At 44.0% G+C, this 140,062-nt stretch overlaps 3 protein-coding genes across 4 annotated transcripts; 1 reads left to right on the top strand and 2 right to left on the bottom strand.

Annotated features, from left to right (window-relative positions):
* Positions 1–41,125: 41,125 nt before the first annotated feature.
* On the bottom strand, positions 41,126–50,299 carry LOC118789372 (basic immunoglobulin-like variable motif-containing protein). The gene is made up of 10 exons (XM_036545762.1): positions 50,230–50,299; positions 48,683–49,267; positions 47,060–47,189; positions 46,837–46,932; positions 45,676–45,780; positions 45,231–45,325; positions 44,732–44,864; positions 43,028–43,111; positions 42,809–42,905; positions 41,126–41,579 (listed from the first exon to the last, which is right to left on the bottom strand). The coding sequence occupies exons 2-10, from the start codon at positions 49,170–49,172 to the stop codon at positions 41,286–41,288; spliced, it is 1,524 nt and encodes a 507-aa protein (XP_036401655.1). The 5' UTR covers positions 49,173–49,267; positions 50,230–50,299; the 3' UTR covers positions 41,126–41,285.
* A 6,962-nt stretch (positions 50,300–57,261) lies between these two features.
* On the bottom strand, positions 57,262–99,151 carry LOC118789186 (transmembrane protein 131-like). Of its 2 annotated transcripts, none has more exons than XM_036545517.1 (41): positions 99,019–99,151; positions 92,113–92,174; positions 91,089–91,129; positions 85,334–85,402; positions 80,862–80,985; positions 79,759–79,875; positions 79,528–79,650; positions 78,499–78,579; positions 78,001–78,133; positions 77,855–77,911; positions 77,532–77,593; positions 76,060–76,168; positions 74,611–74,719; positions 73,917–74,070; positions 72,801–72,971; positions 72,229–72,339; positions 72,003–72,137; positions 71,183–71,287; positions 70,991–71,077; positions 70,206–70,358; positions 69,978–70,053; positions 69,545–69,659; positions 69,286–69,424; positions 68,424–68,533; positions 67,451–67,517; positions 66,982–67,133; positions 65,813–65,955; positions 64,968–65,154; positions 64,202–64,387; positions 63,435–63,593; positions 62,638–63,101; positions 62,341–62,525; positions 61,847–61,977; positions 61,626–61,753; positions 61,342–61,500; positions 61,090–61,246; positions 60,654–60,775; positions 60,444–60,543; positions 60,257–60,357; positions 58,617–58,762; positions 57,262–58,166 (listed from the first exon to the last, which is right to left on the bottom strand). In XM_036545517.1, exons 1-41 carry the CDS (start codon positions 99,140–99,142, stop codon positions 57,876–57,878), a joined length of 5,445 nt encoding a protein of 1,814 aa, XP_036401410.1. In that variant the 5' UTR covers positions 99,143–99,151; the 3' UTR covers positions 57,262–57,875. The 2 variants fall into 2 exon arrangements, with proteins under 2 accessions (XP_036401410.1, XP_036401411.1); XM_036545518.1 differs by having other exon boundaries at positions 62,341–62,522.
* Positions 99,152–106,252: 7,101 nt separating this feature from the next.
* On the top strand, positions 106,253–125,663 carry LOC118789194 (von Willebrand factor A domain-containing protein 3B-like). Its single transcript, XM_036545526.1, has 20 exons — positions 106,253–106,301; positions 107,099–107,215; positions 108,636–108,832; positions 108,995–109,149; positions 109,463–109,601; positions 109,788–109,919; positions 111,589–111,687; positions 112,687–112,869; positions 113,525–113,655; positions 114,024–114,199; positions 114,560–114,700; positions 115,035–115,095; positions 115,433–115,589; positions 118,822–118,937; positions 119,816–119,866; positions 120,535–120,730; positions 124,375–124,498; positions 124,861–124,985; positions 125,231–125,368; positions 125,514–125,663. The coding sequence occupies exons 2-20, from the start codon at positions 107,140–107,142 to the stop codon at positions 125,661–125,663; spliced, it is 2,547 nt and encodes an 848-aa protein (XP_036401419.1). The 5' UTR covers positions 106,253–106,301; positions 107,099–107,139.
* Positions 125,664–140,062: the final 14,399 nt, after the last annotated feature.

The following is a 140,062-nucleotide window of genomic DNA, read 5'->3' as shown; positions in this document are numbered from 1 at the left end:
TAGCATAGGAAAGGGCAGAGCTAGAAAATAAAATGTGCCTTGGTGTTAAACGGAATCTGGGACTAAATCCTAAATCTAAGGTTCAGGACTTCAGTGCTCCAAAGGATCCATGAGCTTGTAGTGCTGTGGTCAAAGTAGAGTATCTCTTCGAATTAGATTGGATTTGGAAGTAACTTTTGAGCGGTCAGTGGACATGTGACCTGTGCATAAGCCACCGCTGCCTGTCTAAGTGCATTCTGGGACTGCTGTGCAAGTGGTCATAGCTGCCCTAGGAGTGTCCCAGAGTCCTGGAACTGGAATGCAGCTCCCCTTTCTGTTGAGCAATGATTAACAAGGAGCCACTTCGCCATTGGCTGAGAAGAACAGGAGCTTTTGAGAGCAATGACGTCCAATAGTTCAATCCCACACACGACAGAACAATGGTTTTCCTTGATGTTTTTTTTTTTTTTCCTGTTTAGTTTCTTTTTTCTCCCCCCCCCCCCTAATATTTCGATCTGTATGCTGCTCCATCCCACAGGCTGGGGTCACGAGACGGTTGCCGACATTGTTACCACTGAGCCTCAGAGGTAGCAGGCAGTGAAAACGCCTTTGTTCGTAGTTGGACGTGGTGTACAGGACTGAGACTGAACATTCGTCCACCATACTGATCTTAGCATTTTTGGACAGCCATTTTGGCTTTTCATTGGTGTTTCGATCTCCATGTTTCTACGGATTACCACTTCAATCACCTTGGGTAACCAATGTCTAACCTAAAATGTCTAATCTAAAATAGTTTTGGTTGGAGGTCTTTTAAATCAAAGCAGCTTCAGAAACAGAAACTTGAGAAAGAAAAGAACTTGCACTTTTTTCAGATTTCAGAAATGTATGAGATGGTAAATTATTCTTTAAAGGACACCTTTGGAAACTAGCACGAACACTTACAGATGAAAATAAATTTGATTATGAACTATGCAAAATATATTTTGTCACTTCAAAAATTCTGTAACATCACATGGAGTAGATGCCATTCTGTTCTCTGCTTTGACTGAACAGAACACATTAAAGTAGTGGGACCAATGTGGCCTACAATTTGATTTTAAAGTAAAACTATTGAAAACATTGCATTGCAAAAGAGTTATTGCTAGTACTGCACAGCAATAATATGACACGTCCTCTTTAAGCTTTTAGAGTTCAGTGCACAATATAATAAAGTTCTCAAGAATACATGAGTGAAACTTAGAATGAACTGCAGTTTCCACCAGTAAATGAGGCAACGATGGAGGAAATAACACAAGATATATAAGAGCTGGGCCTCCGGAGGCATGCTACAGGAAATCCAATTACAGTCAGACACAGATGTTAAACTGCCACTGATCAGCATGGAACTGACTATTAAAAATTCTGTTCATGTTGTCCTGCAGTAAAAAAAAAAATTTAAAAAAAAACCTTTGAAGTCGAGCAAAAAAACATTCACACTGATATTGTTGGGGATGTACATTGTATCAGCCATTTTGTAAACATTGCCATAAAGATGATGAGCCTGTGATTGTGTTAGGAATGTAATTGAATATTGTGAATTCAGTGATAACCTGTTGCCATCAGCAAAGACCATTTAGCTGAAAAGGAAGCTTTTAATTTTAATGTTTAGTTTTTGGAATGAGTGAAGGGAATCTATATATAAAGACTATATAACGTCATGTTGCATCATTAGCCTTCCATGATTAACTGGGCCTCTGCTGGGATCAATCTAGGACATCCTGTTAATCGAACTAAATAAATGAATACAATGCATGTAAATATATCATTCTGAAGTACATTCTTGCAAACAAAAACAAATGTTTCATTTTATTCCCATACAATGGCAGAACACCTAACTAAAACTTTGCCTTCCATAACTGATGTGTACAGAACAATGTACAACAAATGCTGGAGCAATTGCATTAGGTACCAGTTGAGCTAGCGCCTCAAAGATTTACACTTCAGAAGACTCAGAGCCTTTGTAAGGTTTTCTTTTTTAAGTAGCTTTAATAAGGAATAGAAAGCAGACTTAGCAATATGATCACAATTCAGCTACATCAGAATGTATTGTGTGTTGTCCAAGCTTTGTTGTGAAGTAAGACCAGTGATGGGCAGTATCCAGGAACACAGAGAGCACAAAGATTATGAGAAAAGGGAAAAGAATGCCACACAAATTAGAGTTTGCTACATAAAACAGAGTTTGAAAGTAATGCTCCCAGAAAGGCTCAAAAGAACATCTTGAAAAGGGGAAAAAAGACCAGAGATGGATGGAGGTTTCCACATAAATACCAAAGGGTGGTGACAGACAACTTTTCATTCCTGTGTCCATTGTCTGCTGAAAGGGGTCTCCTGTTAATGAAACATGGTGCTGTCTCCAGGTCTTTCTAACAGCTGTGCACTGAGCAGGCCTTGCTGACTAGATTGGTCCATGTAAAAAGTGATTTTTGAGGTGTATTTCAGATAACCTGCCACAACCAACTATTCCACATTGATCCAATGTGTGAGATAAGGTTCTGAGTTTGATCCAGAAAAACAAGATGATGTGTTAGTCAAAACTGACCCTGACTTGAATATCCTATGAAGACAATAAATTCAAGTTTCAGTGTTGATCTCATATTGCACCTTATCTTATAACATCTATGGACTGGCTGCTGAAATTCATCCACCAGCAAAAGGAGTGTTCAAATAGTGCCGCTCTCTGTGAACGTATGACACCCAATTACACAGGATTTTAGAGTATGCCATGTCAGACATCCCCTGACTACTTCCTGAGATGGAATGATATCCTAACAGGTTTACTACACAAAGCCCGTTTCTTCCAAATTTCCCTTAGTGATAACATTTATTTGTCAGAAATAATCTTTGTGTGGTTCTAGGCCGCTTGAAACCAGCACTTTTAAAAGTGTCTGCCCAAACAAGTTTGCTACTTAATGCTTCAGAATGGGCCATTTTCAGCAGGCTATCTGGTTTGTCCTTTCACCATCTTTACCTTTAAACCTGAGACTCAGTTTGGGTTTTCTGTAGAAAGCTGCATGTCCTTTTCTGCAGTGCTTTGCTCGAAGATTACTCATTCTGTGCTTGTTTATTGGCAATGTTGCACTTCATTGTAACCAAATGGAATGTGCTGGAGTTCCCAGGATCACCCACTGGTGTTCCCTTCCTCTGCCCACCTGTTCAGGCAATCAGAAGCAAGCAGAGAGGAGCATGCGGGCATTCCTCTGTGCACTGGATCACATGCAACAACGTCACGGACAAGCTGTGGAAAAAGCTTCCGAATAAGCCTTGTAAACCCTCCTGCATTTGGGTATCTTCCTTACTGATGGGCTGATGCAGAGCACCTTAACTCCTTAACTGCACAAATTACTGGGTAAATTCTTCAGTGGCTCAAGGAAGTACATTTAAAGTTGCTTACCTATATGGGGCCACACACAAACAAATACATATTTTTGTAGACATGACAGTGCTATATTGTCTGTGTGAAGCACATAGTCGCTGTGTATACTGTCATATGCTTGGATAATGCAATTATTTTGAAAGTACTGTTTATACTTTGGGGAGCCCAAAAGAACACATGGGTAATATCTTAACCCCTCACAAACAGCCTCTTGACTTTGCACTGTAACTTGGGGAGGAGGCCTGTAATTATGTGGCGACTCTCAGGGCTTGTTGTTTTAAACCCCCCCCCCCCCCCCCCATGCAGCCGCTCAACTGCAGGGAGACGCTGAACATGACGAGGATGCAATGGGAAACGCTTCTGCTCCGTCAGGTTGTTGTTGTTGTGCTGTGTCCCTATTATCAGCAGAACAGGACACAGTTTATTCTTATCTGCGCTCTGTCCAACGTCATTCGCAAAGGGCTTACAAACAAATGCAAACACAGACGCTGTTTACTCGGCAGTCTGACGGGGTGGAATTTGAGCCACGACCCAAAGTTTGGGCAGACATTTCTATAAGCGAGGGATGCCTGTATAGAGCAGACACCATCCATAAGGACAGACGCATTAAGGTGAAATTCAACAAATGAATGAAACAAGATGCCTTTAAGCTGAAGCACTAAAGCCCTGATCATTGAGCTCATGTGTTGGAGACCATAGACATCTCTGCTCTTCACTCAGCAAACTTGTTTGTTTCTCTTTCACCAGAGCCACAACCTCATTTTCAAGAAGACGCAACCTCATTTTCAAGAAGATAAATAAAGTGTACTAATAAAAATCCTGCAAAATTCAGTTCAATTCAGTTCAATTTAAAAAGCATCATCAAGGTTTTTACTCAAATGATGTGGGAGAAAATAAATGGGTGAAAGCTCTTTTAGAGTACATACTAGGAGGCTGTAAATGAAAATAACCTGGTAGTTTTTCTTATTGTACTTGTCTGTAATTACAGGGTGCAGCTGTTATGGCGCTTGCAAATACATTTTAACATGTATTTAGCTTCAGGGCTCACGCATGAGACCATAGAACACAGATCTCCTCCACACTTTTCATGATCATCTGTGGGACCGATGAAAACATTACTGGTGACAAATAAGCATGACCAGGTAGCTTATTTTTAGCCAGAGAACTTGGTGTCAAGATACTTCCTGAGACGATGGAGTGAAGAGCTGGGGTTTCCATAGCAACCTCCGGCGGAGTGATGCTATCGATGACTCTGACCTTGTGTCACTTGACACGCAGGGGTTCCGCACGCTCCACAGAGCTTTCAGTGAGGCTCGGCATTGGCTCGGTCCGGGGAGACAGAGCAGATCTCAGATCAGCCTGAGCTCAATGAGGCTTCCTGTTATTTAAGGAGGAGGAGTGTGATGCGTATGGGTAAGAGTTCCCGGAGCAGGGGAAGTGGAGGGAGACGTTGGGCGAGATCCGAGCGGCGATGAAAGATCTGACTGGTCTCCCCTGGCCGAAGGCGGCTCTCTCTAATTACATTAGTCACCCGCAGCGACCTGGATCCACACAGCTAAATTTCATTTTAATGAGCCCAGTGAAAGTGCCCAGCTGATGTTCACACAATAACTGTCAGCTTTTGTTGGAAATAATCGGCCCCGACAGTTGCCTCAGAGTTGACACAACTACAAAGGGACCCCTAACGTAGACACAGACGTGCACATGCAAGCACGCACGGACGCGCGCCCACACCCGTGTACTTTGTGAATCCCGCTTGTCGCAGTCATTGCTGTGGGATCTCATGTTGTAATTTTGTTTTGCAGAAGTTCACTCACAGGTCACGCATGCTCTGCTGGTCATTGGTGCAGCCCAAGCTAAGGTCTCATTTACAGAAACCACTATGCAATCGCTGTCTTTATTCTCTATGAAACAGCAGAAATATCTGACCAAAAAGATGTCCACTTTTCTCTTTTACAAAAATGGGGAGTTGTTTCCTGTGAACTCATGTCCCTTTCAGATTATTTTGTGCTTGTTTTCATTACCTTGGTTACTGTCCAGAGACATCTTTTTTTAAGGTGTGGTCTCTACAGTAGGGGGTCAGGTGGGAAATCATGTAATTAAGCTGCTCATTAATTTACTCATAAAGTTACCATCACTTTTTCAGGAAGCAGGCAGCTGATCTGTCTGCCTTTTTCCTGTGAGGATTATCTCAGACAGTCTCCTGTCTCCCTCCATTCTCAGTTATCTCTCATCTTGCGTCATGCTCCCTTTTTAGTAGCCGAAACCCCTTAGCTCAGGTTCCAAAAGTCTGAATCGAAAGAGAGGTAACCCAAGCAGGTAACGGAAGCATTAACAATGCCGACATGTCGATATCGCCTCGGCCGGCTTCCTATTCTTGACCGCCCCGCCGGTCTGCACACAGAACGTCAATACTGATGACACACTGACGTCACTCTGTCTGCAGCGGGGGAGGGATGAGGGGGGAGGGGGGTGGGGACAGATGACCCCTCACCTCACGATACCTCCTCTCAGTGTTTGTTAACAAATCGACGCAGAGCTGCCTGGGCACAGTCCCAACGCCGGCTCTGCTGTGCTGCCAGCAGCAGCTCCTCTAGGTACAGTTCTCCGCCTCCTCTCTCTGCCTTTTTCAAGTAATTGATAACGAACTATGCCCCTTGATGAGCGACAAGAGACAAAGGCAGTTGATGAGTCTTTCGTGCTCCTGTGTCCTCTCTTTAGGCGTCAGGGATCAAACAGCGCATTAATGTTTCATTCATAAAATTCCTCCTTTGAGTCGTAGAAGAAACAGAACTCATAGCTGCTCTCTTTAGTGCTGCGGGGTGCAGACCTCATACAAGGCGGTAAGGGCACCGCAGTCACTCAAAGAAAAGCCTCCAGACTACAAGTGCGTGACACCCACAGTGGCTGCAGTTCACCGAAATTATTTAGGCCACATAATCAGAGCAGGCCAGCACCAGCATCCAACAGCTCCTGTTGATGATGCAACAGTCTTCTAGTTGTGCAATGATCAAAGCTCCAGGGTCGAATGGGAAACCTCTAGTGAGAGCTTGCTGCCATGGTTACCACAGGTCTACACAGTGCTCCTGCCTTTTCATCTGCGTATATGATGCAGCCAAGATCACACTCAGTCCGGCACACAATACAGCTGTGTGCTTAATTAGCTTGTGTGTTTGTGTTCTTTAATCAAAATGACGTGCTGAAGAATTAACCAACATAATTATCTGATTATAAATATATATTTAGATAATAATATAGACTTTAATGTCATTTCAAATAGAGGCTGTGTCTTATTTTGTACTGAATATTATATTATGCTGCATGCCTTATACTGTATACTGTATGCGTCTAATTGAAGAAATGACTGGCCTGTTTTTAATGGTTCTGGCTGATTGTTTTAAATCATATTATTGCAGATGCAATGGTTCACCCAGGCCATTGGAAATGATATTTATTCGATATTATGGAGTAATAGCAACTAAACAAAATCACGGAAGCTCATTGTATGAGATGAACCGAAAGGGTAGGTGAAGGTCAGATATAAAGTGTACTGATTTTACTGTCAATTCTGTTTTTCACCACATACAGTATTTTTCATATGTAATTTAATTAAAATTGTCAGATAAAACCCTTTCTGACAAATTTGTCATGGAAGAGTAAAAACCCACTTTGATAATAATAATTTGGGAACAGTGGGAACACAAAGTCTTTTCAAATTTACTTGTAAATGAAATGACTCAAGCTCAATTTAATCACACTTTATTCAGCTAGAAATTGATGAGTCAACTGCACTGGAGGTCACGTTTTAATCGTGCAATTCTAAAGGCATGAACAATCCCATTAAACATCTAGCTTGTTCAAGCTAAAAAATATATATAAAACCTGTTTCAAGCATTTCTAAACCATGAGGCAGGCATTCACATTTCAAGCCACTGACTGTAACACGACAGGTTGCTTATGTGTGGGTGCTTTTGGAATATGAGAGGAATGGATATGAAAGGAAAGGGTAATGCATTTTCCCATGAGGCAAGCCATGTACTGTTAGTAAAAATCTTATTGTCATTTGATGTGCATTGACATTATGGTTGTTGGGTTTTGTTTTTTGGATGGATTTTGTGAATGGGACAGGGCCCAAATTTAGGACAGGCACAGGAACTGTGCAAGTTTCTGCTTTTACCGGCTCGGCTTGGACATGACTGCAGTCTCCAGCAAGCTGCCCAGCAAAACCTGGCTCTGTGATCAAGTGAAGTAACTGGGGCAGCGGGGGAATCGCTATGGCTAACAGTAGCGTTTTGTTCCTGCTCTGGTGTCAGGACGCGTCACATGACAGAGTCCTGTCTTGTGACTGGGCGAGAGCCATGCAGAGCCGGCCGGGGTCCCTGCTGCAGTGACAGGGAGAGAGGTGGCGGTTTGCAGTCTCACACGGTCCGGTTTGAGATCAGCAGTGGTGTCATGGTCACATCATGCAGTGTTCACGCCACACCCAATTAAACCATCCACTCAGATAACAGGCCCACCCTCAGTATTACTCACCAGTATTACTTTGCTACACCAACGTGACTCACTTACCCAGCAAAATCACATAAGAACGTACAATGAAGCACTGTGAACACCCAAACATACAGAAAACACATCTGAACAAGTGTCAATTGTCACACCAGTCTAGGTACAACATACCTCCTCAACTTTGATTAACACTTCAGTTCAAGCGTTGCCTTTTTCAGTAATTAGCACAATGTTTTCTATTATTTCTGGTGCTCACGTAACTGTGATTCAGCTTGGGAGTTGAAGTTGAAGAACAAATGTTGACTGGATCCAGCCCACAGTGATACAGTAAACAGTTAAACAGTAAGGAGACAGACTACGGTGTCACAGTGTCAAACCCTCAGAAACAGCTAGTGCCAATACACAAATCAGGGTATTGATCACAAAACTCCAAAAGTACTGGCACTCTTGGAGAGTGCTTTCAGTACTGTAATAAATTGGTAGCTGCATTTTAAAGAACACTTTTACACTGTGTTGTGGCCCATATTTGATATATAATATTTACATGCATCATTTTGGCATGTCATTTGAGATGAATTCAAAGCTAATATTTGGATTACATTGTTATCATTACAGCGGAACTGGAGAGCCATGATTGCTCCCTTTTGTTGAAGTTGATAATGCATACTGTTTGTTTCCAAAAAATATCTTGCCAGTGCCATGATTCATGTTCTTCTGATAAAGAGTGCTGGAAGTTTTTAAGCACCTTGTTCATGGCACATAGTGTTCTCAAGAGGTCAATATAAAACAGGAAACAAGTCACAGCAAGCCCTGTGCCCAACCTCTTTTTCCTGCAAAGACGCTAACAACAAGATAAAAGCTTACTCATGCGCTCACCAAAAAAAGGGTACTTTAATCAATTCAAGTGTTTCTGTTTATGCACCCGATTCACTGAAATTATGCAAATGTGTTTCATCTGTGTACCAATCAGCATATGCTTTTTTAAGTTCATCAGAAGCAGGTAATTCCTGAAAATGTGATTACTCCTCCATTGGTCTTTTGAAAAGGGTATGATTCCAACTGGTCGTTTCTTTAACCCATGATTTGTGCTATATGCTCCTAATGCCCTCTCCAAGCATGAAGGTATGAAAAATTATAAGGATGAGCAGGAAAATGTTTAAAAGCAGTTCTACGCTTTTTTCTGATTCTGTACAACATAGATTTAGCTGTTGGTGTACTGTCCAATTAAAATTATTCTTGTGCCAAAAATGGAATCAAAATATTAACAGGGCTTCACGTGATATTGCAAATGTTCAACAGCTGGCAGCCAAAGAAAATGGAATGTAAACCTGGAGACAATCAAAATGAACAATAAAGCTTCAGTAAGCTTTGCATGGGCAATACATGCAACAAAACTGATTTTTTAGCCCTCATAGCTTCTTTGGATGATCTCTCGCCATAGTCTTGGCAGTGTATTTCCCTTCTGTTTTGTAAAAGTTATTTTATAAAATCCTGACATGGGCGTGTTTATTATCTGTTCTGGACACAGAAGTCTGAGAAAATCTATGGTGGATCTAAAATAATAAGGCATGAATGCTAGTCATAAATTCACAGATGGGGTGTTCTGGTAAGCTAAAACCACACAGCTTGCAGCTTAGTTTTAAAATGAAATGCAAACACGGTTGATCACACCTGCCAGCCGTCTTTATTGAAAATGATGAATGATTCCATAAAACAACAGAATAAGCTCTCTGAAAATGGGGTCTCTGAACCCTTTATCATCAAGGTAAAATCCCCCTGTTGAAAGTATGTACCCATTCTAGATCACACATTTAAACAGTTCATTCGAAACCTACAATCCTGTTGTATACACAAAGCAACACTTGTGATGAATATAATTTTCAAATATTCGTTAGACGTGTTTTGTTTTCAAGATGATTAAGAAGCGTACATTTGCATAACATTTTCATATGAGTCATATTTTGTGATGTAATGATCAGTGGATTGATATCTCATCGTCTGTAAAACGTCTGCACATAGCATGACCTACTTGTTCCCCCCATATTAGTAGTTCACAGATTTTCCAGTTGCCTCAACAGACAAACACTTGAATGAAAATGTGCTAATTTTGTTTGGGCTCCGGCAGAAATCATTCTGTAAAACTGCTAGTTTGTGATGGAATGATAGAGATATTGGACAGCACTTGAAACGACTTGCTAAAAAGATGACAATACAGTAAAGACAAGGCAGTCCAATGCACATTTCACAAACATCTCAAATTGCACCCAAACACTTTTAATACTAGTTCACGTAAAATTACAGATTGCTCTGCTTCATCTCTCAGGTAGGTCGCTGAATTAAGCTCAGTGATGACACAGCCCTAAATAAAAAAAATACCACTGAGGCTGTGTGACCAAAATAACACCCAAAGCAATGCTGGGATATTGATTCTAACTCCAGTAGACTGAACATTTTTATTGAACCGCGTCCACCAATCAGGGAGCAGCTTCTACTTAAGCGTCAGGCGACTTGGCAAACAGTACCAGTTAAATTTCACTCCTCTCCCTTCAGTCACACAGCCCCTAGTGTCTGTGACATGCAGTGAGTGAATTGGATTACTTTTCCCCTTCAGCAAATGCAAGTTTGAAGAGGAGTGCTTTAGGATTTTCACACGCAGGCCAAAAATGCCTTCCTGAAGGTCATGTAATTGATCACATGGGATTAGCCTGAATCAAATCAGAGACACGAGCACTTCTCTACATACTAATAACTGCAAGTGTATCTGTTGTGTGTGCAGAAAAGTAAATTAACCTGAGCTCACTTAATGCAACTGAGGGGCAAGTGTTTAGAGATTTGCACAGCTTTAAAGCATAATGTTTCATTACTGTGATAGCTAAAGAGAGATTTGTGGCCCAGTGTTTTATTATAGGATTTAAAATCATGCACCATTAGTAAGACAAAGGGGGAGAGAGAGAGCTAGACAAAAACAAAAACAGTGAGTGATGAGTTAGTGAGAGATGGAGAGAGAGAGAGAGAGAGAGAGAGAGAGACATATAGAGAGACTGAGAGGTGACGAGACACATAGAGAAACAGACAAGCAGTGAAAGAGAGAGAGGGATACAGGTATAGAGGGAGGCAGAGAGATGATGAGACGGGCAGAAAGAGACAGAAGCGCAAAGTAAGTGAGTAATGAGTTAGAAAAGAGAGAGACAGTGGAGGATACAGAGACAGAGGAAAAGAGACTCTCGACCCCTTTCCAAAAGACGGACATCAGACAGGTCTCCAATCCTGTCCTGCAGAACCAGCTGCACTGCTGATTGCTCCTTTCATGGACTTTTGAAGGGTTTATGTGTTTGGTTTATAGGATCCCTTTGAACCCTATACTCCCAGTCATCCTGTGCTCAATAAGCATTCATCTACTGATGATTCCTCCCAGTTGACAAAACATAAGAATGGGAGGAGCTTTGAGCCCCTCCACACCTTAAGCTCCTTAAGAAGAGCTCAATTCCATGCCGTACAAGAGATGTAGCTTTTCATACTCAAGACTTTTTTTCTGCCAAGGCCTACAACATACCTATTTTCAAGTGCCTATTCTTCTTAGTTGGAACCAAATCTTACTCTTCATTGTAATTGTTTTTTGTAAACTGCCCTAAGACACCCACATGAGGGGGGCTATATAAAGTCACATTGTATTGTAGTGTATTGCATTGTAAGAAAGTCCATCCTGTTCTCTCTCTCTAGAGCAGGGCAGTTTCTGGGCAGGGCGTGCTCCACAGGGCCACAGTGTACCGTACCTCATGGGGCGTCCACACCCTTCCGTGCCTTTGCTAAGCGCTGTGGTTTGACCTCGGAGGGAGGCCAGGACAAGGTCGTGAGCATGACGCTGGCAGGCATAGTGCCATTTTCAAAGTCTTCCGTCAGAGCTTTCCTAAAGGCTGGTAAGCAGGAGAGACACCCATCAAACCAAAGCAGCTTGGCTTCTTACTACACATACTTGTGCTTGGGTATAAATACAACAGGGGCTCCTGCTTGCCGGTATTGAGAAAAGAAAAAAAAAACTAATAAATGCCTTCAATGTCACGGAATGCTGAACGGAACGTAATTGCTAATCTGACAATAGCTACACTTTGGAACTGCTGAAGAACCCACTAGAGGTTACTGAGAAACCATTATTAGTTTATCATTAACTAAGAACGGTAGCGCCCGGACTAAGTCAACAGTGAAAGCTGCAAGACTTAAAAGAGCGTTTGTAGACAATGCTTCCCTAATGAGTTCGGCGGTGCTGATTGTGACAAAGTCCACTCGGTTATCACAAATATCCTTTGTACTATCTGGCCGCGGGGCGCTTTAGCCGCTGCGATTGTTATCTAATGGAATCGAACACATTACCGATGCACGGCCTGCAGTCTGTGCGGGAGGGCAGGGAGAGAGGCAGGGGAGGAGGCACGAGCCAGCGCCGGTCCCTATCAGCTCTCAAAGATCTGCGAGGCTTCGATGGTGCAGTAAAAACTAATGTCCAAACAGACGCTAATGTAATGCGCATGCTTTTAAGAAGCCCCTCAGTTTCTAATTGCGGATTTTATTTCAGTCCATTTCAGTGATAAACTGAGTACACTTTCATGAGAGGGTCTATGAATCACAGTGCAAGGAGCCTTAGCTGTGTAAAAGCTCTGAGAATAAACTGCACTGCAAGAGATCAAATACACTAAGCTATTTTAAGCTATTTTATTTCAAAGGTGTTTCAGAGGAATTATAAAATTAGCCTAAGCTCACACAGACTGTGATTGGCATTTATACAGTGATAATGTGTCTCACTGGCTCATATCATATACAGCGATTATGTGTTTAAGTGGACCATAGCACATGTGAGACAATGATTTGTACGTAGGCACTGACTGAAGAGGTCTGAACTTTGTTGTTACATAATTACAGCTGTAGTTAAGACTAAGGAAGCCGCAGTCTGTGGTAATGTGTCACTGTAATACTGCTGTATGTTCTCCAAAGGCTGGGAAAAATGTTCTCATTTATTTTCCTTAATATGACCCCAATAGTCATCATTTTACACTTTTGGGTGTGACTTTTCTTTAATTCTTTATACTTATGTTGATATATGGCATTATATAGATATATATATATATATATATATATACACTGTATATACTGTATACACTGTATATACACAGACTATATGGCCAAAAGTATGTGGACAACCCTCCTAATTATTAAGTTCAGGTGTTCCAGCCACATGGATTGTTAACAGGTGCATAAAATCAAGCATATTGCCATGCAATCTTCATAGACAAATCTTGGAAGTAGAATGCGTCATACTGGAGAGCTCAGTGACTTTAAACGTGGCACTGTCATAGGATGCCATCTTTGCCACGAGTCAGTTCACAACATTTCTGCCTTGCTACATCTTCCCCGTTCAAAAGGTAAGTACTATTATTGTCAAGTGGAAGTGTCTAGGTGCAACAACAGCTCAGCCACAAAGCGGTAGAACTTACAGAGCGGGGCCGCCGAGTGCTGAAGCATGTAGCACGTAAAAACTGCCAATCCTCTGTTGAATCACTCACTACAGAGTTCCAAACTGTCTCTGGCTGCAACATCAGCACAATAACTGTGCGCCGGGAGCTTCATGAAATGAGATTCCATGGCCGAGCAGCTGCACACGAGCCCAACATCACTATGCGCAATGTCAAGCGACGGCTGGAGTGGTGCAAAGCATGCCGCCACTCTGAAGCTCTGGACTCTGAAGCAGTGGAAATGCGTTCTCTGGAGTGATGAATCACGCTTCACTATCTGGCAGTCTGATGGACAAATCTGGGTTTGGCGGATGCCAGGAGAGCACTACCTACCGGAATGCACAGTGCCTACTGTAAAGTTTGGTGGAGGAGGGGTAATAATCTGGGGCTGTTTTTCAGGGTTTTGGCTAGGTCCCTTAGTTCCAGTGAAGGGTAACATTAATGCTACAGCATACAAAGACATTTTAGACAATTGTATGCTTCAAACTTTGTGGCAACAATTGGGGAAGGCCCTTTCCTGTTCCAGCATGACTGTGGCTCTGTGCACAAAGCAACGTCCATAAAGACATGGTTTGACGGGTTTGGTGTGGAGGAACTCCAGTGGCCTGCACAGAGCCCTGACCTCAAGCCCATTGAACACCTTTGGGATGAATTAGAACGCTGATTGCGAGCCAGGCCTTCTTGTCCAACATCAGTGCCTGACCTCACAAATGCTCTTTTGGCTGAATGGGCACAAATTCCCACAGACACACTCCAAAATCCTGTGGAAAGCCTTCCCAGAAGAGTGGAGGCTGTTATAGCTGCAAGGAGGGGGGACTCCATATTAATGCTCATGGTTTTGGAATGGGATGTCCAATAAGCTCCTATAGGTGTGATGGTCAGGTGTCCACATACTTCTGGCCATGTAGTGTATATATATATTAACATATGATATTTGATATGACAATAATATGATATAACACCATCTGCTTTTATTATGAAAATAAATGAAAGTTTAGGAGCGCAATATTGACTGTGACACCGTCCCTATTTAATACCTTATTTCCACAATCCTCCTGGCAACTTCAATGAAGTCCCTTGAAATTGGTTGCATATTGGACAAACGTGTCTTCGTATAGACAGAGCCAGTAACCTTCCTGGAAGGCATTCAGATATATGGTGCCAACATCAATGTGGTGTTTGGAAGTGAGTAAAATAGAAAAATATAACAATAATAACATAACAGTAAAATACTTTGACAAGAGGCTCAAAAGAATTTTCAAACCACACAGTGAAGTATAATTAGCATACTGCTAAAATGTCCTTGAAGTTCCACAAATGCCAATACCCCCCACCCCCACCTCCACCCTCCACCCTCCTCCCAGGCCTGTCCCTCTATCCAAACTATGGCCCAGCCCCCTTACTCTTTGAGGAAGAAAGCAAGCGTGAAGGATTTGCCATTCAAGTTTTAGCAGGGAAAATGTGACAATAAAGGAGTCCATTGTTTGCAGGGACACACGGCAGAAATGCACCGCAGTTTGTTTTAAAGGACTCAGGTTTCTGGCTGCCCAGAAAAAAAAACAACAATCGCCTCTATTGTGCAGAGCCTGTCTTTGCAGTTCCTAACAGGGATTCACAATAAATTACCTTTTCATTTGATAATCATCTGTATTAACAAGGGACTGTCTCTGACATTGTGGCAGTGTCTTTTGCTGTTGCAGAAAAAGCAAGGCCATACAGTAAGTCAGAAAGATAGCTGTAAAATGGAGCAAGATTAAAATTCTGAAGCCAATTATACAAAAATATGTTATGACCATACAATACAAGTATGTGGTTTATGTATTATTCCATTGCTCAAACCACAAATTATGGGCATGTTGTTTATGTATGGCTTCATTGCTCACTTCATAGCAAATAACAAAACACTATCATCTTTAGAGCAGAAGTGAAGCATTTTAGCAAAGCAACCAATTTGATGGAATTTGTGTTTGTTCACTGTTATGTCAACCCATTGATTGTGAAGACAGTTTCATCAAACAGACAATTACAAGAACAATATTTTGCTCACACTTCAATCACATAATCTTGAAAAAATAGTCAAAACAGTGTAACACCACTAATGGCGTGAGAAAACACAATGTCCTCCGCTTGGATCGACGTGAACAAATTAGCCATTCGTGACAGGGATGCTGCCCTCTATACACCAGTAAATTGGCCTCCTTGTTGGGTTCTGCAGTATAAAAGAAACAGTGTTTCGGCGGCAGTTGGGGGGCAAGATCCGGGCCTGTGATTATCTGAAAAGGTGATTGTACAAGTGTTTCATCACCACAGCAGAAAGGACAAAGACCCGCTGAGAGACACACGCGGTAACAGGAAGTCCGCGGGGCAGGTGACGGGAGGAGAGCGGGCCTTATGTAAAGTCTGAAAGAGAGCCAATAGCAGAGGGCAAAGGAGCTGTGGGGGGTGTTCTGGGACCACTGAGAGGGCTTTTCCACCACTTGAAAATAAATGACTCTGCATTTAAACTTGTGAGCCACCAAGACTTTCACTACATGCCCAACAGTGGGAGTGACATGTCTGCATTTGCAGTGTTGTCCAAGCGCATCTAATCAACAGACAGGTGTGAGAGATGTGTTTTATCCCAATATCTTGTTACCAGCTAAGAGTGGAGGACTGAAAGATGAATACATTCTAAAATGGAAGCCGTTTTGAAAAGTGCTGAACGTTCAATGCAAAGCCAGATGGACATCACTTTAGGTGTGGATCATTCAGGTACAGATCTTTGAGCAAATGATTGGAGTATGCAAATCAAACTGCAGGTGGGACATCGATGTATGTTGTCTTTTGCATAAGAGCTCTACAGATCATAGTGCCCCACTTAATAACAGTATCAGGATCTGTGAATGCATGACTACAATCTCTCACATCAGGGAGAAGGAATGCACACACTGAATAAATCCATGAGGTGAACTACATTACCCAGAAGTCCACAGCAAATTACAAAGTATGATCAGTCTATCACAGAATTCATAGACTCAGGCTGATATTCACTTTTACCACTCATGTAGCCTGTTGAGATAAGGGAGAAGACCACATTCCTGTTCCTGGAGGCACCCATGTTTGTCTGCTGGGGTTCAGGTGAGGCCCCCTTCCTCTTATCAGAGAGCCGTTAAGCAGCACTGCTCGAATTTATCTGTGAGTGTGTGGAAAAAATAGGTCAGGGCCCCCTGTGGGAAACCACCAATCTCACTGAAAACAGGAAAATGTATTGGCCTTCATTCATTGGCTGCCCTTGTGATATAGTAACAAAACAGGTGGCGAGATGTAGCATTCCTATAAACCAATCACAAGGGACCTAAGCAGGGTGCCATGGAAACAAGACGGCCTGGTTGTACATGCATTCCTCCCCTGCTCCCCTGCATTTGCACGCCAGCACACATCTAAGCAGGCTCTTTCATCCCCAGGACACGTAACACGCGGGGCTGTATCTGGAGGAAAGATAGGGTGCTGATGTCATAATGGAAAACCACGCGGATGACATCACACCCTGAGCAGGCAGGTTTCAGCCAGCTGTTCATGAGCATTCCCAAGCAGCGCGCTTGAAATAAGGATAGGAATGGCAACCATGGCAACACTCTCCTCTGGTCTGAGAAAAGGGATAATGTTTTTGCAATTGATCCGGGAAGGTGTGGAGAAATTTAAACGGGCGTATGGTTTTCATGGCAACAGGCGAGCACTTCTGTCAGGCAGATTCTGGTTGTAGACTTTGGCGCGTGAAAATAGATTACTCATGGCTGAGATGACAAAGTGTGAACAGCACTGAGAAACATGAAAATGAGAAGGAGGCTAGAAACTAGAGCCATCCAAAGCACAGCAGATTTAAACTAAACTAAGTGTGCTGTCCCTTATGGACTGTCACTGGCTTGGATTTTAAATGAATAGTAAAAATGACATTGCGAATGAATTACTACAGAAACCTTGTGTTTTCAGAAACAGTCATCTGAGGAAAAATATTTGTATGGCCCACAAAAAGTGATTTCCAGAACGTTTAAACTGTGTCCCCACAGTTTTAACATTAAACAATTCATTTTAAAGTTTTTTTCATATTGTTGAATCAATTTTACACCTATAGAATCCTCTGTCAAAAGTGCTAAAACTTCAGTCAAGTTTTGACCCAATCAATTTTTAACAGTAGTGAGGAATTTGAAATAGGCAGGATGAATAACTGAATTTCAAAACTTGTTTATATGTTTGCAATCTCTCATGTTGCTAGAGTTGCTTCACTGGAGAGAAATGGTTTTCCATGCTGCTGAAATGAAGTCCGGGGAACTGGAGGAAGGGACCACCTGAGGCGTTCCAACTCACGAACCGCGAGCCTCATAATATCCTGACAGAATTAAATACAGAGGAAAAGCACTAAAATTCACAGTCTTATAACCTGCATAACATCTCCATGGACACCCTTAGGCCCATATTCCCACTGGAAGTCCTCACAAATTTCACTTTTTTTAATTTATTCATATTCTACACTGAGATACATACACCTGTATACCTGTCAAAGTAGCAGGGGAAAGAGACATGCACACAGAATCATATACAGTTATGTAATGTAATAATATACACCTGCCCTGTTAAACAAACATCCACCATCACTGCTTCTACACTCGCCCAGGAGCACTGAAGTAGGATGAATGCAATACACCTGCATGCAGCTGACAGCTTTTATGGACTACAATTCCCAGAGTGCACCACAGGATGGTGAGTGCCAAGTGGAGGAGGTACAGCCTACTGGTGACCTCATCTGAGCCCACCGAGTTGCTAGAGAGTACTAATGAGTGGTGTGAAGGGGGGACCCTGGTCAAAGTAACCCACCCAATCCCCAGCAAAATGAAACCAGTTACAGAGCTGGCTATTGATACTGCCTAGATTTGCCCTTACGAGGCCTTGGGCTGTACGGCCTGTCCTACTCTTGGAAGGAGCACCTTTACTTTACACCTTTACTGAGCTACTTGTTTTTAAATTAGATTACACCGACAAGCACATGGCCTTGTACATGTCAAGAGATATTGGTGTCAGGCAGCACAGGCTAGGACTCAGTCGCAGCTGAGATAGCACAGATATTCAATGTTATGACCAGATATTCAGCTCCTGCATTGCTTCTGTCCTCCCGCTACCGATTGGTAACAGAAAGTTCCAAAGCTGCCTGCGTTCCTACGCTGACCAGGACTGTTGTTTTAGACTGGAGGAGCAAATCAGAGCACTTACAGCTTCAGCAGCGGCAGGGACAAACATTTCAAGCACAGGTTGCTGAATATCTGGTCATAAGAAAAAGAACATATGTCGATGCAGACAGGACTGCCTGCAGGGACTGCTTTGTAGAGCAGCGCACAGCATGGTTTGAAATACCCCCTACTAGGGGATTACCTAATGACGCAGTCCCACACCTCAGGCCTAGTGGCTCCCTCAACCTGAGGTCGGGGAGGATCACCCCACACACTGCGTGTCCTTGAGCAGACCTTGAGGGCGGTGAACGTCTGCGTCGCTGTGGTGACAGCGTGGGCATGCTCTCCCCTGATAAGCAGAAGGCAGCTGTCTCCCTCGCCGGTCTGCTCGGTGGCGTGAGTCATCCTCCGCTGATATTTCCCGCTGTAACGGAGAACTCCCCAGCCAACGTCTTCCAGAGTATGTGCTTCTGCACCTGCCATTTTCTCTCCCACCTTTCTCTTCCCCTTTCTCTCTCTGTCTCTACCACTGTCCCTTTGGCTTTTTCTCCCGTTTTCCTCAAAAGACATGAGCAGTGTGTACATATGTATGTAGAAATGTACATACAGTATATAAACAACACAGACTCATTCAATGAAATATGCATTGCTATTATTTACCACCACCAGTATAGGGCAGCATCATTTCCTTCTTGGTAAATCAGTGGTTTTTGAACAGGTTAGTGCTCAAAAATCAATTAAAACCTAGGAATTTAAAGAGTTGCTTATCTTTATTGACAATGCTAATGTCTGAAACATTCAGAATAACAATATTACGAGTCGTCACAAATTTTGATGCATATCTAAACATCAAACAGCCAACAGGAATCCCATGATAAGCCAATTTTTGTTCCTGGCTGCTAGCTAAATGGCCTTGCTGTAAGCCTTAGAACAGATCATCCAACAGATATGATGGATGACATGTACCCGCATGTGAATGACATATATAAGACCCCTGCCATTGGAAATGTAGACCCATAAACCATACATGTAGACCCCTGCGAACATACATGTAGACCTCTGCGATCATACATGTAGACCCCTGCTACTGTAGGTGTAAACTCCAACTCTCATTAAGACAGATCCCAGCTAATAAAAATGTACACCCCAAGTATAATTCAAATAGTCATTACTGTGCTTCTCCTTTCCAGACATCCCTTCCAGTCAACTTTATGCCAACTACAAAGCCTCACTGCCCTCAACTCAGTCCATCTTTTATCTGAAAAAGCAATACCACAATTGATTGCTCCTCAGAGCACTCAAGCAATGCCAGATTTGGTCACATGTCCTTTGATGAGCAGATAAGCGTTTCAGTTGCCGTGACAAAGGAAGGGGCATGCGTCTCGCATAATTAAAGGACACAGGCGATTCTCCCCTGGTCACTGATGTGTGCTTTGATTTTGCTGTCGATTGGACACCACGGACAGCATCAGACCAGGAAAAATCAATAGAGCAAGGCTGCAGGTCATGTGACCTCCATTATAAATGAGAATGGGGGAGGGCAGAGGTAAACTGAACATTAGCAGTGAGAAATTTGTACACTTTCCCATGCATCCTTCCAAACCACAAATTCCCATTTTACTGAAAAAAAGCCTCAACATCTCTATGAATACAGGTTCATTTTTCAAGGTTAAAATCGTTTCCGAAAGGGTCATTCATCCCACAATGTGGTAAAAACAAAACACAGACTATGGTAATGCATGTCTGCTGTAGTGAGAATAGAACATTTTCTGGCTGCAAGGGAGTCAGATATTTAACAATGAAGTTAAATGACACTCAGTACGAGTCAATTCCAAAGGACTGACCCATATTCTTCACAGTAAAAGAACTGAAGCTGCCAAAAGTGAAACAGGTATAACCTCCAGGGCAGTCAACATGAATGAGTTCACTGCATCCTTTTCGTAATTCACTCAAACCAAGCTATAAAATGGGGCACTGCTGTTGCAACTTCACTAAAATGTCCAGTTGATGGATGGGTAGCATGTAAATATTTAAGATATGAAAAATGTAAGCTATTAAGCCATCTCCTAATCAAATAACTTGTTAAACCATTAAAAAAATGAACTGGAACTGGCCATAGAACACAGCTTAGCATAGCACTGGCAGACTTCACATCAGACATTTTTTTCCTCACACACAAAGGCGACACCAGCAACAAGGGTCAGCAAACAGCACATTGCTTGCTTTAGGCCAAGATCCATTGCGTTTCCTTTTACAGATAGGGTTTTGGAGGCGGTTTAAGTCCATTGACATCATTCCTACATTCCAGATAATGGCTTATGAGTTCTTTTTCAGAAATTCTTTTTCAAGCCAGCAAAGTTCTCTGAAACATAAAACATGCTTATTACATATACATACTAAATGAACATAACAGTAGGTGTTCTGCTTTTTAGCACACTTTACTTCAGTATCTCATTAAATATCCACCTGGGCAACACTGTGAAATAAAGAAACAGAGCCGCACAAATTGTAATAAATTGTAATAATTTGTTTAAAGTTAGTGTGAAATATACGGGCGGAGATTTCGTAATGTCCTTTACGAAACCCAGGCTGAGAAAGTTTTACCAGGACATTTTTACATTTGCACCAGGAAGTGTTCGTGTTCGGATTAGTGCCCTTCTTCTGCAGAGTGTGTGAGTGAGGGGGGGGATTAGTGCCCTTCTTCTGCAGAGTGTGTGAGTGAGGGGGGGGATTAGTGCCCTTCTACTGCAGAGTGTGTGAGTGAGGTAAGGGAAAAGCATAGGAAGACACAGGCTGCTGCTGAGGTGGTAAGGCAAGTAGGAAAGGCAGTAGTCGTGACTCAACAGATAAACTCTCCACACAGTGCTTCAAAAGAGCTACTCTGGCACACACACACACACACACACAGAGAGAGAGAGGAAACACTGCCTATTCTTAGCTGGCAGACTTCATCCCACTTTATATAACAACAGTGATGTACACACACACACACACACACAATCACACACACAAACATACACACTGGTTACAGTGCTGGGCCGAGGTCCCACAACTGAACTCTGCTTGATCAAACCACTAACAAACACGCCAGCAGAGGTTGTGTTCCCAGTGGAGGTTGATTAAAGGTTGCTGTAGCCTACTAACTATTTAGGACACAACCTGAGACGAGCGAATGCCACATTTAGACCCAAAACGTATCTGTTTCCAGACACACTGGCTTGAGGAGTTTTTGAATTACGCTCCCCTATTTATTCAGAGGGAAGTCAATCCCCTCAAATGTCTGTCTCACCTCAAGGTCAGGAGAAATACAGGTCCGTGGTGACAGGCTGAAATAGGAGCGATGTTAAGCAAGGCTGCTCAAGGCTGCATTTAATATTTGGACAAACCTCTGCTGCCAGTGGCTGCTGTGAATTACAGAGGTGCGTTGCACTAATCTCTGACAATGTGGGGGCCTTCAGTAAAAAGACAGGACCTTTTTAGAAAGACCTGACTCCGCTTCGGACCCGTTATCAGGTTACTTGGCATGAGGCCCCCATTAGAAAAAAACTGCTTGGCAAATTTTCATTAGGGGGAACAGAGGAGCCTGTTGTATGAATTCTGTTGTACTCACACAGCGGTCTGTTGGCTCTCATCTATGTTCACCTGTTCTAAAGTAACACACAATGTCTCATACTAATACTGTACCTTACTGTGTCTGTTAATGATCAGGAAGCTATTCTGCATAGGGGTGTCTGCAAAAAAAGAATAAGTAGGTAAATTTACAAAGGAATAATTTTGAAGACACTGATGAAACAGTGGAAAAATGGAAATTGGGGGGTTGGTGATGGGCATGGCTTGGAAATCCAGAACCACCTGCAGCTTGATTGACAAGGAAAAATGGGCAAGCAATTAGTTCATCTGTCCTGTGAATCTGCTGGCCTTTTACATCTGCAGGTCCCACAGTTCTGCAATCGGTCACAATCCATCAGTCCAGTAGACCACATGCTCCTCACTCCGGCTAACCACGGCATGCTACAGACTTCTAGAGGCCACTGATACTTCGACACTGAAATTAAAATCATCAGTCTTTCTGACAACCTCCCTTGGGCTTGCCTTGAATGAAAAAAAAACCAAGAAGTAGCCAACAAGCTACACAGATGTGAAACTTGCCCACAGACTTAATCTACCTGCTTCCTCAATACTCTATTGTGTATTACCTATTAATATCTCAAGGCTTTGAACCTGGTCCTGAAATACCTCACAGGAGATTTATAAAAGTGATCAATGATTGTTATATGAAGGTCTTGATGTGGAACCGCATGTTTTCATTAACAAACATAACCCAGTTCTCTGGTAGCAATCCAGTTACTCGAGAGCCGTTTGCTTGTTTGAGGAGATGACACAAAGACAAATCTCTTCTGAGGAGCATTTTCTGACAACCTGACAACCGCCTCTTAACATATTCTCTCTGTAGCACTTTCTAGAATTAAATCACAGCCGACCAATATATTACGATGCCAGGCTGCGAAGATGAACTCTCGAAAATGTGAAGGTGCAATGCCTGGGGTATGGCCTCATGGAATACAAATTCTTCCCTCTGAAAGAGTGTTTGCAATGACTCATTCAAGAGAAGGAAAAAAAAAAAATTAAAATACAGTCAGACATGAAATTCAAATAAACAGGATGAAACATAGAAAACAATTTAGCCTGTACAAATCCTTACAGCGCAAATCCACTTATAAACCAGAGGGAGGGGATAGATAAGATAGAAAGGAATCTGGAGGTTGGGTGGAATTACAGAGATTCACGCCTTTTTTTCTGGTCGGGATTAGTCTGGAAAGGTGCTTAGGCGGTTAGCATAACGAAAAGAAAGTCAGGATTTAAGAGGTAACAGCAAGGTTGCACCGCGGGGTCCCCTAGTCACTGTGGCAGGGAGCGCTGCCATCTTTGGACCAAAATGGGACCTACACACAGCCTGAAGGAACGGCTGTATTGACAGGCTCATGCTAAACTGCCAAATAGTAGTGGAGGGAGATTAGAAAATACCTGTGCCACCTTGCTAAAAATAAAAATGCTTAAATGCTTAAAATAAAAAGAGCTTTTATGTCCATGTTGTTGGAAGAGTGTGTCTACTAATACCGTACACACAGTTAACAAGCAGTCCGATGAAGCACTGACTGGTACAGGCTCCTGCTAAACATCTCCTGATAAAACAGCCCACAACAATATGTTGTTAACAGTTACGGGGTTTCATCATATTACACTATATTGAACCCTGAACCTTTGAAGGTCAGTGAGTCCGGCTGAGGGAAGAAAAGGTATTGATTGAGATAAACTGCATTTTCATATGACCTTTGAGTGCATATCTTTGAGATGAGGCGGTAGACACAATAGAACCCCCCCGTTGTGATTAGTTTCTTAAATCCAGTATTGCAATAAAAGGCACACTTTGACCTATAGTACAGCAGTAGTATGACTGTATAGAAACGTCTTCTTTTAGTAAAGGGCAAAGGTAGATTCCCAAGGCCACATTGTATAACCACCGCATATCTCTCGTATCTGAAATGTCTGTTGCTCGATTGCGGCTCTTCTGTAGTGTGAAGTTTGAGCAACCTACAGTATGGCTTTGGCTTTGTTGTGTGCATTCAAGTTCATGGAATTTTCAAACTATGAAGAAATAATATCACAGTGAGGTTGATTAAATCTTGAAAATGCAATTCTGTGATATGTGGCTATATTAGAAGAATATAATATGTGAAGTTTTTCCAACCGACAGAGTGGAGTCACATTATGATAATGATCACACTTTATCTAAGAGCTGTTTAATGGATAACTATTCATACCTACTTATTTTAATTGTTTATATATTAAGTTAACAATTCATACTTGACTAAATTAATAAGTTAATGAAGGCGGTAGATCACCATCTGAACAGATCTACAATTGAACTAAGATATCAGATCTTTCAAGATGTGTGCTGCACATACAAGCATGAAGAATTGTACAAGAAGTTAGAGCAATCAGGTATATCACAGTGGCAAATCTGTTTCTGGTCTAGGCTTACATGGGCAACCTGCAAGGAGAGCACACTGCTAACAGAAGTGTTTCTTTAATGGCAAAAACAGGCCGCATTTAATGTTATAAGATGGAAGTTTCTTCATTTATTCAAATGTAAGATGTCCTTGTGTGATCATGAATGTCTGATTGTACTGAACAAGAGGGAGGGGAATGTAATTTATGAATACATTAAAAGTAATTTCACAGAGCAAAGCCAAACCATTAAGACAATTAAGATACAAAATGAAAAGAGATTCTTTTATAAGAACTGATGAAAGCTACAACTTACAGTTCTTTAACATTATTACTTTCGTGTTTTCTCTGTTCATCTAAGGTTAAAACTGAAAGTCTGTCATAGCTTTTTATTTCCGGTTTCTCTTGCACAAATAATAGATAATCTGTGCTGTCATACATGTTACTCTCTTTTTTCAAATGGATGTTCATTTCACCAGTGCATACCATTGTCTTACGCAGCTAAGGTTTATTTTAGTAACATACAGGATAGTAAGGTACTACAGTAGTGTATAAATCAGAATTCAAAGCGGAAACCCTCAGGCTGCCACTATTATAACCACCACCACTGCTATCTCTATCCTGCACTGACACTCTTCCCCTTCCCAAGGGAGATCTGTGCAGGAACAGCGTAGGCGTGTCAGGGTTGCTTCATGCACGTGGGCCCGGGATGCAGTGAGGTATCACCTTCCACTGGAGACGCAATGCTCGGCCAAGGCAGAGAGCTGCAGCTGTTTGTTCCCCCCCCCCACACACACACATCACTCAGCGCTCCTTTACCGCACTTGTTTTTCCATTAGAAGCGGACACGCCATTATGCGCCCATCTCCTGTGTGCTCTGCAGAGGCAGAGAGGCAGAGACGGGGGGAAATGTGGACAGCATTCGGGAGGCCATCTTGCCAGGGAGGACTGCACTCTCAGTCACCGGTATGACATGGACGACATGAGCTGTGGTAAACCTGAAAACTTTTGTCTACCTGAAAATGGGCTTCAGTATTTCCCTGGACGGTGATTCAAAATCATATGATGCACTCCAGCACTTATTCAGTTTTGTCAGCTGCATGCCTTTGTGAAACCAGTGAATAAAGAAAAAACAAAAACTTGCCTGACCTGCTCTTTAATCATCTTTAAACATCTGCTGTGCCATTAAAATATCATACACTTACTATATCCATATTTAAGGAATCCTTCCCAAACATACTGGGATGTGTAATGAATGCCCCGCAATCTAGAAATTCAAAACACAGAGCCTGGCGCCATTTTTTTTTTCAAAATCACTCATTTCCTGGAATGCTTCCTGCATGCATTGGTCAGCGGTCACACTTGGGCTGTGTGAATGACACCCCCCTGTGTCCCTGGCCTCCTCTCCGTCCCTGAAAGAGACCGCTAATTTCCAGTCACTCGCCCCACCCCCCCCAGCCCCCCCTTACTCCCCCCCACTATGTCATCTCCCTGCTGCCGGTAGCGCCGTTGCTAGGAGATGGTGTTCTGGCTGCCTGGCAACAGATGTTTCTCTATTCCTGTCAAGAGCACGATCAGCAGAGTCTGTGCTTCTCAGATAAAGGTGACCACGATTTTCCACTGGATCTCCAGACGGGGGGAGTCTCCTATGCAGGCATCAGGAGGAGGGAGAGGCCGGCAAGCTGAGCAGTGCCCTTGAGACTGCAGGACACATCTGATTCATCTCTACCTCTGTACATTAGGCCACTTAGTTATTTACAGCTTCTTCTTTACCGGAACCCACGCGGTGGCTGCCTGAAAGTGGACGTCCATTTCTGATTAATGCACTTGTTATTTTCCAAACACATTGTGATGCTCTTCACAGTTTACAATGCCTATGTTTACTGATGCATCTAGAGAAGTGCCCCTATATCAACAGATCATGAATCATATAGACACACAGCAAAGAAAAAGCTATTGAACTGGTTAAACAGGCTCGGTTCTGAAGGTTTATAATCTAGCAGAACACTAATCAGAAAGAACACTCCATCCAGGAATCACTGGAAAAATCTATAGTTACGTTTATGGCTAGAGGTGTAGGCTAATGATTAGCAGCTTATTACAAAATAGTCCTATTGTGTTACATTGATAAGTGCACACCTCTTTCCACTCCAATGAGCCCTGCAATGTTGCCAAGAGCAAAGTCTCAGAGTACCTCTGAAAATTCTGTCAAAACACATAACACACGGTTTCACACATTCTTACACTATTTTCAGACACATAAACCACGGCTGGTATTGTCTCTCTCTCTCACTCTCACACACATACACACACACCTGCCATTTTTTGTGTCACTTTTCACTGGCTGATAATTGAACACGATTTGAAGTTCTACAGAACACGTCTATACTATATCACAAATGTGCATTAAAAATATTGCAAATGCCAGTCATTTTTATGTAAATCTTTAGTATTTCCATTTTGATATTGCAGGCCCCAAGGTCATTTTGTTCAATGACAGTGAGGAAACAGGCAGCAGGAATGACATTCACCGAAATGCTATCTGTTCAGAGTACTCTGAAATGCTAATGCCTGAAATTCTATCTCTACTGTCAGATAATGTGGCCATCCATTATAAGAAGGCAAAGGGGAAAAAGCGTCTGTAAGCACAGCACTCTTATGACGTGAAGGATTTGCCCTAAGCACGGCTCTCATTGCCAGCAGGATCCTAAAGCTTGGGTGCCTTAATCTCTGTCATTGAGCCAAGATCATGGGGGGCATTTAAAAACTGCAGCTCAAAACTGTTAACTTTTTATTTTTCTTGGGTGATGAAAACAAGCACTTTGTGGCAGGAACGGTTTACCTCAGATAAGAGTTTCTGAAACAGCCACTTAGCGCATATGCATGACAACCATGAACAAGCAGTGCTTGAAATCATGCCTGCTCTAGCAGGTGATCAGTTATGATAAAAAAAGTGCAGAAGTGCTCAAGTAGCAAGACGTTTGGGTGACAGTCAGTGCAATCCTGCAACTTTATTTGTGATCACAGTCGCAGCCAGAAAAAAACTGTGATTTATGAGTTTCTAAAGGAGGGCATTTTTTGCTGTTTTCTTATATATATGGACAGGCTGGGTTGCTGTGTATTTCACAGTTCATTTTGCTGTAAAAAGGAAATTATTTTTACAGTGCTACTTTTACTTGTGTTGTGTGGTATAAACAGCAATAGGAATGACTGCACTGGCCAAGAATGGGATGATACAGGAGCATTGGATCAGTGCTCGGAGATGGATTACATAACCTGGAAACTCCGCGCAGGGCTAGGCCGCAGCACTACCTGTGTGGGTGACGGTAAGTCTGTAATTACTGCAGTGCTGTTGCTCTTTCTCCTGCTCCTCGTTATTGGCAATTATTTCAGGATTTTCCTGAAACCCACTGAGCTCCAGATCCCATACTCTAAATGTAATCCAGGCCCCAATCCTCTTAAAATTATCACCTGGAATGGTGCATTCCGGTTGCAGGGAGGTGCTCACGCAGGGGGTCGCAGGCGGGAGCTGTGTGTGCTTATACGTGTGTGTGTGTGTGCATATACAGTACATATGCGTGTGTATGCGCCTGTGTGTGTCATAAGCCCTCAGGGAACCTACCAGCTCGATGACTCAGGCAGAAGCTACAGATGGTAAGATAAAAACCAATGAAAATCTATCCGCTCCCACCCCCAACAGACAGGACCGCATCACAGGGTTCATATCTCCCACCAGCCCAAACACTGGAAGATAATGCAACTGCCATTAAAGTGAAGCCCCATCAGCAGTGGTAATAAGAAAAAAAGAATAATAATAACAACAACAGCACAGCAATTAAATCACAACAATAAAATAAACAGTTGATTTTATGATCAAAATAAAATAATACATGACTTCATTCCTTTTACATCATTTCTTTTGGATTATATAGTGCAGGTCAAAGTGTCTCACAGGTACAGTGAAAGTGAAATGCAGGCCAAATTGGAAAGTGATGTTCTAATGCAGGCTTTGAAGCTGTTGAGTTTCGAGTAGCCCTGGTGACATTCCATATGAGACAATGAGAGGTGTGCTGAGTAGCAGGTACTTTTGCGCTGTAACAGTACGCTTCCCTTCATTCACGTGGCCATTCTACAACACGGAAACGCCGCTGTTCAGCAAGTCCAAAATAGAACTGCATTTAAAAAAAGAAACACCAGCACTCAGCTGGAAGACTGTGACTGTGACCGTGACCGCGCCCTGACTCTTTTCCAGGCTCTGTCACCGAGACCCTCTTTGCAAGGGTAACGCCTGCTGTTTTCAGGCCGCGTGGGGGTCAGAGGTCAGAGGAAGTCTTTAGAGTGCAGAGGCCGGGCTCTGTAACAGCGCTGCAGGGTCCACGAGGTCCAGAGGGCTGCGACAATTTAACGGGTCAGCGCCCGCGCGGCATGCGGCATGTGGGATCGGGTCGGGGATTTGGGACCGATGCCGAAGGAGTCCAGGTTACACACACACTCTGGTTTTGGGACTTACACTCGTCAGAGAAAAACACAGCAAGGGCAAGCACTTGTAGAAAATGAAAGCACACATTATATATGCACATTATAAAATATTCAAGGAGAGAGAAAAAGACACAGGGTAATGTGGAGAAACACTCAAACACCTATTATGAAAATGTACTGCCAAAACACAGGAGGGCAGCAGGCTTGTGTTTTTCCCATCTGTAGGACATAAGAGCAATTACAGTTCCACAAGATCAAGCAAGTGGCCTTGACTCTTCCAGCAAAAACAGGCCTCAGCCAGCTAAGTACAATTCACACTCTAAAGAGACAATGGAAGAGGGAACAACTTATCACAGCATACTTATCCCACAGAATCTATGAAATGCTACAAAAACAAAACAGAAGAAACATTCTGGAAAGCAATGTTTTCTCATTTCATGTTTTCCTACTTTATAATATTTTATATTAGCAATATTCTCAGTCTCCTTGTTAACTCTGAATAGATAAACTTAGCAATATGCGACATGCTCAAAGAGTGGAAGGCCATTCCACTGCAAAGATGAGTAGTAGAGGCCTCAGACCCCAGGAGTCAGCTCAGAATGCTGCTGTCCCTCAGATGGAAGAATCCAGCCTGACTCGTGCACACAGAGCCACTGCTGAGGCATGTGCAACACGTCTGACAGCACAGTTTATGATTACATCTTTTCTGTCTGCACGTCAAAGCCCGGTTTGATATGCATTAAGCGCCCCTTTGGCTGACAGTGGCCTTAGCTGGCCATCTTAACGAGTGCCTTAACGTGTTGTCTGCGAGTGTGCCATTGTAGTGTGTGCCATCTTAGCATATGTTGTCTTAACGTGTGCTGTCATAGCATGTGTTGTTGTAGCGTGTGCTGTCTGTGTGCTTCACTGAGCTGGAGGGGTCACATATGGGCGGTCGGGAGGAAAAATACCAGTAATTCAGACTGCTGTTTTGCTTAAGTTTAAACAACGGTTCAGGACATCACTTTCAGAATGTCCCTCAACCAGTAATTATAAACCTGTTAAACTCGTCTGGGCTTCGCTATTGACACAGAGAACATCAACTTCCAGACTTTGACTTGAAATCATGTTCTTCTTTGAGGGAGTCTTGTCCTCCGTACACGTGTCGGAGGACTACTCGGGGTCCAGGTGAAAAAATAGGAAAACCTGGTTCATGGTACAAGTTTCCTGACCCAGACGCAGAGAAACCATCAACTAATTTTTCAACAATGTCAAACAACTTCTGAAATATGTTCTAAAGAGCATATATAATTTTACACATTTCTCAACGTAAACTAGTTTGTATGGTAAAATGTTCATGTTGTGTATTGTCAGTCATTGTCAGGAGTCCAGTACTACTCAAGCACTGACAGACAATGATTCTTATGCAGTGCAAGATCAAAAAAAAAAAAACATGGTCATATGGGCATCTCATGCAAGAAATCTCCCAGAAGCCTTGCTTCCTCTTTCTGTAATGAGGTGATATTTGCCAATAACAGTGTTGGATGATTGGCTGGTTTTTTTTTTTGCCATCTATGTGCAAATCAGACCCGTGGGCTGCTTGGAGCTTCTGCTCGGTGGCTCATGGCGTATCCGTGTCCTTCGGCCCATGGGACCACCTCCTCGGAGACAATGCCCTGTCACCCTAAGTCACCATGGCAACCACAGAGTACAGAGGTCACAAAGCACATGATTCCGCTGAACCATGGAGTGGGTTTTAACAAGCGACTGCACAGCTCTGAGTTTCAGCTGAAAGGTGCGAAACTGACAGTTAACTCTTTAGGGTACTCAACGTGCACCCAGCACTAACGTACAAATTGTTCAGGCAGTGAAATCTGCACCCAAGCAGATGTGTTTATGAATAAGAAAAGCCACTCTGTAACTGCGTTAACAATGTACATGATCATTTGTTTCCAAAAAGCAATAACTTAGCACATGATATACTGGATTTCACTGAAAAAGATCTGTTTTTAAACAAGAACATGACAAGAACATGAACCTTAAAGTCACATCAATGTCACCAGAGTGCAGGTGGTAAGACATTCAAAGTCTCCTTCAAACCTTGGCCTCTGGGTTCAGACATAAGTTAAACATTTACTCAGGAGACAGTAACTGGAAGGAAGCCTTAGGGAGAGAGGTGGGGAGGGTGGCGACAGTTTGTCCTTAACTTTGAGTATCAGATTCAAATATTAAGCAATACTTCTATATTTGCTCAAAGTGTTTTTCTTTACTTTACAGATTTTTTGGTCTGCGGACACTCTTATCCAGAGAAACGTGCATATCTTACCGTTTTTAGATGTTATCAATTTATACAGCTGGATATTGACAGAAGCAATATCCGTTTAAACTGTGACTGTTGGAAGTTGGAAGCAAAGTACAACAGCAGCTGAGAAGGGGGCTCCCTTGCTGTGTGGAAGTGTCTGCCGCATGTTTATTATGAGAAACATTATTTATGTTCTTATCCAGATTTATATGCAGTAAAATAAAACATGTGGATGCACTCTCTCAGCAATCACCCTATACATCTGCATCTCTGTGCAGTTTCCAGTTAACAAACACCCCGCGGAGAATCATTAATTACTTCTGACTCGTGCCTTCTTTAATATCCGATGTGTTTATCCTCGTAAATGCACCAGTACTGAAATCCCATCTGCGGGGTACAGTGTTGCGCCCCCTGTGCTGTGTGGGCATGCACTGGCCTGGTATTTTTTCTGCACGTTGGTGTGAGATATGCGCTGCACGATCTCCATGCAGCAGTCCCTTTAAGATGGCTCCAGGGTAGCCTGGTGGGCGGGGCTGTCAGATACACATCTCCCACTTTGTGATGGATGGGTTTAGGCGTTGTGAGTGGGATGGCTGTTATGGGAAACACAGGGCCACACTGTAGCGTTCTTCCCAGGGGGAATGTGTTAAAACGGCCCTGGCAGCAAAGCGCAGCCTCTCCCTAAACAAAGATTAAAGGAATAAATGGTACTATATTTGTTTATTTGTGTGTGTGTATGTGTGTGTGTGTATGTTTGTTTGTGTACGTGCATGTGTGTGTATGTGTGAGTGTGTGTGTGTGTGTATGAGTGCGAGTGTGTGTGTGTGTGTGTGTGTGTGTGTGTGTGTGTGTGTGTATGTGTATGTGTATGTGTCTGTGTCTGTGTCTTTTTGTGTGTGTGTGCACTGTGTTTGTGTTTGCTTGTGTGAACACAATCTCGTCACAAATCTGATCTTTGAACGCCCCCTTTCCAATGCTCCTGACGGCTTGCTTGTGTTTCGGGCCCCGGCCATAAACACATAACAAGCCTTCCGTGTGCGGCGGAGGAGCGGATTCCGTGACGCAGTGGCCATTAAGTGGCGGAGGACGGCTGACACCGCCCCCTGCGTGCCCGGCCTGCTCTGGCCCGGGGAGCACAGCATTTACGCTGAGCACCGCGCTGAGGAGGACCTGTCGCTGTATGGAGATAAAGCAGGCGCTCTCAACGGCCCCCTGACACAGAGCTGCTGTTATCTTTAGAAGCAGCCGTGAGAGCAGACTGAGCAGCAAGCTGCACAACAGCTGAAACACCTGATAATGCAAAACCCTGCCTTCTGGACTCCATCACAATTATATTGTTTAATGCGTGCAATTTAACACAAAGTATACACGTATCCGTCATTCAAAGATGGCACAGATTCAAGGAGGCTAAATATAGGTAGACCATGGCTTTCCTCTGTCCGTTTCGCACTTTTTGCTAGAAACAAGATCCCCTGTTATGAGTCTGTCCCCTGTAACAGAGCGGGGACGGGTTGGTGGCTGCGAGGCTCTTGTTGCCGTGCGGGTCTCCGGGCACACCCAGTTACCCAGGGCAATGCCATCTGTCCCTGGTATGCACCAGGCTGCCAGGCCCTGTATGAGTGCAGGGCCAGGGCCCGGACGGCTGACAGCAGGAGGCTCGGCCTACAATGACTCAGCTCCGCCCCGCCTCGCGGCCGTCCCACTCACTTGCTTCGCATCTGCCTGTGTATGTGACCCCTCGCTGCAGAACAAAGATTGCCCTCCACACAGGGGGGCAGCCCGGGTTCGATAGACGTTTAGCTCAGACTAATAAGTAAATGCAGGTTTTATTCCAACTCCTATTAAGACGCAGTCCTATTCATTTTGGTGACCACCAAGCATGCCTAAACCATGTTTGTGACAAATAAGAGGAATGCTTACGTTTGCTTGTGAGGTGAAGTTAGGGAGTAATTTCGGTAGAATCTAGCTCAACGTTCTGGACCTTAGCCTTTTTTTTTGTATGTTTTCTTTTTTGACACCTTTGTCATTTATACTCTGAATATACTCTCACTATCTCTCACCTTAATCACAGGTTCTGAATTTATTACGGAAAATCCAGAGTAAAAAAGCAACTAAAACATTATTTTTTCCCATTTTGCCTACAGATCTCTAATCAATTTGAGTGCTCTCCATTCAAGAGAGATGCAACAGCTCAGCCTGTCCATCTCCAGCACCCTGCCCCCTTATGGGAGGGGCCCTGCATCACAAGGGGAGGGTGTGGCCATTAACAGGGCAGCCCCTGAGACAGACAGAAGAGAGAGGAGAGAGGAGAGAGGAGAGTGAGCCCTCGAGCAAGCGAGGGAGGGAGGGAGAGGTGGTGTGTTTAGTATTCACCACAGGAGCGTGTGCAGTCACAGAGGGTGAGTCATCCCCATCGCTCACCGGGCGTCTCTCAGACACAGCACCGAGCGCAAATAAATCGCCCACACCTCCGGGGCTCGTCACATGCACCCCATTCCATGAATATTTACTCGTGGGCAGGAAGCATTTTATCACACCTAGGCATCCAGCATCCAGTGCTCTCATATATATGCATGCAAATATTTAGACAATTACAATTAGAGCCATTGAAAAGCAAGGCCTTATTACACTGTGACCTTCAAGGCATATAGCACCGTGTGCACCATGATCTGACGAACTCTCACGCATTATTTAAAAGCTCAGACCCAGAGCAGGTAACCCTTTGCCCACCTTCTGATGTTGATCCAAATGACGCCCCAAGCTGGCTAGGTGGAACAGATAATACCTTTTGTAATCTCAACTGCCAACATTTGAAATGGTAATTCTCCAGTTTTAAAAGGCATTACGTTTCAGTTCGTTTAAATGTTAGCGCTGTCCAAGGTGGGGTGATTCATTAATTTGTAGGGACGTCACCTCTGCGAGACTCTGAACGGCCATTAACGGGCACATTTTTGGACACCTATTCAGTGCGTTGTGGCGAGGGGCCCACTAGGCCACTCTGGCACTGTTGAACCACAAACGCTTCAGTGTCGGACTTCCCACTACCTCACCGCTCCTCGGAGATGCGGCTGGCATGTGGCAACAACCGAGAGTCGTTATGTTTTCCTACCTCGGCCACTGGTTTGTAAGACGCTGGCTGAGAAAGACCCTCTTTTGAAAGGCACTGCTGAACCCTTTCACAGACGCTCAAAGGGTTGCGGCTCTGAATTTGTTCCTGAGGTAATTTGTCTCTGTTTTTCAAGCTTGGCGTGCAGAAAATAAATTGGACCACACAGTCCCCTGTGGGCGTCAGAGGTAATTTCAGAGGCCGGGAGGAAAGGCCTCATCTCGGATCAATTAGGAGAGTGTGCATGTGCTCCTTTCCCTCCTTGCCGAGCTGAGAGAACACATGGGGAGGAGCTAAGGGCCGAGCCACACACAGCTGGGAGGGGCCTGCTTCCCCCCACGGGCCTGTTTGCTGTAGACTGGGTTCAGCAGAATGCGCAGAGCAAACCGCACCCTCCCCAGACACAGACCGAGCGATTCGTAGCCATTTCACACTGTGGGCGTCAACTCATCAGATGATCCAATCAGATCCCTCACAGGTTTGGAAGGTGCTTGTTAATACCAGGTAAATACTGGTGTTGGTTTACTGTGCCAATACAGTTCTGCGTTGTCAACAGCAGCGTCCTTTCCCAATTACTGCCCAGCTTGCTGGTTTAGGACAGAAACCCACATCCAATCAGACTCACCAGGTACACAGACTCTTCCACTCGGTCTCACCTAATGCGTGAACAGCTCAGGCACTGTTTTCACACTGCTGACAGAGATTAAGGAGTTGGGCTTGTTGCTCTGGATAAAAGCATCTGCCAAATGAATAAATGTAAATGTAATGTAATGGTATGCAACCCAAAGGTAAAGAGAGACGCTTAATTGAATATGAAGCTGTTCGAATGCATAATATGTAACCCAGGTCACCCTAGGTAAAGATGTCTGCTAAAATAACAAATTACAGAATATGACATTTTCATGGGAGTGGCCACAATCAGGCCAGTCCAGTGCAGCTGGAGCATAGGACCAACAGGCTCAACTGAAGTAATATGAAACATTGGAGGAAAATCAATGCAAATGTTGGCATACATGTTGGGCCCAAAAAACTGAAATTCTAATTAGCATTAGCATCAATGTCACTGAATGTCAATTGGATAATTGTCGTCCTGCACACTGCCGTCTGAACAGAGAGACCAGATTTGGCTCAGAGTGAGGACTGGAACCAACCACATCCTGTTTGGGATGCACTCCTGTCATACGTGTACAAAAGACAGGATGTCTTTGTCAGTGGGGTAGCCTGTTATCGGTACTTGCAGGCCTCAGTGCAGTGAGCAAGCTAAAATGAGAGGATGATGGGGAAATCCCTTTACAAAGCTTATCTGCAGTAACCTTATTAGTGAGCACAGAGAGGGGGATGATCTATGTAATCTAATTTAAAGCATCCACCACTCCATTCTTGAGCTGGGATGGGGGGGGGGGGGGGGGGACAATAAGCTAATTGTATCATCTCACATATTGAAATTAGAAAAGGTCTCATTTAAAACAAGATTCAATGTCAGACTCATACTATTGACCGTCTGACAAAACCAGTAAGTTCACATTCACAGATCTTGACCAGCGCTTCCTTTGTAATCAAGCAAAACAATACGTTTTTGTGTCGCATTACCAAAATGAGGTAAGGAACATGTAGTTGCTAAGGAACTGGGCTGGTAACCTATAAGGTTGCAGGTTCAGTCCCCTGGAGGGGCACTGCAGATATTCTCTTGAGTCCTTAAACCGAATGTATACCTCTAGCTTTAAATAGTCCTAATGAATAGTGCATGCAATGTATGTTGTCCTGTATAAGACGCACCTGCCAATCAAACATAAATTCCTAAACTGGAACCTCTCCAGCGGCAGAGTGAGCGAGGCAGCCCTTGCTGGTAACCGAGAGCAGGGATGGAGTAGAATCACTTTGATCAGAGAGCAAAGTACTGTTCCAGGCGGCCTGGCCAACCGGGGACAGCAGGTAACCAGTGAACCAACCCTTCACTCACACTGACCAGCATGCACCTCTTCTTCTGTGTCACTTTTACCATGACGAAGGAGTTCCTGCTTCTGTTAAGAGGTACTTAAGCTCACTCGTTTTTTACGATTTCAGAAGTGTACCTACAGTCTGACCAACTTACTGTCTAATCTCCTGAATAGATAACCGTAGTAGGAAGTGGTGGTTATGTAACTAGAATTTTTACTAGAAGGCTACAGATTGGAATCGTAGGTGGGACACTGGTGTCACCAGGACATTCTGACACATGTACACAGGTGTACAGCTTTCTAAGTATCTCTCAAAGCACAGCATGAAGACATATTACACAATAAATGCAACTACATGGTCCTGCCTGAAAAGACAGTGAGAAAGATAACGCAATAATTTACTTTGCATTTCACGATGCACAGATTACAGTGTACATCAGTGTGTCAGTGTATTCTGCAAGCTCTCTTTCACCTTCAGTTTACTATAGCAATGTCCTTGTGAAACACTGAAGTGGCATTATTCTAGATCGCCCCCTTGTGGTTGGAAGGCCAAAAAATCTGAGAGGACATCTTATCCACTGCGCTTGAGGGATGAACTGGCTGACAACTGGTACAGAATACTGATTTAAACTAGGCTGCAGTGTGTAACAAATCACAGACATTTGTTTCTTTTCACAGACACGTTTAGCACATACAGACCTGCACTTAACTAATGATCTTACATCTGGGTAACTATCATTACACTCATATATTTTACTGAGCCATTTGTTCATACACTTACAATTTTTTCTGAATTGCCGTATTTGTCATGTATGTTTTTTCAAAAGGCAAGGATGCCTGAAGACATAATTTAATCATGCATCAAATCAATGATAATGCAGGGAGCGTAGATAGTGTACATAGCCATAAGGAGCTGAAAAAAAAATCTCCACCATGACTAAAAAATTCAATGCTGCCATCTAGTGGCAAATATTATACATAGCGAAGTCCTCAGTCATCAGTGTATTCCAATGTACAACATTTAGAAATCCATAGGTAAATGTATTTTGAATATAGGGTAAAAAAAAATGCAAACTGTGTTTACTATTTATGTACAATTACACCCACATAAAGTCTGCTACATTTCTGGAAGAAAGTCTTGAATTGTGAATTAACATGAAAACTATTGACATTGCCTTTTGCTGTGAGCTGTTCATGTTTATAACAGAGGGTAAGCCATCCACCTTTTAGCTGAACCTTTGCAAGGCATGTTCAGTCCTTTCTCAGCTTTTAAAATTTTCAGCTCCAAGAAGTAACCTTTGCTAAATAATTAGCAGGCAGTGCCTTATAGGCAACATGAATGCCATACCACCTGTGTAACCCGATCTGCCTCATTTAAATGTACTCATACTCTATGGAATACACTCAATGGAGACATAGCATCATTTTTAGACATGATACACATTTTACCCCCAGGATGAGATATCCTTCAATATTTCGTACGTCTGGTTTTCTGTAATCTGTGTTTAATTTCTGCTCTCTGTGACGCCGTTCTTTGTCAGCTTATAACTTGTAGATAATGTTCCCCTTCAGGTAAGTGTTAGCACATGCTAACCATGTGATGTTTGCATCAGTGTTGCAGTCAGGAGGGTATGCATTCCTCACACTGACATCACTCGGTTTGTGGTGAAGGCGATCGATCGTGACCTTCCTTTTCCCGCTATAAATAAAGGATGGAGCTTTTCCCTGGTGCGCTGTGCTGTGAACACGCAGAGCAAACAGCAGCCTACCTGCCACAGATTCCTCCACAGAGCCTTGTATATGCCAGCAGCCGCACTTAGGCCATACCAGTGAGAACGCACTTGCTGGGCAGCTTGACCTGGGCCCAAACCGATGCCAGAACACCATCTGGGTAGGCATAAATGTAATGACAAAATATGCACTAATATCTACAGATGCATACCACTACATGAATTAGATATTAAAGTAAACATTGTAAAATATACATTTTATACATTGTCATAAATCAATATAAACATGATACATTATTTTATATAAACATATATGTGCAGATATAACAGCAGGGAAATGATGCTTATGTGGCAGGATGGAGAGCCTTTATTCTCTAAAAGGACAAACTGTGGTGTGCACGTCCACAGCCTGAATAGCATGGGTAATGCTTACCTATTTTGATGAGGGAGGAAGGCTGACACTGGAGGCTGGTACTGTTGAAGCTAATGGTACTTTTCTGTCTGTCGGCCCAGAGTTCTCTGGAGCTCATAAGGAGAGGGTGAGCTTCCTCATCAGCCAAGCGCAAACCTTCCTCACACTCTGAGGCTGGGGGTCTGCCCTCATGAGCATCTAATTCAGGTCTCATATGCTGGCATGGACCAGTCCAGGGCTCGCTCAGAGAAGGAGTCTGGAAACATTCTAGAACTTTCCCTGCCTGACACAACAGTCTTTCCTTCCCTCACATAAAGTAATGCACCGCATGAACTACGTTCACTGCTATCTTTGGTTATCATAAAATAACTTGAACCATCTCAGCAAGCTGGTCTGACTGGTCAAAAGGTGTGACATCTAAAATGGCACTGCTTTAACTAAAGAGGTAATGAATTAAACATATTCACAGTCAAGGCCAGGTTTTTGCTCCTTTAATAATTCCAACTGCAGATTCCTCAAAATGTATTCATACACTGTTAGATTGCATTTGAAACACTTACCGCATGCCTGAGTAATTCAGATGTGATAAAATCCACAAGCAAGTGTTGATTAAGTGTTTTATAAAGCTTTATTAATAAAGAAACAGAAGAACAAAAACATGAAATCCACAGTATTTACACAAGCGTCTGGGACACTAAGGACAAGGAACTGGGGACCTTTCCCCACAGGAGAGTTAGAGCAAAGGCGGCATTTACAGCATCGGGAATCACATGCGGTCTGGTCTTTATGCACTTCACACTAGACACAATAAAACCCCCTTTAAACAAACTGAAGTTCAGCACATCTAAGACCACAATAACAATGTCAATTCCTTCTCCTTTTTTTAGTGCTTACAGATACACCTCAACACAAGGCTTTCTCTTTTTCCTTCACAGGACTGGAAATGTTTGATTTATCTAATCAGTGCGCAGCATGGATGGCATACAGTAATGTGCTAATATTCAATATTGTTGAATATCGTACCAAATAAAATGAGAACGATAACAATATGTTTCATTTAATGTACAATTTGAAACAAATGACAGTCAATGTAACAGTAAAATGTAAGACGGAAGCACACGTTTTTGACTTTTCCTTTTATGCTATGTATCTAAATGAACAGTCTTTTTGAAATTACAGGCAAATCGTTATATATTAAAAAAAAAAGTCACATAAATGGTCACTATAATCTGTTGTGTTTTGTCTTTTTGTCTCAAACTCAGGCACAAGAAAAACATGTTCACTGCCCTGACAGCACCATCTGCCTTTCACAACAGAGGGGGTCAAACAGAACAGCTTCATTCACACACCCAGCAGCAGACCCCTCATATCACAGCAGCATGAGTAAGCGAGGTAACCCTGACCACTGCCTTTCACCACCCAGCAAGCATTAAGCATAAGGGGATATTTATAATACCGGAGATATCCTGGCTCAAAATAGAGAATGTGAACATGCTGGTGTTTATTTGCTAATCTTGAATGTTGCAGACAGACTGCCTTAGCCTGGGCAAGTGAGCCGAAGGTTATGCTGCAGGATTTGATTTGTATTCAGTACACGATAAGCACTATCAGGCGGTGATTATCTAGGGTAGCATCACATTTTTTTTTTTTTGCTCAGTGCATCGACAGCATGAACTTCGGATATTAGCACCAGCTTACCTGATCAGCCTGTTTATCACTGTGACCTCCATTCTCACGTGAGAGGTAGCCTCAACGTCCGAGTCTCACCATACACACAAAGTAATGTTGTTAAGGCGCAAATATCATCTTGAAACAGAATCTCACTTCAGATTTGTAGAAACAAGTAAAGGAAGTTTAGCAGTGATTTCACTCAAGCTGTGACCAAGGCAAAAGAATTCAGGCTTTGACACAACGGATCATTATGGACATACAGCAAACCCCCCCTTGCTAGATCCTTCCCTATTGCAAGCACATTTCAGGAATGAAACATCTCAAGGAAAGGGAGAAAATTATCCGTTTTCTTTTCAAAACACATTCAGTTCAAATGTTCAGTCTTTTTCTTTTTTCACCACGTGACATTATTTCTGATTTTTAAATGGCTGTGAAATGCAGATTGATTGCCCATCATTACATAATTTTGATATTTCTGAGAATGCAGTTACCTTTCGTATATATTGTGCTACTTATTGCTTAACTTCTCCACTAGGGAATATTCCACTCATATGCAAATATAATCGTATTATTATTATAAACTTGTATTAACCTAACTGTTTAAATTACATCAACTGTATTGTTTTACAAAGATATATGATGCCTCACAAGTGATAAATAATTGGTTGTTGTTCCTGATGCTTCTGCCATGTCCAAATAAATAATTATACATCTGGAACATACAGAGTGTGTGATCTATTTATCCTTCTCCATTTTCACTTTCATGGACCTTAATAAATAACAATTTCCTACACGCTAATACTGTAGGACATACAGTATACATGTGAGGAACAGTATTGTTTTAAACCTGTTGACCTGAGCCCTGTGCTAATCGCTTACTTTCACAACGAGATAAATTCGTAAATTAGCGGAAGCCATACAATGCCACTTCATGAAAACACATCGAAAAAATAAAATCAGGATGTGCGGTTGCTTTGTGTGTTTAGAGACAGGTGGTAATTGTGCACACCTGTAGGACTCCTTCCGAGACTACATTTCCCATCAGCCCCCGCCACAGCTCTTCAGTCAGTGGTGTCTTCATCGACGTCGCTCTCGGGGGACCCGCCGTGCCGGTACTCGTAGGTGTTGGAGAGGCGCTTCCAGGTGGAGTCCCTCTGGTACCCGGCGCTCAGGGACCGCCCCAGGCGCTTGGAGGAGGGCTTTTCGTCAGGGCCGTCTGCAGCGCTGCCCGAGCCTCGCTCCGCCCCCAGGTGGTGGGGGTCATGCCGCAGGTTCTCCAGGTTTAGGGCCCAGGGGCCCAGTTTCTGCCAGTTCACCCTCTGGAAGGCCATAATGCAGTGCAGGTTTCCACCCACCTATCAGAGGAAGACAAACCCACATTGCCAGGTGTCCTCTTCCTCACCTTTACCAAACACAGTTTCCCATCCATTCAGTCACAGGAAACCTTTCAACATAAACAAGATCCACACACAGTGCCACCAAACATACTTCAAGATTATGGTGGGGGGGTTGGGATTCCCAACAACAAGAGCTACAGTAACATTAGGCATCAAATGTCCATCATTATTCCACACAGAAAATCACCTGGACATTGTGGCCTTCGCTGTTTCTCTTTTTCACTGCGTGATTCATTGCACCATGTATTAATGATATTCTAAGGCCATAATTACAGGCATTAGAAAAATGGGGAGATCATACATGTTTCTGAACTGAAATTAAATTTCATATATCATCACATTCCGGTCATGCTCTGGAAAAGCATTTCTCTATAGAAAATGGAAAATGGATTTTCACAAAAGATGGCTTCAACTGCTGCACCATCATCAGCAATGCTGTTTATTTTGCTCATAATCCTGTAGTTGCAAAAGCCCGATCATGAGCCCTGAGAAATAATGGATTGTGTATTTTATTCTGTCTTCATAACAATACTGTTAAATTTAAGATTTATTAAATACACAATTATTATTGTAAAAGGCAATCTGCCATAAAGAGACAAATACATTAAAAAAAACAGTATCAAAAATCAGTATTTTAATGCTGGATACAGACAACTACAATAGCACTTGATCATAGTGATGAATCATAATGATTTAATGGCATTTCCTGTAATTCTGTACCTGAATGCTGAAATCTGTGCAAGAAAGCCAGCATGACAGTGAAGAATGACGCTACCCTACTCTTAGGGAAATGGAGAGAATGATTCATTCACTCCAAAATGGACAAAGCGTTACAGAACAGAGTACCTTTGAGAGACTGCAGCTACAGTTGTGATAAATCCTCCCACACACACACACACTCACACACACACACACACACACACACACACACACGCACACAGACACAGAGACAGAGAGATAGACACACACAGACAGACAGACAGACACACACAGACACGCACACACAGACACACACAGACATACATACATACAGTCACATTCACACATACACAACAGACCCAGAATCATACAAACACAAACATGCACACATACATGCACATGCACACACACACATACACAGACACAGACATGCACACATATACACAGAATATTTTGATACCAAAGAAAGTGATATCTAAGACAGGCACCTTTTTGGTTTTGCGATACTGGATCCCCCTCTCTGTGTGACGGATATCCAGGTATTCTGGATTCTGCGTGTTCAGATCTGTCACAATATCTGCCCACCTAGACAACAAAAGCATACAAAATCAATGCTAAGCATATTCCCATATACACACACATAATCAGAACTCTAACACACAGGTAATATGACTAACTCCCACTGCTGGTAATAAACAGAGGCCTACTTTTTACAGTGAATGGCTGGATGTTTCCTGCTTGGCTCGCCAATGAGAATCCAGTGCTCCATCTCATTATTGGGAAGGGGGCCCCTTTGAAATGAATAAAACATGAGAAAACATACTGTATTACTGCATGCCAGATGAAAGCCTTTGACATAACACAGTGGGTCAAGTTTAATACAAGGTGCAAACTTACCAGACCATATACTCAGCAAGAAATCAGCAAGACCTGACCTCTGATGTCAGAGCATGAAAGTCATTTACAAAAATTTCTCCCACAACACACACTCCTGTGACTATTTTTTTTTTTTTTTTAAGTAAAACTGAGTCAATTAACTGCTGGTATGGTATGATTAGTTAACAGCTTGTATTTATATTCAGGCTCAGAGAAACATATTTTATATTCAACACCCTGAATTATTTAAAAAGGTCTCGCAGCGTGAAAGCTTGTGCTGTGGGATATTACACAGTCCTAGTGACTGTATTTTAGCTCATCTCTGTGCCAAACCTATACCCTTTTGAGACTTGCCACTAGGGATGAAACGGTTACCGGGTTCAAGGTAAACCACGGTAAAATTCCCGATGGTTACTATTACCGTTTCAACTTTAATTATCATTAAAACTGTGGTTGATTACCGCGCTTTGAAAAACTCACGTTAAATACTGTCCAGCATCAACCAAAGTTAGCAACAGTCTCCCAGACGCAGGCGCGCAGGAGCAGCTTGCAACGTGGGTTTGTTTTGTGTCATTGAAAACATGGCGGAAGGCAGTGAAAGTGCTCTGGAGATTTTTCAGCCTAGGACTAATTTGCTATTAAGAACAAATTCCGTGTACGTTTGTATTTGCATATTTTTGAAACAGAACACTGTTTAGACCAGTTTATTTCCTTCTTTTGTATGGAATTTCCAGCGTAACTATGATGTGACAGCATTATTTGTATTTGTCTGAAGTTCAGTAAATAGTTGAACTTTTACGAAGTCTTGAGTCAACGAGCCTACTTGCTGTTGGGGGAAATGAACATTGGAAAACACTGCTATTTAATTTGCCCTCTTCAGCATTATCATGATATTCTGAAATGACCTACAAATTAGTCTATATTATACCAAGACTTTCAGAAAACAACATTCATAAACGGACGCGACTCCTCCCTTTATGCTTGATTTGCGATGAATAACGCATCCTTAACATCCTCACTCGGAAATTCACCTCTTCCTTACAAGCTCATTTAAGCAACTGGAGCCATGCATGGGAATGTTAAACCAGGTAGCTTAACTTTTGCGTTTAAAAATGTATCTGCACTGCACTGAGTGTTTTTGTAGCCTGAGAAAGAAATGTCATCTATAAAAGACCTAGTAAACTACTGTACGTTAATTCATTGGCTATGTTATTATTTTAATGTTTATGCAAACAAAAAGAGCATAGTGCTAGTTTTATTTGTGGTTTTCAATATAAAACTTGGTGAAATGATTTCAGTTTGTGTATCGGTACTTTTTGAACATTTTCAGCACATTTTAACAATACCGTGATAATACTGATAACCGTGATAATTTTGGTCACTATAATCGTGATACTAAATTTTCATGCGTTCCGCATTCCACATAAAACACCCACAGCAGAAACACACCGCAGTAGCTTAGCTGGGAACTCAATCACGAAGGCGATGCAGGTGGAGGTGAACGGGAGACGGGCATGCAGGTGAACAGCTCTCACCTGTAGGCCTTGGCCGCCTTCAGGGGCGTGGCCTCGAAGCCCACAGGGCAGAAGTAGTGGTTCTGACAGTGGTATATGTAGGCCATGGATTCATCCTTCAGCCCTTGGGTGAGCTTCTGTAAAGCCCCCTCGGCTGACGGGGAAAAGACAGACGCAGCGTCAATACCTCGGCAGACATGCCAAATTCAGACACAGAGCCATCAAACACAACTTATTCAGATACAAGGAGATCAGACACAATGTATTCAGATGCAGGGAGATCAGAGATGACGTATTCAGATACAGAGAGATCAGGGAGGCCACATTCACACAGAGTGATCCGGCATGTCATATTCAGATACAGAGAAATGAGGCACAACGTATTCAGACACAGAGCGCTCTTTTACACCCGCACAAGCACTGCAGGAGGAACATCGAGCTGTCAGTGACAGCGGGGGTCCAGTGCTCAGGTACATGTGCAGTAACAGTTTCGGGACGGGGTGTGTGGACCTTTGCTCACCTGTCTCTCCTGCTGTCTTGTGCTTTCCGTGAGGTTTGTACAGAATGTAAGAGCACCCACGCACGCGGAAGTTATCGTTGATTTGCCTGAACCATCTGTCAAACAACAAATCAAAAAAAAAATAGAACTGGTATGGCTCAAGAAACGGGTTTGTACAGTGAATACAGATGAGGTGGAGAATGGCAGTCTTATAATCTCTCTGCCAGAGATACCCTTTTACACTGAGGAGGAAGGCAGCTTCGTGTTGGTTAACTGTGAGGTGTGAGAGGAGTTTTAGGGTATCTACATACTGTTTATGATGATGAAGCCCATTACAAACATAGGAGGCCACCTTAAAATCCAGCTTTGATTTTTTTTTGGTGACAGGCAGCCGGAGAGGCGAGGCGAGGCCGGTTCACTCCGCAGTGTGAAAGGGGTTATGGGTTGCATGCGCTGTGCACTGTACCGCATCAGGGTGGCGTTGCCTGTGAAAGGCCCAAACTTGATCTCCTCGAACGGGGGCTGGAAGCCCAGGATGTGTAGCGCCTCCTCCTGGGAGATGGGGGGAAGACTGCAGAAACACAAACAGCACCACTGCCAGCTTCACCAGGGTGTTCATCTACTGGCTCCTGTTAATATATGCAGCTACGTGGTCTTTGTCTACGAAATGCTATTACGCTTTACAGTCAATCAATACACTGCTTTCTATTTATTTTGTTACCCAGAACCTGTGTTAATTACTGGATGTACATATGGTATCTTTTTTCTCTATGTTCTGTTTATTTTACACTATGATACTATAACATTACTGTTACTTATACAACATAATTTTGACACATTTATTTGCTTGTAATTAAACTCTGCATTATCTCTCAGGGCTTTGATGTCTTTTACTTGAATTTTAAATTAATCTTTAAAATGGTGTAATACATGGCCTTTCTAAAGTGTGATTAAAATAAAGTAGTACGCATTCAGTAAGTTTCAGAGATATGAGCATACCAAGGAACATTACCTTTACCTGTGTGACCGTTCTGAGTATGGCAGCCCATTCAGATTATGTTAAAATAGTTGTATAGTTGAAATACCATCTCATACATACTGAGTTGATTCACACGCACTGTCTAGCCAATATTTTTGAGAACATGTCTGCCACGAGTCATTCAAATGGCAGTGTGTGAATGATGAGCCTTCTTACTAACCCAGAGGTTAATCAGCATAAAGTACTGCATACGTGAAGCTTGCATTGTCCTCTACAATACCTGTACATCTTAATGTGAAACACAGGCAAAATGTCTCACAAACATTCATACAACTTCCACCCCCTTCTGGGCTGTGCTAGTACTTAGCTCCAGCTAAGATGCTGCTACATTTTATTTCTTTTATTCCTCTGTAGTTCCTCAGTAAGCAGCAGCAGACAGTAACTGACTCTCACCTCGGCACAAACACTGTGGAGATGTGATCTTACAGTTTCAGATCTGGTCTTAATGCATGCACGTCAATAGGCGGCAAAAGAAATAAACAGGCAAGGGATTCTGGGAGTTTCTCTCTTCAGCACAAGAGAGACAACAAGGACCCCACACAGAAAAAGATCTCAGCGATATTTCAATGCTACTACGAGGGTTCCTACCTGCCTGCCCCCAGTGTACTGTACAGAAAGTTCCAACAGGAGATCAGGGAGGAGATTCCACAGGACGTTTTATACTGAGGACGACTGATGCAATACCTAAAACACAGAAACGATGAAGGTGAAAAACCAGTAACAACACCGCCTTACTAGGCCACCGCTTCAATCCACTCATGGCAGTTTTGTGCCACGTGACGCGGCGGTGACCGCACGAGCATACACCCACCATCTCCTGAGGTCCAGCACCTTCCTCTGCTTTATCTCCTCCAGTGTGGCGTGCTGTGGGCCGTCTTGCAGGTTCCTGCTGTGTTTGTCTGAGGACTTCATCTTCTTGGAGCTGGATTTCTTCAGATTGCCTGTGAAAACGGGACAAATCTGTTCAGCTTTGTTCCAGAGGTGAAAATGGGTTCAAACAGCCTTGTAAATTTTCAGGTTTTTTTTTTTTTTTTTTTATCTTTTGACATCGCGTTGGGGTTTTGAAGTTAGTGGTGACATCATCACTCACGACCATGATGACAGGAGCGTATAAAAATAACACCAACATTGTTTCATGAGAAATGTTTGTGTAGGTGTGACAAAACTGGTGCAGTGGAGATGACAGATCATAATGTCTTTGAGTGTTTTAATTAAAAAGCTAACCTGTAAACACCACTGTAGCGCTTCAGTAAAATGGGAAAACATGCTCATGGAAGATGACAGAGAACTAAAGACGATGACTAGCTCATCCTACTTTATAACAAGCACTTTTACCACTGTCCTTCACTGTCACCCAAGTGCATTTGCAACACTGTCACAGTTATACTTGGTCTTCATTTCGATAGCTTCTGCTGAGGCTGGGCCACTGAAAGTCAACTGTGATGGGGCTCCCCAGAGGCTCAGTGACTCAGGCGCTCACCTTGAGCACATGACGAGCTCAATAGTCCAGGTTCGATCCCCAGCATCTCATCAACTGACAATAACAGGGAACCCACAGTGGTGGAAGGAGTTGGTGTATCGCAAATGGGGTGGGTATGTTGGCAGGGGCTGCTCATCTCACCACTCTCACAGGTACCCTGAGATTAGTCAAGTGCCTGTGATTTGTCTGGATGATGTCAGCGGTGTAGCGCCCATTCTCCAACGAGCGCCCACTCCACTGTAGCCTGCCGGTTGTGTTGCAGTGTGAAAAATAGCCATTGGCTGCATGCGAGGGTGTTAGAGGACTGCAGTTGTTTTGCTTCAGCACTCCTGAATGCAGTGCAAAGGTTGCGGTTGTGAGACAGGTCTACAACAGTACACAGTTGGCGATTCCAAAAATATGCTTGCATAAAGAGGAAAAAAGCATAAAAAGGGAAAATCCACTGTGACACAGTAAGAAGCCCAACACTTCAGTGCACAGTAATGAGGGGAACATCTGGCCAAACATATGAGCTGGACTTGGTGAAAATGTAATTTCTTAGTAATAAACTTGAAGCGGTGCTCACAAATCCTTTGGATGGAGGACAGCCTCTGGACAGAAGCCAATTTCAATTTCTAAACAATCACCATGCATTACCCTCAAACTGACACACTCACAAGATGTTTTTTCTACAGCACACAAAGTCTTTTAAGTGTTCTGCTGAAAACAGCTTTTTTCAGAATAACTTTTTTCCCTTTCACTCTGCTGAAATGCTCAAGCTGGATTTAAGACCACTTGCATAATAGATAGGATATGTGTCTGCTTGTGGTCTTGGCATACAGGACCTGGAATAAGATGCCCAGTCACTAGTGCATGTAATGTTAAAAACTGCATGCATATCACAGAATATACCAAATTTGTATATGTCTCTCCACCTAATCTCTCCTTTTAGATGCGTGTGTTAACGCCACTTACTTGTCCTAGATTTTCTTGTTAAGACAGCGTCAAAATCGGTTGTGTCGATCTCCCAGGCCAGAACTCGAGTCTTCGAGAGGCTCCTGGTCTCCACCTCCATGCTGTCACAGTCCCCGGGAAGAACAACATTAGCGCACCCGGTCGGCGCTTGGGAGAGCCCGGCTGAGGCAGACTGCCCGTAGGGAGGGTCGGTCTGCTGCGCACCTGAGGGCGCCTCCTTAGACGCGGCGGGCGGGCGGTACACACAGGCGGCCTGGTTGAGGAGGGCGTAGTCGGAGCAGACAGTGTAGAACTTCTCCCTGGAGTGGGTCACGGGGCAGGTCCATGGGACGCGGACTTCGGCGCTGGAGGCGCGCCGCTGCCTCAGGGAGTCCCTGGCGAAGGAGCCCGGGAGGCCATGCTCATCGTCTCTGTTGGGGGGCTGGGGCGGGGCCGCACGGTCGGCGGTCCCGGGTACGCTTGCCTCTTGACTTTCTGCAGCGTTAGGCATTGAACAGAAAGTGGATGGAGGGCGGAAGAATGGTGCAGCGGTCGTCTGGAGACTCTGCACAAACAACGGCAGTGGGAAGCCCTCTGTGATGAAAACTACCATAGAAATGGAGGGAAGAGAAGAGATGTGGGTAAGTGGGATGAAACCTGAATGTATAATATGTTGTTGAAGACAGACTCCTGAAAAATAAACCAAGACACACTGACACACAATAAATACAAGACGCTCTGCTGTAATTCTGAAATATTCAACAATAACTTATGGTGTTTAATTACCTTGCTTAAGACTGTAGAATCTACCTCTGTATGAAACTGATTTTTACTGCTTGTCCATCGCTAAACACTGATGACTAACTTCAACTTAACTCAGTGTAAAGATTTACGCTAAAATCGTTATCTTTAATTCATCCATTCACCTGATACAGAGGAGCTCGGGCAAGCCGAGCAGCCAGAAGCAATCTAACTACAACGTTACATGACATCTCGAATCAAACGTTATCTGTCATGGGCAAGATAACTATCACTAGCCATCTATCTAGCTACCGCCCAAGAGCATTGCTAAATCTGGGACATGCAGCAAACTGTCATGATTTGCTGGTCAGATCCGTAAAAAATAAACTGCAGGGAGTACATATTAGTAAATGATGTCGGCATTCCTGTTCAGCGAGCTCACAAACTAGCAACCGTATCACACCCTCATTCACGCTCATGACAGCATGTAGCTTCAGTCCGCTAGCAAGCTCGATAGCAACAATTAGCATGCTAACAATATACCAGCAGACGTTTATTGCTAGTTCACCTGTTAATATTAGATGTAAGATTCAACTTTAATTTTAGGAGAATAAAAGAAATCCTGCAAATGATCTGCTGTTGTTTCCAATGTTTTATTTTTTTCAACGAAATCGGAATGAATTAATATTATAGGCGACACGTCCCGTGTCCTACCTCTTATAATATTGAGCTAAAACTGCCTGGGACATAGCTGTCATAGGTTTTGTTTCGCACAGATGCACAACAGAAACAATAATGCGGGGTATTACATGTAGCTAGCTACATACCTTCACAGCACTGTACAAATGCGAGGCTGCCTCTGTGTTTTCACTGCGTACAGTCAAACATTGCTCTCTGATAATCAAAACTACTCTTCCGCTCTGAGGCGTCACTGGACTATACCACTTTGTCTATCGGGGCGTGTAACAGATGTGAAATATACCCAATAATATAACTTTTTAAGATCTGAAAATACTTTTAAAATAATGCGATTTTCAGTGAAAGAAAGGAAATCATTCGGTTTCATTTCATATCCAGTCACTGCTCTCCCGAATGAAAACAGATTTCAGTATCTTGCTCTCCATTTTGGTACATGCATTGTTTTGTGAAGGGGTGGGGATAAATTGGGGGTACGAGGTCGTAGACAGTTCATTGGGTCCATCTTGTGAAAAGTTGGATGTAATTCACAGTTTTCGCACGACACGAACAGAAGACCTCTTGGTCTAACGTGGAATGCAATTTAGTAAAGGAGGAAATCTGTACTTAACTGAATTGTCTTTGTTAGTGATGGTGATTCCGTTGATTATTGGCAGTATGACATTCAGACTCTCTGAGGGTCATGGGGAACATATTTTTAAAAGTTTATTTCGTATTGATAAATCAACGAATGAATAATGTATATGAGTATTAACAATTCTTACATGCTTAAGAACTCATGTCTATCATTTATCCTGTTCAGAATAAAAAAAAACTTACTGAAATAGCAAACATAATTCCTCAAAATGCAAAGTACACATCAAAATAAGATCATTAACACTGTAGTCATCTTAGTTCTGCATAAGGTGAAAAATTAATATGAAAATGCAGATACAGCAGGGTTCTATATGAAAAATGACAGGACTTGTGACAGGTGTAATGTAGAGAATCTCTCCATAATGATTCTGTTTGTCTGTAATTCTATTCCTGAGGAACATCTTATCGGTTTACTTGACTTGAGTCAGCTGGATGCATAATACATGACAACCCAGACAGTAAAACGCCTGTATAGTGGAGGTTACGGTGCTGATAAGATTATCAGGCAGTGCTATGAGGGTGTGTCCGTCAAAGGTGGGATTAAGAGTGGGGAGCAGGGAAACGAAGCTTGGCAGGGACATTCCAATGCTTTTCAGGCTTTTAAAGATGAATCGAGGAGTCATTTTGAGGCATCTACAAATGACTCTTCTATAAAAAGAAACAGAACTATGAGCAAGCAGCTCAAACAGAGTTTTGTTCTCTCCTCTGTTGGTCATGCTGACCTGGTCCTCCAACACTCCCAGCCAGTCTCTCAAGAGAGCCCTTCTAAAAAGTCTGGACACAGCCACAGATTTCCAAGGACAAATCTTAACCAAATGAAGGGCAGTATATTGTCTTCTTCTGCCATCTAGGTCTTTTCTAGATATGGCCATGCTGAGCCCCTTGCATCTGAGAAATGAAATTCACATGACAAAACTCATATTTCTCATATCTCGTCCCCTCATCATCTGCCTGCCTACAAATACCCTGCTGTTTTCTTTGTTTAGTGCCAGATCGTCTCAGTGCCTTATCTGTTTTATTCCTGCCTTTGTTAGAAAGCCTGTTCTGTACCTGTCTGTTGTCGCCTCTGCCTGTCTTGGATTACCCTTTTGCGTACTGGCCTGGATTTTTGCTGACCTCTTTGCCTGTTTGCTAGCTGTTTGACTACTTTTTGCCCATATTGACCCTGATTCCTGCCTGCCGTTTGCCTGTCCTGATTGCCTGTCTGTCTTCCCAGTAACAAACTCTGCCTGCAGTCAAGATTCTGACTTTTGCCTGCTGTTTTGGATATTGTCTGTTTACTGCTGGGTTTTTGGCTATTGACTTGGATGGTTCTGACTTTGATCAAGCTTGTATTGACTTGTCTATAAAGAATAGCCATTTTGTACTGCCAGTATTGTCTGCCCCTGGGTCCTTTCCTCACAAACCCTGACAAAACCTAACCCTAACTCTACCCATGGTCCTAACCCTAACCGTAAGCCTAGTCTAAACCCTATCCCTAGCTGTAACCCTAACCCCCCCTCTCTACCCCATGCCACAACAACCATCTTCCACCCTACAAGACACCCCAGGTCCTGCAGAGAGACCCAGGAAGGGTGAATCACCATCTCTCCTCCAAACATCATCTGGGGGAATTCCAACCTCTCTAGAATTCAGTCCTTCATGAGAGGAGACCTGCAGGTGGACAGTTACCCTGGGACAAATTTTCACCATGCCTCAGCCATCCTGGGAAAGGGGGGGAACAAACCCCAAAGTGCAGAGTCCTATCCTTTCGGATTAACGACAAGGACCAGCACCAAGATGGCAATCAACCAACTGCAGGCCATGCTGAGGGCGCCAAATCCACATTTCCAGCATTAGAACTTTGGATTCCACTCATCAATTACTCGGAGAACCTAGAACCATTCCTAAAGCCGACCCGGATGAAACAAACAAACACATAAGGAGAAACATGCCACATATTCCGAAGCTTCCAGGGGAGTACTTCCAAACAACCAGGGATGACATCCACTGGGCAGGCAACACAGCCACAAAGATGCTGGAACACTGGTTGAAGCATTTAAACTGAACAATCCTACAAGCCCAAACACACACAGGGAAGAGAACAAAAATGTTACACTCCTGGCCAACAACTTCAAAATTGACACAGGACCAACTGGATCTATTAAATAAAGGCCTATCATACATACCAACATTCGGAATCCACAAAAAAGGTAACCCTCAGAGGAAAGCTGCAAGACCTCCACAAAAAACTCAAACTGGCAGCCTCCTTAGAGGAACAGATAATGCACCAAAACCACCCTTCACACCATAGTCAAACTGGGAGCTGGGACCAGGCCAAATGCAGGTAGAAATCACTAGGCTCATCAAAGCAAGCACCCTAATTAAGACACTGAATCCCCTGAACTACAAGGACACACACAACCTCAGCAGAGAAGAGAGCCAGTCACTGCAACAGCTGGCAAAAAACAAACTGTAATCAAACCAGCAGACAAGGGGAGTGCCATGGTAATAATGGACAGAACACAATATCTACACATGGCCCATGTACATGGACACAGACCAGAAAATCTGTAACATCATACAGGGACTCTTGAGCACATCACAGAAAAACTGAGTTTCTGTCTCAGGGGGGAGGAGAACCCTAGACCCAGGTTATTCTACCTACTCCCCAAAATACACAAGCCACCACAATCCTGGAGTGTACCATTTGAAATTCCATCAAGCAGACCCATTGTTTCAGACTGCAATAGTGAATCCTACAGAATAGCTGAATACATAGATTATTTCCTCACCCCACTGTCTACAAAACACAAGTTATATCAAAGACACATACGACTTTAACAAAATTAAAAAAAATGCCAAAAGAATAATACTAAACCGCAGTACTATTCACTATTCACTATAGACATACACAGCCTGTACACAAAAATCAACATGACAGCAGGAATGACAGCAATGAGGACCTGGATGGAGAAGTACCTGGACGACAGCGACCAGACGCATTTCTCCTACAACTACTGGAAATCAGCCTCACCAAGAACGACTTTGAGTTCAACAAGGAGTTCTTCTAACAGACCAGTGGCACAACTATGGGAAAGAAATTTGCACCAGCCTATGCCAACATTTACATGGCACCCTGGGAGGAGACTGTTTTTGAAAAATGCCACAAACTACCGGCGCATTACTTCAGATACTTAGATGACATATGGGGAACATGGACACATAGCCTAGAGGATTTCACACAATTCATACAAATTCTCAACACACACCACACATCCATTACAGTAAAATATACCACACATCACAAACAAATAGACTTCCTGGACACCACAAGGGACCAGCACCCTTCCCCTGAGTCCCCTTATAAAATTTCAATAACTATTGAGGGGTCACCTCAGAGTCACCCCTAGTCTGAACCATGATGGCTGAATGTTTTTAAAGATCATGTAGCTGTAATGTTCACACAGCTTAGCCATATGACTGAGCCACATCACTTCATTGCTGCGACAGATTTAAAGACCCAGAGTCCACACTCCATCACAATAGGTGGTGATACGTACCTCTAAAATTGGACTAAAACAGACAGTACACCCATGGGAGAAGAATAATGTAGTGCGGCATTATACTGCAATCAAACATAAATAACATTACATAGAGACATTTTTATAGCTATAGGTAGCAAGGTAAATGAGAAATACTATAGTCATTTCATGAAGATAGTTCTATATAAATATAATACACTTTTTAACCAACAAGGCCTGATTAAACCAAGTTACTTGTGCGAATTTCTTTTTTCATTTTTAGAGAACTGTTAGATGAGCTTGCTAATACAAGACAGTTCTCCAGTTGTTCACTTGGTAGATAGATTAGATTTGGTTAGCAAAAATGCTAGCCTTATTGGCTAAAATGCAAGCAAAGTTAGTATGAATGTTAGCTTGCAAGATTAGTTTTGGAGAGTTTGGGATGCAGAAATGTCATTATTTTTTGACTAAAAATCTCATTGTATGTAAATTATGTATGAAGCGAACTAAGCTGATTCTGTCACACTTTGAGAACTCTCAGTCTGCAGTAACTTAAAGGCTGACTAACTTGACAGCCAGTAAATTTGGTTAGCTAACAAACGTTAGTGAGGTGTTATGAAATTTAAGACAGCTAATCAAATTATCCTGCTAAGGCTGTGTCACTTAACATCTATCAGATGATTGATGAAACAGCTAATGTTATGTTTTAGGGTTTGACTTTTTTTGTACATTTGGTTCATCATCAGATTTTACTGTCGATGTGTAATTGAAACTATATTTAACAACCAATAAGAGCTGATCTGTTAAGATAACAAGCTAATATAACTAATATTCTCTGCTCATTTCTCTGTTGTCATTGTTAAAGGCAAAAGGCAAAAAGGTAAAAGGCAGGCAGGAACATCAGCTAGCATTAGGGAGGGAACAGCAGGTTGTTATTCCCAGGATGGCAAGGAACAATGAATCAACCCAAGCTTATGCTTGAATTTTAGAGCTAGTGGAGATAGCTCTCCACTCAGGTTGCAGCGGTGAGTCGGGTGTATAGATTCTTTTTGTACAACATCAGAAGGATCCGCCCCTAGAGAGGATGTGTGAGAGAATGTATTCTACGCATCAGACACATTCTCTATCTGTACTGGTCCCTCAGTGTTGGAATGAACTCTCCATGGAGGTTAGGACAGCTGAATCACTGGCCATCTTCTGACGCAGACTGAAGACCCACCTCTTTAGACTGCATCTTGGTTCCACCTCAACTCCTGGCCCCTGACACCGCTACTTGTAGTACTTGCTGTTTATTTTAAGTGTAGGATTGCCATGTGTTTTGGATTATGTGATCTACTGACTGATGTACTATACTTGGCCTCCCTTGCCTAGTAGGTTGCACAAGTTAACTTGTGGTATGGCCTGAATAGTGTTATGCTCCCACTCACTAGTCTGGGGGTGTTGTTAGCCTGGTCTGACTCATTGCTGACTCAAATTGCTCATTCAACTTGAATGGATACATTTATGTTCTATTGTGCTGGAAGTTGCTCTAGAAAAGACCATCTGCTAAATGAATGTAATGGTATGTAATCTGTGAGGGTCTTTCAGAATTACAGTGATATTTGTCACCTTTTTAATATGACCACAGACTGGCCACTATTTTTACTTTGCATTACCTAATAGCAGTCTTCTGATTAAAACCAGTGTAGTGTAGCCAAAAGACCTCAGCCACTCTCAAAAAGGGTACTTATAATCATGTCTCACCTGTTCCTAAAAAAAGCCATCATTACCATCAATAATGATCACCATCATTAAATGGTAGCCAAGTTTCTACTTCTGAGCCTGGCTGTAATGCAGCATTGTCTTTGCCCTAAAGAATTCGGCTTTCCTCAGTGTACGCTGGACTTGGAATCAGTGTTTAATTTGTTACATGCGTACTGCATTTTGTTGTTAAGTGAGAGGCACCATTCAGACGTTGTTGGAAAGTTGACAAAGTTTCATTGGTGTCCAAACAGTTGCAAGGAGAAAGTCACACAGAACCATCTCCTTGGGTTTGTGGCGTAACTGAAGAACATATAGACTTGATGGCTCCAGATTTCCTTTCATAGATCTTTGTCCTCAGAGGCAGGAAACAGAAATGTCTGTTCTCCTTTTGCTGTTCACACCTTGGTGTCTGACTTCCCCAAATCAATGTCTACCTCCACTACCTGCTGCCTGCTGGTCTGTAAGGGCTCTGACACTCTGCTATCTGCCAGAGGCCTAGCCAGATAACAGTCTGTTGTACCCTGATATGTGTAATTGGAGATTGAGGGTATCAATACCTTCCTGTCTGGGGAATGCTGGAAGAGACCTTATGGGGTCTCTGATGCCTTGTGTTATGGATGAAAAATGAACTGAAGTTATTACAGATGAGGACTAAATACTCTTATATTGTAAATTATGTGATACAGCAAGAACCTAGTCGATATACCCCTGAACTGATGTTGCGGTTACATTGACATGTTCCTTCAAGAATGTCTCTCAATGCAAATGTACTTGTCAAATAAAGCCATTTGAATGCCCCCTTGTGGGCAGTAAACATTGCTGCAGCAAACTCAGAGAAGAGAAAGTGTGAACTATTTGATGTTCTTGCTTCAACCTGACCCTCTGTCAGACTGGATCTCACTTCTTCCATCAAAAGAAGAGGAATGTTTATCATGAGATTTAAAAAAATGGGTATTCAGCTTGAAGAAGCTCACAGGTAATGCACACCAAGTCGCCAGTTTCAAAATGGAGTCACGCTGACTAAGCAGCAGGTTTCCATTCTAAGATTCATTTAGAGACGCTCAGAGTATGCACAGACTGAACTGATGCAGAGCTTCACTGTACAGCCTCTGTCTGATGTGAGGGGGTTAGGACAGGCCCACCCCCACTCTGGAAACATTTTCAAAATAATCAAAAGCAAAATCAGTGGAAAACCTTTTTATTTTTTACTCCACATCCAGATTTTAAAATGACAAATACATCCAGGACCATGACACTTTCAAGATTTGGCCATGAATCTAAATTTCAATCTGCTGGAACAGATTAATGCCAGTAAAGTCAGGCTTATGGTGATCCCAACACCAAGACTGGCAATAAAGGGATACACATTCCTGATAATTTCCGTATCCACAATTCAAGTTTACCCACTTATAACTTAACGTACAACCAACATATGCTGTAATTTTATTGCAACTCTTCAACCACTCTCTGGACAATTTCTGAACGTTACACAAAGTGCTTGCTTGAGTAATACTGTATTGTGCAACACCAAAACAATGCAGTATTACTTCAGGGGAAACATTAAAATAATAAAAATATCCCTATGAGGGCAATATCATTCCATATTAATTTTTTTCCTTGGCTGAACTGGGCATTGCTGCTGTTAAAAACAATTTTTTAAAAAATGAATGAAAAGCAGGATTACATAACCTCTGTACTCCTGTTGAGTTTAACAGTGGCTGTTTGAAAATTGTGGTTTGAGGGTGCCTTATAAAAGTTCTTAACTGTGTACTATTGGCTAACATGAAGCATTAAAAACATTTGTTTTAGCGTAAAAATTCCCCATTAAAATCAACCAAACAAACAGAAAAGGTGTGCATGGTGTACACTTCTTATCTGGAAGGGACAAAACTCGTTCATTCATTGTTGTTCTTCGAGTGGTTGGGCCAAGGCTCGGAGCTCCTCCTGCTCAAGGTTGGGCCCCACATGTTCCAGGGGTCATAGGTGTGGCTGATCTGATTGGTGGTGGTGGTGGGGGTGGGCTGGGCTGGTGCAGGGCAGCTGTTGTTGTTGCCAATCAGATTGGTGAGAGGGGCAGTGGTGGGCGGAGTTAAGGAGTGTAGGCCGCTGTCCACACTAGTGGACCAGATAGAGCTGCTGAATGGAGTGGGGGCCGACCAGAGGCTGCTGGTGTTGCAAAGGATGGACTGCAAAAGGACAGATACATACACACAAGAGGGCGGTCATTACTAGACATCCCAACTGAGGTTAAGATTACTTAACCTTAATTAACAGCAAGAAGCCAAACTGGTGTTCACATTGGCACTACTTATTACAACATTGCGTGATCATCAATGTGTGGTGATGAACATTGCATGGCTTTTCAATCATCAATGTAAGGCACCACTTTTAAGTGAGAACTGCACCAACAGATTTTTATGAATGCAGACCCTGGAGTGATACAAATGCACAGTTCAGATCAGCTGCTGTTTTTTCCCAACTTTCACTGCATCCCTAGGTATTGATTCCAAGTCTTCTGCAGGAACCATGAGCAAACCTCAAAAGCATTGAATTGTCTTTAGACGTGTTGAAACATGCTGGACATTTCCACAGGTGAGGTGTGTGTGTGTTGGGGGTTGCGGAGGGGAGTATATTACCGGGGTGGGAGCTGTTGGGGAACCAGAACTTGTGGGCCAGGAGTGCAAGGCATTGCTGCTGGGGGCATCCCAGCCGGAGGACACCGGGCCAAACTTTGGCCAGTTCTGCTGGGCCTCCTGGTTCTTGGGGAAGGCGTTCCTGACAACTGAACACAGAACAAGCCACGTTACAGTTTTTTACAATCATTTTCACACGTGTCTCAATACCATGTCCACTTTTTCAAAACACTTAACACATTCACCATATCAGTAGACTATGTGAACTAAACTGTATACTTTTCCATTGCTTTGATACAAAAAGCATTCAATCACCACTTCTTCTGAAATTCATGAATACCTCTCTCAGTCACTGTTCACCACCAGCAAAATTCTGTACAACTACAGCAAATTTGGCAGACATTAAGATACTCTGTTCAAAAGAGTTAACGCAAACCTGACAAAATTTAGATCACTGTAGATGGAAATACGCTACATTTTGACAGACAAATGAAACCATATGCCATAAATAAGACAGATTATTCTGATTTTAGCAGAAAGTTTATTCAGTTTTTTTGTTTGCAACCTTGTTACCATCTATACAAAAGTGGTCATATTTGCATTAAAATGTGCATGTATATAGGCAAAATATAGATGTAGCTGTCGCTGAAGAGGTTTTTCCACTATTACTGCTGTATATGTAAGTCAGGGGCTATCAGTGAGAGAGAGTGACCCAAGAATGAAACTACAGTAAATTTACCTCACTCAGCAGTGGTATCTACAGTATTGTGACAGGCAAAACAACAGATCAAAAAGTTTATTCTTGGTGTCACGATAGCTGCTTGGCTTCAAATATTTATGGGGCGTGGGGGATTGTAGGGTTGGATAAGATATGCTAAAGATTTTTTTCTAAAAGTTCAAGGCAAGGGAGAATGTTGCAGTAAAATTATGAAATTCATAAAAATTTGACCCAAAATACATAGGACACCATGGATCAGCATTAGGGCTATAGCAGACTTCTAGTGGTAGTATCATGTGTTGTTTCACTTACTGTACTAGAAATGAAAAACATCTGCAGACTTTTTGTTGTACTATAGTATTCCTCAGAAATTGTAGCATAGAGCTGTCATGAGGCATATTGCAGCATTTCAGATTTGTTTGGTATTACAATATATACTGTAAACTTTACTTTTTTGCCACGCAGCACTAGTCTATGCAAAAACAGGATACAGAAACACATCATATATGCATTTTTCAATGCTTCAAGTTGTTAGTGTTTTTTAGTTCACTGTGCTTTTGAGTGACAAAGTAGTCTTCCTGGGAAAGAACATTTGCTATAGTTATGGCAACACGAGTCACTTTTGGGTAAATTACGAAGCGTTTTGATGGTTGTAGTGCATTTTGCACGAAAGATTAACTGATGTGCTCATATGCATGGTTGTTCAGCACACCGTGTTAAGAGTTTTGAAAAAGTGGCCATGGTATTGACCTAAGTTTGAAAACGGTTGTACAAACCGTAAACCAACAAAAACCAGCATCTCTGACCTGTACCACACACAACCTCGAGAGGACAAAAATGACACTTTTAGCAAGCGACTCCTTTTGACTCCTTCCTCGGTACGAGATTATGTCCGATTTTTCCATTGTGTCATTCTTGCGCATACCTCTGGACAGGTTGAAGTTGTTGTTGGGTCCGAAGGCAGAGAAGGAGTTGAGAGGCTTGAAGTCCATGCTGGTGCTTTCGGTATTGCTCCATAATGCAGAACTAGAAAAAGGTACACCGAAAACTGAGTGACTGTTTGCCTCTTATGTCACAGTATGTCACAGACAGAATTGTGCCTGAGGTTTAACCTGTCTGAAGTGCCACTCTCAAAGGAAGCCATGTAAGGATGGTTCGTCCTCCCCAGGGGTTCGACCTTGCTGGCTGATCCCACCGCAGGACCGCTGCCACCTGGGAATGCAGCACAAACGTGGTTAGCTTATTGGACCCTAAGGAACAGCATCATGACCCAAAAGAAAGACGTTCAGGTGGTATCCGACAGCTCAACACCCATAATTCACCTGGGCTTTTGTCATAACCTGCAGCCACAGCTGCAAAGGTAGGATTCCCATTTCTGCCGGGCAGAGAGGTCGATTTCATCAGCTTATTCTTGTTTCCGCCCACCCTCTGTAATCCAGTTTCACTAGAAGCAAAGGCACACAGAACATAAACTTCATCAGATAAACGTTATCGGTGTCAGAGAGGAGCAGCTCTATCATAAGAGAAAAGTAGCATTTTGACCTGTGTGTCACAGTAATGTGTAAACCAATACAGGATATCTGAGGTGTAACCTGAACATCTATTCAACTTAAAACACCATCTGAGCAGGGTAACACGGTTCTCATAGAGCCCAAGGTGCACCTGGTCTCTGGTGGATTTGACTGTGATGTTACCTTTTAGAATTAAGCATGCAGTTTGAGGATACCTGTCAGTGCTGGCCATGTGATTGAAGGATACCTGTTAGCACTTAGCGTGCCGCTGTACGGTCCCCGTGGCTCCTGAGTGAGGGCAGTGGGGGGCGAGGAGCAGGACCTGGAGATGGCCGAGATGGGTCTCTTCAGAAAGGCATCTGCGTTCAAGGTCTGCATGGAGATCTGCTGCAGGCTGTCTGCAGCTGGGAGGGAGACAGGGAGGAAGTACAGCTGAGATGAGCTGGGTGAGCGGTCCTGGGAAAGATACTTACTGTGCTGATGACCGTGTCTGACTTACAGCTGTGGGCTTTATGGAGGGGCACAGACTCCCACTCTGGCGGAGAGGAGTCCTTCTCCCCCTCAGAGCTGCTGTTGATCCCCAGCTCCTGACCCAAACCGCTGGATAGAGAGTTCACCTGAGGAGAGGGGCGGCAGTCCTCCAGCATCCCACAGTGCCCTGTGGAAAGAGGAACACAGAAAAGAGCTCTACCTTCAAACACCCCTCAGCGGCAAAGTGAACTTCAGAGAGTGAATCAATAAAATCTGAGAAGAAACGCTGAGGAAAAAGAAAAGGAGATGCACCTTTCTGTTTCTGAAAATTCCTCGCTTTGTGGCTGCCTGTGAGCACTGGATGCGTGAGGCTTTTTGATGTCAAGCTCTTGCGCTGTTTGTTTTCCAGGGGGGTGACGTATGGCAGCTCCAATGAGTGGCTGTGATTAAAGCAGGGATGGTTAAAGGTGGAGACGTTCTTCTGAATGCAGAAGAGCTGCAGCTTTGGTAAGGGACGGAGGGACTGAATTTACCTGGATTTCAAATCAGCTTGGTCCTTCTTTGTGTTACCCAGTTTCTTGTTATTGGGTTTTGAATGGAACACCGGAGCCTCCTCTCTCTCTTTATCCAGCATGAAAGGTCTGCCTTTCTTCTTCACTGGCTCCTAGGTGAACAGTGGGGGATGGGGAAGGCATTCATGTGTCAGATATATCACACTATTCAGATCAATTGGCGGCAATGTAGCATAGTGGTAAGGAGCACGGTTTGTAAAGGTTCTTGGTTCGATTCCCTGATGGGGCACTACTGTTGTACCCTTGGGCAAGGTACTTGACCCATAAATGCCTCACTAAATATCCAGCTGTATGAATGGATAACATGCAAAAACTGTAACCTATGTAAGTCGCGCTAGATAAGAGCTAAATGACAAAAATGTAATGTAATGTAAAGACAGTGGTCTAGTTGGGCCAGCCTTTGGGTCTGGTGGTTTTAGAACCAGTGATGGACGGATGGTGCTCGTGGGCAGTACCTCTTTGAGGCTGACCTCCGTGTCGGGGTTGGAGGTCTCAGTGGTGGTGGAGGAGCTGTCTTCGTTGTCGACCAGCGCGTCCTTCGGCTCCTCCCCCGGCGGCTTCCCCCTCGCTTTGCGTTCCCTCTCCTCCCGCTTCCTCTGTGCTTTCGACTTGCGCTGGACCTTCCCTTTCGCCGCACCTGCTTCAAACAAGCACGTCACGCTGTCATGACCCATTTTTAATCGAGCCTGGCACCATAAATTCCATTATTTTTGCCACGACTCCTCTCCCTGCATGTTACAGATGAGACATACCTTTGCCCTGCGTGGCGGGGCACTCCTCTGGTTCCTGGAACACCTCCATGGGGGGCGACTCTGGCCGCTCGGGACGCTCCAGGTCCTTGTCCATGGCCTCCACCAGGCTGGTGTAGTCCGAGTCCTCGGAGCTGTGGCGGGCGTGGCTCCTGCACTCGGACTGGGCTTTCTGCAACTGCGGAGGCACTGCTGGTATGTGGTGCTGATGCTCCAGCGGGCCAGGGCCCTGCTGGTGCTGCTGCTTGCAGCTGCGTGCCTTCCGACTGGTCAGCTGGCACTGGGCCGCCGCCCCCTCTGAGCCTGTGGGCGGAGCCCCCGTAGCCGCCCTGCTGTAGCCCATCTTGGACCTCTGGCTGTCGGGTGGGTGGAGCTGCTGCCTGGCACCGCCTCCCCGCGACGAAAAGCTGCCCGAACTGTACATTCCCCGCGCTGAGCTGCGGTTTGAGTCGCTGTATTCATTCAAGCTGAGAAATGCACAACAACAACAAAAAAAGAAGTGTTATTCCTGTATATAACTGTTACTCCTGCTATAATGGCTCATTTCCACTGACCCATATAAAGGTGATCTTGAGTGTGGCCACACTATTAAGATACTCAGTCATACTCAAGATACTGCAATGGAAACCCAGTCCAGTTTAGATGGACCTGCATTCGCTGAAGCCATTCAAGTAGCTGAATGTTGATGTTTCATATGATTTATTTGCCCATGTACACACAAACGGTTTAAGAACATGTCCTGTTATTCTCATCAGTAATGGAACAGCTTCATTATTCAGAGGAGGAAAAAAAAGGCTTACTTTGCATCAGTTTGAATTCGTACAATTTCCCTGAGATCAAAGGGTCTCCCGGTCTCCATGGGAGCGCTGGAAGGCTCCAAACAGAGGCGCCTCTTAAAGGGCTCCCAGATCCCCTGGGCCTCCAGGTAGGCCGTTGCTATCACCAACAGGAACATGGAGCTGAGGACAAGATCCTGACGTTAGCCTCTTCTGCAGTCTTTAGTCACAACAGCGTTGGGCACGCAAACCTAACGAGCAAATCAATGAGCTGGAAATCAACAGCCAACACAAACCGCTAAACGTGGCTCGGCTTTGTGTCGACATGAATATGCACTGAACTGATGATAACGAATCAGTTGGCACCAATTATAACCTACAGTGGGTGGCCAATCTGCTGATGTTCAGAGCTTAATGTGTGGCCCCAGAAGTAAGTGCAGAGGAAAAAAAATTCCACTGCAAACTGGATTAATCCTGTGACTAAACATGTTATTGTATAGTCCTTTGAAATATATTAAATTATGTTAAAGCGTAGACGAATATGAAGATGCTTGAGGAAGGACTAGCTAGGTTATTCTTGCCATATCTGTGGGTCAGGCATCTTTATCTGTATCTGTAAAGCACTCTGTGAATGACTGACAGATAGGTTCGGCTGCCCACCCCTGCCCTGGGGAGATTTCTTTTGCGCTTCTTCTGAGGTCGGGCCATGAACACCAGCCGTGTGCTAGACTCCTTCCCCATCCCCCTCTCACAGGCCTCAGCCCTGCTGGCCCCACCCCACCCTCCCTTACCTCATGATGACAGAGATGATGATGTAGAGCTCCAGCTCCCAGTTTGGGCGGGGCAGGGCCTCCGTGCAGGCTGCCAGCATGTGGTAGGGCAGCGAGGCGTTCAGGACGAACGCGAAGGCCGAGCCGCCCGCCGTCACCAGCTTCAGCTCCCGGAGCACCCGAGAGGTGGTGAAATCGGGTGTAAACCTGTGTCAGGAGCAGGGCCACACAGTGAAAGCACAGCTACGGCAACTGTGCACAGACAAACTTAAAAAGAGGCTTCTGTCACATGCTGCATCTAGGACTCTAAGAATGCTGCATGTCCCCCTTATAGCATTGCCAGAGAAGGCTTGGAGCATGGTTTGTTATTATCTGTCTGGTACTGTGGTTCGGGCTGTATGTATCACCCATTACAGTTGTAATCTTTCCCACTCATATACTTACAGGCATGACCTTACATTTTAGAAAGGTGAACATATTTCTGCATAATGGAAGTAAACCAGACACAGAAAGGCACTACAGAGTCCTCAACGCTGAAAAATGAACAGTCCAGAAGCGGATGATGTGGTTTTCATTCCACATTCCACATTTGACCGTTCCTTTTTGCTCAGTGGTTGGGGTTAGCTGCAAGGTTGAAGCTGAGCTGACCTTCTGGCTTTGTGTGTGTGTGTGTGTGTGTGTGTGTGTGTGTGTGTGTGTGTACATTTGGAATAAAGCTGTGGAATGAATTATCCCATTATAAACCCATTATGACAGATTTTTATGTTATAGAAGTCAGATTACTTACAGTATGACTATTTCTTTTGAAGCGTTTGGTTTAAGTGCAAATTCTTCACAGTTGAGAACTTTGAACCCATATCCTTCACAGGGGTGTCCGCTGATTTCAGTGGACTGGATGTAAATCGGAAGCTGTCCCGTGTTTTCAACTTTGAACGTTCTTCTGAGGGTGAAGTTTGGCTCCTTTGATTTACCTTCTGCAAAGACAGCAGAGCAGGGGGACAGGGAAACAATAAAAATATGGAAGAAACTCCATTCGCTTTTTTAGAGCACTTATTTGATTGCTTCTGGTTTACAAGGAACTTGTGTATTCAACCCCTTACACGTAACTGCAAGTGAACTAATGATAACTATTAATCAAAAATGTACTGAGTTTCTATGTTTTGTGTATCCAGCTGAGTATTTTTACTCTATATATGAATAGATATACTTTATATTATAACTCTCAGTGTATTTGATGTATTGTCTATGAGTGTTCCTTGCGAATAAGTAATTATGTGATATTTACTTATGTTAATGTAACCTGAAACTTGACCTAATTTAGCTTATACAAAAATGTAAAGAAAGCAATCAATCTGGCCACACATGGAGAGCGCATATAACACTGACTCCAGCATTGTCCCCGTGCACGATTTGTGATGTATAAAGTCCCCCCCCAGGCACCATGCCCAGTTGATATGACACAGCTGTTGTGTACTGAGTCACTGCAGGTTGGCAGGGCAGTGTCAGGTGCACACCTGACAAAAGCAACACTGTCTCACATGGTAACAACAGGGGGGGGACATGTGTCACACCTGAAACGTGACCCGGGTCTTCCCGGTTATTGAGAGTGCTTTCCCCCGGGGGGTTACTCACTCTCTGAGCAGTCCTTCAAAAGGGCCTCGGTCATCTTGAACCTCAGAGAGCTTCCAGGGCCTGGGGCCTTGCCAGCAATCTTCAGGCTTTCAGAGGCGCCCTGGCCTTGCACCACCACCCAGTCCACCACTGTCAGGTTATTCCTGTGACACCAGATTCCATCCTTATACATTGGAGTACAGTGGCACACATTGATGGCACCTTCTTAAAGCCTCCATGTGTGTGCTGCCGATTTTTATGACGCTAGAACATGATTGGACAATCTCTACACTCTGCATGCATGATCTATGACTGCTACTTAAATAGCACTGTGGTGATGCTTAAAAACTGTAGCAAATGCAAGTCATCGTGATGTCCATACAGAAAGTTTAGGCAAAGAGCAGAGATGATACTAGATCAAGTGTTACAATCAGATAGTAGGAGTCATTATGCAACATGTCATACTATGTTCAGTCTCATGGTAGATGGAAGAGGAAGAGGAAGGACATAGCAAATGTGTTTGAGGATATGGCATGCACAGTTGTATCAAAAACTTAAAAAAGGGGCTTGCCTACAATGTGTAAATGGCAAATCTCAAAATGAGGGAAACTTCATGGAAAAATTAGTACCGATCTAATCTTGAATGAAAGTCAAGTCTCACAATGAGTAGTCATTAACTCGAGAGAACACGAATGGCATTTCTTTTGAGCTCTGAATAGCTAAGCCAAGCTGAACACCGTCGCAGCCCAACTGATACACCCCATCTGAAAAGGTGATGACTCAGAGAGAAGCGTACAGGATGAAAGGATATTGTCCTTGATAATAACAGATCAACTCAAGCACCAAACAAAGCCGGAGGCACATTTCCATCCACAGACAATGGTACCAAACACAGATGTGGAGGTGACCATGGAGTCGGGAGAGGCTAAAAATCTCTCATTTTACGGCTGTCCATTACTGTTACTGGGGATAACACAGCAAAACCTGGCGGGACTAGCTCCCTTCCAATACTTGCTCCACCTGCCCATGACTGCCATTTAATGAAAAGTGTTTCTCTACAACAGCCTTCGTAATGGAACTAAAGGTCCCACCCAAGCGTGTGGGTTTTGATTAGTGAAGAGCGTTATACATCATGGATGCAATGATTTTGTGGGAACAGAATGTTCACCGTTGGGACATCGGTGCCGTACCTGACGATGAGGAGGGAGGTGACAGCGTGGTTGCTGACAGGAGTGAACTTCACGGTGAAGGACTTCGCCTCTCCAGGCAACAGCAGGAGATTGTAAACAAAAGGGCGTGCCGGTCCCTCCACAAACCCAGAGGCACTCTTAATGAAGGACGTCTGCCAGAGACAAAGAACAGACAGAGAGCTAATATTACAGATCAGGACAAACGGGAAATCGATCACCTTTTCTTGCAGTTCTGTCTATATATAAAAACAACTGAATTCAAAAATAGCACTCAGGCAGCTGATAGCAATAAAATGTGTACAATGATGCAATAATTGTTCATCGTCTTATTTGGGACAGGTGAGCTACTTCTAACAGTGCCCAGGTCTTAAGGTAATACCCATGGCTGGTGTACATCAGTAGTCTGAGTTCTTTTTGTAATACGCTCTCCAAGCCCAATAAAAACCCTGTACTGTGTAGCAATGCGTACTTGGTTTCGGTGAACCTGGAACTCCAGGGTGTTGGTGCTGATGTTGGAGGATGTTCCCAAAGAGAGCCTGAGGAGACAGAGGAGCAAAATAAGGAGAATCCACTGGAACAGAATCCACAACCTTCAAAACCTAAACAGAATCTATAATTCACTGCTTGGAATTCAGGGAATTCACCTTTCATTAAATTCTCAAATTAGCACTTCAAACTGAAGAGTCGATTCATGGTGATGCAGAATGTTTACTGATGTGAGCGGATCTGCTCTGGCCTGCAACGCAGGATTAATCACTGAACCCAGAGAAGCCTCTCCCCTGGACCTCTCAGTGAGATCAAAGAGACCATACCAGTATGTAGTCTCTCTCCCCTTCTTTTTTTTTGGAGCAAACAGTTTGTCTTTTCTGATAAACGCAGCACACCAAAGCTGGATGGGACTAGGTGGGTGGGCTGGGTGGTTTTATTAGGGGATATTCTCCCTCCAGTCACGTTTCCCAGCTTTCAACCACATTACTTACATACACCAGCTTATGTTATGGACAATGATATGTTAATGATAGTGGCTCATAAATAACAACGGTAATGCAGTCCCTCTGCATGCGAGAACTCTCTCACCATTCCATATATATATTTTTGCATTGTAGTACTTATGCTGTATTGATTATAGCACTGGTTAATCTAGCACTGTGATGTATTAACACGTGGCCCATGGTCATCTGTCATTCACTGTATGTACTGCTGTTCATGTGGCTTTATGAAAAGGAACCCTGTATCGTTGCTTTGCAAATCAGTGTGGATAAAAGCGTCTGACAAATAACTAAATGTGAATGATGAGAAAGTGCATGATGTCATCATCTACCGTAAATGAAAAAGACAAATAAGTAATTATTTCAAACAAAAACATACCAGCACTGCAGCGCTGGGACACTAAAATATTTCAAAGAAAGGAATCAGCATCCTGTGGTTGCCAAGGCTCATACCTGTTAGCCAGTTTCTCTGTAAAGACAGAGGGGTTGGGATACAGAGCTAACGGGAGGACCTGAACATAGACTGGTACGTCCGCTGGGTTTTCCAGGATCACCTCCTCCTCCTGTCAACAGATGGGAGCCATGAAGTATGACTCACTGGACTGCCGTGACACTCACAAAGTGACATTTTACAGAGCTGCAAACTCACCGTGACACTGCAGACAGCTGCACGCTCACATTGTGACATCACACTACAGAGTTGCACAATTAAGGCTGAAGCACACCAGCTGGCGTGGCTGCAGTGTAGCAATGGATTACATTAATGTTGGTGAGATACTGCACATCAGTCACGTGTTGCTATGGGAGGGTCCATTTCCCCCTCTGCTGTAAGCCAAAATTATGTATCTTAGTACATACAAATGTCCTATTGCAGCCAAATTTAAATGTACTACATTTTGCCATCATTTTTGTGCCTTTTGTCTATTACAACAACTCCTGTGACAAATATGGTAATCTGTAATTAAACTATTGGAGAAAAACCTAGAAATGATGTTTAAAAGGATTCATTTTATAAACACTAAGCTGCGTATTCCATGAAATGCTTTCGGAATAAGTTTTTGGTACGCTGAAAGCACAGTTAAATACAGTAAACCCATCTAATTAAGACTTTTACACCATCTTGACTCTTAAAGCAAAGTGATGACAATTTAAAAGTATGCCTATTTCTGAATGAAGTTCAGGTTCTGATCCAGCCTGTGTTTTGACCACCCGTGGTCACAGTGTTACAGTGACAGAAGGTTACTACAGTAATAGGCGTAGGCCAAGCCTCAGCTTCGAACGGCTTCACCCCACAAGGAGCCGCGCACAGACTTACAGAGAAGCTGTGCCTGCTGGTGAGAGGGAACTGGATCTGACGCGAGGAGTTGATTATTGAAGGCCACGCCATCTGGGCTGTGATTCTGGCCCGCACGCTTTTCTGAAGATCAGCGCTGACCTCAAACACGGCCTCGACCCTTCGAGGAAAAAGGCGCAGTTCGGTTACAAATGTTAAAAAATGCCAAGCCTCTGTGCACAAACGGCGTGATGTTAAACCAAAGGAGAAAGCAGAGAAACAGCTGCTGAAGGAGGCTTACTCATGCTGCGAGTTCTCCTTCAGCTCCTTCCACCTTTTCAGAAGAGTCTGATGCAAGTCAACGTCGGCATCCCATATGTCCTCCACCATGAGGAAGCCGTGTGATTTATGCTCAGCTGGAATAACAAACAGCTTTAAATGTCACATGCAAAACAAAGTGGACAACACCTACGAACTGACCCCGACACTCAAATGCAGCAGCCCACACAAACCTACACACAGACTCCTGAACACATCGACATATTGTCATTTCACAAACACTCTTATCCAGAGCAACTTAAAATTAGAGTTAGCTCTGCAGTGTATTTAATAAAAAAAAATAGACCACAACAGACCACATCTAGACATGTGACCACCCCCCCCCCCCACAATTACACACCTCTGAAGGAAACCCAAAACACAGATAAGGCAACTGCCAGTTTAGCAGTACTTACACTTCATCAGAAATGGTAATCCAGCATAACAGCTCCCCCTGCACTGTAAACGTGCATCAAAATATATATTTGCAACCTACAAGAGGGAGACAAAATGACAGGCGGTCAAGGGAGGCTGCACGACACTGGATATGACATGAATGCAATTCATATGAGCCTGCTTGTTTATGATCACTGTGAAATGCAGCGCTCGGTAGCCCTGACGGGGACGGGGGGGGGGATCCGAACCTTCGACTTGCGCCGGGGCTCCAGCTGGTCCTTGCTGCTCCTCAGCCTCTTGTGGTAGAAGCGCGGGTCCTGGGTGAGGTAGCCCATGTGGTGCAGCCTCGCGCTCTGTGAGAAGGAGCTGGCGATGCTGAGGCTCTGGTGGACCGCTCTCCCCTGGGCAGGAGGGGCAGAAGCACAGACACGGGGCCGTTTCACACGTGACCGCAGACAGCGCAGTGTCCTGCAGCCCGGGGACGCTAAAGCAATTACACAGGCTCAGAGGCACGGTCTGTTTGGGATCCTAGAATCCTGCCTCTCTTTGCATTCCAGAAATGCCTTTCCTCAATGGATAATGCCTGCCCTTAATACATTACATTATTGTCATTTTGCAGATGCTCTTATCCATGCAGACTTAAAATTTTGTCTGTTCATACAGCTGAGGCAGTTGTAGGTTAGGTGCCTTGCACAAGGGTACAACAGCAGCACCACACTCAAACCAGCTTTCAGTTACAGGCCCTGTTCCTTACAACACCACACTGCTGCTCAATGGGTAATGCCAGCCCTCAGTGGGTAACGTCGCCCGCCCTAAGCGGGTAAAGAACTTTTTGTGTATGTGCAGCTGTTCACGCCGTGCTCACACACACCGCCCTGTGACACGGGGGCACAGGAGAGCTGAAAGAGCTGCAGCGTGGCAGGCCTTATCTCCCTCTGCAAAAGCCACGCGTGCCGCTGTGACACCGCGAATCCGCGCGCAGCGGGGCGGGGCGGGGCGGGGCTCGGCGTGGGCGGAGGAGGAGGCGACTCACAGGAAAGGAGACCGGGAGAACGATGCGCTCCGGCGAGCTGATCAGCGTGCCCACCGCTACGACGGCTTTCACCGGTATCGCTAGGATCTGGAAACAGGAAGTTTATATAAAAAAAAAAAACTGTTTTAAACAGCTGGGACCACACTTCAGAGGGCAGAGTTGCGCAAAAGCACGCATCGTTGGGCGACGCACCTCGTAATCTGTTGTAATGTGTATGGCTGTGTCGTATTTGCCCTCCAGGTCCTTTGCCACGAGCGTGACCCTGAACATGGCGTAGTATCCCGAGGCCAGTATCACCTGTGGGGAGAAACACACAGCCTCCACACTTCACACTCCACAACATCAACAAATTATAGAGCACATAGCAACATCACTAGGCTAGGGGTTAACCCATCATGAGCATTCAGTTATACGCCTCTTTCATGTCCCCTGACATCATCACTGAGAGGTGCATTTCAACAAATCTATCCAGGGAAAAGTGTAGGCAAATACCAGGAGGCTGTGGTGACTGTTTGGTCTAGAGCTTCCTAAAATACAGCATTCCCCATCTAAAAGGGGAAAACCTGGTATATGCAAAACCCTTCAAGATGAATAAATGTGACCCTATGTCACAATGTGACCCTATGTCTCAGCAAGAAATGCAGTAGATGGAGGATTTATACATGAAAAGAGTGAGTAATACCTTCCCATAATCTAATGGCACAAATTCAAGAGTAAACAGCCTTTGGAGAAAATAACAGACATATTTCAGTCAAGACTGCACACATTAAATCAGTATGTAACAAACACAAGTTTATAAAGGAGATATTAACAAAAACTTTTGGAAAATTTGACAGAAGAGGAAGAGGGAAGCGAATTTAGCAGAGAAAAGTTTCACTGTTTGTGTGGTGACAGAACAGTCGATCTGTGTTCTCCTTGGTTCCAGCTAATATAAATGAATTATGCGTGTCAGGACCACAGCCTTGGTGACACACTGGAGTGGACCTCAGCGCTGGGAGAGGAGGGTGCTTACGCTGTTCTGGTCGGACGCGGTCGCGTTCTGCAGTTCTTGGCTCCTGGACCGCACCGTGGTTCCGTTCCCCTGGGCGTACCCGAGCAGCTCCATGGACAGACCGCTCCCTGCGACCAGCCAAGACTTGATCTCCAGCTGAGGAGGAGGGGGGGGGGGGAGAGGGGGAGCGTGAGCTCGGTCGGGGCAGGCGCCTGCTGGGCATCGTGTGGCGGGACACGGCGCTCACCTCGATGGGGTTGCTGTTGACGACGGCGAAGGTGATGCTGCTGGCGTCTGAGGCGCTGAGCACGCCGAAGTCCAGGAAGCGCTCCTCCCGGCTGGGAGGAAGTACCAGCGTCTGCTCGGGGTGAGAGGGCGCAGCTCAGATCCAAATGCCCGTGCTTTCAGCATGCATTTTATCATAAAATCTGCTTCAAAATGGGCTCATTTCAAGTCAAACCACCTGTGCATTCAGCATGCATTTTATCACAAAATCTATTTCAAAACTGGCGGATACCAAATGCAGCCCCCTCATTTCTTTCAGCGTGCATTTTATCACAAAATCTACTGCTAAACAGGTTCATTTCAAGTCAAACCACCTGTACTTTCCATACGCATTTCATAAAAAACATCAATGTCAATCTTCTCTAAAAACAAACTTTTCCACATGGTTCTTATATGGCAATAAGGGAATGCAATACCGAAGTCACAGGCATACCAGATAGACCGGTTCTCCCACCCCATCAGAAATGCCCCACAGCCCCAGCAGACACAGGGGCAACTGGCACTAGCACCAAGTTTGGGGGCGTCGCGCCGTACCTCCAGGAAGCCGGTGTAGGCGCGGATGGGCAGGTGGAAGCGGGAGGCGTTGGTGACCAGCAGGATGTTGCTGTTGATGTGGATGGAGGGCCGGACCGGCCGGAAGCGGAGGGAGAAGACGCAGCGTGCCTCGTGGGGGGGGATTCGGATTGGCCGGCTGAAGTTCTCGATCTGAGGGCGACACGGAACCAGGCCCATTCATCAGCTGCATGACAGCCAGCAATGGGATCGGAGCCCAGCAAAAATCAGAGCTCAACTCGATCAGGGTCCACTTTAATATTACAGGAGTAGTTCTAACATTAAGAAAATCCTTACCAGAATTTTGTGCTAGAACCTAATCAGTTCAGACTGGATGAACAGTTTAACACAAACCCCATACAGAGAATTTAGAAATAATGTGAATGTATAAATGTTTTAATATATTTCTTCACAATAGGAACTGACAGGTGCATTCCAAGGAATTGCAGAAATGTACACTTTCTTGATGCTACCATCTCATGCTTACGGAAAACAGCTCCATCTCAGTGGGAAGAAAGCCTGACTGGACCACACAGAAAGCAATCACTGTTCTTCCATATCAGACAGACAGGGCTTTCTAAAGCCTCCCAGTCTACTGCCAACACATATCGGAGAAGCAGTCTAAGTCTGAACCAACCATGAAATCAGCTGGCCCTCTTACAAAGCAAGCAAAACAACAATAACTGCATGTGGAAAGCAAAAACAACCCGAGGCTCAGAAAACATCTACTGTGCATCGACTCAAGCAAATAATACCAAATGAAATGAAACCTCATTTCAAGGTCTGTGTATCTTAAGATATAAAGATGAAATCTCATATAATCACAGTCTCATCTAGTTCCTGTCTTTACCACACCAATAAATTCTCCTCTTCTTGTTATGAGTGTCAGAGTATGTCAAAAGCAATAAGCACGAATGCTTTACTTCGCAACGCTTGGCAACATAACATCATAAATGTTCCTGATGTATATTTTCATTGTCAAATTAAATGAACACAGCAAAACCTCCATGTGCAAGTTATGTGCGTAAGGTATTTTCCATTTGCCTGTGTTTGTTTTCCCAGTTCAAGAGGGTGCGTAGCTGTCCATGCAGAGCTCACCTTAAACATGGTGCTGGCCTCCTCCGGGAGGGAGATGTTGTGTATGCGGATGGCGAAGCTGAAGGTGTTTGTGAGGATGATGGGTCTCTCCACAGGGTCTGGGGGGCTGTCTCTGATGTGGAACAGGGTGGCCGTGTGGTCGAACCCCAGGTACCTTGACGCACAAATCAGTGTCCGTCAGCACGATGGCCATTCTGCCATTTTCATTCTGCTCTCAGAATGTACCGGAACCAATCTGAATAGGGCTTATTTTACACCTGAGCTGCGCTAAGATCACAGAAAATGGTGTCAAGCCAGGTCCCTCAACTGAGAGAATTTTCATAGCCATGCAAAAAAGGAAATGAGCACACACTTGCATGAACCTATACTAACAGACAGGCACAACGTATTTAAGAACTCATAAAAGTGTAATAAAAGAATTATTAAATCAGTGCTCCCAAAATCTATTCAGGGCATGTTAATGTAGCTCATAATGCATTCCAATTATTTAAACCCTGCAGTTTTTAATAAACTTGGTTTACGCAATAGGCTTATCACTAAATATAATCAACAGTAAAAATGACCCTATAAAAGGATCATACGAATGTGATGCTTTTTACCAAATGTACAGATTCAGCCCTTCCAATTCTATCAGCAGCTAAAGAGGGTCAGTCCTATCAGTTCATCCAGCATAGGCATGTAAGTGAGTCCTTACCCTTCTAACACTTCAGCTTGGTATGGGATTTCAAGTTTGGAGTAGCTTTTCTCTTTCGCCTTCACGGTTATTTTGCCAGAAAACTGAGACTGTTTTCGTGGTTTTGATGCTGTGGGGGAAAGAGGGGGGGAAAAAAAAAAATCAGAAAAGAGCACACATGTTAAAGTATACAGCACCATTTTGCATAAATCCATTTTTCCAGTTGTGTAACATACGTTTTTATCGCACCAGGAGAAATCTTGTGAAAGCAACAGAGGCATTTACATGGATTCAAATCATTCTGAGGCTGCAGCAGGGGGATCATGTTTCACGGTGGCTTTGTTTGATGGTGAGTGCAGCCTCTACAAAGCTGAGATAACCGCGCGCCGCCTCGGGCGTGATCTCCTCCGACACAGAACAGACAGTGGAGGTAGCGAGGATGGGGGGGGGGGGGGCAGAGAGGCTACTCTTTCACTCCTTACCACATTTACACGGAGATGCACAACAATACCTCGGGCTGAGTGGCGAATCAAACCACTACTATTGTGCTGCTATCACACTCTGAGTACCACATGCTTCAGTGTGTCACACACGCCCTGTGTCTCAAGATATATCACTGTGACTGCAGTGTCATAACAGTATTTCAGATATTAATATTAACATTTCATATTATCGGATGCAAGTACGCTTTTTAAACACGTGCAGCTATAGCGACATTACACAGCTAAGACGTCTTGCGCCATTAAACTTCCTGTCATTTGAAATTTGTATGACACGTAAAAGCCATATGACACAAAAACAGAAACCATGTTTTCCTCAGCTGGTAAGATGAAAAAATATAGGTCCAAGTTACACAAAACAATTTGAGAAGCATTGGGTATGTTTGCTTTGGAATAGTGCATGGTCAGTTCAAGTGACATGAAATGTGGTCCAGGCTGTCTAGTGTAACTTGGCTTTGAGAAGACGCAGTTAGTATGTCTAAATAACTTGGTGTTTTTGTACACTGAAAGCATTTATTGTGTTGATACTGAACACCGCACAGTGATGTTTTTTTTTTCCGAAATTAGCAGATAACAGTTCATTCTTAAAGGTACTTGAAGGCAAAGGATAGGTTTTGGAATAAAGCTGCACTGGTCAATTAATGATATGCTCACAAGAAAATTAAGACTAGCGCGTGACACGTCAGGATAAAACCCCTAGCAATGCACTGCTGCTGAACTGACATGCTGAACTGCATGTCTCAGGTCACATAAATCATATAAATCTAATACTTTCAGCCAGTAAGACAGAATGAACAACAAAATGTCCATCCAATGAGACTGTTTTGGTGTGAGAAAGAAATGAGAAAATTTCCTTTTTTAATTTAGGCTTTAAATATCAGAGCTCTCTTACAGTAATTTAAATGCCAATAACTATGACTTGTCATTACAGTTCTGTACATCCTCGTTAAAGAAGTGTCTCGCGTCTTACCATCGAAAGTTATACTAGCGACTTTGGTGTATTTAGTGTCTCCTGCTTTCAGCGTGACAGGCTTGAAGTCTATCGTGATGGCATCGTTTGACGGTGTCGGCCGGACACTCTGCGAACCCAAACACAAAACGCAAACATCAGCTCACAGAAACAAACTATACTTCAGCAACAAGCTGTGGAAAGACGAGTACCAAGCAGAAGATACTGGCTTATGGAATATAACTGCTAGGGAAGAGATGAAATATTGTCATTCAGAAGATCGTAAAAATCAGAAAATGACAACATGTTTTGTGACCCTGAGAACATTTACACAGTGTAATTTTTACTGGCTTAATTTGTTCTGTCCATTAGTCAGCAGAACTATGACAAAAAGTACTTTATAAAATGATGAGTGCCAATCCATTTTTCCTGTTGGTCAGTTTACATTCCAGTTGTGACAACATTCACAGATATACCACCAGTCAACTGATTTTTTTTTTTTTTTTTACATTGTTTCAACATCATTGCACATTAATAAATATAAATGATGCACCTGATCCATTCCTTGTAGTAAGCTGCCAACTAACCTCTATTATGTATCCTTAATAATCTATGAAATAAAAAAGATGTCTCAAAAGCCTGCTTGTTAGCTAGCCTGCTCAATGGGTAGCTGGTGAATCCAGCAGCAACATTTAAATAGTGTGAGGAAAAAGTACCATAACAAGCTAGATACTACTCAAATTCAGTTTCATCTAACCAATACAACCTGTTTTATTTTAGTCTGTCTTCTTACTTTATGTAGACTCTAACTAAACAAAGGTCAGCCAATTCCCACACTATAAAAACCATACTATAAAAGTGATATGGCACTCAAACTCATGGTATACCGTGAATATTGGTATAACTAGATGATATCTGAAGAATGGAAAGGAAAAGAAAATAACTTTTTAAACCAGGTAATACTTTTGGTGTTGTTATCAGTATTATTTCTCAGGGGTAATAAAGTAATTTTTCTCAGGGGTAATGTAATTTTTCAAAGTAATTTTGGATTGTGAATTCCATTTCATTAAATGTGTCATGAGCTGAATGTCTCGTCTCATGCCTAACAATTACTGTAATCGGCTTCTAAATGGGCACATTAAAAAAGAGAAATGCATAGATCTAAGTTACTTGACTACAGCACCTTGCTTTGACAAAACCACATCATTAATTGCCACCAACAGCAAAGAAAAAGCAGAGATATCAAAAGCAATTAATCTATGACAATTTCACAATTTCTCCTCCCCCCCCCCAAACTTCTCTTTATTAAGTAATTTCATTCCGTTTTTTAACTTGTCAGAAAGTGCATCTCAGCACTTTTAAAAAATAGTTACTTTTAACAGCAATACAGTATACATCTGTGCAGTGTAATTCCGTTTCTCGTTTGGAGTTTAAGGCCTTCTTTATATAAAGTAGCACCTTGTGTATTCAAAATATGCCTTGACAGTACTTACTGTAATTGGCACATCTTTTGTTCCTGAATTTAGAAGATATAAATTCAACTGTTTCGGTCGATCTGAAAAGTGAACAGCATACATAGCAAAAAATTAAAAGCGTGAATAAAACCTGTCAATTTAAAATAACGTAATTAACCAGACTGCAGCCATGAGTTTGTTCCCCTGAGGCACTTGTATAACTAATTTGTCCATGACTGATATGATGAATCTGCACATTAATTCACGTTGTAGTTAAACTGTTGATTTAATACCCAAGGACATACTTTTCCCCAATGGCTGACTGTTAGAGAGAACTGCACTGATCGTTGAAGGCACTTTACCTTGTGATCGTAGCGTACCAAAGTCCAGCATCTCTGTAGAGGAGTATATACCAGGTGCTAGGACGGAAGAACGGAGTCAGCAGGTTAAGGACTGGTCACTTGGGAGGGTTAGTGTCACAGGACCTCGCAGGGGCGGGGCGACTCACCTGGCGCGACCTCTACCTCGACCGGGAGGATGATGAACTCGTCCTCGTTGGAGGAATTGGTTTTGATTCGGATGAAGGCCGTGTGGTTGTCCGCGTCCCTAATCACACCCTTCGTCTCGAATGGGGGGATCTCCTGGGGTCAGCACATAAGAAGAGGGTCAGCACAGGGAACCCAAAAGAGCTAGAGCTCACACAACAGCACAGGGGACCCTATACTGCAGCTCTCTCAACAGGACAGGGGACCCAAAAGAGCCAGAGTTCACCCAGCTGCTCTAAACCAAGCACCCCAAATCAGCTTATTTCAGCATGAAATGAGATAAGTGTCTGCAAAAGAGCTACAGAGCTTGGAGCTACACAGTGATGCAGATGTCACAGCACAGTCTGTCCCAGTGGGTATTCAGTGCATATGTGGCACATATTTGCTTAGCAGGGGTAAGAGCAACGAGAAGCAGACTGAACATGCAGCATGGAATATACAGAAAGGTACCTGCTACCCACCCATAGTTTTCGGGCTCCTCCTTGCTGACTCGTGGGCAGCTCCAGGTGCAGGTCCCCCCCACTGGAGTACATCTCCACCACCTGCAGAGGGAGAGCCCAGCAGCCCGTCAACCCACCGCGTACAAAGCCAGGGCCCAGGGCGCACGGCATCCCCGCAGGAAAAGCACCGTAATGCCTGGCTGCTCTAAAGACTCACTACTTTACTGCAGTACTCTATAACAACAGCGTGGGCTGTCTGCTAATTGCCACACAATTATGTGAACAGATCCCAGTGAAACATAAAGCTCACAGTAAAGTACGAATCACTTTGTTCTGAGCGATGTTAAAAACGGTGACCCTCACACATACTGACTGATTTCAAGTCTTTTAAGCATTGTGGGTGTTAAGAAACAAGATCTCATCAGTGATATAAGCATTCATTTTCACCATTTCACCACACAACTGAACCAACTTTGTCATTCCTTGTGCATGGGATTAGTTAACGTTATTGATGAAGATTATGGTATAGACAGTTGGATTTTGCTTACTCTCACTTCCTGGTTGTTTGCTCTGGTCATTGATTTTAAGCACTCAGCAGCACGCAAAGAGAGTGAAACTGAACAGACATTTAAGTGCATTTTATGTTCTGAGATGTTTGCCAACTTTACATGGACAGTAATTTTTACTGCAGCTAGATGGTTAAATACCAAAGGACTCAAAATAAAAAAAAGACATGGCTCAACCAAAAAACATACATTATAATAATACACATTATACATTACATACATTACATTATAATAATACACATTAAAAATAATATACGTTAAATTTATTATATAAAACATAAAAATAACGTACTCTCAACTGCACAGCACCCTCTAATGTGTTTCTCTGGGAACAAAATGCCTTGTGTCCAGCAGCACATAAATCATGTGACCATTACCATTTATAGAACACTGCGGCATATATAACAACCGAGCAAAACAAAGACCGTGGAACCTTGTTCTTCAGAACCTGTGAACACCTCACTGAGACAGACTGACAGGTTACCTGCAGCGGTTCGCTGTGCTGACCGTGGACGTCAGCATGCGGTGAAGCGCTACCATTTACTGGGACTCTGGCCCCGACGAAAGGCCGTAGTCTGTAAGGGTTAGGAATGCCCACGCCAAACACCTGCAAAAACACAGCCACACAGACACGGCGTGTCACGAAAGGGTTAACAGCTCGCCTTTCCCACCGCGATGTTGGGAAACGTTGTGAAAATATTTCGTTTTACATTACCTGGTATGTGAACACTCCGTGGTGCGACGTGTTAATAAATAAAGTGTTCTCTACGTTGCCTACTACTCGCGCTAGAAAAACAACATCGAACGATGTGTTTCCTCCGGGTGGAATGACCTGAGGGGGAGAGACAGAGCAGGGAACGTCAAAACACTGACCTGCTCCCTTTGGAAGCATTAACATAATCAGAAGTTTCCCATTCCATAGGCACACAGGCATATCAGTGTGTTTTGTGAAGTATAGCACAAGAGCACATTGTACCTTGCCCACCGAAATCTATTTTGGTCTAGCAGGTTTGCAGAGATTGGTCAGAATTAATTAATCTACGAAAAACAGTACATCACCTACCCCTAGCTGAACTCATACAGAGCATTGCATAATGGCTGAGCAGCACATTACACAGAAATCAGCTGTGGGGACAGCCCAGAGGGTTGAGAATAACTGGCACCTATCCATACCAGTGATAACGAAACTTGAACCGTCAAAGAAAATGAAGAAAAACTGGGTTTCGCTTCTCTGTGGTGTTAATGGTGGCTGATTCACGGCCAGGGATAACCTCAAGCCCCAAAACAAGCCAGAGGAGCTCGGTGGAGCACTAATTTATCGTGGGGGGGAGGGAGAAGGTTGTCGGGGACAGGTGTGCTACGCTCTAATTTATTACGTTCCCCAACGCGAGGTCCTGCTCTAACACACAGTGTGCTTCAGGCAGAGCATGCTGTATGAGCGCGCCCTCGCCTTTTGGTAACACCACTGTCAGCAGCGGAGCCATTATTTAACCTCCCCCAAACATCCCCTCCGACTCGGCAGCAATCAAACACGTACACAGCCCTCTACATGATCTTCATTAGCGAGGCCGCTGGAAGGCTGAATCTAATCTGGGATCTGTGGCCACTTGGTCATACGGTTCTCATGATGAGCACAGTGCAGAAAACATGAAGATCAAACAGCTCCACAGAGGCACACATGTATGCAAAGCGTTCCTTTCCAAAGCCTATAGCCACAAGCTGGTCATCTGTTTTCCTAGCCTTAGTCTTACATGTCCTGCTAGTTTTATTTTAGTTTGGAACAAGTACTGAGGGGGTGGGGGGGTATGGGGGACTTACCCTATTCTGGAAAAAAGACGTGTGAAAATGAGCAGTCGCTGCTGATATTGATATTAAAACGATGCTTTCTTCCGAGCTGGGATTGTGCAGATAAACTTTCTCCATTTTTGGCATCCCAACAGGCCTGCAGGCGAGAGATGCAAAAGTCATTACCGTACAAAAACATTCCCTCCAACAAACACTTTCAAAGCAGTGAAAGAACACCCAGGTTTTCTCGCCACTGATACACACTTTTAACTTGGGGGGGAAAAATGTAGGCCATAAAGTTTGCAGTTCACCTTTCGCAAGACAAAACTCCTAATGAATTACAAGCGTAACTTAAGGGTTAGAAGATGGGCAGGAGAGGTAGAGCAGAACTCTTTAATAGAACTCTAACACTTTCATCAATATTTTTTGCTGTCACTCCCTTCCCAGTTTTAAATGTAGCAGAACTCATATGCATGCTACAGAGCTCTCTCTAATGCAAGTTACTGAAGGCTAGCAGGAGGATTTGGATGTTGCAGAGTTCTTCCCAGGTGACTGGAGGCTAATGAGAGGATTTGCACAGGCTAGGTGTTACATCATCTCCACACACATTCATATGAGGGGCTAGACAGCTTTATGGGGGGAGGGGGGTTCGTGTAGCTAATCTTGCTGAATTTTTTTTTTTCTGTTATTGTTTTCCCATTCCAGATGTGCATTACGATGTGATAAAACCTTCTTTCAAACCAAGTCAGATGCAGGAAGACGAACAGGCTGCACCTCCTGAGAACGCGGTCTGGGCGCAGCGTCAGGGTCCAGGAAGCCCCTCTCCGAGACGTTATCTATCTCCGCGGAGGACGTCTACGGTTTCACGCCAGTGCGCTCTCCGTGGAGCAACCCGATCCGCGGCTTGGCGCAGGAGCCGCAGCCCATGTGAACCCTCTAATTTGCCAATTGACCACGGCGTTGACCTGTGTGACCGCGGGGCGCTTTTACGTCCAGGTCCAGGTCACGGAGGGGACTCCGCGACCGTGGTCCCGAGAGAGCCACGGGGACGGCCGCCGCAGCTGACGACGTGCGAAATCCGCACCGCTCTTCCGCTCCGTCTCACACCAGTTTCGCTTCAGCGGAGCATGCTGGGAGTCATGTCCCCCTCTACCGTCACAGAGAACACTGACCTGGATCTACAGTCTGGGTCTTCTTTTCATGGCTGCATTTAAATATTGTGAATAGATTTACCTGCACTTGGAGACTGCATTTTTCCATTTAACGTAATGTTGGATGTTTGATTTTTGAATCGATGTATCTACGCCTGGATGCCATAATGTATAAGGAAGGCTACAGCAACAGCTATAACAGCAGCAGCAACTGAGGCAGCCAAAATAAAACTCATTTTTAAATATTTAGGATCATTTTTACTTTTCAATTTTAGACTTTTCAGCTTTCTTCCAAAAAAAGTTCTGAAAACAGATAGATTGCATTTTAGGGCACGTTAGAGATTTAGTTTAATTTCACACACTGGAGTAACGCACAGCCTTTCAACATCACATTCACGGCAGCATCAGTGACGGCCTTGTCAATTACTTGTTTACTTTCACAGGAAGGTAAACAAGACGGAGAGCAGGCGACCTAGACAGCGGTGAGGTCTATGGCGAAAACAAACCCCGCTCTGGCCCGAAGGGTATCAGCTGACCGCGCGGGGCAGACCAGATGACATTTAACGCCACGCAACATATCAGTGCCAGATTACCCCGTAAGATTTATGGAAGAGGCTAATTTAACTGCGCCTTTATCAGCTCTTGCAGGAGACTGAGAGAACCCTTCAAGGTTACTGGCCAGCTCCTTCCAAACAAGCACTGCTGGAGGGGTGGGGGGTGGGGGATAGCAATTATTTACAAAGTAGGTCGGGTCTCCAGTCCGCTTAGGCTGGGCGGGTAGTAGTTCACAGATACGGAAGGCAATACTGATCTGCAATAGTGGGGATATTATTCACTCCTTTCTAGGACCTAATTACAGACCGCATGCTAGAGAGAGCGTTAGCGCCTGTGGGAACCTCTGGACTCGGTGCACGGCACTCTGGGATACTTTAAATAGACGCAGTGACTCAGAGACGGTCAGGTCAGCCTCAGCAATGACCGCTTGCACAAAAAGCGTTTCAGTTTCCTTCTGCGCCCTTGGAATTGCAGGGGAATTCTGGAAACTGGACACTACAGTGTTCTAGCCTCTGATCCAACAGATGTAAACCTCTTTCAAAGGAAATTCATGCATTCATTAAACGCTGGACACTTAACTGCTTAAGCTCAACGAGTCACCAGACACAGTAACAAAACCTAGGCACACAAACAAGGTTTTGGTACAATAATTAAAAAGTTGCTTTATTTATCTTTCATTTAACCAGGTAACTTGACTAAGAACCAGCTCTCCTTTATCTGATAGCAGCCTGGACAAAAAGTAGGACATCATAACATGGAGATAAAGGTACACAATACAGATCAACAGGTAAAAAAAAAAACTCAGTCAACACAGCTTTGACCTCGTGCTTAAAAAGAGAAACTGATACGAAGCTAAGCTGCATAATTTCAGTCTCTGCTGTAGTCCACTCCAGGTATTAGTGGACCATTGGAATTAACATAGAAATGAACTCATCTGACCTCAACATGCGACGGCTCAGGTTCAAAAGCACCTAAATCCGTGTCCATACTCAACTGTTTTTTTTTTTTTTAAATAAGTGTTGAACATATCATGTATTAAATGATGGACCAAAAATAAAAAGTGTGGAAAATTCAGTGCATTATCAAACATGTGAGGTCTACAGAAGGCAGAGTTCTAAACTCCATCCATTGCAATTTTAATCAACCCCAGTGCAGCTACTTTGTGTTTGAATATCTTTCTCTCACGCCCACAGTAAAAGTCAGAAGGCAGCAGTTCTGCATTTAAACAGTTCACAAATCACAGGTGGAGCAGAGATAGTGCTATGGCTTTATTTCCCTACAGATTCTGCAGTGCACTTCATTGCCATTTCCAATTTACTGTCACATTCCACTTCTTCCCAGAGCTTATATTAGACAATATAATCGACCAAAGAGGATTTTTTTTTTTAATAAACATTAAAGCGGTTCTGCAACTGTGGCTTTATCGCCTCTGTCCCCTACTGCAATCGATACCTCTTAACTGGCTCTGATCCATGGCCTTGCTTTCTGAAAACTAAAATAGCCACAGCATCACTGTTTATGCAGCGATTCTCAATTAAAACTGGCCACCTGTGAAAACTGCAGAAGCCAAATAAATAAAAGAGACGGTTGAGATTAACTATGAATACACAGGCTTCCCTTCTGAAGCAGAACTTCCGCTGCTCTCTGGTAACCACAAGCATGCAAATGCACAGTGCCAGCAGTGGTTAAACCTACTCTCCTACAAAATACGTATCTAACTCTCAAGACTAAACCACTTATAATGTTGAGGACAAAAGGCACATCTAACCCTCCTGAAAGCTGGCCATGCCTCAAACTGTAGCGCTTTAGGGTTATTCTGTAGAGTGTCACAGGGGGTGTAGGTACTGTGTCAACAGAGTGAGAGAGGACTAACAGATCTCTCATCTCATTAAAGAACATCTGAACTCCAGTTTAGACCTCAAGGTTACATGTTAGTGGCTGAGCTGATCAATAGCTTACCACAGAGTTGGAATATGTCCATGCTACTTTCAGGCCACTATTATTATTATTTTTTTTAACTTCTAAAGGTTCAAGCACATTTTTTCCTGCACAATTCGCATGATTCAATGCAGTAACGGCATCAGCCCTTAGGAGGTTCAGCACCAAGCATACATTAACAGTGTGCCGGTGTGCTCATCTCCGCTTCCTGTGTGGTGCAGTTAATGGCAAATCAAAAACAGCTCCCTTCAGTTTACCAGTTAAAAACACTGAACGGCGCTCAATGTTTCAATCAGATTACGCAACCCGTCGTGCAATTACACGCCACTGACAGCCACTTGGTCCCATTCTATTTCGAAATTCCAAATTCCATCCTGGAACGTGAAGCTCAAGCCTGAAGGGAATGAGGCCGGCCTGATACTGCACTCACAGACTGGAAGCAGCAAGAGAAAAACATGCAGGACTCTTTGCGGCCTGACTCAAACTTTAAAAGAGGACTTATGAACAGCACTGAGCACGACCAGTTTTACTTTCATTTTGCTAAGAAATGCCTTCTGTGGGGAAAAAAAAAAAACCTTTCAAATCTCTGTTCTGAACCCTAACTCATCAAAGCAATCATTCACTTGAATCTCTTCGGTCTTGAGGCCGTCTCTCTGCAGTGTTTGAGGCAGCTCCCGGTAATGTACAGCTCTGGCACTGCCACAGGCGTGCTGACTCATTTGATGTTCTCCGTGTCAAATATTTCCCTGCTCTAGTGAAAAGGCAACTCCCTAGAGGGGAAATGAAGAAGTCCTACAGTGACCAATCGCAGCACACAGGAGAAGAGGAGTGTTGAAAGGGGAGGAGTCCCTGGACACTCACTGCTCATGGAAGTCCAGCATGGGCGGCTCGAAGCGTAGAGGTCTGAAGTTCCCTCTGTGGAAGGATCCACTGTGAGGGAGAGAGAGAGAGAGACATGTAAAAGCAGAGCAGTGCGCACACACACACACACATACACACACACACATACACACATACACATACACACATACACACACACACACACACATATACACACACACACACATACACACACACACACACACATATACACACATATACACACACATACACACACACACATACACACACATACACACACACACGCATACACACACACACACACACATACACACACATACACACACGCATACACACACATACACACACGCATACACACACACATACACACACACACATACACACACACACGCATACACACACACACGCATACACACACACACACACACATACACACACGCATACACACACGCATACACACACGCATACACACAAAGGCACGCGCACCCACTCACACACACACACACACACACACACACACACACACACACACACACACACACACACACATCTGGCCAACAGGGCTCTGACTGCAGTCACCATATAAGGGTTATGACACACCCTCAGACCCCAAGGCACTAGTCAAACTTGTTGTATTTGGTCTAGAATGCAAAACACACAGATACCTTCACACAGTGATAACATTTTAAATAACTGGGCGAGGCCTTCCTCTAACTGTAGTTAAACCGTTAAGGGAAACAATTTACTGGAGGATACGACTGACAACTGCCTCTCTGAGGCTGCCTAAGTGCATTAGAATCGATAATCGCCTGCCATATCAAATGCCACTTAAGGAGGGTGCACTTTAGTGAACTCCCGATATTCTGCATGGCAGTTTAGCTGCATAAACACGCTTGTGTGACATCAAAGGTGGGACGCACAGAAGAGCCTCCATGTGTGATCGCTGGAGGTGTCGCACAGGTCCTGAGACCGAGCGGCCGTCTGCTGCACGCCTGTGCGTGGCCCTCGTGGCGGGGACAGAGACAGGGGTCCAGGAGAGCACCGGCACGCGGCCATCGGAGCTAATGACGGCAGGCGAGCTTCTGGCATGACGTGACCAAACGCTGTTATACAACACGCCACAGAGAGTCGGAGCTCCTCTGGCCCGTGTCACGTGACCTCAGTGGAGGCAGAGAGGGGGGCCTCCGTAACACAGAACCCTCCGCGGCCCCTCGTGAGGTGCATGTCCTTACGTGCCGGTCACATGTTGCAGTGCGGCACAGCAGGTGTGAGGAAACTGAGAACAGAGCTGATGCCATTGGCACTGACAGACCTGCACTAGGAGGCCAGGGACAGACACGAGGGGTGGAAACAAATACTGATTTACCACACGCAGACACACACAAACAAACACACACACAAACACAGGTAGACGCAGACATACGGATGCACACACACACGGACACGCGCGGCCACGTACACACAGTCCCACGTGCACAGTCTTATACACACAAACGTACACACACGTACAGGCAGATGCACACAGGGAGTTCTGCAGTATGGCGACACTTTCCGCACGGTAACAGACGTGCGCGTGACCCATTCCTCACTCTGCAAACACTCTGGGGTCCAAACGTGGCGTTATCGGGTCAATAAACATGCGCACGAGATTGCTCGACTGCACTGCCGATAAGGATGTTTGAACAATGTGGCCGACGGCGGAGGGGCGCCAGGATTTTCGGCAGGCGTCTGCCGACCTCAGGTGTTGCATTTCACTGAGGTACGGGGGGGAGGGGAGGGGAGGGGGCGAACCCTGCTCTTAGCGGCCCACGTTCACCATCCCCTCCATTATCACTCATAACGAGGTCACCGTGCTGTTCGATTATCATCGCTGCCCTGGGAGGCACTAACGCGATCAAGCTTTTCACAGTGCTGTTTCTGAGAAGGACCTACCGGATTTCACATCAAGATTTCAATAGTACGGTACTGCATTTCTTAAGACTGACAACAACAATCATTTGCAGACCACCTAAGTACCGTGACCAGAAAACCACAGAGGCATTATTCATAGTTTGTTTGCAGGTCTGAATAAGAGTGAAACTTTCTAAAAGAAAAGCTGATGGAAAGTAGAAAGCAAAACTGATACAAAACCGTGCTTTCACCAACGGTTAAAAAGCAATCAGATAAGATGCCAGTTCACAGTTTTACTCAGCGGTTTATCAGAACGTTCACCTATGTTACAGAAAAAGCTCTGACACAACAGTGTAATGATCCTGACTGTCGCTCATGCAAAGCACAGGACTCAGATACTGGCCCTGAAGCAAATTTTCCCGTTACATTTATCCTGTGGGTCTTTTTGCTGCAAGCCTGTGCCCTGCAGCAGGTGGGACAATGCCCTGTATGTGTGTTTGGAGCCTGCCCATCCGGTGCTCGACTCTGCAGCCATTCAAGGGAAATGCAAGATGCAAGATGAACAAGATGGAGGCTTGTCGCTGTGCGCTCTTCATAGAGTAGCTCTGCACCCGTTCAGTGGCGAATAGTTGCACCGCTTTTTGGGGGAGTATGTCAGGCAGGCTCCAAGAGCTTCAATAGGGGATGCCTCAACACAGCAGACCCCGTAACCAGTCTCCCAAATTACAGGGGTTCAGAATTTAAAGGGCCCCAGAGAAGCGCCGTGGAAGTAAACAAATTACCGCAACCCATCTGCAAAGCCGCCCTCACACAGGTTGTTGGCGGCAATGATCAAACTACAGTGTCCGAGCTGTACGGTTTAGTCGTGGATATTTCCGGGAAATCCTACACTGTGTAGAAATCACAGAAGTCTGCGACGGAAACCCTGGCTGACACAAACAAACCCCGAATGATGCGTTAATGGCCAAGCACACAGAAGGCGGCCCGTGCCTCTGTTTGTGTTTGTGACTGTGAGAGCCCCAAAGGACAGATTAGACAGATTAAACGGTGTCTGTATGACTCAGCTCCAGTCGCAAGACGGAGGAGTTAACCACACACGCGCAGAGGAGGCGTCTCTGACACCGCCAGACTGCGCCGGCACACGCCGCAAATCAGAGCGACGCTCCCCCCGACCCCCCCCAAAAAAAAAACAACAACAAACAGCTGACCTTCTGTGACAAAGAGGCGCCTGCCTACCTGTGGCTGAGCCCTGCAGTGCCGGATGCCCGGACTGTGGAGTCCAGGAACGGGTGTATACAAATGCAGTGCGAAGCCATTTGGGCAGAACAAGCACAATCTTAGGTGATGCATGACCTTTATAGGGTTTCAATATTGTTAGAGATGTGATATACAGTGAGAAGTGGTGTGAAAAACAACGGAGCTGCCTGTGTCATGCCTGCAGCAACACTTTGGAAGGGGTGAGAACGGTTTCGTATGAACACTAGCGGCCGAGATGAGGAGATATCATGGGCTTCTGCACTTCATCCGTCTGTATATTTTTTTTTTTTATTGAATTTGACTGAATTCATTGTGATTTAAATGAAATCCATTGTGCGCAAAATGCGGAGAATTAATCCGAGGACTGTTTGGCTATAATGCAAGAGTGCTTCGCAAGTAAATTATACATTTTTTTCACATCACAAAGAAGGCCTTTCACTGATGAAATGAAAAATTCCCCACATGCGGCGGAAGGCGCAGTCAGTGCGGTTGGCCAGTCACGTTCTGCTCCTGAGGAACAACCAGAATCAGCTTCATTTGAAAGCTTTACTTCACATCATGTTATTGACATTCGGCAGATGCTCTTATCCAGAGCAACTTACACAGCGCATCTAATAAAGTGGCACGAAAACTTGCACAATCAGAGCACCACTAACCACACATGAACAAGCGTCAGGGCCAAAACAGATGCGCTGAGATCGCAAATGCGGGCCGAGATCGACATGCAAGTGCAACACAATGTACACAACAGGAGGGACTACACTGTTCCCAACACAATGCTTACACAGCTCTAAGCATGCTCATATTATGCAGATATTGACCATAGCTACCATTTTGTTCCTCATAAAACATGAACTTCGGACTTAAAAGCCTGAACCTAATTAAAAGGATGCATCCATTGACATACCCTACACTGTGACACCCGATGCCCAGACACTGTCACACCCATCCTTACGTATTTATGCTGCAGAGCAGCACAGAGGAATATGTCCTGCTCTCAGTGATGCGTTTTTCTTGGCGCACCCAGTTCGGCTTTATTGCTTTACTGCCGCGCACGCCATTGCAGGGCTGTAAAAAGAGGCACTTGGACAAATCAAATCTGCGCGAGATATCCTAAAACATGCCACCTCGAACCTTATTCCAAAAACGACCTCGACAGCAGGGCTTCCACAACCAATAATAATAAAAAAAAATACAGAGCAGCGATATGGCAATGAGCTGAGCCGCCATTACGTCTGCCGTCACGCTTTACAGCGCCTGCCTCAGAATGACCAGAATGGCTTTATGCAAACGCCAGTGGTGGTAGCTCCCTCGCGCGGTTCCATCCGGACTCCTACAGGCTTGCACAGACCGTCTGTTGCACAGAGCTGGCGTGGCCCGTTGGTGCTTTTTTTTTAACTTACTTTTTTCATTTTCTTTTTGAAGATATGATGAAAGAAAGAAGCATAGCTAAACTGTGTGAGTGTGGAGTCATCAAAATGTCACCGGGGGAGACCCATTTCAAGATCCCGAGGCCCGCTTTTCAACACGACCTCCGAGCTGCAGTGTCAACAGCACGGGCCTCGCCGACGCAGTCCGTAACATCACCTCTGAGGCACTGAGAGGTGACGGCAGTGACGCACAGCTCCGACAGCTGCCGAACGGGGGCTGAGGAACCCGCTGCAGCGAAGCGTGCCGCGGACACACTCCACCGCCTGCAGACACTTCCTAAGAACGACATTCAAAAAATAACAAAATCAAAAAATGCAGGTGAATTCAGAGGGCGCGTCACTGTGTGCGGGACGCAGGAGCGGAGGCTCTGTTCTGAAACCCGCCGCCTTTTGCATTCCTCCCTTGTGCCCCTGCACTACTGCGGGCCCGCGTGTTCACAAACACACACTGCTCTCTGCGTGCCTGAGGGGCACCGACCAATAAGACGGGAGATGCGGGGGCTGCTCCTCCCCAAGCCCCGCCTCTCTGGATTCCCAGATTGGTCCCCACCCGTTCTGAACGCAAGGAGATGTGGTGCGGCATGTGAACGAAGAGTGGTGCTCCTGCCGTTACCTATCCCTCACCGTCAACCTACAACAGGGATCACTCGTTCAATCGTTCAATCATTCAATCATTCATTCATTCATTCACCTGCTCTTCTCTCTTAACCCTCTCCCACCATCAGAACACAACTGTATCAGGATCAATAGACAGACAAGGACAAGGGGAACAGAGGGGCTTTCTGACATGGCACAAAGGAACACACACACACACACACACACACACACAGTATACATACATACATACACAATATACACATATACATATCAATAACACATATGTGTAACATGCATGTACATATATATATTGAATATATATATGTCACAACAACAGAAACAAAAACAAAAAAAACTCATGATGTGACAGGATGTGAGAATAGAACAGACACTGGGATGAGCAGTCTGACAGGGTGCAATTTCCTGAATGCTTTTTTCACAGAGGAACAGACTGCTTGAGTCATGTCACATGGTATCGCATTTCTATATACAGAAAGTCCACACACCCAAACAAACATGCACTCCAGTCCGTAGAGTAAAGAGCTAACCTGGAGCGGAATTTGAGGATAAACGTGCATTACCTTTTTTGATGATATGGACTAAGGTCGATGGCAGACTCTGTCTGTAAAGAGAAGATATTTTAAGACATGTCTTAAAATGAAAACATTTAGCCACGTACACGGCAGAATGATTAACCTAAATGACATAAATAAACTAATATGCTCAGGATTATTTAAAAAAATGTTATCAATTTGCATAAGACTTCGTCTTTGTGTCAGAGGACGGAAGTGCGTACAATAAAACAATACATATGATATGATATGGGCTCTATGCATATATTATGATCTGTCATTTCCGGAAACTGTACTTCAACAGAGTTCAACGAATCACGAGATGATAATATTACAAACAAAACTATTACAAACTTGCAAAGCAATCACTGAGCTTGCTGCCTCTGCCATTTACACCAGAGCAGAACACCGGTCTACGTTTAACATTTACTCCCACCGACCAACGGCATTGCGGTGCTTACGGGGGTCCTCAAACACGCAGGGCTCTGCAGGGTCCAATCGGTCTGACGTGACTCAAAATGGCAGCCTGCATTTTGGCCAATAGAGACTCACGCCCTGCTCAAGAGTTTGCCGACTCTGACAGGGCTTTTGGTAACATCTAAGATGTGTGTGTTTTCTGAACGCACGAGGAGGGTTGCTCGCCACACTTGCACTTTTTTTTGACTGCGCTTGCTAACCTACGATGAAGAGCAGAAATGCTTTTATTTTTCCCCGTTTGCAGGGTGACCACAACAACAACTTAGAAGGCCGAAAGAGGTGGGTGTACGTGGATGCTAGCAAATGACTGTTTATCTTACAGCTTTAGCAACTGACAGTATGTGAATGAGGCCATGGTACATTCTACCTGGGTGCAGGCATTGTTCAAGAAACATGTTAGCTATGATTTAACAAAACAGCACTTGACAATCTTGGATGCAGCAACACCGTTGTAAGTAAGCTTTTAATAGGCAGTTCAGTTTATATCATTACAGGTTGCACGCAGGACACTCTGGTGGTTTGACCGTACACCAAGGCGACAAAGGTGTCATCTTACCTCCAGGAGGCCATCTTCACCAAAATGTAGTACCTCTAAAATGGTGTCTGACTGGATGAACGCTGTGGAAACAAACAGAATGCCTTCACTGGACGACTGTCAATCTGAACCACACACAGAAATTCTGGACAATTTAGGCACCACTGGATTGGATTTCTGTGAGCTCACAATCACGGCCACTTTAGGACCCCTGTGAGACAAAAAGCTGGTGAGAAAATCCTTCATTCCCTGAAAATGCTCTTCTGTAGAGATTAACTTGATTAACCCAATTGTGCTGGATATTTTAACACACATGATGAAGTATAATGAAATACAGCCCTTTTTAATATAAATTTAAATTTATAAGAAATTGTTTATTTATTTACATATTTATTAATACTTTTGAGTAACATTGGATTACAGACACACATTCCCTCAGGGGATCACTTTGTGGGTCCACTGAGTCGACAAAGTCATGTGACAAACCACAAGCGCACATCTATTTTCAGTGGCCCAGGAAGCGGTTCTTCTTCAAATTCACACATCTCTCAGTGTACTGTTCTTCACACCTCAGAACTGCTGCCCTCTTTATTTTCGCCGGTTCGCCTTATGACAGCAAGAGTTGTGCATCCGAGGCACCAGCACAGACGAGCTCAAACGCACAGACCAGGACTAAACTCTGACTGGTGTGTATGGGGGGGGACCAATCATCTCATCTGTAGGGCTCTTTGTCTGCGAGGGCTGGGGGGTACAATCCCCCACAGACCCGTGGCTTTGGCCCGTGCCCGGTTCTCCCATATTCTGAATGTCAACCGACCGCAGTGAAATGAGAAGCAGGCCTCAGCAAACAGTGCACCCGAGGATACCCTGCTGAATCCTGGCACCGCGGGTCAGGCGCTATAATTAGCCGCTGGAGTGGCGTAACGTCAGCCGCGTTTATAGGCCGGAGAGTCTGAGCCGCGCGCTCTTCTCCCCGCAACGCGGCCCCGGGACCGCGGCGAACCGCGGCGCTCACGGGCCGCGCGCTTCAAACGCCCCGCGGCGCTGCTTCGGCGACCCAGCAGGGAACAATTCAAATCAAACGCAGAAGAAAAAAGAAAAAGTATGAAAACGATACTGACACTCTTAGCCCGGACGCTCAGCGGAGCGCTTTGTGGCTGGGCTACAAAGCCAGCAGCGCGTGATTCAGTTCTATTTCTTACAACAAAAAGGCTTGACAAAGCAGAGGGGGGGGGGGGGGGGCAGAGATGGTTATCGTGCGCGTATTGCGAGCGCATGGCTGAAACTGGATGCGTTTAAGTCGAGCCTCAAGGGGTGAAAGAGCTGACACTGTGTCGGAGCCGGCCTTATTACTGTAGCATACAGAGACGCCTGTAGGAGAGCCAGTGGCTCTCACAGTGAGAGGGGTTTAGACATAGGGCCTTTGGGATAAAGCTCAGATATGTCCAACTCATACCAACAGCAGCAGAAAGACTGAAAAAAAAAAACACACGATGACCTTTGACCTCAGCACGGGCCTGCTCTGGGGCTTCCCGCAGTGCAGCCACTATCTCATTAAATGATAACACTGTGGTGAGTGTACACTTGAAGGCCCTGCAAAGTTTCATTCCAAACAGAAAGAAAAACGTCGTTTCTGCTTGGCGTCTGCTGACCAATGTGGAAGGCCCTAAATGACAACCCATCGGGTGTCAGAGCCAATGGATGTCAGAGTTTAGGAGGATGGGGTGGAGGGAAGCCCTGCGCTCCCACCCAACATCCCTTTTGTGCTCAGCGTGAAAGCAGAGGGTCACGCAATACGGCGGATTTGGTTTCCTCTCGTTTGCCTTCCCAATAGTCCTTTACTTGTGCGAGTTGGAGCAACAAGATACCGCACACAATTAGCTAAATGACCTCTATTTCTTGTGGCGTGCGTCTAATTGACGAAGGCTGGCCGCAGCGGGCGCACCGTGCTGAGCTCAGCATTACCCAGGAACCCTCACCACACTGGCTTCCTGCTTGGCAGCCACCAAATCAGTAGTACTCGAATTTCAAACCCGCGTATCAATGTGAGGCAGCCAAAATTTTGCCTGGGAGCATTCTCAGACAATAAAGCTGTGAGTAGCAATAAATGCCATCATGCAAAATGTGAGACTGTAATTTTGCCATCAAACGTGACTAGTCTAACCCACTTCCTTTGAGGAGCGTGCGCTCAAAACGTCTGCTCTATCGCAGGAACCAGCCGCTTTTCTAACATACGGAGCACTCCTCTGGCCCCTGAAAGTAATACATGCGTCTCATCTAGCCCAGAGAGAATATATTATGTGTGGACAGGTTTGATACCTGAGGCCCGGGGTCGCATAGCGAGGCTAGGTAGAATACAGAAAGGGAGGGGGAACCTTTGCTGTAACTCAGGGGCTGATTCAGTCCTTCAGAACAGACCTGCAGCGCACTGATATTGCATCACTTAGCTGGCAATCTCCCTCAGGGTGTATTCTTAAAACACCTGACTCAGACCATGACAAACATATAGGGCACACGAACAGGAATGATTTCATTTTGGAACTTGCTGGGAGATGAAAAGCACTCCTGCTGAACACAATCTGATGCAATCATTATCTTTGTTGCATAATACACATTCTACCAAAAAAAAAAAAAAAAAAGAAAAGCCACAGGACTGCTGAACCGAAAGCCTAACACATAACTTTAGCCCTCCTGAGTTAGCTACTTCCTAACTCAAAGTGTCCTGCTATGGGCTCCTTGCAGCAAGTTAATGAAAAGTTAAAATCAATTATGGGAAAAAAAGAAAGAGGTGAATGATTGCATATCAATGGTGCTGTGAATGTGCCTTCAAGAACGTTCACCTAAATCACACCCCTCCCTCTCCATTCAGACTGCAGGGCAAGGGGGCTACCCTCAGAAATGGCACTGACGTGCTAGCTTTGCCGTTAGATAGTTTCCACTGAACGTTTCCTTCACACATGAGTTAAGCTCGGCAAGATGTGCTAAAGAAAAACAGTCATGTGACTTTTTAAGGAAGTGGAAGTGGAAGAGAGAGAGAGAGAGAGTTAACTGCAAATGTTAGAAGGTTCTCCGTGCCCAGCAAAGCGGCTGACATTTAACAATATTAGGCTATTTATTCGCTTAGCGCAGCGTTTCTCAAACCTCTCCTGGAGTACCACTTGTCCTGCATGTTTCAGATCTCTCCCTGCTCCAACACAGCTGATTCAAATGATCAGTTTGTTATTAAGCAGCTTCAGGAGTTCATAATGAGCTTAGCGGAAACAACTACCCAAGGCGACTTAGAGGTGATTCTGCGCATAGGCTAACCCAGAAGACCATTTCAAATCTTGCAACAACAAAAAAAAAAAATTATGCTGCATCGCTGTTGACTCACTTAAAGGCAGCTACAGTTGAGAACGTGCCTGTGCAAATTTTGAAACATGCAGGAGCAGCAGTGCTTCAGGCCACATGCAAATGATCTTACGACGAACGGCTTATTGTGTGAATGAGCCTAAACTTTCGATTTTTCGCCCAACGGCGGACTCAAATCTCTGAGTCTGAACGGCTTACGCTCCACGCCTCACTAAATTAGGGTATCGCGGCGCTTATGACTCCAATCCCAGAGAGGCAGCGCAGGAGCGCTGTTCTGCGCGAGGTGGTTCTCTAGGCTGCGCTGGTGCGCTTGGCCGCCTAACCACCCTCGTGTGTTTTACATAGTGCCCATCTGCCCGTCCGCTCATCCGCACTGACAGTGCTGTAACATTCATCCCCCTTTTTCTGCATATCACAGCAGCCTATAAGCCCATCACAGATCTCTCGGGATTCAATGGAAACAGGCTAGTTAGTCAGAACTGTTTACCAGGCTGTTAAATGTGCAAGGCTGGTCTAAAGCAGAGAAAAAAGCAAGGTGTTGACAGAGAGCATCTGAGAGCCTCACCCACAACTAAACTGAAGTTCCTTCTCTTCACATCCTGTGCCCAAGGTAAAGTCCCTGTCCTCTTCAATGACACATCAAGCACACAGAGGTAAACTGGAGCTGACAAAACGTGAGGCACCAATCTTCAGAGTGTTTGTTTTTTTTTTTTTTTTAACGCTGACTGAAGCCCCATTTGACTCCTGCTGTAAAGCAGACAAGCCAGAAGGGAGAAACCCTCAACCCCACCACCAGAGCAAATGAGAGCGGTCAGTCCTTCCTCAAATGGATGACCAGGGCTGTGGAGCTTAGTACTGGCCTTTGTAGACATAATACTGGAAATCTGTCTCAAGATAACAGGATTCTCGTAAAAATTCACAAGTCAGCACTCGGAGTCAACAGACATATTCTGTCACACCAACCACTCGGCTACACAATAGCGAATCGAATTTTACACAGTAGCCCTGACAGTCTGTGCAAACAGTAACTGCCTTTTCGATACTGTTATGCCAGAATGAGCAGCAACCTGAAGCCCCGCACAGGGCCTCTGTTTCAATGTACAGGGGCGCTGCAGTTCCCCAGTCGTCGCCCTGAGTCTCTGTACCAGGATCACCCTGGGGGGTGTGTGTGTGTGTGTGTGTGAGAGACTCTGTGCCCCTCCGTGAGCCAGTCTGCGAGGCACCTGGTGGATTCTCACCCAGGTATGGCAAGACTCGCCAAGCGAAAGGACAGAAATCGCAGAATTTGGCAAATATGCAGAGCAAGAAACAGACACAGCAGACCATGGCGATGGTGTGGAGGACACCACTGACTACAAAGGAACGAGAATCTTGCAGAAACCTGGCAAAAAAATCACACACTGGGATATTTCACATGTGCTCCAAGTGGCAACAGCAATACAGTGGATTAAGAGACAATGCTGGTGGTATTTAGAGCATGAAGGACAGGGCTGCTCCTTTGACAGCTCTAAAAAGTGTAACAATGGGGAAAATTACATGGTTCTCAAAGGACTGGCACTAGACAGCTCAGTTCAGTTTAAAGATTATCACCCACTGCCATTTCCCTCATCCTAGTAAGACAGACTTTGTTTGGAGCTTATTTTGACCAATCAAAGCCCTTAGATATATTACCAAAACTTGTATATATTAATACTATTTATAAATAGAAATACCTAGACATTGCTCCCAATTATTGCGCAACCTTGAAAAACTGAATATGCCTTTAAGGTTGAACGCACCAGAAAGCTCCAAGAGTCCCTGACTAGATTTCAACTCAGGTCTTCCTCTTTTTGTATACTGACATGCACAGCAAGTGTTGGGCTGTAAAATGTAATAGTCGGACACCTAAACATTATGTATGACTGACTACCCCTGAGTTTACTCAGTGACATCACCGACAAACACTACCATGTGTATGACAGCATTCATCAGAAAAGCTTTACAAAGACATGACTCCTTGTACAGTAATGTATTCACACACATTAATCGTAATCATAAATTAATGCGCTCCCACCAAACAAAGTACCAAATTATATAACACGATGACAATTCTCTCTGGACCCAGAGTACTTTCGTAAATAGAAATAACGTATTGACCAATGCGACGCGGTCGATTAGCCTGTCTCTTTTTAAAGACATTGCTAGGTAAAACGTGTTCGTACGCAGCCGTCATTTCACACACAAGAGACAATCCTTCCTACTTCTAGTTAGCGAAAATCAATCACAAATCAGAAAGAGACCATATTAATGGTCTAATGTAATTTAGGCGAAATTAAAGCATTCTCACCGCTGACACACACCTACACCAGCGCAGCCCGTAAGAGAAGGTAGCTGTCACAGTGAGTCGCTTACTGAGCATTAGGCTAAGAGCTAACTAGCCAGCTAGAACAGTCCTTGCGGAGAAAGATATACTTGCCAAACGTTAACCAGCTACGTTTGACACGTATCTTTTCTCTGACTTTTCATAAAGTCAAAAGCATGTCCGCAATCTGCTAGGGGCTAAGCTCTTTTAACTTAGCTCTTTTAAGTCTGAATTGTATTACTTAGCTAGCTAGCTAACGCTGTCAAGCTATCTCTCCGAATCAATGACAGGTAACTTCAGCTACCTCGCTGAATTTCTCTCGCAAGCATTAGTGACTGACTGACAGTGGTGAAAACCAGCTACCGCAATATAAATAGATAAAATACACATTATAACATATAGATATAAAACGTGTTCTGTAGTTAGGGTTAGATAGCGAGCCACAAACTTAACGAAATTCGCTAACGTTAACTGACCCAAGTTCGACAGCTAGTCATGCCTTCTGCTACAACAAAACCTGACAATACTGCAAATACTTTTTTTTTCCATTTCCCCATATCTCTCGTAAAGAATAACTTCATCAAAAATGTGTAATGTCAACAATGTGCAAGTTGTCAGGGCATTCTGAAGCACGTTTGGCTACGCTCACACAGCCAGCGTTAAATTGGCCGGTTAGCTATCTTGACTAAGCTAAATGTTGAAATAGCTGCATGAAACAAATTGCCACTGGCACTGACGAATATTTCAGGCCCAGATGAAGCCTACCATTCAACTTATATCATACGCCAAAAAATACTGACGTAGCCACTGAATGAAGAACGGGTATTGACGTTTTTTTGGAAACAGAGTAGCTAACCATGACAGCAGAGTAACATACTAAACACTCTTTTAGCTAGCTAGCTAGCTATTGCCAGTTTCGTTCGCAGACTAAACAAGGCTGGCTACTAATAGAGCTATGCCCAGTGGATAGCTAACTAGATAACAACAGTTATTGTCATTACTTAGCAAGCTAACGGTGGCTAGCTAAATATCGCCGCGTCTATCGTCAATCAAATCGTATTTAATACGAAAAAGGTTGCCGCTGTTAGCTTGCTAGCTAGCGTTCACAGTGCAGTCAAAAGCAAAGGCAAAGCGGAGCCGCTGCTAATGTAGCAAGCCCAACACCAGCACCAGTCCATGGCAATGTTAGTTCAGAGTGCTCCACAAATCACATATTAAAAAAAAAAAACACCAACCTTGTTTATTGGCCTGCGCTATATGAAAGAGTGAAATAAATAAAACCCGCCAGGCTCCAAGGCGTGCAGTTTTTGTCCCCATTGATAACTGAGATAAAGTCTCAGGTCGTTTTGTGTTCGCCATGCCTCTGTGATGGTATCTATAGCTATGATAGCACCAGTGTGCCTGCATGCTGATATAAACACTGCTGGGAGCTCGGGCAGAGAAAGAGACACCCTCTGGATGTAAGTGGTACTGCAAGTCGATCAAACAGTCGTGCCTGACACATTTTTTAAATGTGCTGACTACGACCATTTTTCAGCTCGGTGTGCAGTAAGACAGCCAGACAATCTATTGTCAGTTAACTGTTCATAAATTGTACAATTGTATCTTTGTATGTATTTTTCCATTCTGTGTAGTATTGGAAAAGAATCAAAGTAAAATGTTCGCTGCTAATCTGACCTCAAATTCATTAGACATTGTGTCGTGGCTGTTTTTATTGATCAAGAATTAATTTACCGCTGTATTAATAACATTTTCAGCCTTAATGTAAGAGGTAGGTCTTAATTCTTGATGTTTGCAATCTTGTTTAAAACATAAAAAGTTAACTTCTACATTTTTGAAAACGGCGAGAGATGTCAACTAATTCATTGCCAAAACACCGTGGAAGTAAGCAAGATCCTCTCTATAGATTTTTACACCGGCTTCGATTGGGATTTATCAGTGAAATTCATACCCCGGCACAGCCATGATATGGCTGTCATACGTTTGAACTTGTTCACATTATCATATTTAGTAAAATTCCCAACGCTATATATCAATATTATTTTAATATACATGGTTAGTTAAGCCATCGACTTTTCTGGTCAGCCATATATGCCAGAACAAAGTTTTTAGCGACAGTATTAGGAATAAAAACATGGGGAAAGACGTAGGGAGTTAAGGGACAGACAGACAGAGAGAGAGAGAGAGAGAGAGAGAGAGAGGGAGGTGGGGAGGGTTGTACCTCGATTGGCCAAAGCTTAGCAACATCTCCGTAACTAATGTCAACAGAAATCGAATCTTCAGGGGACTGGTGCAAGAGTAGTCTACCATTCTCCAAATAAGAATCAAGCAGGTAAATTTATGTTTATGTAGGCTTGTTGTCGTTGGTTAGCCTCAGTGCGACATTTTATGCTGTTATAAATAATAAAAAAAAAACGTTTTATTTGCGTCACTCCTTAAATACTGAATGTACGATCAGACGTTATTGAGTCAGCCACTTGGCTCGACTGTCGACACGTTCATGGAAGTAATATTTGTATCTGATCGCATAAAAATGTTTAAGATTTTAAAGTTTTTATTTTTTTTCTGCAAACGCTGGGCCTGTTATTCCTGAATTACATGATACACTTGTAAGCTTCCGACATAATAGTTTCCTCGGAGATGGACAGACGGTTGGCTGAAAGATGCTTAATGGTATCAAAGAAACTAGTCCAGCAAGAATGCGTGTAGAGCTACAGTGCGCCACAAGGAATTTTTGCGCACTGCGGGTCACGTGCACTCTCAATCAGTGCGCAAATCGCGTCTATTGTTTGTAAGATAGTGTTCCACCTGACAGCTGCCGCAAGGGGAAACCACACAAGCTCTTAATACAATCAATCATTCCAAAGCAATTTACACAAAGGACGTACAAAATTAGCTGGGATTCTCGAGGCACACAACACAGGGGGGCTGTGTACTGTGTAAATAAATTTGCCTCGGGGTTGTCCATGCTACCACAACACCCATTTAATCTAAACCGCAATATAAAGACAGCATTCATTATATTTACCATTGGCAGACAGTTCATTTGTTTTTCTGAGCAGTTTTACAGATGACGTGAACGCTTTGTTAAGAGACACAGTTATTTATCCAATATACTACGAGCAGTTGCATTTTGTTGTATTTTGTTCTGTGAGCAGTGTTTTTTTTTCTGTGAGGTATATTTTTATTTATATTTTATATAAGATATATATATTATTTATTTTTATGGTATTTTATTTAGGTCTATAAAATTTAGATGACAGAAAAGTGCTTATTAAGATATGTTTACTGCGATCAGGTCTGTGTTAGTGTTTGCGTTTTTGTATCAAACTACTCTGCTGAGAGAATTGTATTAGAATGGATTTACAAGTCATTTTCAGACAGGACTGATCATGTGAAAAATCCATAACTTCAAGACTGGCTGAAATTCTGTCGCGAGTATGTTACATCATTAATTCGGTCAACATATGCTTCATTTCAAGTTTACCTTAAAGCCTTTCCACTATCCGTGTAATTTACCTTATCTAATATGTAAATTGAATTACAGGTACAGAACACATTATGAAGTTCCATATGGAGCTCTGTGCTGTATTTTTTTTTTCTTTTTACACCTGCCTGCAGATCATGCTTATTCCAATTATAAAATTATTCACAGGTTTGTTCCCTGACTAACAATAGCAAAGAATAAGTCAAGTACAGTTTTAGTTTGTTCTCCTCCATGAAACAAAGACTTTGATATAATTTCCCACTCATAAGTGCCTTTGAATTTTATATATTTATATTAAATTAATTTATTAGCCCATTTTTTGAAGATCCTCATTAGGCATGTGCACCTTTAGCACATCTTTGTTTGGTTGCTGTTCACAGTTTTCTGTACTCTTGCTAAGGGGCCTTTGGCGTGACCCATGAGGGTGAGGAGGGCACCTCTTCCAGGGAACATGGCTGGACAGGGTCTGGGGCATACCCAGGCAGGGGTACGGGAGGACGTGGCGGCCATGATCCCCACACGGGCATGGCTGAAACTCCACAGGCTGAAGGAAAGCAAGCTGGCACTCTCACAGGTCCTGGCACAAATCGGCTTCAGGCACAGTGAAGGTAAGAAACGCAGTAACACACTCCAGGTGAAGGAACAGCTCTGTGGGAACATTGCCTTGATAATATCTTCATCTTAATGAATCGTTATTCAGTTAGAAATAAGTCAAAGCAATAGCCTTTGTGGAGGGTGAAATATTGCTTTTATAATTTTAGAGTGTACTGCCATGACTCTGCTGCATGGCGAGTATGGATATAGTAGCAGCATTTGTTCATCTATCTGGCATTTTGATCCAGGGAATAAAATACTTTGATAATCAATAGCTGAATCTTAAAAAGCGACATTACATGGCAATAAATGAATGGTGTAACACTGCCTGAAAAGTAAAGTGGCACGAAATTCAGGTCATATTTGGAGATCTGTTCTGTGCAACAACAGTAAGCAACAGCAAAGAACGATGTCCTTCATCTGACAAAGACAGCATAGCCTGAGAAGCTTTGTTCACCTGCTTTTTCTTCAATAATACAGTAATAAAGAGTAGCCTTCAGGGAGCGATTCCTGTGTACGCATACAATGCTTTATCTGCTTCAGCTGTCTTTTTCTCCCAGCAACTGCAAATCAATGGATATGTATACATATTCTCTTGGATTTAAAGCTAAAATAAGTATGTGATGTAGGCTCATATTCAATCTGACAGCTAAGGGCTTTAAAGCTCTTTTCCTTTAACTTTGAGCAATACATTTAAGCAAGGATTTTTTTTTCTTTTCATATTTTCTTGTGCACTTACACATCATCACTGAGATAAGAACTTTAATGATGAAAGCAAGGCATTCAGCCCAGCTAAGCGCTATAGTCTAGACTCTTGAGTGTATCTAGGACAATGACAAGCTTTGTCTTGAACTGCTTTGATTCCACTATGAGTCCTGGCAAGCTGTTCCTAATACCAATATGGAATTTACCTAACTAATTTCCCCTATGTCCTTTTGTTCAGCTTACAGACCCACATTATTTATGGTTTCCACTTTAAAGATATAAAAATCTCAAATAAGCCCTGCTTGACTCTGATTTTGACTGTTGTTTTAAAGTGTCGTAGGTATACATTTTCAACACCTGGAGCCACTCTTGTTGCCCTTTTCTGTACTTTTTCAAGAGCTTCTACATTCCTGCAGTGTGGTGCCCAGAACAACAGGTGGTACTTTAAATGTGGCTGAAAGCATTATGTTAGCATTATCTAACAATACAAAACTTTTTGCAGCCTCAACACAATGTGTCCAATGTATCTCCTCTTTCAGACTGTTAAGATACCAAGTTAAATTTCCTTTTGTCCCCTCAGATTATGTTGACTCTCTGAGGAAACCAGTGTCCTCCCAGTACGCTGGGGGAATGTTCTCTCAGTTCAGCAAGGGTGGCGATATTTATAATGTAAGTTGAAGAAGCCTATTTATATATCTGCATATAGCTATTGTCTAGGCATTTTTGCTAGTTGGCTGGGTAATTATAGATCTACAAGGAAGCTAGATAACTAGCTAAGTCAAAATTGTCCTATGGTACCGCTTAAAGAGTACCATCCAGAAGAGATATGTGTGTACTATTAGTAAGTTGTAACCAATATTTTGTCTTCTTTAATCACTCAAGCTTATCAGTCACAATTACATTTTCACTAGTCAAAACTTATTTACAAGTATCTTTAATTCCATATCAGATATCAACAATTCCTTTGCCGCTACTGATGATAACAAGTACAGCTATAATTATAATATTTATGAAATTATGATTACAATGGTTATAAATGAAACACTTATACTGTCATTTATAATTGTATTTTAGATGTCTTTAATTAAATATATTCAGAAATATGTAGAATTAATATCATGCCCAGTCATAATTAAAAAATTATGACCAGTCAAAATGATTTGGAAGTATGACTAATTATAAATGAATTATAGATATCTATAATTTGTAGTAGCTTGAGTGATTAAATGTTAAAACAGCTGGTCATAGTCTTCTCAGGGTAATGCACTTCACTACATACCCTGATAAAACAGCATGCAGACTGGAAACAAAACAGACTAATAGTCATCTCTCTAAGCAAATGAAGAAGTTGTTTTAAATTAAGGATTTCTTCATATTCTCAAGTGCTTTGAAGGTTTAAAAATATACTGCACTGCATCATTGTTTGTGGAAGTTAGTGGCAGTGGTCAGTCAGCATTTCCCCATATGTGTCACACATCCACAAAGAGATGCGTCCTTCCTCTCCAGCTGACTGCTAGCCCTCGAGAACTGGAGACGCTGTGCGAAAGATTGGGCAGGAAGGCCAGGCTGTACCAGCGCAGGCTGGACTGGCTCACCACTGGCAGCCGACAGCTCTTTGGCGTGATCCAAGAGCGTAGCGCCGCCCTAGTGCTGGACTTTGGGAGTGTGTCGAGGGCCCAGTTCCACCTGAGTCAGGACTCTGTGTGCACTGTCATCAGAGACCAGCTGTCGCGGATCTCCAGATTCAACCTTCTCTGGTAAGATGTGCACTGCTGTAGGAATAACATGCTGTACCATCAGACTGGACAAGAAAAACAGCAAAGAGTTTCTGTTTTGACCGGGTCAGCTGGATTTCTCCGTTTGGTTTTCAAGACCTGTGTTAAAGCATTTCAAGCCGAATGTTATCTATCCTCATGTGGCCCTGCTCTCCTCAGCTCCGCCCCTGGAGTGCAAGCATGGCAGGAGAAGGCGGTGCACTCGTCCGCTGCCCACGTCGACTCTGCTGTGGAGTGGGTGCGCGGGCTGAAACAGGAGCATGCCCCCTCTGCAGTCGACACCGAGGAGGCGCTGCTGAAAGCCATGGAGGATTCAACAGTAATATGGAATTCCCTTTTGCCAGCACTGATGTTGGATCCCAGCACAGCACTGTTCAGAACATATTGCATGTTTAGATTGCTGTTTGCTTCCTGCTGTGTTTTCAGAACATCCTCCTTCATAAGACAATGCATCACCCATAGAGCTTTACTCATGGTGAATGCAGCCCACCAGAGCTCACCACCATTAACTGTCCTTCCAGCTTCCACATGTCCTCTTTTAGACTTAGTAATGAAGTGATGAATGGTTTCATGTAGTAGCCTTCAAGTTTCAGTTCTGCCATCTGTTTCATTCTCCACCATTTCTCAGAACTCTATCAACCTCCTTTACTGGGGTCATAATATAATATAAATTAATCATTTTCCAGTTTATCCATAATTGGCCAGGGATTTCTGTTTTTTTCTTATGACTTCCTTTTGAGAAACATAATCAGTCCAGCACAGTAATAATTCACTTGTAAAACTGAGCTACAACAAACACATTTATCGATTGACTTCATCAGGTTGGCGTTGGTATGAAGTTTGGTACTGAGTACAAGTCGAATTCATCCCGTAAAATGCATAGCCTCATCAAACAGAGAGCTACTGAGTCAGCCATGATGCATTGAACCCCCACTTTCTGCAGACCAGCGTGTTGGCCACTGATATTCCTCTTCCTGCCATGACAGGTGGAGGCGGTCTACCTGTTTGCTGTGGGAGATTTTAAAGCCAGAATGGCAGATCTGCTGAGGAATAAACTGGTGAAGAATGTCTGTCCCATTCACACTGTGTCATTCAATGCCAAAAAAGAAGAGACCATTCAAGCCTTAAAAGAGTTATCCCATCTCACTGCTGGGAGGTAAGACACTTTTCAATGGGTTGGGCTGTCCAATCAATAAGATAATATTTGTCAAGCCAGAAAATCCCTGCACCCAGCATATTTAGTTAACTATTAAGAAATTAATGTGTAGTTGGTAACTATGATGCAAAAGAAGAGGAAGAGTTATAAAGTTACAAGCATACCATTATACTCTTTGGGTTTGGGGATGTGTAATTCTGAGGGATTTTTAACCAGCTGGTTTGGTATTAAACATCTGTATTTACATAGCATTGACTAAGGCATTGGTTCACTACTGTATGAATGATTATTTATGTAATGCATGTTTTTTAACTGCTTGCGTCTTTGTCTCTGAAGGGGGTGTTAATTTACAATGAGTGTGTGACCACTCAGTGGTAACTTTAATATTTCTTTCAATCAATATCCTGTGGCAGGTCAGCTAGATGTGCTGCTGAGATTGATTCAGCCTTCCCCTTCTCTCCAGAGATGTAGAAACTGGTAGAAAAATAAATTCTTCCTTGGTTACACTAACTCACTGTATAAGCACAAGGGCTTATTGCAGTTAGCTTTCATCTCACTAAAACAGATCCAGGTGTTGGTGGCTGCCGGTAATGGATTGAAGCATGTTTTTTGTGGTGCTAAAGAAACAGAAATGCTTATGTGTGTATTTATAACGAATGTGACTTTCTGTGTCCTTTAGGTTCCATGCATTTGCTGAAATGCATCCTTTTGAAGATGAGTCATGTAACTCAAGACAGGGTGGTGATGGGAATGGGAGTCCTCCACAGGTGTCAGTCAAACCCATAGGAGGTGTGCCACCAGGTAACTCTGTTCTCTTTCAAGTCCCACAATGCAATGCGTTGCAGCACACATACTCCTAGCACAGGAAAATGATTTACTGCTAGCTTTGTAATATGCTGCCTTGTGACTGACATCAGTGGTTTTACAGTTCAGTATGATGGAGGGAGGAGGTTTGAAAGAAGCAGTATAGGGAGTAAACATGATAAAATGGACACTGTAAATTTAGGTGGTTTGGGACCCCTCTCAGACACATTTACAAGCAGGCAACAGCAGGATATCTGTCTCTGTTACTCAATATTTGCATTGCTATAGTACAGGCATGTGAGCAGATGCTTTTCTGATAACAGGTGTTGTGTGGCCGAGTCCCTGTTTACTCAAGCATCAATCACATGAACTTATAAAGTCCTTGCCAGAGCAAGCCCCTTGTAAACACAGTTAATAAAGGTCCATTCCCAGAGGTAGACATGGGGTGTTCAGTATTGCCACTTTTAACCTGAAATAGAATGTTCCGTCCCTTTTTCACAATCATTATAACCATCATGACATTGTGATGGTATGAATGATGATGAATTATGAATGATGATGATGATATGAATTATGCTGGGGTCATGGTGACTCCATGGTGAAGTCAGGGTCACCATGTGCCAAAGCTTTTTTCTCTGTTTTGCCTCAAATGAACAGTGTACATCCACAGATGCTGGAGTGTGTCATTTTTTGTCCTTGTTGGCAGATTTAAACAGTATGCATCCATAGAGGCTGGAGCATGTTACCAGTCTTGGCCCTTCATGTGGGCTTCAACTAACAGTTTGCTTCCACAGGGGCTGGGGTCAGAGAGGATGTATTTCTGGTCTGGAGGGAGATGGAGGAGGCCCGGACCACCAGAGCACGAGTCCAGGCTATACTGGCGGAGATTACAGCATTAGCACCACATCAAGGTTGGGCCTCTCACTCAGTGCACAGATCATACTGTCACTCATATCATTTACATGGTCTGTCACATGGTCTGTGACATAAAATTTGCACAAGTCTGTGCAGATAGCTAGTACAAATATTTAAGTCTCCTGTAGCCCTGCTTATAATCCTATAAGAAGGATAAGTTTCAGATTGCAGAATGGTTCCTTTTGAGCATACCGTTTCATGCACGGCTCCTCATAGACAGATCGGGGCCTTTGGTTTTCTGTTTGTTCATTTCAGCAGTTTCTGTTCCCCAGCGTGCACACACACTCTGTTTCACAAGATGAGGAGTTAGGGAAGCAGAGCAGCTTCATGCCTAAAGGGAGATCTTTCTTCTCCTCCCCATGCTGCTGCCACGCACTGCAGACAGATCTATTGCAGTGGCTTGTGCTCAGTTTGCCATGTACTCATTACACTGAAAGGACAAGCAGCCACCATTGAGTTCATTGGTTTATCACAGGGACATCATAGAAAAGAGAGCTTTTTTGGTTGCTGCGTATGCTCAACTGACATGGTGTAGTAGGTAGCTAGGCACTACTGTGTCCCTGTTGGTGTCTCAACTTCTTCTGAAAGCCTTACTGTTAAAACCCATTAGAGATTAGGGACATTCTGCACTTGACTTTCGGTGGGTATAGTGGGTTGAGTGTAGTGGGCTAACTGAAGAGGGATTAATGAAATGGAACAAGTAATGGAAGCATAAAGGGTGTAGTGTAGTGCACTGGGCACTATATAGTATAGTATAGTATAGTATAGTATAGTATAGTATGGTGTAGTATGGCATGGCATGGCATAGTAAAGGATAGTATGGTATGTGTTGGGAGTGGTATGACATTAGAAAGGCAGGATAAATTTAATGGGACAAGGGTAGCGGGATCATTTTTATGGGACTAGTGTAATGGAATGAGTGCAGTGGGTTAAGTGTGGTGGAGTGACACCGGTGGCTTAAGTATGGTTGGATTAGTGTAATGGAGTAGGTGTAGTACATAACATAATTAACTATGTGCTACTAACCCAGGGAGGCCCTAGGAATGTATTGCTATTGTGCTGGAGTGGTAAACTGTCAGGTATATTGTGTTTGCATTTGTGGGCCTGTGTGGATGATAGTTTCCTTGTTTGTGTAATGTTTAGTATCATCTTGCTGGATGCCCTTTGTGCTTCACTTCTGGAGTCGCTCTGGACAAGATCATCAACTTGCTGTCAACATTGCAAATACAGTGTTAAATGTCGTCATTTCGTACGTCGCTCTGGAGAAGACATCTACTTGATGTAAAAAATGTAAAAGTATTGTTAACTGTAGCTACTCATCTTGTATGTCTCTCTGGATGAGAATATCTGCTAAGTGACACATTGTAAATGTGTAAGCTGAGTGCAGTGGTTTGAGTGTGCATTCCGATCCCACAGAACCATCAGACTCAGGGCCTCCACCAACGCCCTGCTCTGAGGATTGCCTCAGCTCCAGAGAGTGGCTGTCCCAGTACGGACTGAAGGCCCAGAAACTGCTGCTGTATGATGCTCTCTCTGATTGTGCCTTCCGCCACTCTGACGGGGTGGTGGACCTCAGAGCCAAGCCTGAGGACGAGAGTGTCCAGACGGACGCTGTGAGTGACGGCTCCTTTCTGAACCCAAGTCCCCCTCAGGCCTGCCGCCCCAAAGATGACTTCCCTGTCTCAGTTCACCAATTAATATATTGTAGACATCAGTTCTGTTTCACCACATCCGTCTGTCTGTCACGTTCCTCTCTCTGTCTCTCACCCTGAAAGGAAACTAATCACAAGCTTGTAAATGCCAAGTACTGCAGCAGATTCGCTCACATGAAATGGAAGGATGGCTCCGTGGTCCATGTGCACGTCACTGCTGAGAAGTGCCGGTGGTATGAGGACCAGATGAGGATGGCCCTCGCTAACATGCAGAGGAGGTACTGAGCTGTTCCCTGACGGACAGGTCCTGTCTCACACTGTAGCAGGGCTGATAGTGATGTGATGAGGAGTGGGTTTAACCCAAATGCAGAGATGACCTGAGACACATGAGGTTTACGTCAAACAAAATAGTTAGTTACATTTACTGGAGAATGGGGAGATAAAAACTTGGTGTAAGAGAGTACACACAGAAAGACACAGAGAGACAGACAGACACAGAGAGACAGACAGACAGACAGAAAGACATACACATACATACATACACACACACACACACAAGTGATGCCATATCTCCTCTAACGCCCCCTGCAGGCTGGACTGGCTGTGTAGGGGCAGCAGGGAGCTGTTTGGTGCGGTTCTGGAGGAGCAGGTGTATGTGCTCGTTGACACCTCAGAGTCCATGAAGGACCAGCTCCCTCTTCTGAAAGCGAAGATCCACCAGCTCATGAAGGTTAGAAGGTTTTTCAAATATGTTTGCAGAAAAACCTCTTTCATGTCCACATACTGAGACCAATGTCAGCTTTCTCTCTGAACAAGGGCAGGTGCTTGATATTGGTATTGTGAGGGAAGGGGCACCAGACTTTGCTGTTTGAGCGTGAAACATTTCAGTGTGTCTTTCTCTGTGCCATGCTTACAGGAGCAGCTTCGCCATAAGGCCAAAGTGAATTTTGTGAAATTCGGGTCACGGGCTGTGTCGTGGAGAGAGCGGCTGGCTGGGGTGAACGAGCAGAGCCTGGAGAACGCCTGGACCTGGATCAAAGGACTGCAGGTAAGAGCCTTACAGAGACACACAGTGTGCGCGGGACAACGAGATAGGCTTGTCACCCAGAGGTTGCTGGTTCAAGTCTTTGAAACAAGGTTAACCTGATTCACTTCAACAAATATCCAGCTATGTAAATGGATGATTGTTGAACTATGGAAGTTGCCCAGGGTAAGGCTGGCTGTGAAGCAAAGCAGCTAGAGAAAGTCTGATGGTTTTCAGCATTATCCTTTAAAGTGATTTAAAGCACTTGAGCTGCTTGCTTGCTGAGCAAGCAGCTCTTCACTGAGTATTATAATCAATACATTTCACAATACAAAACAGCACTCAGCATGTAATGACTCAGGGAATTACTGTCCTTTTGCCTTTGTGGGAGCTCTAAGTGTGTGTGTGTGTATTTCTGTATGTGCATGTGTTTCTGTGTGCGTGTGACTTCATGGCTCTGTGGGAACTGTGTGTGTGTGTGTGTGTGTGTGTGTGTGTGTGTGTGTGTGTGTGTGTGTGTGTGTGTGTGTGTGTGTGTGTATTTCTGCATGTGCATGCGTTACTGTGTGTGTCTTCATGCCTCTGTGGGAGCTCTTTGTGTGTGTGTGTGTGTGTGTGTGTATTTCTGTATGTGCATGTGTTACTGTGTGTGTGTCTTCATGCCTCTGTGGGAGCTCTTTGTGTGTGTGTGTGTGTGTGTATGTATTTCTGTATGTGCATGCGTTACTGTGTGTGTGTCTTCATGCCTCTGTGGGAGCTCTTTGTGTGTGTGTGTGTGTGTGTGTATTTCTGTATGTGCATGCGTTACTGTGTGTGTGTCTTCATGCCTCTGTGGGAGCTCTTTGCGTGTGTGTGTGTATTTCTGTATGTGCATGCGTTACTGTGTGTGTGTCTTCATGCCTCTGTGGGAGCTCTGTGTGTGTGTGTGTGTGTGTGTGTGTGTGTGTGTGTGTGTGTGTATTTCTGTATGTGCATGCGTTACTGTGTGTGTGTCTTCATGCCTCTGTGGGAGCTCTTTGTGTGTGTGTTTGTGTGTGTGGAACAGTAGACCAGTTCAGCCATTTAAATAACAGATGGCTGGAGGTGCAGAACGCCCCCAGACTGCTAGTAGCACCAGTCTTTTTATCTGAGTGCATAAACAGAGTGCTCATGGTGAATTGAGGCCGCGTTGCTGTTAATTTTATGCTGTTTCCTGTGAAAACGCCTTGTCATGGCATTTCAAGTGAAGTCGTGTTTCTGATTAACTCTGCAATAATTACGTTGTAATGGGCTATGGGTGTTACTGATGCTATTATGAGATTATTAATAAAAACTTCCTCTGTGGTTGGGAGGAGGCTTCTCACCCCTCATTTAAGACAGATCTCCAGGCTGACTGTATTACAGTATCTAATTATCTTCAAGCTGTCTGCATTACAATATCTTATTAGTTCCAAGCTGTCTGCATTACTGTATCTGATTGCCTCAAGGCTGACTGCATTACAATATCTAATTATCTCCAGGCTTACTGCATTACTGTGTCTGATCAAATCCAGGCTGACTGTACTCCTGCATCTGACTGCATTCATGCTGACTGCATTACTGTGTGTAATTACCTCCAGGCTGACTGCATTACTGCATCTGGTTACATCCATGTTGACTCCATTACCGTATGTAATTACCTCCAGGCTGACTGCTTTACTGTTTCTACCTCCAGGCTGGGGGCTCGACCAACACACTTGGTGCTCTGCAATTGGCGCTGGCAGACATTGGCACACAGGCTGTTTACCTGTTGACTGATGGCAGGCCAGATCAGGTAATGTGTAGGTATAAGTGTCAGTACTTCAGCCCCCTAGCTGTTGTTTTTGTGTTCTCCCTGTCTGTCAGTGTCGTCTATGTGCTTTTGTTTACAGTTCCCTTGTGTTTTCGGCCCTGCCCCGCTCTCCGCCCTGTCCCCGCCCACCTGGTTTCCTGTAGCCTCCACCTGCCTGCCTGCCCACCTGCATCCCATCTCCTCGTCAGCCCAGCCCTATATATTCCCTGCTTGTTTCTGTCTTGTTGCCAGTTCGTCTCAGTGTGTTCTCTGTTGCGGACCTGCCTGTTTATTCGTGTTGCTGATTCCCGTGCTGACTCCTGCCTGACTGCCTACCTTGTCCCTGCCTACTGTCCTGCCTTGGTTGCCTGATCTGCCTGCCTACCTGGGTTGACCCCAGCCTGTTTCTGTTTTTGAGCCCTGCTCCTGTTTTGCTCTACCTTGGACTGTCTTCCCGGTTTTTGACCCTGCCTATTCTGCCTCCACCTACTTGCCTTGTGATTCTAAATAAACCCCTTGGAACCTGAATGCTCCTGGTCTGTGTGAGAGTCCAAGCCTGTGCCCTGATAATAAGTACTAGGTACCAGTGGTCTTTCTGAGGCCACATGCATATGAGTCCTCTTTAGGTAAAGTCAAAGTATTAGAAGTAGTTAAGGAATCGCTATGTAGTCAGAGCACTAAAAGTACTGTTGTCCTGTTATTTTTCCTGTTAGTGTTTCAATAGACTTTCTGTTCTTTGATGCTTCCTGAGTATGCAGTAAACACCATATATAACCTTAATGACAAAAAGAAGGGCTGTGCTGTGTTAGAGAAATAATCAAAAAATAAATTTCTTTCAAACTAGGTGTGCTCCTCCATCTGTACTTATGCCGTCTTCATGTCTGAAGCTCAGAGCAGGTCATAGCCAATTGTAGCTGGTTATAGCAGGTCATAGCAGTCTAACTTGATGACTGTGTGAGTGCTGTTCTCTCTGATGGCTTTTTTTTAACTGTCACTCTCCAGCCTACTGGGACAGTGCTGGCAGAGGTCCAGCTTTGCCCCCCGGTCCCGGTACACACCATTTCCTTTAACTGTAAAGACATGGAAGCCAACCGCTTCCTCTACACGCTGGCCCAGGAGACAGGGGGGAGGTACCACTGCTACCAGAGAGACCCAGAGGAGCCTGGTACCCCTCTGCCCTACGTGGTGAGGACTGCACCAGTCTGGTCTACCCACAGACCAGGCTGGTGCCCTGGACCCAGCTCTGTCATTCTAATCATGCCCACTCTGTCCTGGTTCACTCAAGTCATATCAAATCTTTTCTTCAGCAAGGCTGAGGTGCACTCAGTGAGAACTTTGTTATGACACACGTCACCAGCTGTTTGTGTATGGGCAACGTGACAATAAGTGTTTGTAAGCGTACCCTAGAGGCATTCCTTGTAAATGTATAAGTAGTTTACTGCACATTTCTCTCATTTGACATGTATGACTAGACAAAGCGTAACATCAATTAGAAGTTTTCTGAAAGAAATTAGTAAACAGTTAGTTAATATTTGAAAATGGACTCTAGGGGATATATATACATTTAGTCTAATATACTGTGCCATGTTGCCCACTGAGACAACAGCCCTTTACAATGACTGAGAAATATGCCTGTCCAAACAGTCTGGTCTTTTGAGATTTGATTTCACACAGCCAGGCCATAAGTATATCTGTAGTTTGCCAGTACTGCAGTGGCCTCTAAAGCACCTGATAGATTTCCCATTGATTCACACTGAAAGAAAGGGGTCTTATGTAAAGCTTGCAGCTGTTGTAGAGAAATGTTACCTCTCTGAAAATGAATGGCGGGTTGCACCATCAGAGTGAGGACATACACCTCCTGAAGGCTGAGATTGAGCAAGGGAAGGAGAACCTAGAGAAAGTTCTGAAACTGCGTGCTGAGTGCGTGATGCTGGACTGGTACCATAACGGAGACAATGGCACAGCGAAAAGGTGAGACTGCTAGTATGATAAAGGCTGGTAAAGTGTAGTGAAGTGTGGTAAAGTGTAGTAAAGCCCGGTAAAGTGTGATAGTCTGATTCCCTGCATAAATCTATGTCTAAGATGAAATGCAGAGTGGTTGGTGGTAGCATAGTGGTTAACCAAAAAGTTGCCGGTTCGAGTCCCCATGGGGGCACTGCAGCTGCACCCTTGGGCAAGGTACTTAACCCACAATTGCCTCAGTAAATATCCAGCTGCATAAATGGATAACATTGTAAAAAACCTAAAACTGATGTAAGTCACTCTGTAAATGCCAGTAATGTAATGTAACTGTAATAATGCAGGAGTGAGGATGTAACAGATAAATCTCTACACCCCAGGAGCAGTGAACGACCCCACAGCGCCCCCCGACTACAGAAGGCTGCTCAGGGCATAGAGAGGGCACGAAGGCCACAGTCTGTGCTGGGGTGTGTACCAGCCTCACGCTACAGCCACCCACACCATCTACCCACCGCCCAGTCCCGGGACCGGCACACCCGGCAGGCCCAACGCGCAGGTCTGCAAGCTACTACAGCCCACCTTGGTCCACTGTCTTATATAATCAGCGGTAAACACAAACTGAAGTGACAGTTTGTTATTTCAAAGCTCCACACGGGTGAATAGGCATCATTAAAAAACAACTATGCGGCTGTTACATATAGTATATTTCAGATGTGTTAAGTTCATAATGCACCGGATTTGAGATGTGTCTGTCTGTTTAGTGATTATGACATCACAGTCAGAAGGCCTCAAGAGGCGTGTCATCCATCCTCTCTGATGTTGGCCTGGTGGCTCTCAGAGGGAGAGAGATAATTTCATTGTGTGGAGGTAGACAGGTTAGTAAGTCGCATTCATATACCCCTCCTCCTTCTTTCAGCACACACAAAGGCCAGCCTGCTGAGGTTCCTCAGCCATGGCGTCAGCATCGCCGACAAAGGCCTGGCACAGGAATGGATGCTGCCGGAGACCCTGTCCCTCTTCCAGACCAACACTGACAAGCAAAGCCAGGTTCTTCACCGTGAGTCTGGAGAGAGCGCTCGGATAGCAGCCATCGTGGTCACATTGTCCTAGAACAGTTTTTACTATGCTCCAGATGTGTGATGTGTGTTACATAGTTCTGATGGCTTTTCTTTAAAGCCGGGCTTTGAGATGCCCTGAATTGTTCTCTTGCACTCTTTTAAATTAGATTAAAGGCTGGGGCTGCAGGTGAGCAATTACGTCCAATTAGCAGCCTTAAAAAGGTTTGTCGCATTGAAAGGAGGTAATGAGCATTACTTGTTGAGCATGAGTGATTTTGTGGTGGCGTGGTCATTAACATACTCTGACCTTGCTTTGTGATGTTTATGACCCAGGTCTTGAATTAACTGCCATGGGTGGCAGCCAAAAGAAACCAAAGAGAAAATCACCCAAGGAGTGAGTACAGCCAATACGTTTACCTCCCAATACATTTACCAGTGAACGAGGTGCTGATGAAGACTAAGCTTCAGAAGAAACGATTGTGTAGACTACAATTGAGTAAATTAATGTGCATATCAATTTCATATGCAGTTTCAATAATGTGACTATCTTTTTGTTTGCAAACATGAGTTTCCTTTCTTTGTAATTTGCACTGACCAGGGAGTTCAATGGATGTGTTTTGAAAGGAGCAGGAAAAATGAAATAAAAAGCTACTGAAAGCAGCTCAGACCTGACATGTGACCTATGACCTTTGCTTTCTATACTCTGACCTCTGCCCCTCACCTTGCTGCAGATCCCTGGATATGTCCTCAGCCCAATGGCTCCGAACAAATAGCTTGGTTGCCAGGCGACTGACCATAATCGATGCCCTGGCCCCTACAGCAGTGCCACAGAGTGCCAAATTCATCCCCATCCTGGAGAAACACATCTACTCGAAAGTGTTTGACGAGGTAAGCGCTATACCTGTGCTGGATGGAAGCTATTTTCACAGATTCACTGCTGATAAAATGTACCATTTCTGGCCTCTTGGTAGCCCATTTTAAGCACAGTAGGAGAACAGGCTGTTCCTCTGACTGTGCTGTGAATTTATACACTTTCTGAGTGATTTGGTCATAAACAAAGCTGAAAAGCTTTTCAGAAGTAACCATATGCTTATGCTTGTTTTTCCCTTGAAATATTATTTCTAAGAGATCTTTGTATACTTAGTGGCAATCTTTCAGGATTTTCTTCACTTTTAGCAAATACTTATTAGATTAGATTATATTCATTATTGTCATTGTGCAGAGTACAGGTACAAAGCCAATGAAATGCAGTTAGCATCTAACCAGAAGTGTAAAGAACTATTAGAAAGTATTATTTACAGAAAGTGCAGTTATAAGAGTAATTACTCCAGTATAAGTGATGCTATATATTTTTGCTGCAAGGGTGGTGATTATATACTGTTCCTCTATAGACAGACAATTTCAATTTCAAATGTGAAGATAGAATCTTCTTTGACCCTGCTTACAACAAAGTTATGATATGTTAAAATGGATATTTAACCCAGGGTCTTACAAAATATCCTGTACATTTAATAATGCTGTCAGCAACATGGCAATTCCCCTATTAGCCTGCAGGGGGCAGTGCTTTGACACATTTCATGGTATCTTTTTGCCTAACTTTTGCTGTATTTTGAACATCATTATTCTGAACATCTCAACTGACCTGATTTATGATTGCCGCTTTAATATTGTTGTTATATGTTTTCCCGCCATTCACACTGTAGTCTTGTTCATAATAATAACATAGAACAATAGTGTCTGCTGTTAGAATCTCAGTTATTTAGGACTAAACAATTTACAATTTCCAATAAATGACTGAACTTGAGATGAGTTTGACTTGGAAAGTACTTGAATGGGAGAAATCTGAGAGCATTCTTAAAGTGGAGTCTCAACCACTAAAAACAGATTCTTACCTATAATTTGCACTGAATAGTGTTACAGTCACCTTGAAGTAATAAGAGAAATCTTCAGTATGACTCAGTTTTACCAAACAGCTGCATGCAGTATAATGATAAATAGGATAAAGACTCCCTTAGTCATTAAAGGTGACACCCCTGCCATCTCAAAAAGTCTGGGTTACCACTTCCAGTGTTCCTGCAGTTTCTCGAAAGAGCATTTCTCATACTGGCCTTTTCCTACTGCTGAGTAGCTATAAAACAATACATCACACCCTTAATGGTGGTTTTCACAGGCTGTTGGTGCTGCTGAGAGTTGATGAATCGAAGCTTGATCGAAGCGCCCCCTGGTGGTAGGATGGGCGTAGTAATTTTCTTCAGAAGACATGTTTATGAAGTGTTTCTCTTGTGGCGTGGGTGAACCGCGCCTGCTCTTCAAACAGCCTCTTTAAACAGAGCCAGTCCCGACTTGCCCACTGTCACTCTGAAACCTTCACAGCTTCACATTCTCTGAAAGTGCTAAATGCTTTTTTACCCATGTTTTTAAAGAGCAAGGTCTACTTCCCTTATGACAATTGTGTTTTCTATAATCCTATTTGATTTGTATGTCCTCATATAGGGAAAAGAGTCCCCATGATATTCTTTGCCATGTATGCAATGATAAGGTATCTGTGCTCATATGTGAATGATCAGGATTATGTAGAAAGACTCAAACATACATGAATGATAGAATTTTTGCTTGTGTGAAGGTGTGGGAAAGTTACATTATTACATTAGAAAACACAATGTATTCCCACTTAGGGGAATAATTATGGTTCACACCTTTTAATATGAATACTTTAGTAACCTTGGTCATCACAGCAGAACTGAAATCGTCATGTTTCACTGAGTAATTCAGTGAGGCATTGTGATTTCTGTTCTTCTACCTACAGTTTATGTCCCAGTAAGATGTAATGAGTACATCATACCAACAGAGGTCGCTGTGTCACATACAGCCATTAAACAGCCAACAAGACACATTGCTCCATGACCTTTACATGCTCAGTAACCTGGCTTTGACCATTGGTGGAGGAATCCAGTGAGGGTTTTGAACAAACCCTGTGAAACTCAGCTATCTGCATCACTCTGTCTGGCCTGGCCAACTTCCAAAGCCACCTGTCTGCCCTTTGGTCTCATAAACAGATTGTCACCTGGCAGGAATGGACGGAATGTGGAAGTTTTTGACCTTGTCTTCAACATTTTCCCCTGTTAGATCAATTTGCTGATGCCATGTTCACAGATGTGTGTCCTCCTCAAAGATAATGCAATTTGCAGAGAACAAGAGGACTCTCAGACAATAGCATGTACAGCACCATTCAGGATACACACTACCAGCAAATTTCATTTACTGAAAGCTCATTGCATTTGTACTGGGGCATTGAAAAGAAAGCTTTGCAGTTTGCTCTCTGTTCATATGGGGTCTTTTTAGAAACTGAAGTGGGCTGCACTCCTTCACTGTTAAGTAATCTAAACAGGAACTCGCTCTTGCAAGTGTTGGAGTGCGTTAAACAGGACTACTGCAAGCACTGGAGTGTGTACAGACTAGTGTGTAGATTATAATGTGCTGAGCTGCTTTCAGTTTGGAGTGGCAACAAATGAGGCTGCCATGGGAACCTCTGATTGAGAGGTAGGAATGTCCCCGATCTGCAAGCGGAGGGACTTCCTCTCTGCATTCTCCCTCTGTGGCGCATCACCAGTGAGATTAAAACACAGCGCTGCCCCCATATGCTGTAATTCATTGATAGTGAACAATCACTAAACCCTTTCACATTGCTAATAGCAAAGGCAAGAGGTCATTTAATCTCTGATAAGTGAGAGTTCATGAGTTATTGTGTGCAACAAGATGAACTTAAACCACGCTTTTCAGATGAGTCGGACCTATGTGTGTGAGTGCGCGTTTGACTATGCATCTGTGGGTGTGTGTGCATATGTGTGTATGTGGGTGTGAGTGTGTGTGCGTGTGTGCGCATGGGTGCATATAAGTACAAGTAATCTCAGATGTTTGTGGGTGTGTGTGTGTGTGTGTGTGTGTGTATGTGTGTGTGTGAGTGCAGCGGTGCATATGTCTATGAGTAATCTCAGGTGTATGTGTGTGAGAGTGCATGTGTGTGTTTGTGTGTGTATGTGTGTACAAGGGTGCATATGTGTACTAGTAATCTCAGGTCTTTGTCTGTGTGACTGCACGTGTGTGTGCTGTTCTATCCCAGGTGTTCCCTCTGGCCCACCTCAGCAGTGGACATCGGCTCACCCTGGTCAATCCTCTGGGCGTGAACCTAGAAGACTACAAGACCAGGCTGCAGGGAGCTCTGCAGGACTACCAGAGGTCAGCACCACCAGGGTGTCCTGTCCTGTCTCTGCATTCACATGCACCTCATCCTTACAGGATCCCCTGAACTGTGGAGACAGTGTGTGCACGTGTGTGTGTGTGTGTGTGTGTGTGTGTGTGTGTGTGTGTGTGCAGTCACGGACTGTAAGAGAATACAGCTCTTAGAGAGATTGACAGAAACCCCCCTCATATACTTCTGTTCAAATCCAGCATAATTGTGTGCATAATGGTTCAGTAAAGAAATGATCAAATTAGGAGGTAAAACAAGGCCACCACATTTACCCCCTGCTGTGTTCCTTTGTTACCACCTGCAGTGTCTCATTGTTCCCAGTGTGTGATAGCCTGTTTAGGCTGGTTTCAGTCTTTCCTGTGAAAAATTTACAGTAGCTCCTTGAGTTAAACAAGTTCCTCCCTAGACCCCCTGATACCTTCTGATATCTCAGAAATCCCATCCACCCACCCTCACTGTGAGGGAATCCACGTTTACTGGCTGAGTTGTAGTGAGGTCATAGATGGAATTGTTTAGATTTATACTCTCCCCTTCACAGAATGTGCCTCTCTTGTGATCAATATGTTCATGTGGTCAATGTGTATATAGTCATATTTGCATTACATTTAGAAAAAACTGAATATAAATCACATCTTCAATAATGACCTTCATCACATAAAGGTCCAAAGGTCATTTGTTGAGCCATTTATGACACAGACTGATAAACCTGTTCTTTGTGGACACAGAGGTTCAATGATCCTTTCAATATGTTGTCATCTGAATGTATGAAACTGACCATGTCAGCTGTGTTGGTCATCTTGAAAGTGACCATGTACAGTGTAGTGAAATTTGATGAAAATTGTGAAATGTCTTTTTTATTCTGCAGGAGGCTGGATTTGATTGTATGGAGAGCACTGACCGAAGAGGACAGAGCTAAGTGAGTGTGTGGTCTTGGCTTGTTGGGGGTTTTTGTCTTTTTTTCCACCCTAACACAGTTGATATTCCTCACCAAACAATAATTTGTAATAACAACTTGAATTTGAAATGGGGTACAAAAGAGATATTTATTGCATGGCACACTGAAACAGCAAATACATTTAAAACGAACCCCTCATTTTCATTAGCTAGTCATTTTATCAATCATTCATTGTAATTATAGACTGAGGACACAATCAAGCCAATGGCTCACAACAACCTTCCAATTACAAATAGCACCCCTTGTCTCTTTTTTTCGTAATACTGGTCTCGATTGAGCAGAATCCCTTATGAGGCAAAATGGCTTCTGTGTACAAAACCCTGGGCCGCCCTCAAATTTGGCAGTGATAATCCCTGGGTTGTATTGACCCACAGGTTTGGCAGTGATAATTTCCTGGGCTGTTACATTACATTACATTATTTAGCAGACGCTCTTACCCAGAGCGACTTACATAGGTAACAGTTCTTTACAATGTTATCCATTTATACAGGTGGATATTTACTGAGGTAATTGTGGGTTGAGTACCTTGCCCAAGGGTACAGCAGCAGTCGAACTGGCAATCTTTCGGTTACAAGTCCTGCTCCTTAACCACTATGCTACGCTGCCGCCCCGGCTGTTCTGACCCACAGGTTTGGCAGTGATAAGCCCCTGGCATTCTTGGAGAACCGCGAGGCCCTTCTGCAGATGCTGGAGGCTCAGGGCTGGCCGCTGCCAAGTGAGGACATCAGCCTGCTGGAAGACCAGATCAACATGGGCCTCTCCTTCCTCCAGCAGGCCTCCGACCTGCAGAAGGCCGCCAGACAGAAGGCCAGCACCCAGGACAATGTGAGTAAGAAATAAAGACTGCCCTCTGCTGGATGTACACGAGTATGCTGAAATGGGCGTGCATCACAAGGAAGGCAAGGGGTAGGAGGCCGCTGTCCTCAACAGACAGGAATCACTTTCAGGTCATAATATGGGCATGGAATGAAGGCCTTTAGTGCGGTGTTTCATCTTAGCCTTCTGATTTTGCTTTGAAGTTGTGTAGCTCAGAGATTCAGGGTCATCAAACCTTTTGATGTCCTATTAAATGAAAACCTACCTTTTGTCCTGTCCATTTCAGCAATGGCTCTTCTGTATTTTTTTGTCAAATCTTTCACTGAAGATACATCATTGATTGTGCCATTGAGGGTCTCATTAGTGCTGCAAGTATTCAGATTACTGCACTTCTGACTCTTTGTAAATTCCTTAGTTTACACATCCTGTAAACCCGCTCTGTCTGAAACCCATTACTTTACCCCCTTAGCATAGCTTTCCTACCACCACCTGTGACATTTAGATTGAGTCAGAGATGAATGTTGATGTTCATCTTGCCAGGACTTTTAGTAGTTAGTAATCACAAAGCCCTAGCATGTGGCAAACATCAACTGTAGCTACAAATAAAAAAAAAAGAGTGCCTCTGTAGTAAAACAGCCGTGACTGTGTAAGGGAGTACTGGACCACAGAAGGCCGAGCAGCAGACAGCGAAGGAGGTTTCTCAGAAATCTCGGATATGAAAGCGTTTTTTCTCCGCCTCGCTCTCTGTCTCCGAGATCGCCGTAATTGGATATCCCCCTGAGCCAGAAAGATAAAGTGAGTATGGGCACGGACAGCCATGCTGAACAATCACTTTTGTCCTCTGAGTGCTTACAGTTATGCTTTGTTATCATTCCTCATACCTTCATAGATCCAAAGTAAAAGATCCTGAGAGGTTGATAAAGGTGATTAACTGCCTATAAGCTAGGGACTGATTTAAGGTAACTGCATTAAAAAAATGAAAAACCTTTCTCAGACTTGAAAGAGAATTATGCCGAATATCCTTGCGTGTCCTCTGAGAGCAATTTCGCATGCAGCAGTCAGAATGTCTCAGCCATCACTCTCTCACATCTAGACCTCGTTATATTTCATCATCTTGGCCGGTGCTGTTTAATGTTTATTTCATATGGAATTGTGGAGCATCGCTGGAAAGCTGATTGCATTTGATGAAGGTCCAGGCGCATTCAGCACAGTGTAATTTCAGGTTATGTGGATCATTTTACAAAGCGACACTAAGTAAAAACGCTAGTCTGATCCAATGAATGAACTGGGAAAGATGCAGTCGCTGTGCGGCACACATTAAGCCATGTTGCCATAACTCCCCTCCTTGTTTGCCGTTGCAGACGGCACTGTCCTGCTGTTAGTTAGGGGGGGGTCATTAAAAATGCACTCACTCATCAGCCGAGAAATCGGCATGTAACAGCAAGCCACGTGTACAGGATTCACGCGCACATGTAGGTGCACACACACACATCCACAGACAGCCAGGCAGACACACACACAAACACACACAGATACACTCACATGCACCCACCCACCCACACACACGCACACACACACAGACACACAGACACATACAGGCACACAGATACACTCACACGTGCACACACACACACACACACACACACACACACACACACACACACACACACACACACACACACACACACACACACACACACAGATGCAGCAGGTACAGCAATCAGTCAGTGAAAGGGATGAAGACACTCCAAAAACACAGCTGGAGCAGCCAGAGGACGGAGTGATGCCGGGAAAAGTGCTTTATAGCTGTTTACCAGGACATACTGCAGAGATACAAAGGACAGAAGGACTCTTTTTTTTAGCCATCGATCGTGTCCCACTGAAGTGTGGAGCATTTTTTTTTTTATCTATGATTTATGTGTAGGCATAAATACACTGGAAAGATTTAAAACCTTTGCTTTTATTTTCTGTCATCCCATGACTTTTAAAAACATTGCTTACACAGTGTTTTTGGGAACAGCTTATCATTCTGCCATGGAAGGTGCAGTTTTATAGATTTCATCCACATATGCCTTTACAATTTCTGTTCAGCTTTTTTGGAAGCTGGAATACAAATAGAGCCCATTCTTATGAATATAAAGTGCTATGTCTTATCTATCAACATAACACCCATATATTAATGTTCAGAAGGTGTGAACAGGAAGCTGTACAGACGGCTGCTTTTATCAGCGAAGAAACGACCCAGCTGGTGAATGTCACACAGATGTGTGATGTATGCGCTGGAGTTGTCCTCTGGGTATTAGAATAGGAAAATGATTGTTCAGTTACAATATAGAAATAGATTCAATAAGCAGGAAGGATGACCAGCCATGAAAAATTTGAGTTGAAAATGAGTTTCAAAATGAATGTCTTGAACAGTTTCATTTAATATTCATTTTGAGAGCTTTATTTTAATATGTTCTCTAATGGTTATCACCCTGAGATGAAAGACACTGGATCTTTTTTTAATCAAATTATTATTATTATTTTTAAGTTGTGTAACATTCCCAAATATAACATTCATGCAAAACTGTACAGTGTGCTTTAATAAGGTGAGTCCCTACAGCAAACATTACTGCAGTTTATTTCCAACAATAATATTCAAAGGAATTGAAATGAGTTTAGCAAGTCTAACAGAACAGCTGCTATGAAAGGGGTTTGAAATAAAGGCTGAAAGCAGTCCTCTGTATCATTGCCAGGTCAACTCTTTTTCCCCAGGGTCTCTCTGTTGAATATGCTTTAAAGCTGTGTTTGCTCCCAGGGGATGCTGGGTAACAGTGTGATGTCACAGAAGAAGCAGCCGGGGGATCTGACTCATTGCATTGTGGTTAAGGCTTATGCTTTCTTTCCTGTGCGGCACTGATGGCTTCCCAGAAGCTGCTGCTCAGGGGTTTCTGCGGCCTGCAGCCTCTCACCAGGAGTAATGAAATTAATTAGCTTTCCCAACATGGCACCCAATGATACTGAAAAACAGTGCACCCCCTTCTGGACTGGAGGAGTACACCATCTCCTGTGTTTAGCTTAGTCGGTCGTGTCTGTCCATCAGTGAACACAGAGTTCAGTGACCGCATAGTACCTAGTTGCCACATCTGTCCACTGAAATGGGAGGGTCCTGCCAGCACACTGTTACACTAAAGCTGCATTTAAATTTGTACATGCAGCTCAGACTCCAAAATGACTGTCCCCTGCACTGAGGGGTTTAGCACAATATGCCAGCACACACAAAAAAAGTAAAGGCACTGCTTAATTAAAGCAATCAACAAACAGCCTTAGGAAGGCAGGGACACCAGGAGACAACAGAAGGTTGTCTGGAAGGAACAGGCTGTCTGCCAGTGGTAGTTTTGTCCTATTTCCAATGTCGAACAGCAGGACTCCTTTCTAACAGCATTGCTGTGAGTCCACCAGGTACTGGGACACCTTTAGACCACCAGCCACCACCAGCACAGCAGGTTTAATGTTCAAAATCCTTTGTAGTCAGTGGTGAGGGCTGTGATGATGAAGCTCATGGAGGGAATTGCAGAGTATATTGCTTTCTGCAGTTCTGGGTGCTCAAAGCCAGTCTGCAGCTACCGCCTGCTGTCAGCAAGCAGTCTGCTTCGTGCCTGTTCTCTCAGGACGCCGGGAGTCGAATGAACAGTGCGAACAGAGCACAGAGGACACGGCGCAGGCGGGCGCTGGACACACTCAGGGGTCAGAGGGTCATCGCCAGGTCAGAGGCCGACGAGTTTTATTACTCAGGTAAGGTCCTCCACACAGAATTCACAGAACGGAAGGCCTCTTTCTCTCCAATAAGCCTCACAACATTTCCCTCAACTGCCAAGACACCTATTTGCAATGTTTCTTATGCAAAAAAGTGAATTCATATAGTGGATGTGACACGGTGTGTTAGTTTGGTTGATAGCGTCTGAAATGGTTAAAATCTTTACCCTTGTGAACAGGGATACCCGCTATGCCGTACAGACAAAATCTGTTCTGGTTCGTCTAGCTCATGCAACATGACAGCAAAGCACTGGGAGGAAGCAGGCAGGTTTCAGACACGTGTCTTTTCCCATCCCTTGCTGTCATCCTTACCCTTAATGCGGTGTATGTCCCTCTGCCAGGGACCGTCAGGAAGCGACTGCCAGGAAAGAGAGTGCTGGTAGATTTCAGCAGGGGGGACACAGAGATCGTGCCTCTGGGGGCTGTGATCACTACAGGAGGGGCAGGGCCGTGCCCCCCTCTCACAGTAAGATCCAACCCCCATCCCAGGGGGATGCAAACCTCCACAGTCCTACTAAAACTCTACAACACTTGCACTTTGCCCTTAACTTTAGCATTAAATTAGCTTGAGCTCTAGCCAGTCAACAGATGCATGTCACTAATGTTTTCAGCCCAGTTCTGCTCTTGGGAAAGACCTTATCCAACTGTAGACACCCATTTCTCATCTGTTTGGATTGGTGTCAATGCACTACCCTTGGTTTTCCACAACAGGTGGGAGATTTTGTGCTCGTCGACTCTGGGACGGAGGGTGTGGGCGAATGCTTTGTCCCGGGTGTTGTCATAGCAACCCCTCGCCGACTGGAGGCCGCGGACAAATTGTTCACCGTCCTCAAATACAACAACAGGAAGGTTCGGTGATGCAAAATTTTTGTTTTCAGAATCCAGTAGATCTTTGCTCATCTGAATAATGTTGCCTTTCATAACAGCACTGGCTGTTTTCAGCGTACGAGTTGTCATTTTCATTTCCATTCATTTCGTTTGTTATGTTTTACAGGTGCACTGTGTGCGTAGCAAAATGGTCAAAATCAGCCAGACCAGGTACAACCTCACCTGTCGCTGCCTCCGAGAGCAGCACAGAGAACGTCACCGCATGGATCACAAAATGCAAGTAGAACTGGAAGGTCCAGTACTCTTTTCTCGCTAACACAGGCAGACTGCTGAAACCCTTCAACTTTACTGTGTGAATTCATATGCTTGGAAGATGCCCTTACCTTCCACATCATCTACAGTAAAGACATACTGCTGGATGTTTTCAGAAGCCACGCCAGTTAGGGGCTGGCTTATGAGTCTCACCCATCTTGCAGCCAGTTGGGTATGTGCCCATTTCCCTGATCCATACTCCAATAAACTCTGGAGACACAGTAGCATCAGCAAAGATCAATAACAACATCAGGCCAAATACGATTTTCTATTTAAACCTGCTGATTCCACATGCAGAGAGACCTTTTTCAGGTTGCATGATACTATAGAACACCCTATAGAAACACATTTATGAATACATTGTCTGCTGTTGTGGTTCCAGGAAACCACATCATCTGCCACAGAGCACCAGGTTGCTAGGTGATCAGTGTTAGAGAGGCAGTTTGTGTGAGCTGGACTGAATAGGGAAGGCAGGAATCCAAAATCCCAGCCAGAGGTATACCTCTTTATACAGCGGATAGTGCTCATCTGACAGTCCATTTACGTTACAAATGGACTTCCCTGAGGATGCATTCAGCATGAGCTGGCGTATCTGTATTGTCCTCAATGGTTCTGTTATTTCCAGGGTTGTTTAACATTTATAGAATGTCCAGGTAACATCAGCTTTCAGATTTTAGCAGCACCCTTTATTCAATACTCCACGTTCATTTACTTTAGAATACAGTTAATCATTTGTAAACAATATGACTCTACTTAGTGCAATGCTGTTAAATGAAGGAAAAATAATCCAATATGGACACTGTTTCAGCTATATTTGTTGTTCCCATTTAATCAGGGGAAAGAATAAATATGGAGGGTACTGTGTACAGATGTACCTCACATAGGTATAATTTGGAGAGCACATGACCCTGTAGAAACAGAGAGGGTTACACAGAGTCCCTGCCCCAAGGGATGATGGGACAGGCCTGCAGACACAGCTGCGTCCATCCAGCCCCACTGTGACGGGGCAGTAAAGAGGGACCTGGGGACAGCAGACTGTAATCAGCCCCTGGGACCTTATGACTGAGTGAAGCAGAGCTACAGAGGTTAGCACAATTAGAACATGCACGCTATGATAATTGGACTGGGGTGCCCCGGCAAGCATGACAAAACAAGCTGTTGCTGTGAGACTCACATAAAGTGCCCCTTTTCGGTCGATGGCGTGTGACAACGTCAGACTGGAAAGTAACCTTATACATCGGCTGCCAAATGGCTGGGGGAAGAAAGAACACGCAAGTGCATATTAAAAGGCACAATACTACCGTGTATTATCATTTACACAAATTAATGCTGTTTGGATGGCAGCTCCAGCGTGCAGCTGGGTAAATCCTTCCTTCGTGTCTCACGTTGTCATAGGAGAAGAGGAAGTGAGTCACCCCAGGGAGTGGCACCCAGGAAGTCCTCTCAGACTGAGCGCAGGAAGCGGGACAGGGCCCAGGAACCTAGCAGAGCCCGCCGCCGGCGCTCCTCGGAACGGGCCAACCGTGAGGACAGAGATTGGGTCCGGAACGAGGATACGGCCGGCGGCAGCAGCAAAGACGGTGAATACCTCCACTGCGTCGCTCCCATCACCCACTGAATATGGATTAATATGTGAAATGACACTGAGCAGACACCGTGCCTCTTATCATATCTCTCAGTCTGTATGCACTCCACGTCTTGACATTCCAGTTGTGGTAGTGGGGGTGTTATCATCAACAAAGGTGTAAACCCACAATTTGCTACCTCCCCAAACAGAGGCTAACATGGTATAGGTTATCACTTTTGGTGAAAAGTTCCTGCTACACATAAATCTCACAGCCCTCTCTACATACCATACAATGTCAGTGGAAGCCAAAATAGAGCACATTAGCTCTGGTGCTGAGATGTGTTAACAGCAGAGGCTCTTTCTACTTAATATCTCTCTCCCCTTCTCTCTCTCTCTCTCTCTCTCTCTCACACACACACACACACACACACTCATAAAATTCTGTTGTTTACTCAAGACCAACACAGACCATGTAAGGGCATAATCACGTGGAGCCTCTTTACATATGTAATCAGCCCCTGCGATTCGCCCTTGTTTCAGGTGAACACATCTCTCTTTAATCGCATTCGCTCAACCTCACACTCAGTCTATGACAAATAACTTCTATCAAATGCACTTAGAAGTCACAGAAAAGAAACAACCTGCCTGTTTTTTTTTTTTTTATTTGAAGATATAGCTCAGATCTCCTTTGATGTCTCCCTAGTTTAACCTAGTCTCACTACCCAGCAATTGCAATGATCCCATCTGTTTCTGGGTGCTGCCTTCATCAACAGTTAGCCTCCAATGCACGTGCTTTGATAGAGACATTTGTCAAGGTTTCTTTGTTCTCACAGAACTAGAGTACACAGCGTGGGTTTGGGATGCATTGTGTTTGGCTGTGTGTTCTTGAAAGAGAGTGGGGACCCAAATCTTCCCTCTGGCTGTGCACTGTTTAATTTAGCAAGAACAGAACTGAGAGTTGAGCATTGCCTCCCAAAGCTGATGTTTTAGTGAGCATGGTCAGCTGAGCGGCTGTGTGTTTCAGAGGGGCCAGATCTGAGAGATGAGGCTCCGAGCAGCAGCACCCCGCGCCAAGTTTCTCCCACTTCAAGCCACACGCCGCCACCCAGCAAGCCTCCCACCCCCAGAGCAGCACCAGGCTCCCACAATGCCTTGCAACTCCCAGAAACCCCGGCAACTCAGGCCTCTGATAGGCTGGAGGCTCTGGCACAGCAGCTTCTGCTGGCCCTGGAACAACACCGGGGGCAACAAGAGGTAGATAAATCCTCCTTCAGACTGCTATCAACAGCTGCACCACCCACAACCTGGTGGAAATGACACATTTGATCACATTTGAGAGGTAATGTTATCTCCTCTGTGTATGCTCTGACAGGACATTCAGAGGTGTGTGAAAGCCCTGTCTGTGCCACACAAAGATGATGATGGACAGGAGGATCAGAGGAAAAACACCAATCAGCAGAATGAGATCCTGGAGGAGCTGCGGGAGCTGATCCCTCCCACCAGTGGGGCAGCCAATCAAAACCGTGAGTAGAGAATGAGCCGCTTTCTCCAGGGAGCATATTCAAAGTGGTACTAAACAGTGGAATACTTCATTTTGGCTTTTACGAAGATGAGTAATAACTTACTTAGTCTTGACTACACTCCACATCCACATCAGTTTCTGACTCTGAAATACGTTGCCAGCAGAATTTTCACACACATTTTGTGCTGGTGGTTAAGCTTTAAATTGAACAAATTTGTCACTGTCCATCTGTGTGAAACACAATCCCCATTACAGCATGGTAAAGCATTAATATCATATTCATTTTACTGGTGTGAGGACTCAGCATTTATTCTGTAATAAATGCACTGGTTGAAACAACGTTTGCAGGGGAGAGGTGCTTTACTGGCAAGTAGTATCTGCTAGTATGAGATCTGGATGAGGACCAAGCCTATTTTCTGGGATAATTAATGACGCAGCCGGAAAGGTAGCGGTATACTGGCGTGCAGTGTGGGCAAGTGGGAAGTGTTGCACTGTGAGAATGACCTCCTTGCTGTTATTCTTCATCCCGTCCGCGCTTGAGTGTTTCATTCATATCTGCAGGCAGTGAAGTGGCTCCACTCTCATTTGCATAACAAAGGCAGTTCGTATTCAGTCCAGCACAATGCAGTATTTGCATTCGGTGTGCGGGAGGTGTCACGTTGGCTCCTCTGGTTTATTTTGTTGAAGCTGATGAGTTTTGCTGTACCTCTCCCATGGAAAGGGGGTTTGGCTTTGAGTGAGATTCATAATGAAGCAGCTGGGTCTCCTGTCCACTCCTACTACGCGCACTGGGCATGCTCTGTAGCAATGCATGGGTTTAATTAGGCTTTAGGAAGCAGCTGCTGTTTGGCAAGGTGAATGTGTTTTTTTCATTCCTCTAGAATGGACTGGATTGAATTGATTTGCAATTGTTTGAGTGAGTGAGTGAGTGAGTGCTTGTGCGTATGGGAGAGAGAAGGAGAGGGAGAGAGAGAGAGAGCAAGAGAGAGAGAGAAAGCGGGAGAGATGGTTTAATGGTTTAAAAGGAGAGCACTCTGCATGAGTTTGATCTGAGCTTGAGCGTCTCCTGCTCTCCTCTGTGGGAGCACCCTGGTGACCCCTGGGGTTAGCACCGCATGGTAATTACTAGCGGCCTGTTGGTGCTTGTGTAAAGAGGCTTTTAATTGATCCCAATGCACCTGCACAGGGCACTGAAATGACAGGGGGTGGGGCAACGTGCTGGTGTGGCAGGAGCTGCCATATTCACACAGTTCGAGAATATTCATTGGAGCAGATCACTTTAAATGAGGAGCATGCACCATTCAGCCCAGCTAGGCTTAGGCCCACTGTCACTCAGGTCTCTCATGTGTACTGTTTTTGCTGTTATATCTGTGTGTATGTGTGTTACACTATAATTTTGCTTTTTCTTTGTTGCAATTATTTACTCAAGGGCAGCATTTCCATCTACCCAAATCATAAGGAGACATTAGTTCTGGAAAGTTCTCTTTGAGGACTGTGTTCTTTCAAGAGGTAGTCGGGTGGTAGTGAAGTTGTGATTGTGGGGAACTCTGGGATATTTCTGGAAAGGGCTGTTTGTGGCAACTGTGACTGTGGGGAACTCCATGATATTTCTGGAAAGGGCTGTTTCTTGCCCTGGCTCTGAGACCCCTCCTCACCGGCAAGGCACAGCTGCCTTGACTCTCGAATTTAGCATCTAAATGGCATCAAAAGATTAAAAACAATCCCATTGCAGCTGCTTATCCCTGAGCTGAGAAGCAGTGCATGCTGGGTGTAAGTACAGGAGCCCCTGGAACAGCAGCAGGGAACTGTGGGAAATCAAACAGAAAAACTGCAGACAACCAGAATCACTGAAACAGTCCCTTTCTAGTCTGGGTTTTGGGTCAACAGTGGGGGAATACCCGTTAGTGTAATATGGTCTATAGTTGATGCACAATTTACGTTGGCCAGGTTAGTCTGTATGTAAGGTATGTCTCCGTTACTAAGACATGAACATTTCATTGCTGCATATTCCCCAAATCTGAATAAAGATGACAGTCAGTAGGTTGTGCTAATTACATTTTCTGTGGAAACACACTGATTGAAGGCATGTATAGCCTTACGGTATGAGAGATTTTTTATGTTATTAATATATGTGTATAGTGAAGAGAGGGATAATAATTAAAAAATCAACTGGCATATTAAAAAGATAATAAAAATTAGTTAGTTATAATAAGTTATAATGTGTTTTATGTTTTTTTTACTGCCCTAGATTCATTGTTTGTGTGATAGTCACCGAATACTTAAAACAAAACGATCCTTTTATAGCTCCTTTATGGCAGCAAGTGACCATGGTCTTCTCACAACTCAAGGCACAGCTATCCCGAGCCCTTTATCTGCTCACAGGATATTCAGCATATGTTTAGGATATCAATGTGCAGTACTAATTGGCCTATGTAATAATCTGTAATAAGGAGAAATGCATGTACACCATGACACAAAGTACTGTCTTTTTGCATTCATTACTTGCTTAATTGACATGAAAATGCAGTTTCAGTGAAAGGTGAAAACCCTGTTTCTAAATAATACTCAGATACTCCAAACCCCATTGTGTACACACCGGGGTGCTGCTGTTTGTACCCTTGGGCATAACCCAGAGTTGCCTCAGTAAGTATCCAGCTGTATAAATGGATAACATATAAAAACATGGATAAAACTGTAATCTATGTAAGTCTTTCTCCACAAGAGTGTCTGCTAAGCAGCTGAATGTAAGTGAGCGCAGCGTAGGATCCTCTGGCCCTTGCTTCTCGCCACAGCAGTAGGCACCTCTGAGGCTGACCTCTAGCAGAGCTGACACAGATTCCCCTGTGCTGCTGGATTGAATTAGCCCCCACTCCGGCTGCGGTAATCCCGCGGCTGCCTCAGCCTCTTACGTTTGTGGGCTGTGACCGCAGCTGCCCGCTGGCCGCGGGTGCTTACGCTCGCTGCTCCAGCTCGGGCCCAATGGGATTGAGGTAAGGCGAGCATCGGGCCCCTGCTTTTAGCTCCCGGAGGCCAAAAAGAAGCATTAGAGGGCTCGGATGGAGGCAAAGCTTTAACCTGAGATTAACAGCTCTGATCTGCGGATCGGCCTGGAGGATTTCCCAGGGCTCCTTAGAGCCGCGCTGGACACAGAAACAGGCGACACGTCCTGGACTCGGCTCGGGGCCTAATAATGCCTTTTCTTATCCTTATCCTCTTCTCTGGGCTCAGAGCGCTTACTCATCAAATTCTGTGAGACATAAAGTGAGGATGAAAAGCATGTTAGACTGGGAAGAACTGTGGCATTCCCCTTGCACATCTAATAGGATATAATGCACAGTATGACATGGTATCCTATCATTTTTTGTATATGTATACTTGCAGATCATCACTATGTTGTACAGGGGGCTGTATTACATATACTTTTCAAATCACACACTTAATATGGAACAGTAAGTGCCTTATTTGCAACAGTTTATCTTGCTTAAAGGATTTCCAAATGACTGCATTGTAGCAGTTACTTTTTAATATTCAAATGCTGAATAAGGGATTTCAAAAGCAAGCAAAAGAGATACGTGAAGAATCTAAAAGACTTTTGACAACACTGTGGTTTTGGACAACAAGGTGCTGTATTGCACTGCCGTTGTTTCTTTAAAGGATGGATGGATCTTTAAAGTGCTGGAAGTCGCTCTGGATAAGAGTGTCTGCTAAACGCATCTAATGTAATGTAATGTAAAATTAGGGGTGTAAATTACACACAGTTTCAGTATGCCTGCTGAGGCTCATTTGCAAAGTTGAATACCCCTTCGGTTTTCCTCCACCAGCCCTCTGTCCTGAGGTGCCTGATGGGACCAATGCCTTCATTACATAACCGAAAATCATCTGTGAGCCCCTAAGAATACGCTGTGGGGTGCCTAAATTATCTCACTTTACATTACAGTGATTGTGGTAAATTAATCCTGACTGTAATTCTCAGGCTTTGTTTGGGACATTGTGCGCGCAGTAAAGGTAACAGACAAGGCCCTTGAGAGCATTGGCTCTCCTGCTGTTGGAGTCGGCAGAGCCGCGGGACGCTGGGCTTCCAGGCCCTTCTCTGATTGGTCCTGTACCAGCGTGCTCACTTGGGAAAATGGGTCACGCAAGGTGCAGGTGCTTGGAGGTGCTGGCTCATTTTGGGACACAGCCACGGTGGGTGGCCTTCATTGGTGGTTTAGGGTGTGACAAGGTAGATTAGCTCACGCTTACAGGTCCCTCCTGTCTCTGTTGGGTGGTTTCCATTTGCCTCATGAATTTGTCGGTCGAAGGTCATAATGTCACATAGGGCCGTCTGAAAGATAAACAGCATTTTCATATCTTACCTTGAGGTAGAAATTTAGGACAAAGGACATCAGGTGTATACCCATTCTAGACCCCACCCTTCTCATTGTGGTAAACAACCAGCAACAATTGTAATGTCAAGCTAGCTAAAAACACCTCTTGTCACAACATGAGCATGATTTGTAACTGGCTTTACCTCACTGTCTACTGATCTGAGATCTGCTGGTAAGGCACTGTTCCCCATTCCTCCAGAGAACCAACAAACACTGGATACTGACTTATTACCTATATATTTCCTCGAAAATATTGTATTCACCTAAATACAAGGCACAAAATTATACAATTTTAAAATGGACCTGTGTTCTGTATTGGCTTCTTGTAGCATATAAAATAGCCATTTGCTGCAGGTGGCAGTGTATCCAGGATTGAACTTGCCTTGTTTATTATTAGGGTCACCTCATAATCAGGACTTCCATATGTTTGGGCCGTACTGCCATGCATGGTAATATATTTTCAGTATTCATTGCACCTATTTAGCACCATACTGCCATACACCAACTTTGTGGCTGCTATTGTAGCTCAACAGCCTGAGTGAACAAGTCATTTACAAGTGATTTAGACAATTCTGTAATCCACAGAAACAACATCAGCAGTATGGTTGGGGCAATTCAGCATTCATGAAGCAAAATATGAAGGGATATTCTTTACATATTCACATTTTCTCACTTCCTCACTTCTGTGAAATACAGAACTAGTCCCCACACCTCTTTAAAGATATCCTGGCTATGTAATCTTCCATAGAGAGACAGGTGGAGAAATCGCTTGTCCATTGGCAATTTGTCCATTTGTGAAATGTCCTGTTCCAGAACACTGACTGTGTGTCTCTTCTCTGGTTATTGGAAGGTGACCCTGGGGGCATGCCCGAATATGTTAATACAGCCAGGCTCCTCCTGCCGAAGTTGAGCCCTGGACAGGAAGTGCTCGCCCGATGGGCCCAAGATGGCTGGTATCGCCGCGGTAAGTCACACGGCCAGAGGTGGGAAATGGACGTGGTCGTAATTTTAACCGCAACCGATTTGGTGGGCAGGGCGTGAATTGGAGATGACTGGATGTCAATCCCGGGTCCTCACCCAGGTTCGGTGGTCCACGCCTGTGGCGATCAGAGTTACTTCCTGCAGAGCAGAGATGGGGTACTGGAGAGGGTCTGGAGGGAGGATATTATCACAGAGGGAGAGGACTCCAGCCAGAATATTAAGGTGAAGAGTATATCCTTTAATCCACTGGTTTGGATGAATCAGATGAACCAATGAATGTATTATGTACTTGTATTCATCTATTGAAACCGTAATGCTCTCAGATCTGACACAAGTGTCATCTGCAGTGGACTTTTGGTCATGAAAGTGGTCTTCTTGAACTGTCCGGCTTACACTACAGTTTTACTAACCTCTTCACATCCATCACAGATAGCACTTTTAACTGCTTTATAACCACACTCCAGGTGGAAGATCCTGTCATCGGTGCCCACCCTCTCTACCCTGAACTGTACTGCCCAGGAGCAGTCCTGGCCATTCTGGAGGATCAAAGGATGAAGGTAAAACTACACCTGTTCTTCATCTATTGTGCCTGTGCTTCACACTGAAAGTTCTGGCTCTGCCTTCATTGAAGCTCTAAATGTTTTTGCTGGCTCGTTATGAACATCCTCACAGCAGCACAGTTTGAAACAGAACATTCAAAACTTGCATGTCCGTGCAGCAACCAATGAGAGCCTGTTACCAACTAGAACTGCAGATTTTCTGTTACCAGCTGATATTCAGGGAGGTCCCAGAGCTGTCTGCATTCCTGTGGAGCTTAACAGGACAGACTTTTAAAAGTGGCTCACACCACGCTGCCTGAAATCTGTGCTAGAATAGGTGGTCAGGGGGACAGAAGGAAAGCAGGAACTGAAGTATATATGTGTAGAGCCAGGCTCACTGTTCTGTCAACAGCAACCAGCAGTCATCAAGGGGAAAAAAAGTACAGAACAATATCAGTGAGGCATGTTTATCTCTCTATATATGTAGAATTTACATATACACATATGTATATATATATAGTACCAATCCAAAGTTTGGACAGACTTGATTAAGTGCATGCATTCAAAAACATTTTGACCTAAAGACTTATGCTTAAATGCTTGAAATTTGTTTCTTAGACAAACAGAAATCATGAAGTTGATACCTATGTATGAATTCTTTCCAAAAAATGTTAATTACTAAAAAAGATATTTTTTGGCTATTTTGAAGAATCTAAAATATATAGTTTTGATTTGTTTATAACACAAGTGTGGAAAATAGTAACAATAAAGAAAGAAAAGCATGTCCAAACTTGGCTGCTACTGTGTACATATGTAAGCTCTGTGCTCACATGAGACATGTGTATCCCGGTACGTGTGTGTGGTAGGTGAGGTACTACGACGGCAGCGAGGCTCTTTTGGCCCGGGAGCAGCTCTTCCTCATTCCCGCGCAGAAGTTTGAGGTGGACGTGGCCTACCTGCTGGAGTGTGAGGAGCGCTGGGTCGGGCAGCCGGTGGTGGCCAGATGCGACGACACCGCGACCTTTCACCTCGGTAATCCATCTCACGCATGGGCGCGCTGCTCTGCGGAAAGTGACCGCACAGCTAGGAATAGCTGCTTGACTGGCATTGCATAATAATAGTAATGATTATGAATCATGAAGGTATAATATAATAGGTCAAATGGGGAATAGATAGTGAAACTTGCCATTTATTTTGCTGTTTGGACGGAAATAGGTTTCCTCACAGCAGACTTCACTGTGAGCATCAAGGCAGTGCAAAATGGAGACAGTTAGTGTTTCATTTTCTGAGGGCCGCTCAAGAAGTCATCCAGGTCTGAGCCTGGTTCTGAAATCCCTCTGTCCACGGCAGCGGAGGTACAGGAGAAAGTCGGGGATGGGAAACGCTACCTGATCCGCTGGGCCGACGGAACCAGCGCGGTGCAGGACCGGGACTGGATCTTCGGGAAGTGGACTGTCTCACGGGCCCTGACTGTGGGTGACCGTGTGCTGGCCCTGGCAGAGCCTGCCTCTCTCACCTTCCTGCCGGGGGTAGTGCAGGGTTTCACTGGAAATCGGGTTATTATTCACTTCATCAACGGGGAAAGGTAAGACTGAACTCTGAGCTTGGGAAGCTGTCTGTTATAAGCTAGACACAACTGTATATTAGAAATGCATAATAGACTAGTAAGGCAGTCTTTTGATTATTTTCACTTGAGATCTAACTACAGTAAATATACAGCTTCAGACTGAAACAGAATCATTATTAGCTTTGGCCAGATACATCAGCACAGTGCTGTATCTGATCTGGGATCAGTCCTCTGTCTCCATCTGTTTGATTTTGCAGTAGTGCCACCAACAATGAGTATTATATACTGTATGTTAGAACAGGCTGATGCATGTTTTTAGAGCAGTGAGCTGGAACCTGTTGATAGGTGCTGGTTAAGGGCTGTGACAGAGTGTTTATGAACTGTGCTGACATGTTTGTGATGTGTAATAGGGTGTCTGTGATGTGTGATGGTGTGTTTGTGATGTGTAATGGAGTGTTTGATGGTGTGTTTGTGATGTGTAATGGAGTGCTTGCGATGTTTGATGGTGTGTTTGTGATGTCTGATGGTGCATTTTATGTGTGATGGAGTGTTTATGCCCTGTCTCCTCAGCCCTCTGCCTACAGAAACACAGCACTGCTTCTGGCTCTCAGAGGAACACTTTAACACAGCAACACACCTGTACACCACCAAGCGACAGAACAGACTAGAGGAAGAGGAGGAGGAGGAGGAGGAAGATGTGGAAGAGGAGGAGGAGACAGAAGAGGAGGAGGAGGCACAAGAGGAGGAGGAGACAGAAGAGGAGCTGGATGAATCCATTTACTCCACTGATTACAGCTCTTCCAGCTGCAATAGCACACCCAGATTTAATCATTATTGAAAATCACAGCTGTGCTAAAGGATTCATGTTTTATCCATGAACACACTCACATGCATGCAGATATGCACATACACATACACTTGTCCACACATTTGCGCACACATACACACACAAACACACACATATACAGGACTGTGAGGACTGAAGTGTCTCAAGTCTCCAGCATGACACTGCCTCTCCTGTAGTGATATGTTCCCAGAAATTTATTTTCTGGGAACATATCACTACAGCCTTATTACTGTATAATATCACAAGCAATGACTGCATTAGTTTGGTGGTGTGTTCTGTCCTGTTGCCTTCCAGAACTAAAAAGCCACACAATAATATGTCTGCTTCAGGAATGGGAATTATTGATTTTTTAAGAGAGAGTCCTAGTGTCTAAGCATCTTTGTATTGCAAATGTAGTCTCAAACTGCATCTGACAAGTAATGCATTACATGCATATTCAGACATGGCTCTGTGTCAGTAGAAAGGTTTGAATATTAGTCTTTCTGAGATCAAAACTGCTTACTGATTTAATGTCAGACGAGTACAAATACCTTTTTAATGATAACTGATAAACATTGTGATGTGATTTTGTTCTAAATACATGTTGTGATCACAGTAAAGCATGGTGATAGATGATGCTTTTGGATTACTTATGTTGTCAATACACGATTTTGGAAAATAAAAACCCCTCTATTACAAAAATATAAATAAATATGATATGATATACTTTATTGTCCCCTTACGGAAATTTGTCTTGGACTCAATGCTGTGCACATAAAATGCCTTCACAATTACAATAAAATAAACTACATATAACTAGAACAGCACCAGCTGTGCCAATCACAACAATAAAATGCACATAAAATATTGCACACACCCCATGATACAATACATTGCATATTATGTGTAACACATGTTGCACACACGCATAATAGAACACCAAAACTGTTGCACAATGCGTACAGCCTCAAGCAGCATTATGAACAAATGATTAAACACTACCAATTGTATTGAAAGCTAAAAAATAATTCAGATTATTTCCACTGTTGAGAACGGCTATGGGTATTATTATTATTATTATTAGTAGTAGTAGTAGCAATAGTGGTGGTGGTGTTATTTTTTCGTATTACAGTGGCACAAAAGGTAGGTCCGTCGCGCATACTGTCCTTGCTGTGAAGGCCGGGGAGAAATGAAGGTTGGTGTGCAGGGGCCGAGTGTTCAGGCTGATGAATATTAACAAGGGGAGGCGCTTGCCGTTTGAGAGCATGCTGTTTGAGTTTGTGACGCCGTTTCATGACACTGTCAGCGCGGAGCTGTCCGTCGTCTCGGGTGCTGAAACAAAAAAAAAAAAAAGTGGCAGCTGCATTCTCCATTGGAAACTTGCCGGGCGCATGAAGGCAGCTCAGCTGTAGAGACAACAATGGAAATATTGCGGGAATTAACTGAAGAAAGAAAATGATGCCTAAAGAAAACTCGGGATTTTATTTTATTTCCAAAAATGGGATTATTTGATATCGAATTTAAAGGGATTATTTGCCAAATCCATCTGTACAGGACTGCTTGAGGACTGCCGTTTGCTTAAACTCTCCATTCAGGTACATATGCTGTAATGTACTGGAGTTGGCAAGGGTTGTTTCTTTATACCTGTTGAGATTTTCTCAGCTGTGTTGGTTGGAAACATAAAGTTTTGGCTAGGAATTTGGGAAGGATTGCAAAAAGTTGCTCATTATTGTGACCGAAGTAATGACGAGGTTAATGATGCCATTTATGTACAGGCATTAATTGCGGATATTATTTCCAAAGACGGATTTATTATGAAGTAATGCATTAAGATTGTTTGACCCATGCAAAGTATTTTACAGGATCTGCTTATTTACAGGGGTTAACTCCACGGTATTAACCCTAATCTAAAAACAGAGGACACGTGTCCAAACCGCACTCCCCATAGCGCTGAGTAAGGCTTCTCAAAAACATGTGTAAACTAGTTAATCGTGGCTCAGATAACACGCTTGCCATCCTGGAAACAGGCCTACTGTCGTGTTGTGCTTTTTTAAAATCTCAAAATCACATTAAAACGCTATTAAGAGGTTTATTTTGACAACCCAATTACGATAACACTCGAATCCCCAATAACAAATACAGCTCGTACTTTTTACCCCAAAACTGCACGATATGCATTTAATTTATTTAGTAGGAATACAAACGTTCTATTTGTGAAAATGGCATAATGTTGACTGTCAATGCTGTGTCAGTTCTGTCTATATTCATTTGTATGCTTAATGTTTTCCATGGATCAACACAGATTATCGTATCAATGCTAGTTCGTGTCTTGACAGAGGCGATGAGACGCAGTTGGATGCGATGAAATTAGAAATTGTTCCACTCGGTGTACCTGTTTCTCAGGAGAGTGATGATGTTAAACTCTTACCTCAGTGAACGGACTCTCTGGGCAAAAGAAACGGTCCGCGGTAATCCTTCTCAGTGCCCGCGCGTTCACAAACTCCCCTAATCGCCCGTTAAGATAATTAACAGTTCACCTACTTTTGGTCGCCCGGGAATGAAATAGCACTTGACAACGAATGGGAAAAATGCCATTATATTTTACGTGGCGTACTTCCAGACGTTTGGCTGAAATTAAACGCGTCCGTCTCACCGCTGCACAAACTTACATAATCATTTTGGTCGTTGTCTCAGATAAGAGTGACTATCAGGTGATGTTAATCATCAGGCCGATGTTAATCAGGCGTTGTGAACGCAGTGATGATCGTGAGCACCAGGTCCTCTCACTTACATGATGTAAAAAGAAACAAATATAAGATATACATTAAATATAGGCCTATATGTATATATATGTAAGATATATAAAATAAATATGACCATGTTTGCTGGAACTCATCACTGCAAGGATAAACATTGTGGCAAGTCAGGTTCAGTCAAAAGTTAAAATAGAAACAGATAATTTAGCATTCAATATCAAAAATAAGCCACTAATTGCAAATAAGACAAAACATAACACAATAATTTGTTTTGAAAA

The sequence above is a fragment of the Megalops cyprinoides genome, chromosome 14 (assembly GCF_013368585.1).
Source record: "Megalops cyprinoides isolate fMegCyp1 chromosome 14, fMegCyp1.pri, whole genome shotgun sequence".
Taxonomy (NCBI): Eukaryota; Metazoa; Chordata; class Actinopteri; order Elopiformes; family Megalopidae; genus Megalops; species Megalops cyprinoides.
The sequence above is the reverse complement of the archived record's forward strand: the minus strand, read 5'-3'. Positions and strand labels throughout refer to the sequence as shown.

Bases quoted from the DNA above. Each gene is read 5' to 3' on its own strand.
- LOC118789194 (XM_036545526.1), top strand. From the start codon at position 107,140: ATGGAGGAGGCCCGGACCACCAGAGCACGAGTCCAGGCTATACTGGCG. The intron at 118,938-119,815 runs GTCAGCACCACC...TTTATTCTGCAG, and splicing joins GCTCTGCAGGACTACCAGAG to GAGGCTGGATTTGATTGTAT. The intron at 124,986-125,230 runs GTAAGATCCAAC...TTTCCACAACAG, and splicing joins GGCCGTGCCCCCCTCTCACA to GTGGGAGATTTTGTGCTCGT.
- LOC118789372 (XM_036545762.1), bottom strand. From the start codon at position 49,172: ATGCCTAACGCTGCAGAAAGTCAAGAGGCAAGCGTACCCGGGACCGCC. The intron at 45,326-45,675 runs GTACAGTGCACA...GTTGTTTGACAG, and splicing joins GGCAACGCCACCCTGATGCG to ATGGTTCAGGCAAATCAACG. The intron at 42,906-43,027 runs GTAGGCCTCTGT...TTTGTTGTCTAG, and splicing joins CCAGCCATTCACTGTAAAAA to GTGGGCAGATATTGTGACAG.
- LOC118789186 (XM_036545517.1), bottom strand. From the start codon at position 99,142: ATGGCGAACACAAAACGACCTGAGACTTTATCTCAGTTATCAATGGGG. The intron at 77,594-77,854 runs GTAAAGTGCCTT...TTCACTTTTCAG, and splicing joins TGGTACGCTACGATCACAAG to ATCGACCGAAACAGTTGAAT. The intron at 72,972-73,916 runs GTGAGCTCTGCA...TGTCGCCCTCAG, and splicing joins AGGCCAGCACCATGTTTAAG to ATCGAGAACTTCAGCCGGCC.